Below are 135,044 nucleotides of genomic sequence, written 5' to 3' on the forward strand. Positions count from 1 at the left end.
TATATTCATCAAAAGTAATAAGTAATTATGTAATAAGCAATTAGTAATATCATGAATTCTATTATAATTACTTAAACAACACCATCAACAGAATACCTTAAAATAATTTGAATTCAGATATATTTATTTTAATATTTCTTTAGATTTTTTTTAAAGGCTTTCACACTGCTGTGGGTTAAAATGTCCAAATTTTATGTTTGTGGAATTTGAAGTGAAGTACCCTTTCATTTTACCCCTTTACCCCTTCCATTTATCAGGAAAAACAACCACTGTTTTCTACTGTTATGAGTCAAAGAAATGTGTGCCATCACAAATACTCTAAAATGTTCTCCATTCATAGCTTTGGAGTTGGTCTTGGTGTTGAAGTTAGGTTAAATATGTTTATAAAGATAGGTTGATGAGACATGGGCTGATCAATCACCAGACATGCGTTTAATAAATATACAGCTTTTATAATTAATTCTGTCAATTTTTTTGCTCACCATATTGTGTGGGATGTCTACAAAAAAAAAAAAAAAAAAAAAAAGAGAGTGAAAATTATTTGAGTGTGTCACACAAAAATAATTTAGCTAAGAACTACTTAAAACACTCATGGGCATTCTTTGTAGTACTAGACCCCACTCCCCCCCCCCAACTTTATGGAAAATACATTGGTATACAGAACAGAGAAATTTTGAACAAACATCAAGATGTCAAAAGGAAAAAGCCTCTAAACAAATAAACTAAAATAATGCAAAGAAGAATAGACAAATAAGATAAGATAAGATAAGATATTCCTTTATTGATCCCACAATGGGGAAATTCACAGTGTTGTTAGCAGCATAAAAACATACATAGACAAACACATACACATAAAAACAAACAGTCATATAAATTTGAATAAAAAAGTATTTAAAAGGAGAGTGCAAATATTGTTCGATATGATGTAGTGCAAATGGTTTATAAATAAATAAATAAATTAATATATATATATATATATATATATATATATATATATATGTATGTATGTATGTATGTATGTATATATATATATATATATATATATATATATATGTATATATATATATATATATATATATATATATATATATATTATCTTATCTTATCTTAAATAATAATAATAATAAAAACTTAAAATATACAGATTTAAGAAAGATAAATTAACACATCAGAGAGTAAGTTCAGTCCATTTTAAAGAATTCCTTACAAATTGCCAGAGTAGTGGTGCTTTTTTTTTTTTTTTTTTTTTTTGTTAAAGACAAATTCTATTGATTTAATATATTTTTCAAATTCAGTTAGTAAGACTTTAAAATTTGGGCGTGTTTTGGCATATTCATTTTTGTGTATATGAATTTTTCCAAATAAAATAATCAGATTACTAGACCCCACTTTGATGGAGACCACTGCCTCCTTTAGAGTCACATCACTAAGAGCCTCATATACGGTAAGTCGACCTCATCTGTCGCAAAGTGACGTGAAGGCTGTGACGCAGAGGTACAGAAACGGAAAACAGCGGGACCGTTTGAAAGGAAGAAGCGTCTCCGTAGTTATTGACAACAGCTTTATTCACCCAGAAAGTTGGTTTTACATTTGTAGGAAAAGCGACAGTGAATACTTTACGGAGTTGTGAATGCAACTCATGTTGAAGCGTGTTGTGAAGTTACGCTGAAGACGGATTTAGCGGAAGTTGTCAACAGTAGGACAGAAGCACATATCAGGCTCTGAGTTTATAATGGGTGGCTAACGCAAGCTAACGTTAGCTTGAGCATTGGTTAGCTATACGTTGTTGATAGCTGCTTGGTTAGCAAAGGTAAGAGACAAAGTGCTCACTTCTCTTTGTTAAATCTTCAGATAATGCCCGTATTAATTACCATTAACAGTAATTGCCATTTTTCATAACTGTCATGAATAGAAGAGAACTCGGGCCAATATTGCTTTTAGAAAGTTTATACCTTTCGTTTCCAAGTTGGCAATAATCTCGTCACCTCTGAATTACGAAAGTACTGTCACACTAACCCTTCTGTAAAATCAGATCCCCCATAACTACAAATATAACATTCTTGTAACGTATGAAACATATGTAATTTGTTGTTACCTGGCTTTATTTGCAGCCCCACAATGTCATCCAAAGACAACAGCCGCATCCTCCTTTTGGAAGATCAAGTGAAGAGTTTATCAGATGAGCTGATGCAATGCCAGGTCTGTACATAAATATAATAAAAAATCATAATCACATACTCCTGCTGTGTTATCTTTTGTCTGATTAGCATGTTATCTTACAGGAAACAGACTTTTTGACGTTATTTGTGAATGAAGTTAAGACTGCTTTTAAATTAAGATGGTAAAGGCAGCAAGCAAATGTTATGACAGCTAGTCCTGAACCAATAATTTAGGATAATTAATTAATCAGTTATTTGGCAGTATGGTATAATCAACAAATTTATAAAGAGGAAATAAATGGAATAAGATATTAAACAAAAATGCTAAATTTAACTGGTTTCAGCTCCTTAACTATCTACATATTTCTTTTCTTTTACTGCTTTACCTCTTTGTTAAATGAACATTATTACATTTTGAACAGTTGTTCAGACTTACTAAGCAACCTGGAAAACCATCTTGTGCTCTAGAAATTGTGATTGAAGCCTCATTTTTGGTTTTAAACTGTTTTATTGCATGCTTGTATGATAAATGGTTGATGGTTAGAATTATAGATGTACAACTCAAGTATTCAGCTTACTGATATGCTTGAGGATTCCCATGTGTCACTGAGGCAAAACATGAGGATCTGAATGTACAATCCTTTTCAAATAGGAAAAGTTTTGAAGAAAATGGTCCTGTCTGTTGTTGCACTGTTGTGAGCTTCATTTGGTGGATGAGTGCAGACACTACAAATGTAACTACTATTATTATTATTACTACTACTATTTCTCTTATCAGTGAAACAGTGAATATGCTGTTTTATGAAAGATAAATTTGGAAAAGTCCTATCTTTCATTTTAGACACATAATGCACCAACAATGTAGTACCATTCAAAATAAAATAATCACTGGGGAGAAAATACAGGCATGAAGATCTATGTACTGTACATCAGTCAGCAATTTCTATTTTAGTCCCTCAGATCTTGACATGTAGATTACATTTCTACAGCTTATTATCTACGTTAGTTTAGAGTACACCCTATTGTTTCCCTGTTATTACTGCCATGTGCAAAATTTCTCATTTAAAATACTGTTTTAAACTATTCTCACAAATCAAAAGGAACTGTTGGTAATAAATATTCTTTTGCAAATATATTTATATTAGTTTAACCCCACTTTCTCTCTTTACCTTGTGATATAAATCTTTACTCACAGACACAAAAAGAGCTCAGGTGCACAGTTGAAAACCTTTTTTCTTCACCTTCTGAGTCAGTGATTGAAGCTGAGTGTCCTTGCATACTCACCACCAGGTGGTGCCTAACAGCATGAGTGAACTGAACCCAGCAGTTCTCACTTTGCATATCTACACTACCTTCCCATACAGGTAGACAGCTGCAGCTGATGATGTGTTAAATCTGAGTTTTTATTAGGCTATGGATACCACCTAACACATGGAGCTGGAACATTTGTTGCTGTGTGCCTGTAACCACATGAGTGCCTGTTAACTTTATTCATCTTGTGTATAAAATGTAGTTTGACTAGTGAAGTTAACTTTTTTTAGAGTCTACTTTAACAGATTTCATTCTCAAATCTGCCACAGTTGCTGGACATTCTTACAAGGATCCATAATCATGAAAAGCAATGCTTTGCAAATTTAAAAATGCAAAATGTATTTTCTTTATTGTTGTGTATATAGATCGTTGGTAGTGATAGTGGTCCAGATGTCAGCAAAATTAAATCCACTTGAGATCACTCCATTATCACTGTTTAATATATGATACTTTGTATGTTCTCATTAAGTATATGAAAGGGGTCTAAATATTTTCAGTATTTTTGATCATTTTTTGACTTTAAATTCATACTAAATGTAATAAACCATCATATTACATAGTGAGGAAATCTGCTTTCTGCACCAAAATCTGGTACTTCTGATTAAAGACTGAAGGAGCCACATATTTCAGTACAAATTTAAGTTTTACTAGTTGTCTTTTTTCTCTTTATGTTATAAAATGTAAGAGAGACATTTAGTATTTTTATTTTTTGACTTTTCAACTTAATTAGCAAAGCTTCTGGTAGAATCTTGTACTTATTGTTACAAGATAATGTACCTAATTAAATTTTAAAATATGTTTTATTCATTAAGTTTGTGTTTTTGCAGAACAGAATGTGAAATGAACAAATCAGGCTACTGCCAGTTCATAGAAAAAAGAACATATTTGTCCCTTCAGTGCAGTGTAGGAGTGGACCTTTTGATTACTTTTTCAAGTTGAGTTGAATTTATGTTGATAAGTTGTTTAGCTGTGACATTATTGTTGTTAACACATGCCCTCCACCTAAACCAAAAATAAGTAAATAAAAAATAATAATAGTATAATAATTGTAAAAATTAAAACCTCACCAACCACAAGTATACCTTGTGCTATGAACATTAGTTTTGCGTCTCTATGAAGTAAAATGTAAATACCCCTTACCCTAAGAAAATTTGTCAACTCTTAAGAACAAAGTGATTGATTAAACCTCTGAAATCACTGGTTATTTGTGCACATCCCTAGTACAGTACATTACAATCTGAGAACATTAATTCTCAGGTTGACACCTCTCTCCTCTAATATGTTCAGTAAATGGCCCCTAAATCTCAAGGTAAGCATTGAGTAGAGTTTGCTGAATTTCTTAAACGACACAGACAAGAAACCACATCATTAAGTCATTTTTTGAAGTAAGAAGGAGAAAGTGATTTACACCTCAGGGTGTCCCTTTTTTTCCACTGCTGGTGGAAATGTCAAGGAGCACTTAGAGTAGGCTAGTATCACAGGGTCGGGAATTCATGGCCTGCTGTGTGTGTCCCCATACACATAAAAATATCATCCCAGAAACTCTTGAGCATGAGCTAAGACCAGAAAAGGTATCCTAAGGTCCCATTTCTCTTTTAATTAAACACACTTGAAAGCATAAGTTGGACACCAAGATTTTCATTTTGACTATGCATTTACATTTGTTCCTCATATTCGTTATTGTTTTCCTTGATTACTCATAATCAGTATCAGCCCTGGGTATGATGTGTTTTTAAGGTGTAACACATCATGGTAATACTAGTTTACCTGCCAATACTGTGGTGATACTAATTTCTTTCTGCGTTATAGTGCCCGATGCTGTACATTGAAGTGAGACCGTCCTTGGTGGTCTTATCTGGGTAGAACATCAGTGATTCTATCTGTCTAATAGGGACCTTTAGTTGTGCAGTGTCCCACTTAAATAGTGGCATTTGAATACCATTGATGTCTTAAGTCTCTGGCAAGATGTACTTCAGGACAGCCATTAACTACAAAGAGGCTCATCTGTCGGCCAGCAAATGATCCTACTAGACCATGCTAATTTTATTAATATGTGGCTGAATTCCAGTGGTTCTCTTTGGTATGTTTAGCCCATGGTGTTTTAGTGTCTAGATTTAAAATGAATAATTCAGTGATCATCAAACACACATTCATTGCATTTTTAAGTACACATGGCAGAGGAGAGCTCTTGATGAGGCTCCTGACTGAACACTTGTCTGTGGAATGACTAATGGCAGCCAAAGGCCAGGCAGAGGGAGACCACCTATTTCAAGCCAACCGTGCTACTTAATTTCATCGTTTGCTAGTTTACTGGACTGATTTGGTGAGATCTCCATTCCCTTTTTCATCCCACTCTCACTCTGTATACATACACATATGTATACATAGACAGAGATCTACAGTCCTTCCACTTTGTATGTTCAGCTCATGGTCTTATCAAGGTCTGCTTCTGCCATTTTAGTAAATAATTGATTAGACACTTTTGAAAAGGGGGTTAAAATTCATGTACTAATTGGAGACCAGTAGATTCCAGTGGGAGGGATGACTTTTATCTTATGATGATGTGAACATAATTTATCAGATAATTTTATATTAAGTCGATTTGGTATAATTCTGTCTTTTAATGTCAGAAAATGTAGTTTTTAGATGTCCCTCATTAAATGTAATGTAGCTTAAAAATGTTTGAAAAACCAGTGAGACAATTTGAATTGGAAATGTGTCAGGGGCTGGCTGGGTTTTTCTACTTGAGGATGACTCTCTCTGTCATCAGTTTTGAGTTTCTTTGGGGCTAGTTACTTTGGAGCTGCAGTGGAAAACATATCTGGAGAGAGCAATTGATTAATAAAGAAAATGCAAGCTCGACTGCTGTGTTTTGATTTGGATCCCAGCTCTCCCCAGTCATAAATAGTGCATAATGACAAGTGTCAATGCTTGCTCCCCTTGAGTCGAAGGTCACATCTCAGTAAGGGGGTTCCTGTTAAGAGAGATTCATAATTAGAGAGGGCAGGCCAGATCAAAAACTATTTGTACAAGATGGTTAAATTATTGATTGACTGCTCGGTCTGTCTTATGCTAATGTCATTGAGCATCTTATTTAATTTTTTGTTTTCAATCAGAAATGCTGAGATCTGTTACATCTGGAGACAAATTTATTGAAAAACACTACCCGTCTCAATTAACAATTTCAGCCTGACTTATAGTATCCTTTGCGTTCACAGGCAGACAAGGAGTTTGTGTGGTCCCTATGGAAACGGCTGCAAGTGGCAAATCCAGACTTGACCCAGGCTGTCAGTTTGGTGGTTGAGCGGTGAGTACATTCATCTTTCAAATTGCTACCTGAGAAGCTCAGCCGCTGAAAATTCCTTTATCTCACAAGTGAAGAGAAATATGTGTGAAAGTCGTTCAAGGGGTGTTTAAGGCACCTCGGCCATTCTTCTGGGGTTACGACTGAATCTGGTGCAGATGCTGATTTAAGCCTTCTTATCCCCGGTCTAGCAGTTCAACCATGAAAACGCTTTTAATGAAAACACTCCTCTCTGCTGCTCCCATTCTGGACAGCTGAAACACTCCTGCCAAATACTTGTCTTTATCGGATAAATTGTGATATTGAATATGACCTCTTTTGCAGGGTGGCTAAGCTATACCAAAAACAGTGGCATGGGAACTTTCTGAGAAGTGCAGAGGTTTGTTTTTTCTGATCATGTACAGTTACATAAACTTAATATATTTGTTCTTGGAGTATTATATCAGTAGCTTTTAGTTTGAATAAAATACGCACAAAAACAGTTCCAAATTCCCTTGATGTCCCATTCACACATAAAAGAAAGGATCTGCTTAAAAAATAAGAAATAATCAGAGAAAAAATAAATAAATTTACAGAATAAAATCATAAAATCATCATAGACATGTAAAAAGGTCAATATGAGCTATTTTTAATTATTTCCAAGCAGCTGAATATCTGATAGAGGCCTCCTGAATTATGTACTGATTTTGCCAACAGAGGCTACATTATGGCATTCATTTCACCTCGTCAACACACATGACCATACACCACACAAGTTTCAGTGCCTAAAAAGAAGCTGATTGGTCATTTCTTATTATACACTGATGAAAATGTAATTAGAAATGCTGTGTTCCATTTCTGCAAGTAGATCCTCCTAAATCTCACTCACTGGATCTTTGAAATTGCAGCATTTTGCAACTGTATACTGTAATTATACAGACACTTTGATTGTGATTTGATTAATTGCAAAACTCTCACTATTCTAAAGTCTCTATTAATCCCATTACCCTAAAGACTCTCTTTAAAAGTACAGGGTCTGAAATCATGCAAAAAAAAAAAAAAGAGAAAATACACCTCTTCTGCAGCTTTCTCTTACTTTTCCAAATCAGAACAATTTCTTGCCGCTGTGGTAAAGTGAAACCACATTTGAAAGTTACATTTGGCAGAATCTGGTCTGAACAGACTATAGTCCCTTTATTAGCCCCTTTATTCCAGAATGACGTCTGTGTAAACAGAATGGTGGGATCATTTGGTCCCACCTTTATCACGGCTCTGTAACGCCTCTGGAGGTAGTAACAGAGCAGTGATAAAGGTGGAATCATGATTCCGGAATGCTGTGTAAAAGGAACACCTCTCGTTCCGCAACCGAGGTGTGACGTTTTGATGATGTTTGGATGACATATTGCATATGCGACCCCCACGCCGTCGGGATTTAAAAATGAGCGTGGTCTGTGTACAGTAAACAAACACATCAATGCGACCAGAAAGATGACAAACTGAGGAGACGCCAAGACCCAAGAGCTGTTGTCACTTCAGGCGGAGGACTCTATCCATGTTAACATCAGTAGAACGGTGAAAAATGGGCCAACTCTGGAGAGGTTAGCAACACCGCTATGCTCGGGGCATTTCCGACGTGCAAATTATATGTCACACTATACGCTGCGTCACCGCCCCTTTGATTCCGGAACGCAGGTCCACTGTGTAAAAGTCCAGCCTGTCTCACCTCTGTTACTCCTTTGGCTTGGCTGTGGAAATCAGTCAGTGGTGGAAAAAATGTGTAATCATAGTCTCACCTTTTTTTCCGGATCTCTGTGTAAAAGTGGCTTATAATTGGTGTAAACCTCTTGTTACTGGGTGGATTTTCAACAGCCATCCAGGAGTTATGTGCAGAAATCTTGTTTCTTCTCTAGTTCTGTGAATTAGTGATTGTCCCAATGATACCTAAAATATTACAGGATGGGGAAGCAAAATTTCCAATGAACATTTAGTTGTTTTTTCTCAGCAGGCACTACGTCAATTGTTTTGAAACCAAAAATATATTGATGTCGTAATCATACCTAACACTATTATTCATACCTTTTCAGAAACTTTTGCCCATATGAGTAATCAGGAAAGCAAACGTCAAAGAGTATGTGATTTGCTGAATGCACTCATCACACCAAAGCAGATTTCAAAAATACTTGGAGTGTCCATAAAGACTGTTTATAATGTAAAGAAGAGAATGACTATGAGCAAAACTATTAGGAGAAAGTCTGGAAGATACTATTAAAGAAGAATGGGAGAAGTTGTCACCCGAATATTTGAGGAACACTTGCGCAAGTTTCAGGAAGCGTGTGAAGGCAGTTATTGAGAAAGAAGGAGGACACATAGAATAAAAACATTTTCTATGATGTAAATTTTCTTGTGGCAAATAAATTCTCATGACTTTCAATAAACTAATTGGTCATACACTGTCTTTCAATCCCTGCCTCAAAATATTGTAAATTTTGCTTTCCCACCCTGTATACTTTGAATCTTTAACCTAATTAAAATTTGATACCAAGGTTTAGATTTTTTTTGCATCTGTATAGTGACCAAAATAATGGTTCTCATTGACTGCTAATAATTAACTGAAAGGTATTACCTATGAAAAAAAAAAGAAAACACATGGGTCAGTCACTAGTTGATAGTGAAATTGTAATAGGTGTGGCCCATGAGGCTATTTTATCTTAAATGTTCAGTGAGTGTGAAATCATAAGGATTCTGATCACTTCCCACAGCTTTTAACATAGCGACATCACAAACTACTTCTTAAAGTCTCTAAGTTGATGGTAGACACTTAATATAGGTAAAACATGTTGCTGTATGAGTGTGCAGAGAGTTCCTCGGTACCTGCGCCTCTCATTTCTTCTCCTCAACCTCAGCCCTTCAGTTCCTTGGTAGCCCCTTAGGAAACCCATCAAAGTGAGATTGGTGAGGGAACATGCACCCAGAGAGTGTATGTGTATTGTATCACCTGATGCACAGGAGGATATTGACATGGTAATTGTGTCGACTCCAGTCAAGCGCTGGTGCCCACTGGGAACCGCCATTCAGCCACCCCTCCCCTTCCCCTGCAGATCTTGTACAGTGATTGGTTGGTTGCTCAGGACATGGTGAACACAGCCCAATATACAAGGAGATGTAGCTAGGCCAGACTGCGTTCCAGCTCCTCCGGGGGACACCAGATACTTATTTCAGTGTCTACCAGGAGAGAGGGCTGATCAGAAGAGGCAAAGAGACAAGAGGAAAGGCCTCGAAGACGGGAAGTGTAAGTGATGAGTGGAGGGAATGGGTGGCCCCTGGTGGCCTAAAGCAGTTGAAACAAACAGGTTCCCAATTGCTGTTCTGTTTTTGTCTCCCTAAAAGTTCATGATGATAAAAGAGGTGCTAGTGCGAGTCTGGTGCTTCTGTGGGAGTAGTAGTACTGTAATCTGTTTACTAACTATGCCTTTTTCTCTTTATAAATATAAACCTCAACATTAATTGGATATATTAAAAGATATTATTTTAACAATATGTATGGTAGTTTATAGTATATAGTGCACAATTAGCATCACAATCCACTATGAAAATATAACATGAGTAAATGGAGAATGGAAAGTTCACAAGATGATGACAGTATACATGAGTGAGTGAGTGTCAGAGCGAAACATTACAAAACTGACAAGGCAGGACGACCAGGAATGTCTGTTGATGTCTGTTTTTTTATTTCTCTTTTTTCTAGTGAGAAGCACAAAGCTGAGACTAAGGACAGGAAAGTGTTGGAGATCCTTCAGTCTAAGGACTACAGGATACAGGAGCTGGAGCAGGTCGAGTATAGTGTTTTCAAGCAGACTGAATCCTGTCAGTGTGTTTGGTGAATGCTCTTAGATGCCACTTTCATTAATAAAATATGGTCATTATAAGAGACCTGGAAGTTTTACTTGAAAGAACAGTAGGTATACATAACATTATTATTAAAAATAAAATAAAGTGAAATCTCTATATTTCTTATTTGTATTAAATATCTTTTTTTAAAGCTTCGGTGTTTTGGGCAAAAATGCCATAGTTACTTTTCAGCATACAGAATTCAAGTAAACTGAGGAAAGAAGAACTCTGCTCATTTCTGCAGACTTTATGTGCTGCAGAGAACTACTCCATTACGTAGATTTTGACTAATAGCATGTGCATTTGCTCTAGTGGCTCAGCACATAAGCTTGAAAAAGTTGCTCTTTAGTAGGGCTGGGTGATATGGAAAAAAAATCATAAGACAGTCTTTTTCATATCAGACGATATCGATATGTATCATGACATGAATCAAATCACTATTTTTGTGCAAGCTTAAATTTTCTGTTACTCATAAGTTAGCTGTGAAGACATCAGAAGGTTATTTTTGATTTAAATATGACTTATTTTCTGTCAGAGGTTGAACATGATAGATGTGCTGAAGAACAACTGTTTCAGATAAATAAAACAGGTACATATATTTAAAACTAAACTAAAAGTCTGACCAACAGGCAAAAGCTTTCAAGTTTTAAAAGAGAACACAAACAAAACAAAACAGACCATCTTCACAAAACAATGCCAGGGGTATATACATGGGAGTGAGTTCCGTAACTACCATACCTACCGTAACTACCGTAACTGGCATGAAACCGAAAATGAAACTTAACATGCTTTTAACGTCTGACTGCCGGCTTCTATGCTACACTCTACTTTTCAGTAACATGGTCGGCCAAGTTCTTGGTCAAATTTTCTACCAAGGGAACACCCATCCTTTCCCGCTGCAGCCCGAACATTAGCGTGTGTGCTGCAGCTGCTGTTACACCTGTGCTGTGTGTGTCAACCTAACTTGACGTGGCTCTAGCGTGATTGGTTCGGTGCTGCGCTACTTAATTATGATTGGGTTTTCTTATGTCTGTCAAAACATGGACAAATGAATTCTATCAAAATTGTATCAAGCATGTCTCATATTTCAATCGAGGAAAAGTTTTTTTGCGATATGTATCATTATCGTTTTATCGCCCAGCCCTACTCCTTAGTTAAGTGAAAATATCTATTTATATTTAGCTTTTTGTTTGAACAGAGAAGAGAGCGCTACAGGTACAGAGTAAGCTTTTTTGTTTTTCTTCCCTCATCTTTGATAATGTAGCTTTAAATCGATAATATTCAGAAACTGGCACATCTCCAGATCTTGTTAGGTCCAAAAAGATTTGCCATTCATTTTTACAAACAATCCACATTTGGTTCAACCAAATCTTGGAGCTGAACATCTATGCAGAGTTCATGCATGTCGTAGCTTGTCATTGCCTTTTATTTTTAACTTTTACCTCTTATAGTCTTTCACTTACCTTACTTTTTAATATAAAGTGAAGAAATCTTTAAAAAAAAACAAAAAACATCAGTCTGTCCCTGATATTTTACCAGCATTCATTTTTTGGCCCCTTGAGCAATATTTCTCTACGGTATGACGGCCAACAATAATGACATCACTAATGTAATTTACACCAAATCATCATCCCTTCAGTGAAGCATCTGTAAGTCTACTTCATTAGCATCCCTCATCCAGAATCGTGTTCCTTCCTAATGAGACTGGCTGTAATGGAGTCATCAGCTTGCCAGTGTTTTTTTTTTTTTTTTAAACATTTCCCTTGCCATCTCAACACTGATCTACTCAATAAAGTGGTCACACAGCCAGCAGTGCAAGCTCTTCACCTTTAGTGTTGGCCTTTACCAAGGACAGTAATGCAGATACAATGTAGTGCTTCCTCTAAGGTTTCTAATATTCCAGTCCCTCAAAACTATATCTATATGAGTTGTCTTTGTTATAAACATAGTGCTTTTGTTGTTTGAATTATTTGTGTGCCTAATGCACTCAGTGAAGTTAGTTGATGAGATAAAATGTCATAAATCCACAAGAATTTCAGCCGAAGGAGAGGAACACAAATTAATCACAGTGTACTTTAGCCTATATTAATTAGAGTCAGATTATCTCAGTTTAATATTCAGTATTGTCACCGTAAAGTCACACCATTTGTTTTCAACTTCTATAGAAGTATTTTAATTTTAAGTGAAAACCTGACTCTTCCTCTTTGTTTAGATTGTAGCCTAACGTGTTTTTTTTTTCTCTAACTTTTTTTTTTTAACATAAGAACATCTTAATTTGAGTTGTAACTGAGCCAAACTGATTGTGTAGGAGAGAAGTTTCCTGTGTTTTTTTGTTGTTTTTTTGATATAAGGACTAGCTGTTATTTATCCTCAGGAAATACTGCTTGTTTTGAGGCTTTTGGAAAGTGAAAAGTTTATTGATCTGAAATATTAAAGTTAACATCTTTAGGTTTAATGGCAGATAGCCTAATTGTTTTCATATGTTAATTTCAATGTAATAGTTTCTGCCAGTGCATGGACAAAACCTGTGTGCTGCTAATAAATAGCCCTCCAGTTAAATGTTGCTTGCTGTATGCCTATTTATAGTATATTCATGCAGTTTATCTGATGAATACCATATTTTTTAGAACTGGCTCTCTTGATTTTCATATTTACTCCTTGCTCCTGTGTATACAAAAAGTATTTGATTTACCTTTTTAAGCCGTAAATACTAAAAGACATGTTTTTTTGGTAAATCATTAATAGCCTTGGGCTCTGTGCTGTGTCATGTGGTTCTCTGACAGTCCTTGAACAGCACACACACAGTGATTAATGGTTTTTTGTTCCATTTTTTTCAAAGCTGTAGTCTGCCTTGTCCACATAGGATCTTACATTCATTTTAATGTCTTCAGTCTCCATCTTTGATGTTTTTTTTTTTTTTTTCGTCCTGGTCTTTTTTTCTACCTCTTTCAGTCTATGCTTTCCCTCGTTACTTTTTTCATTCTTGTAACATAATTAGCTTTCATTTTTGAACTGTGCTGGGAATTTTCCAATGCTAATCTTTCTGTCCTAGACCTCTTAACTTCGCAGAACCCCCCCCACCCATCCCTTATTCTATCAACTGCGTTCTACTGAGGTTCAAATTGTTCTTGCCTACCTCATTATCAATGTTTGAATTTATTTTCTGCTCTCTGGTATAAATCTCTATTAAAGCCCCTCTGTTCTTAGTACGGTGAGCTAGGAGTAGCGAGGAACGCTAAATCCACTATCTGGATATATCTGAGCGATTTCCCTCAATTTCCCTCAACATGGCAATTAATTGCATCCCAGAACACAGTGTTATTTGAGAGGAGGGTGTACCCAAAGAAGGCTGTGGATTACCAGCCAATGCCAAACCCCAGGTGATGCAGTGTAAAGAGGCCAGTCTCCTCCTACTGAGGACACATATGCAGCAAAAAAAATCAACATTTACTAAGGTATGCTACTGGCCTATGGTTTCTGAAAATTAACAGTGTATAAACATGAGATCTTTATTGTAAGATGTTTGGTTGGTTCACTTTTAAGGAGAAAAAGAAGAACTGATCAGAGATAAATATATTTAAAATTAAGGAATTTGTTTTCTAAAATCAAATGTTCTTAAACAGCATGTAAATTCCCAAGATTAAAATAACAAAAACATCTATATCTATGTAATAAAGTTTCTTAACTAATGTACTTAATTACATAACACATCCTGCATTAGTCACATAGCAAGTCAGACAACATGTACCTGTGGTTCAGGGAAAAAAAAACAAAACTGCAAATTCCTGCAATCACCCAATATTGTTCTGCATTCACAGTGGGAGCATCACGTAAGACCAACCCCAGAAGTAGGAAATACATCTTCAGTTGAATTTATCATTTTAAGACGTCTTCATTTTAACTTGTTGAAACCTGCAGGAACTTGAAGAGGGGAGCAAATAACTCTGCTTTTGCTCCATAGTTCTATAATTCAATCACATGACCTATGTTATAATCGTAGAAAAAGCAATCAATGGATCTACTCCAAAACTTAATGGGTTTGTCACTGACCCATGCCCTATCCTTCGACCAAATTTCCTGAAATCCATGCAGTATGTTTTATGTAATCCTGTTGACACAGGATAAGTGATCCCCTAATCTTTTTGGCAGAGGTAATTATGCTTTCTTTGCAGTGAAACCTGTGGTTATTTTTCTCACTAGGTTTTTTTTGTCTCTCTTTCTCTCTCTGTCTGCCACAGACAGTTACAGGGCAGCAACAAGAGATTAACCACTTGGCACAGAGGAGGACAACAGTGGATGAGGAGAGTACCTTAATGAAGAAAGAGCTGGCAGCTCTGCATGAACAACTGCTGAACAAGACTCAGGAACTTAAGGTTGGTGGAACAAATTTTCTGTGGCAGCCTGGACCTCTAGTCTCTAAAAATCTGTTCTCTTTGTGACACCAAACACGACAAGTCCCCTGTGGCTGTAGCCACAGGCGTTCAATCATTTAAGGGAGAAAGTGTCTGTGTCTCTAAGCCTTTTCTCTCACTTTTCACCCTGTCTTGGTTTCACCTTTTCTTGCTTTTACCTGTCTATCTTGCCACTGACAACAGAGAATACTTAACAGCTGGAAAAAGAGAGTGTGTCTGAGTGTGTGTTGTGCATGTGAAACAGACAGAGAAAAAGAAAAGGGAAAGCAGGTTGTTAACTTGCAGATAAATTCTTAATGATTACTTCAGTAGGGGAAGTGAAAAGAGTACATGTGATGGTGTGGCTTCCCCCTAATTACGCTTAGATGGGACCGAGCTATGATTAATTGATAAAGGAATGGTCCTTACACAGGCTTGGTAAGGTCTCATGGCGAGAAATCGTGGGGGACAGCATCAAAGGAGACCTAGGTTGAGTCTAATGGGTCTTGCAGCAAGCACCGTTCTCATTAGGAGCCTGTCATTAAAGCCGGCAGACTGGCCCTGGTACCTGCATGAAACCAGTTCTTGCAGCATGGCTCGGCCTGCGCCAGCCAACATCTGGCCGTGTGTGCCCAGTCGCACAGCACAGGTGACCTTGGCCAATCAGCAGCCCATGCAGGGGCTTCCCACAGCAAAGTCGGCCCACTGTTTACATATTCATTTCAGCCTCAGCCCTGTAGGTTGCTTTTCTTTTTTCAGTTTCTCAGTTTGAATCTTTTTTTTTTTCTATTCTCCTCCTCTCGTCACCATTGTTTATTTGGCCCTTGTGACCCCCTCTACTTGCCTCCTTACACATACACACCTTGCTTATCCAGGAAATGAAGACTGAGTGTAGGAGGAAAAAGGAGGAGGAGCAGCAGGTGGTGCAGGCTATTGAGGAGAAGAAAGAGGGATTAATGTCCCGCTGTGCTGCCCTGCAAGCTGACCTGGAGGAGAAAGAGAGGCAGGTCAACACCCAGCGAGAGCAGAGGGATGCCGCCCAGGCCAGAGTCAAGGTATGAACATGGGGACAAGTCCATTCAGAGACACATTCACGAAGTTGTGATGAGAAGTATAGCTGAGTGATGTTGGAGAAAGGTGATTTCAACCTTTATTTTCCTCCAGTATATTTTGCAATATAACAGTGTAGGAATATTTACTTAATATCTTGAATAGCTTTGTTTGAAAAAAATAAAAATAAAAATCAGTCCAGAAAGATTGGACTGATTTTACATGAAAATACATCTCCATAGAAGGATGAAACTTAGGGATGCACAGATTTGTTGGCCAAACATTGGTATCGATCAAGATAGATCTTTATAACCAATATCAGCAATTTTACTGAGGGCAGTAGTTAATGTTTATATGTTGTGTTATTTTGTGAGTTTGGAATCTTTAATTTGTGCTCATTCACAGAAAGGACCTGACAGACTTTAAAAAGATGTCTTTGTTTCCTTGGCACAAAAGAGGAAATAAATTACAGTAACAACTAAAAGGCACCAAAAGAAAATAACTTATCTACAATAAATATCAGCTAAGTTGTTATTTTAAACCTCAGTATTGGTGTCAGCCAGAATTTCAGTGCATCAGTGCAACCCGAGCATAATAATGATAATACTAATCCTGAAAAAAAAATGTTTTACTCTCAATACTTTTTTATGTGCAAACCATTAGTTCCATGTCATAAAACACACTAGCATTTTGACAATTTGCTAGTAGTCAGACTAGCATAAGAGGGATCAAACTTAAGAGAGATCAAACTTCTCTTACAGGCATAGAAAATGAGAACTGTGCAAGTTTTCCTTTTCTATCAAGCTGGTAGTCTTGCTAGCCAGACCGGTCTGCTGGTGTTGGGGGGTCTGGCACTGGCCACTGTAGTTCTGGAAATGGGGAGAAACCTCTGGGTTGCTTGGCGGGTTCTTTAAATGAAACACATTTGTCTTCGGTAGCGCTGAGTACAGGATGCAGTGACCATGCTTTTGGAAATTAGTGTCGGGAGAGAAGTTGTTTGGGTGGGACATGGACGTATGAGGATGTTTATTATGGTGTACAAATGAATAAATCACGAGAAAAGTATTCACAAGAAAAAGATGTACATTTGTCAAACTGTGCTATTTTGAACCTCAACGTAGTTGCAGTTGAGAGTTTTTTGTTCTTTCACATGGCAATGAATGCTTTAAAAATGAGTTATACCCATAGAGTGGAAAGGAAAGCTAGCAATTCTGCCACTGTGCAGCTGAAAATGTTGCATACAGTCTCACTTGGTACATTCTGCAACCAACAAAAAGTTCTAGCATGATGTGCTGTGCCTTAACATGCATGTGCACATCAACATTATACAATGATGACACATTACATCCAGCTTTGATGAGAAGTGCCCTATCCTCTTCTTCCTGAACCTACCTGAAATCTATTGTTTATTATATCCATTGTATATGAGGGTCAAAATATGTACTCCCTCACCAAATGCATTTGGGTTGTATGAAGAATCAGACGTTTTCTCCAAAAATGTTTAAAATCAATTCCTCTGGTCTCTTGGAAATATAGTAACAACAGTCCATTTGCTGCTGCTTGGTCTCCATTCACTTGTACTCTGCCTGCCAATACTTAAGTCCCAAGGTAAAGGAGCAGTGGAGGAATTGTATATTTTTACCTCCAGAGACTAATCTGTATGAAGCATATAACTGCTTTAGTCAAATGGAGTTGTTCAGAAACTCTTGAATAAGTCAGAGCAGCAGAGTAATTACACTTGGAAAGAAAAGTGCCCAGCAAGTAGCCTGCACACATCCATCACAGTCTAAGACACTCCGCCTGTTCTGCATTTTTGTTTCAGACATTGACGTGAGAGATGGAAATGGGGAATATAAGATGGGTCACAGCTGCATCATCCCGGTTTGTTAAACATGGGAAGTATTGGACCTAGAATATATTACTCAGTCTATTTGCTTAATAGTTTATGCAACACAGAATATGACTTAAGAAAATGACAATCAGATTGAACCAGCAAGAAAGAGAGAAACATTTACCAAGTTCACTGTGCTTTAAAAAAAAAACCAAAACATTATGGAAACTCACTCCATAACATAACAAACTTCCAATTGGCTATTTGTCATTATTGTATATGTATTGTATGTAAAATATGCAGCGTTTCCGCCATACCATACATTTGATACGAAAAATCATCATCGTCGCATTAGACCTATTATACATATGTATAATATTTAATAGGCTTCGGGGCTGGTTCTTGGGGGGGGGCAATGCCCCATAAACAAATGTCCTGCCTCCTCAAATGAAAGTTTGTGAAGTTTCAGAAGGTAGGGAAAAGGTAAATCAGTTTCACAACAGCGGGAGTTGTAGGGGAATTAGTGTTAAGTTTCACTTTCACTTTTCACCTACCCATTGTGCGGTACTGCGGCACAGACCACCCTGCCCCATACATACATACATACATATATATATATATATATATATATATATATATACACACACACACACATTGAATAAGTAGGATGGGAAAACTGGCCAACCTGTGCCGTTGTTTACAGGAGGCCTGTGAAGTTTTGAAGCGAAGTTAAAAGCAAATCAGTGTGTGATATACATCATATGTTTGACTGGTTTATATTTTGACTGCAGTTTAAATAACTGACTAGATGACTAGAATATGTGAACTCAATGCAAACACATCACTGAAATATTCCACCAGCTGCTGAAGAATACAACAAGACAAATAGCTGAGATGTTTCTAATTATTATTTTTTTTTTAAATTTTGATAAAAAGCATAATGGGCCAAATATTGCAAATGCATATCAATCACATATGTTTGCCTCCTCATTGTTCTCGTTATTATTAGTCTTGTTCCTTCTTTACTGTGTTTTCTGATAAAAATTAAAAATTAGATTTGACATTATTCTGCTTATAATTTGCTATACCAGGGGCTGGAGGAAGAGCTGCACAGTACATGGAAGGAGTTATCCAACTTACAGAGCCACAGTAGCAGTCTTGCAGCCCAGCTTTCTTCCAAAGAGAGGCAGGTGACAGTAATGGAGGTTCAACTCAGCCAACTTCGGTGAGCCACCTAACTGATTTTAATCAGTGTCTGCCCTGCTTAGGATCACAGTTCTAGAAAAAAGACACTTACGGTGATCTTCTTTGTTGAAGAACGTACGTATCTTTCCTGTGTAGGAATATGTGTATACATGACCTTAGATGGGTTAGTGTGTGCAGTAGATAGTATATTGCTCTGTCTGCTGCCAGGCTTGAGGGTGACACAGATTTCTTCCACTCTGGCTCATCTAAAGCCACTTGATAAGCCCTGCATAGTGGATATGCTTTAAGAGGGGGAGAAAAGGGAAACAGGGCAGGCTTTGGCTAAGCTTTAGTCGATATGATAAAAACTGTGAGAACCATAGGAGCCTTAGTGGTAATCTCAACCTTTTTTAACTACTTTTCTGTTTTAATGCCAGAGGCACTTTGACGTGTTAGTCACACCATGTCCAGAGACCATTCTTAAGATTTTTGCTCGGTGAAGATGTCCTTTGTTAGGTTATAGTAGCACTTTGGGGTAATTCCACCAACAAGTTTGATGTGCAGTGTTGTTGTATTGTGAGAGATCAAAATCTTACATACATAGTTGTGTTGCTTTGTGATAATATTAGTTATATATACAAGATGATTATGATTTATATTTATGTAAATCACAACAGATTTTGTGTTATAATCCTCAAATCTTATAAAAATGAATCATCTTACTGTTATATTTGCCTTTTAGAAATTAATTCAGGCCTGGGTGGAAACATGAATTTGATCTTATGTTATTGTGCTGTAGAAGATCTAGGCCTACTCCATAACACAGACCTAGTGCAGACTAATGGGAGGTGAGGTAGGAGGTTAAATAAATGGTTGACAGCTATATTTTCTGATTGTTGTTCAGATTCAGTCAGAGGTGACTTTACTGGTCTACCCTGTGGTTTGACACAGAAGCTTGGAAAGGTGGCTTCACTTTTCGACAGTGGTTTTGAAATGGCATCAGGTCACTCATATATAGGCTTTTATTTTGGTCTGAGTGGAGAGAGCTATAGAAGATGACCCTGACCTCATTACATCATGTTAATTTAAAGTTTGCATTTATATCACAGCCTTTAATGAAATCAAATATCCTGGATATGTAATGTAATTGTTTTAATGTAAAAAAGAGTAAGGGGGGGATTGGTATCCAACATTTTATCATTGGTTTAACAATTACAGTTCAGTATAAATTGCTATATTATGTGTACATACTGTGTGTGTAGTCATGAATTTGCAGAAGTGCAGACCCTGTACAAGCAGAGTACAGAGCATGCAGCAGAGCAGAGTCATCTGATCAAACAACTGGAAGGACTCAACCTTGACACGCAGAGAGTCCTGAAGAACCAAGAGGAGGCACACACTGCTGACACCAGCTCCTACCAAAGGGTATTCACATGTGCACACGCCAAACCTCAAACTCATCATTATTACAACCACCTTGTTGCACTTCACTTACACTTCACTCGCTATAGTGATTTATTTCCAGGCTGAATGTAGCCTATAATTATTTTGGTTGTGCCAGAAAAGAAAGACTTTTCTCACTATATCCTGTTACTGTGAAAGAGTTCTTAACCATCACTCTCTCTGGATGGTTGGATGTAGCTTTTACACAGACATAGCAACAGGGAAAGACAACCTTTAGCAGTTATAAATTGCCTCAGTCCATTTTATTCTGTAATTGCTATTTTTTGCCTGCTTATTATTTATGCCTTTTAATTAGGTTGTTGAAAAAAATAATCACAGACTTTTTCTCCGCAAGACTGCAGCATGTAATCAGATATATTTATTACACAAATAATGTGGAGCCAATACAGAGGAAGTATTTTATTGAAATGCCATTTTTTAATAGCATCTTTTTGACTTTGATAACTTAATAATAGAATAATGCCCATTACCTGGTAAATGATTCACAAAAATGTGCATGCTATTTAGCACTATATGGCTACTGTATATGACACTAGTTTGGATCAATCTTAGCATGTTTTTCTTTTGTAAATGATTAAATATCTCCATAAAAAAAAACTGCTTAGCAGTCTTTTTGTTAGCTAATCTCATGAGAGTGTTTAGCTCCATCCCGTCTTTGGTTGGTTTGACCCTTCTGTGTACATCTTCATGTCCTCTCCTGGCCTCATGTCGCTTATCTAACCTCTCTGTCTTCTTTCTGTTTGTTGACAGCTGTACAAAGAGTTGAGTCAGTGCTACCAAGCCCTTGTTTCTAGTGAAGCCAAGCTCCGTCAGAGCCACCAGGAGCTCAGCAGCCAAGTGGTGCAGAAAGACCAGCACATCCTGCAACTCCAGGCTCAGCTAGAGCAACAACAGCAGCTGCTTCAGGAGCAGCAAACGCAAATCCAACAAACCCAGCAGACCACCACCCATTTCCCTTCACCCAACAGACAAACCAACTTTAAGGTAAACTCACTCCTTCACCATCTTTCAACACTGTACCCTAAAAGTTTTCCCTTCAATGCAATTTTGTATTTCTATATGTCAGAGACAAATGTTTTAATTTATGCTTAAAGTTAAGTACTTTTCCACTTGTGATTTTTCATCTCCTTCCATGAACTGTATTTTATAGGATCATGTATTTGTAGCATTGCTGTCCAGTGGAAATTATTTATCTCCAAATGTGTGATTTAAGAAATTTTTTTTAAATAAAGTGAAGTATGTAGTGTGCATATATGGGTTGAATTAATTCTCCTTCTTAAGCTACATAAAATGCATTGTCACGAAGCTGAAAACAAGGCCGACTTCTACTTTCTGAGCTCATGTAAAATGAATTTTTTATGTGATTCTTGCAGGACAGTAACACTACAAACATGGGATCTCATTGAACATGTGATTATTAATTAACATATATAACTTATTAATTACCATCCAACCATATAAAAAGTATTTAAAATAAGCCCAACCTTGAATATCTACAGCAGTGAAGTGAAACATGGACATTAACACAGCAGTAACATAAACCCAACAACATCATCTATTAGTGTAAAATACTGACAGAGACCATTTTATTCCACATTGATTACATTCATACGGTTAAATACATAAATACATTTTGCTACTTTAACTTAAGTTTTTGAATTCAGAACTTTAATTGAATAGGAGTGTTTTCACAGCGTCTTTTTAGTACTTTTACTTAAGTAAAGTATCTGAAGACTTCTTCCTCCACTGCCTACAGAGGCCGGCTCTTTTCAGTTCATTAAGTGTGTTTCAACTCCAGGCTTGGTACTGGTTTTCATAATGAGTGTTATCTATTCCAACATTAATATGCATTTGTGTGGGTAAAAATTGTTATGTAATCATAATATACAAGTATATATATGTATATGGCTATGATGTCCTTCATAACACGCTTATCTTCCTTTTTTTACCCAATTAAGACATTATGTCGTGACCTTTCTGTCAGTCTTCAGACTGGAGCTTGAATCTCATTGTCCTTAGGTATAGAGACTGCAATCTGTAGGTGGATTAGTAGGCATACTTATAACTGACAAGACCTAGCATGGGATGTGGTGGTGGTCTTTAACTCAGTATCTCTTGATATTGCACTTGCTCACCCTTGATCTATCCACCTCTCTTACCACCGGTGTCTTTCATGTCAGCTATCTGATCTTCTCTTGCTCAGTCCCGGGTACCCACACACGCTCTCACTTACTTACTTCATCTATCTCACCTCCCACCCAAGTACCTGGAAGTGCTTATATGTTTGGGTCAGATTGAAAAGATGATGGGAGATGGAGAAAGTTGATTTAATTGGAGCTCAGTGGTGTCTTGACGTCTTAAATATGGTGTTGGAGGTACAGTTTCACATCTGTCAGTCAGCAGGGTCTTGGCTTTAGCTCGCTACCTTTTGAACTGTAACCCCAAGGCAAGTAGCAGGCCTAGAATACATTCACAGCCGCAGCCACAGTTTAAGTGACCGTTAATAGGTTCCAATGATGTGAGACTTGGACCACACAGTGTCAAAGACTGGGCCAGGAATAGTAACAGGTACTCTTGAGCCATACAACCTCATTCCATCAACACTGTAAAACAGGCCACAGTGCATGTTGTTATATTGGATATTTAAATCTGCTCTGTCTTTTTTTTCTTGTCCTTTAAATATGTCTTATTCTTGAAAAAGAAAAACAGCTCTGCACCTGATGACATAGAATTACTTTTTTGCAATGGTTGGGTAATCTTTGTGCCTCTACAGACTGCAATTTTTTAATTTGATTGGCTGATGTTTTCTGACAGCGCTGCCCCCAGACTGTAGAAGTTAAAAGATATCAGCTCAAATGTTAAGTGAGTTACAATCGCCCTGTCTCACTTAACCCGGTTAATTTAGCCAGTGGTGAAATATAAATGGATCGTTTAGTCAGTAATTAAATACAGTACTGCAGTGTTCCTCCAGTAATTAATACTACATTTAGAGGAGATGCAGTTAGGGCTGTGTGTGTGTGTGTGTGTGTGTGTGTGTGTGTGTGTGTGTAGTGAGCATACCAGCAACATGCATGCAGGCTTGCACCGTATATAAATGTATATATTTGTTTTTTCTTGTTATAGTGCAGTGTCTTTTTTTCTACCCAGGTTAAGACAATATAATAGATCACACATATGTCAGACTGAGACATAATTATAAAAATATCAGGCTTAGATGCAGTGTAAAAAATTATTATTAACTTTTGTTTACTGAACACATGTAGCTGCTGTCTGGCTGATTTGTTTCTTTAACTTTCTTACCTACTGACATCAAAGTGAACAGATCAGGTATCCCAAGGTATAGCAGTCAGTCAGGAGGGCTTTCTGTTTCCCACTCTGTAATTTCACTGACAGGTTGTGCATATGTTTGTGCGTGCGTGTGTGTCTGCTTGGGTGCGTGTTTCGACTAAAGGTGTGTGTATCCGAGCACATAATCGCAAATTCCGTAACAACTTCCTCCCGAACACCTGTTAAATTCTAATGCTCAGGTTGTTAAGGCAGATTTGATTTTAATTTTAAATGTTTTGGTGGAAGTTACCATTGGAGGTGATCAAAGTGCTGATCGCAATGGGAGAACAGGGGGGAGACGCTGTGCTCATTTGAATATGGACCAGAGCGACGGCTTTGAACACCCCTCCTGCAGTGGTTTTGGAGGGGGAGCAGGGATAAAGGAGGAGGGTGAGTGAGAGGAATAACACCCATTGTGTGTTATGCCTCCATGCTGTGTGCCAAGATTGACTGTCTGTTCTTTGCTGTCTTATGCCAAGTTAATGCTTTACAGTAAGCTTAACAAGACTTTACAAAGTCTTGTTGATTTATCTTTCTAGTGTATTAGTGAATGTGAATCCTGGCTTGTCTCCTCTTAGTTAATGTGACATCGTATCCTGCGGGGTCAAAATTAGAGTCTGAAAGCAGTTTGGTATCTCAATATTATCTGGCTGAAAATAATCTCAGTCCTTGAACTTCTAGCTCTAGGGCCCAGCCATTAGGACACCTTAGTGACCCTACCACCTTTGGTTTAGTGAGGTTTGTGGTGTCAGGCCGGGTGGTCACTATCACATATCTAGAGGCAGTGGAGATCCCTCATTAGTGGCTAGAAAAGTAGCTAGAGTGAACATTTAATCATTTACAACTATCTCCCTAAACTGCATTGTTGTATTTATAGCAGTTTAGTGTTTGGCTTCTGTCAGAGCTGTGCAGTGATTAAAGACCAACATTATCCATAGCAGACCTCAGGCTTTCTGGAACCTTCTGCGCTGTAAATGAATGGTAAGTTGTTAATTGTGTGGGCAGTCATTCAAAGTGCTGGTTATTCTCTCATCAGCATTGGAAAGGGAAAATGAGGCATGCTCATTCACTCCAGAAAAGTTTATCTAAATATACAAAGATGAAGCCCCTGTGTCCTTTACGATTTTAACTGAAACTTTTACGGTGGAATTATGCAAAATTAGACAAAGAAGGTCTGATTGTTGTTATTTTTTTCATTTGAATGGTCTGATATCAGTTCATATGGTCTTCAGATTTGTTTTAGTTTTTGTTTTTTTGTTTGAACTGTAACCCTTTCAGTCATCTCTGCTCTAAAGGAAGCACTGACAGCACTGTACGGTGCTGATGTTTAATAAAAATTCCATTAATTTAAGTGTTTTGAGGTCAGCTGTTTATGTCAGCATTGGTATTTTTAATAATGTACAAGCTTAAAAGGTATCTTGTACAATTTACAGAATTATTTATCAGAGAATGTATTTCATATCCAACCAAAACTTTTATTGTAACTTGACAATCCTAACCTGGGTATACAGTGTATTGACAGAAACTGAATCAGAAATGGATCAATTAAGGAAGTCTGGCCTATATATAACTTATTAAAAAGATAAAGCCAAAGTCTTCAATTCACCTCTCCTCCAAAAATTACTGTTATATCTATTTTTCCATCCATTTTGCGCATAGGAAGCTGTTGTTAACATAGGAAACGTCCCTCACATCGAACCTTGCAGCACGTATGCAGCACGTATGCAGCATTTCCCAAGGTGACCAGGCCCTTTTTTTTCTTCAGTAATTTGAAAGTAGCCCACATGGTGCGTCTCCCTTAGCTTATCGAGATGGTTTTTAAACATCTGCTTCTGGCTTGTTATTTATGTTAGCCAATCTAAATGTTTTTAGATGTATAATTAATGTGCTATTTACACACTCATGCACACACAAAGTACACCCACCATTTTGCCGGGTCATGTTTGGCTTAGGTGAGGTTCTTCTTTTGATCATCACCATCATTAATAGCAACCATAAAGTGAAAACGAAGAAACTATAATGCTACAAAGAAAGATGGGTATTAATTTTTCCAAGCTGGAGCTCAACAAACACAACCAACTTCAGCTGCAGGGGTTTTCTTGTGGAATTTTCTGTACTATGTTTAGTATTTATTAAGAATTTTAAACACACATTAGAGCAGTACAATTATTCATGCATTTTCTGATCAGTTTAGTCCTCAAGAGGGTCACGGGATGCTGGAATGTCTCCCTGCTACCAACAGGCAAAGACGGGGTACACCCTAGATGTATCCTAGAAAGCTGATTATCAAGGTAGCAGTACAGTAGAACTATATTACATATTAAATGCATAATGAAACTTTTATTTACAAATCCCTTCTCTACTGAACCTTTCCTTGTGAAGACACTATGTGTAATGTAATGCTAATAACAAACTTAACTATTCTATGACTCATAATGTCATTTTTGCCAAACACCAGGTTTGCGTATGCTTTCCGCGGTTCCTTGAAATAGTTTTGTCAATGTGAATTTGAGTATGAGCTTGTGTTTGGAGCTGGGCCATGTCCAGGGCCAAAGACATACTAATGACATGGACTCCAGTGGTGTGTTTTACCAGCTCAACTGCTCTCATTAGATGAGAACCTCTGTGTAGCACAGCTCGCCTCATTAATGAAGCACAGCCGTGTGCCGCTGCAGATACATGCACTCGTTCAAGCACATACACTCAGGTCAAAGAGACTGCGTGGGAGGACTCAGGGCTGTGTACACACACTTAGACACACACAAAAACATACATCCTACTCACTGCACGCTGTCCTTCTATAAAGTCCCTCTCCACACTCCACCAGTTCACACACGCTCATACATATATGCACAGAAATTCTTTAAAGAATCACCATCACGAATACAAAGTGCACCTGGCGTTGGACCTGGTGGTGGACTTACACTTTGCAGCCCTCACTTCAGTATAAGGCCAATCCAATCAGTTTTATAAATCCTTTCACTTCACAGATGTGTGTGAGTATGTATTTGCGTATTCACGCAGGCATATGTGAGTGCATGTGTGTGGCAGGGGCCCCTCCTGATTAGAGCTGCTCCATAATTAACAGTGATCAGATTTGTTTTGTGGCATAAATGGTGCATGTGTAGAACATTAGGCCTGGCAAGTCTCATTTCACATTCAGCTCAAGGGCTCGGCAGCAGACGGGTCACGAGCTTCAGGGAGCACAATCACAAGCCTCCTTCCATATGGTCCTGCCTGCCGCATCCTCACCATCGAGGGCCACGAGTGCCAGACAAGTTCCCACAAGAACCTAATCGTGTTCAGTAATTACCAAGACCGTCTTTTCTCTCTCTCTCTCTCTCTCTCTCTCTCTCTCTCTCTTTCTCTCTCTCTCTCTCTCCCTCCTTAGCTCCCCCTCCCTCCACTCCTTTTTTTTCCCCCCTGCACCTGCATGCTCTCTTCTTCTCTTTCGGTTGAATCCTCTCTCAGTGTCCTTTGCTTTTTGCTACGATGCTTGTGATATGTTTATCTTTTCTTTTCACACCCTTGCTCCTTTTCTGACTTGTTTTTTTCTGTTTACTCTGATTCTAGCTGGATGAAAATCAGTGTGGTGATGAGAGAGATTGTGAGTGGAAGAAAAAGTAGACACTCCCACATCAGTTAATTTCTAAATTGCTTTATGTGGCTGATGCCGAAAAACCCAGTCCATTCTCCTGACTGCCTGGAAATTATAAATAATTGTAACAGATGCGCCAATATGGCCAGCCTCCAATAAACGAGGCCCCAGATAATTTGACCAACCCCCTTTGACAGGCCAATTTAATAAAACATGAACAAAATCTTCCTCACTAATAATTTATCATCCCCTTTCCTCCCCTTTGGTTAAAGTTGATTACCCTGGCAGTTAACAAGGTCACGCCCAGATGCCAGGTTTCTGATAATGCAATCAGAACTCATTGGAAAAAAGGTGATGACATCCTGTGCAGTTTTCTTCACTACCTGGCCTCTGTGTAAAACAGTTGCAGAGGCCTCTGTTTGTTAGCAACATTTGATATGATGTGTTGAAATGCCGTGAACAGAAGCAGGTGAGGATGATTTTTGTTTCACACCTTTTTTTATTAAGGATTTAAAGAACAGAGACGTGTAAATGTATGCGCAGAGGAGGTGAGTCAAGGTATTACTATGAATATATGCCTTATCCTTTGGCAGGGGTGTATGTTAAACCGAAGGTATCATATGTGGTCCTGTAAAGCAAAGGTGTGAAGTTAAAATGTCACATTTAATATATGTGACACAGACCTAATTTGTTATCAACTGAAGATCAATATTTGATCTGTAGCATCACACAAATGTAAATGCAAGTGCGAGTAAAAGGAATGTGTGTATCACTGCTCACTTGTGTAGGGATGAGCGGTCTGCTTTTTCCTTGTCCCTTCCAGTTTGTTTTGGTATTCCCTGCTGTGCACTGAGGTTTGCAGATGCTTCAAGACACTAACTAATAGACACTGATAAATAGATCGGCTATGATAATAACATACGGTAAATAGCTGCAGCTGTTAGATAGCTGTTCTACATTACACATCTGGATCTTTAATTCAGCTCATCAAGATGCCCTACAAACAAAAGTTCCAAGGGTTAAATCTACTGAATTACTTAGTTTGTAAATTGACTGTAGTTCATAATCCAAGAGTTGTTTTCATATTCTTTCAGATTTTCATTTTTCTTTTTATATTTTCCCAACTGGATGTTTCTTACTGGTATATCTTACCTTTCAGCTGTGCTTGAAATGTCTTGAAATGTTCTGTTTAGAACGTAATTACAACTAATTTTTAATATTATTAATTTGTCTCTTTGTCAGTGTCCTTTTCTCTCTCAAGCTAACTGATTTAAAAACTCTTTTACTGGAGTTGGATGACCTCAGATATTTTCTTTTTTGCTTTTACATAGGTGTGTCACAATTGTCATACGTAACTATTTTAGCTGTCCATGATTATTTTGCATAAAAACTGAATGATGCGAAAGGAAAATTCTTATTTCCTTTACTATTTCCAGTGCTTGAGTCTTTATTGGCCCTACATTGTCTGTTTGTGTCATTATCTTCTGTTTTAGGTTAACAGCACCTGAGTAGAAAATCTTCCTGCCAGCTTTCTGTCGTGTGTATCTGACCACTAATACTGTGACCAGCACTATGCATTTTGTGTGACAAAGAGAAATATTATTTTTGTGGTGTTCATTGCCTGTATATGTATTATTAAACTATTGTTAGGCTTATACAATAAAAGTGGCATCAAATGAACAGCTAAAGACAATTGTGTCAAATTTTTGTATTGCACAAGATTAATGTTTTTTTTTTTTTATGTAAAATGTCATGTAGAACTTGACACAGGTTGAATATGTTCATCAAGCCTCATAATGTTTAATTTTAATTAGTGTTTTTGTCTCCCCATGTTTACACCCATCTGTTGAGATCTCTCACTTAGTAACACATAGGTTGTCTGTTTCTGCACAGGCGGTGGTGTCTGAGCCGACTGATGCCGCGGCTCAGAGGTCTAGCCCCAGCTTTGACCAGGCGTCTACCTATGGCTCAGATCCCAAGACGGAGGAAGGGACCCTTAAACATCATTCAACTAGATCTGTCAGAAGACAGCAGGTAGGTTAGCAACCATATGATGTGATGCTGCAAATTATATCAAAGACAATGTGTGTGTGTGAGCGGCAAACATGCCCACACTTATCCATTACCACTTAGCTAAGATTAGATCAAAGCCATACAGAAGGGATACGAAGGAAATGGTCTGTTGAAAATCATGTGATTTATCAGACCCAACCTCGGCCAACCTTTGTGCTAAACTCCCCCAACACACACATGCAGATGCCCCTCCTACTGTGACCAGGCCAGCGTGTTGCTGCTGGTTTCACGCATGCCTTGGGCTCAGGCACTGGCTAATTTACCGCTCCAACAGTACATTATGAACAAAAAAGAAGCTTTTGATCTTCTCAGTATTCTACTCATATGTTTGGCAGGACATGTTTCTAGATGGCCTCACTCACACTGAAGCTGGCCTGAAGACACATTGTTTGATTTACACTGCTGTCTCATATAGTTTCAGTAGAATTTCTTCTGTTTGGGTAGCTTAAACATGCGATGTCATTATTTTGTGCAGCAAAAACAAGGAACATTGACACAGTTTTTCTGGAGGTTGTGCTACTGTATATTGGCTGCAGGACACAAACAAATAGTCTCTTCATTTGCAGATTTGGTTACTGTAAAAATTAAGAAATGAGCCAGTTTTAGTTCTGGTTCTTGTGCTTAAAATTAAAGTTGAATGATACTGAAGTTTTGTTTCTTTATGACGGTGAAGAAAACAAAAATAAACAGCCTCTGAATTTATTTAAGAAGGATTGAGTATTTTGGACTTTTTCAGTACCGTTTTAATAATGTCTATGGGCTTTGAGGAGTGATCCTTCAAATTATCGGTTTCTGCAGGTCCTTAAAAAGTTTCAGATTTTAGGCTTTAAAATATCTTACACACATTTTGTGTGGTCATAAAAATCAATTAGATTATTATTATTTATTCCGTAAAGTTTCTTTATCTTCAGTTTCAATTTTTAATATGTTTTTTTGGAAACATTTGAATGTTCAACCATGTTCAGTGATTCTAACAACATTGAAATCAAGTGTAGAAAGGACAAGAAGTCTCACATTGTAGATTTGGATTGATATGTTTTAGAGAGGAACAACAAGGAACAAGTTCATTAGTATTAAGGGCCTTGGGCCACCTTTACTGGCCTGAATTCTTGTATACATGCATTCAGTCTTTTTTTTTTGCATACAGTTATAACATATAATAAAACATATTAGCTACATGGCCAATGTTTGTGCAAGAAAACCGACAGAGATTTAATCAGAATATGTTCCTCTTTCATTGAAGTATTAACTTAAAAAAGTATGGATCTCAGTATTGGTATGAAGATTTGTTTTTAAATGAAGCAGAAAAATGTGAACAACAGAATTCAAAATACAAATTTATTGAATAACTAGAGAATTGGACATGAATATTTTAACATGAGGTTTAAATTTAACTAAATGAAAGTTTTAAATGTCATTTCACATTGATTTTTTTTTTTTTTTAATTTTTCTTGTTTTGGACTTTTTACGCTGTTCTCTATCCAAGTGACTAAAAATCTCATTCAGTTAACAATCAGCTATGATGTGTTCATCTCCTCAGCCAGTTTTTTTAGTCCCCCTTTATCCTCCTTTGCCACACTTTGTATTCATTAAAATTAAATGTTATAAAAAAAGCTAAGAACATTCTGAGTGCTTCTGCTGTTGATTGGTTAACATCTAAATATAATGATTCGCCAAAGAAACTTAAAGCTGGTTATGCTTCATTACTCTCTATTTAAATAATATTATATAACTACAAGGTCAAAAGCTTATGAAATGAGCCTTCTGTGTTGCCTTCTCCTACTTTCTAGGTCATCATTTTTAGCTCTTTCACAAAACCTCAAAAGCGAATTGTGGTTATTGGTTCAAATGACAAGTAATTCACAAAGGGCCATGGTTTGCAGTTTGCAAGTGTTAAATGATATTTTAGTAGATTTAAAAATTATAATGGCACACCAGTGTGTCTTGTAACTAGACTTAAGTTAAAGAAATCACTTCTTAACATTTAGAAGCTAATTTGCTTTAAATAAATTTGCATTAAATAAAATGATCAAGATTAAGATTTTCTTATGAAGAAAATAATCAATAGGCTCCATAATAATCCCTGACATTCATCCCTTCTTACCCACTAGATGTGTGTTCAGTGTATGCACCTGCACAGATCGTGCCCTCTTCCTATATTTTCCTTTTGTTTGCTGTATTCAAGATGTTTTTGGATGCCAACCTTTAAGCAGTTTGTGTGCAGCATCACATCTATATATGAACGCCCACATGAAGGGCAAAACAAGGCTTTCTTTCACTACCCATAACTTATCTTAGCCGGTTTTTTAAGCTAAAATACTAGATGGTTGTTTTTCAGCAGGGAATGGAATTTGAGTTGTGTTTCTATTTAATCCTACCTGAGAAAGAAACCCCAGATGCATTAAAACATATTTATAATGTCACATTATATTCCTTACACTGCCACCTAAAATGACCTATCCTCCATCCACAGCAGCAGACTGTCCATGGATACTGATATAAAAAGTACAAATGGTTAGCTAGAAATCGGTAAAATATTTCAAGATCTTAAAGATACTTCTGTAATCACTACTATCACACTGAAATGAACAATTGATTCATGAGATGAGATTGTTGTAGCTAGTAGCCAGTTGTAACTAATGTCATCTTTTCAGAACTATTCCTTGACAATGAAGTATTTCTTATCATCCACATCTCAGACAGCATCAGCAGTATTATTAACCCACATGTAAAATGAATATAACTGCTTTGGCCTTGTCATGCTGCAGCTGTGTTTGAGCTGGGTTTATCCACATCTATGTATAATATGCTGTAGTTAACATCCATAAATAGAAGTTCTGGCAGGGACTGCTGTTTTTAGTGATTGAAATACAGGGTGTCCCAAAAAATTTGACATCATTTCTTCTCCTAATGATTTGTTTAAAATTTGTTTGCTCTTTTTGCTCAAAAAATTGTTATTTTTATTCTGCTTTCAGGAATAGACGTGCCGTTTACTGCAACAGAAAAGGCATTCCATGTATTGAAGTACGCTCAAACTCAGTCAAATGTGAATGCACAGCATGAATTTGTTAGAACTCTACACTAACCCTAACCCTGCAGCAAGTGTGGCAGGAACTCCACTACCGACCTGTTGTGTGCTGCGTCACAAGCGGTGCACACATTGAGCATTTGTAGTAACTTTGGAATATTATAACATTACCATCCCCAGAATCCAGAATTTTTTGTTTGAAATTTGTAGAATAAAACATTTTATGTCCAAAATAAATCCCTTAAAGTATCATTTCTCCTGACTATGAAGTCATTCCGATATGGACATTTCAAATGATATCAGTTTTTTTGGGACACCCTGTACTCCCTAAGTGAACGTAGATTGCAAATCCTTAAAACTGATCATCTTTTGGGAGGTGATCTAAATATTGTTTTGTAAATACTACTTAGTATACTGTTAAATTAATTTATATGGTGTTGAATTTAGTTCCGGAAAGGATGTAATATTTTTTGGTCGGACAAATGATTTTAGTTTCTTTCACTTTCTTTCAACTATGACCATGACAATGTAATTACTTTCAGACATACCGTATTTTTGTGCAGTTTGTACACTGGGGCCTTTTCTTAGGTACTTTTAGTTAGTGTTAGTTTTCTTTTTGGTTTGTAATAGTCAGTTCTTTGGCAGTGTCCCTTGATCTTTTGAGTTTTTGTGGTCCTTAAATCATTTTTTTTTATGTATGTTTGTATTTTATGTTTGTGTATTTATATTCCATGTCTCTATATCTGTGTCTTGTCCTTTGCTTGTGCGCCTGTGTATAACATTCCTATTCACTCATTCAACCTGAACAAGTTCTGCTTTGAGAGCTCCAGACACACACATGACACACTGCTGCGTTTATAAAGAAGCCCATTGATGACAGTGACCCCTTTCTCTGGTAGATGGAGAGAGAGAGGGTGGAAAAGAGGTGAGGGGATGAGGGAGGCATCTGATGTGAATGTTTCTTCTTTGCTCGACAGCCAGTGACACTGACCCCTCAGCAAATAAGAGTTTTACTCGTCCTTTCATAGAGACTTTGTTTGGATATGGGGCCAGGCCTCTTATTTCCCTCTTACTGTATGCTGTCCTCCCTCCATCTGCATTGCGCTCTTGTGTTCACAGACCCATTACAGAGTGCGATGTGTAGGTCAGGTCATCATCGCAAGCCAGCTGCAGAGCTGAGGTAGACAGCAGGCACATCTTTCTTTGCCTTGTGTTCTCTGCTTTTTATCATTCAGGCCCGTCTTTTGGAACATTAAGAACAATGTCACAATAAACAGCTTTTCACATAAACAGAAGGCATTCATGTGTCTTCCGAACCTATGGTAGACAGGTGACCAACTGGACCAAAGACATCTGCAGTCATCTGTCAGTGTCACCATGCCATTTTTCTCTTCTTCCTCAGACATATCATAACATACAATTTTCCTGTGCATCATGGAAAAAGCATGGACTTTGATTTTAATAAGTTCATGGTCTGGATAAGTAAGGAAAAACATAAAGTTCACATTTTCTAATAATTATCATAGGAGCAGAGTATGTTTCATAGCCTTTGAGAAAGCACAGACCAGTGTGAGGTTGATGTCATTTAGCATACTCAACCAAAAATGTGACGGCAAATATTGAACCCTCTGGTTATCACAATGTAGCATACACATTAGCAGTTTTAAAACTGTTTTAGTATTTAAAAGCATGTGTCAGTTTGGGCTTAGTTGTCTGTCTATTAAAAAATGTGTAGGAACTTTGAGCCTATTTTTTTCTCTGGCTTTGTATTTTCTTACCAGCCTGTATTATTGAATACGGAAGTAGCTCATTAGTACATGCTGTAATTTATTCACTAAATTATTTTCTAAATGAATATGTATTAAATATTGGTCAGAGTATACTTGATAGTTGGTCATCTTTACTTTTACCCTTTTTAGTTGATATGGTTTCCCCATTTGGCCTGGTCTGTTTCCCCCATGTACATATGGACCTAGCCAAGTTGGCCTGCCACTCATCAGGAATATGCAGATCAATCTGCTAATTAGTTGCATAGAGTCATTAAAGCTGAGCTAGACCACATGTTTGGCACCCATGTAGACATGGTAACAGAAGGGGCCCACCAGGTCACTGGAGTCAACTGTAGCCCTAGGGCACATTCCCAGACACTTGTACATACCTGGAAATGTCACAAACATGTGTTTTATACAAATATGTATCTTGCTTGACAAATTGAGAATAAACCCTCCAGCCAAGTGGCAATGGTGGCCATGTGTACTTAGTACTTAATACTTATAGTAAACTTGGAAACATCACTGAACGTGTTTTGGAAGGAGGGCCATATTGATCCTGTAATAACCGTGCTCATTCCACCACTTTCTCCACCTTCTGTATTCCTCATCTACTCCATCCTAAGGACTGTTGTGCGTTTAGTCGCATTGCATATTTTACCCTGCCATCTGGTCAGCTCTGCCTGGCACCGCAGGGGAGCGCCGTTCCTCTCATATTCATATTCTAGTAGCATATTGTTCCCACTGCTTTTCTACAGCGCAGCCCCAGCACTTCTCTACTTCTTTATTTATTTCTACAGAGGAGGATGGCTAGCAAACTGCAACTCCCCCTCCTATTCGGCGGCTCTTTCAGTTGTCCTATCAAGTGTAACCTGGAGGCCCCTAGTAGAGCAATTAGAGCGGCCTCCCTGCCCACCTCTTGTAATGAAGCCCAGCACATTCTGGAATCTATAGCCCCTTTAGTCTCCCCTAATGGGACATCATTATTGTCAAAGAAACAATGTAAATGGAAATGAACATACTCATTAGCCAGTCGCAGGGAGAAACCTTTGCCGCTCTCAGCTTGCAACTCCGTTTCCAAGCACACACATACACACACAGAACTAAACCTCCTCCCTTCTGCTTCTGCTGAATACTGCTCCAGCTTGCTTTATTCCTCTGGTAGCATGTTTGTTTGTGTGTGCTGCTGTGTGTACTGAAGACAATGCGCGTGTGTTACTCAAGGTGAGATGGGAATGCAATGAACATGGATAATTCCACTATTGGCATTCACTCAGTGTTTCTACAGATGTTAATTGTTGCATGGGCTTGTGCCCGTATGTGTAATTGAAGTGTGCTCAAGTTCTCACCATGTGCTTCCTTGCTTACCTTTCGTCAGGGTGCACCTATGCAGCAGTCCAGGTCTCTGTCCCCAGCCAGCAGTGTGGAGATGGGTTGTGGGAGGACAAGAATCACAGAAAAGAGGATTCAGGACCTTGAGGAGCTGCTGGAATTGAAGGTAACTACTTATCATAGATGACTACACATAGTATAATTTTCAAGTTAAGATGTGTACACTTGTTTTGTTCCATTCTCAACAGTGACTTACTGAATTTACCAAAAAAGTTTCTTGGGTGTTATAAGTGAAGTTTGCGGGCTTTTTGAAGAACAAAAGTATAGCAAAACAAAAATAATGATAAAGAAATCCTGTTATTATAGAATAACGTTTAGTCATTTTGAAAAGATTTAACATTGGAAGAATACATATTGAAAAGAGGCATGCATCACATATGTTTATTATATATTTTGTCTTAGCAAGGACAAGTGAGTGCAGGGTGAATGTATAAATATATGATCATAACTATAATGTGAATATATACATTATAGTCGTAGATGAAGAGTAAATTTGTGGGGATTTTTTCTTTGATTTTTGATTAATTTAATTGGGTCAGGTATGAGCTGCAAACATTAGGAGTGTAAATCCTTTTCAGACAAAATCTATTTATCTATTAAACCCCATATTCTTGCAGTACATCATTTATTTCTCTCAGCTCGCATCTGTTCCGTCCTTCACAGGCCTAATGCAGCTGCTTGTTGCTGTGGTCACTAACTCACATATGATTGCTGCTATCATCTGCGGGAAGGTCTGCAGTACTGTAACAGTCGTTGTCTCCAAAGGTTCAATTGTACTGCTGCTGCCACTGCCTCCACCATGACCTTCCCTAACAGTGTGTTGAACACACACACGCATACATATATGTGGCACACAAACAGATCGTGCGTAGGCAGTGAAGCAGCAGGAGAGGAGCTGCTCTGGTGAAGGTGGATACAGCAGGGTTTTCTACCTTAAACGAATCAGCTTTATTGGTCTTTTAACCTTCAAATACTCTATGACATTTTTCTCCCATTATTCTTTATTCACGTGTCTTTTTCCCTCTGAAATGCGCAGCTAAACAGTTCTTTTTCATCCCTGCGCTTTGAGTCATTGTATGTCTAAAGTGGTCCTCTTGAATTTTCTCATTTATGTAAGCAGAATATGTTCCACTTGCACTGATCTTTTTTTTTCTTTTTAATTTGAACTTTTCCTTAAAGCTGTTCTACTTTTTTCCTTTATCCTTCTGATCTTTCAGGCTGACCAGCAAGCGATTATGCAGAGGTCATCTCCCTTTTAACACAGTCCTACAAACACTTCAGGCGTCATTTTCTTGTCAGATCTGAAGTGTCTGAATTACATCACTGGCAGACACCTAGTCAGTCGGTAATGCTCAACATAGATTCAGATAACACGCATGACTGTCTTAGTTAATAGCGCCATTTATGTGTCTGCCAGTTGAGGGGCATTTAGCAAAGGTATGCACAGAACGACTGTGATTGGCAACTCACATCTGTGGCCACATTTAATGAGAGCATTAGGGCAAAGGCACGATTTAGCCTGTTCTTTGCCTGGATTTGGTATTAAGCAACATGACCTCCATCAGCTACAGTGAAGACCTCTCCTTTAAGATCTTACAGCAAGACTTAGTTAAATCTTTTTTCTGTCTTCATGAACTCTAGACAAAATATGCTTCAAAATACTTCTCAGTATCAAAACTTGCATGCATATTTACCAAACAACAACAATGAAAAAAACCGCACCTGAAATGGTGTCAGTATGAATTATTTGTTAAATGAATTTCACTAACTGTGTTAGACAATGACTGGGCAGAAACATTCACAGGGAATATATTACACCAAACAAATATGGTGCATTTGGAAGTTGACCAAGAAAAATCCTAAGAGTCTGGTTTAGACCGGCTCTAAATGTACAGGATCACGAGATGACTTTTGTTATGATGTGACACTATATCATTAAAATTTGATTTATTGATTGATCCTCAGTGAATGCTATTTTCTGTATTTTACATCATGGAAAAAATTGAGATGCATTTATTTTATATATTTCCCAGCTGTATTTTATGTTATGTATTTTTTCTGTAGCATTCTGTCTAGCTTGTTCTACTTCAGTTGATCCTATACATTTCTTTCCAATAGAATGCCTTTGAAATTGGATAGCCTGTACTGCTGACATGTTGACCTAGCAGCAAACAGCAGCAGACAAACAATTCTCATAATAATGGCCTTGTTGTGTGTTTTTATTTTGTATTTGTTTGTTTTTTTGTTCTTTACACTTTCAAGTAAACACTTGCTGTTGCTGTGTAATTATTTTTCAGCTTGAAAACGTCCACCGATGTGTATGCTGGATGGGTAAGGGGGTGTATTGATCGGTGGGCAAGGGTCTGTGGCCTGATGACCAGAGCTGGGTTGCCCAGGGGAAGCTCTATAAGGAGCCTGGGAATCCATGATGTGGCTAATGCCCTGCCACTTGCTCCATCCCTCCCACCCCTCTTATCAGTCTGCCTCAACTCTTCTGTGTCCTCCCCCAGCTCCTAGTTCCACCAGTTAACACCGCCCTGGTCTGGACCCTTTCATTAAAGCTTTGTTTTTGAGAGGTTGGGGGGCTGCATGAAGGGGCTGTGGATGTCTTGCAGATGTCCTCTGTGAATAATCCGCACAAGGGAAAATCCATACTTGTCACACTGGCAGTGTGAATGTATTTTGTATGTGTGTGCGCACTCCTGTTGTGTGTCCGGCACATGTTTGTGTGCTTTCTCTCTCTCTGTTCTCTTTGTCCTTGTTAATAATAACAGGGCTGAGGGCTCGCATTTCCCTCTCTGCAGGGCAGCCGTGTCATATCAGCAGTAAACAAGCTCCTTCCCTTCAGAAAGCGCTCGACAACTCTCCCTAGCCCTGGCCACTCAAGCAGAAACCTGTCCTGCACTCTTCTTTTCACTTTCCCTTTTGCTTCTCTCTCTCTCTCTGTCTCTCTCCCTCTTCCTACTCTTTCTAATTTCTCCTTTGCTCTTTCTCTTTCCTCTATTTTCATCAGCTGCCTTTCTCTCTTTCCTTACTCTTTTTTCACCTCTGTTTGTCCTGCCTGTTGAAAGTGTTTTCTCCATCGCCCTCTCTGTTAAGGTCAGTGTGATGAGGAGGAGGGGTGCCCCTGACAAGAAAAATCTATATGTTGTCTTCTCTTACTCCTTCTTTAAAGCTGGAGCCCAATCTTACTGTGTTTTAATAGCTGTCAACAACATTGTCAGCAACAACATAGCACATGCTGGTCGTCAGCTGGTAACTCCAGTAAGTGAGTTCAGGGGTGTGTATGTAGCTCACACATGTGTGTTTTGTGGCCTCTCTGACTGGTCATGTAGATATCGTCCTTTAATGATGTCTCAGTTGCTCAGTGAAAGTGGAGGCTGTTGTCAAGGAGGAGGGAGAATAGCAAAAATAATCCAAACCTGCTGACTTTTGTCAGGCACAGGTATTCTAACTGCACCAGATTAAAAATGAAAAGGGAGTGAGGCTTCCCTCAACATGTACAGCAGTGTGGCACATGGTCAATATGGAAGCTGAGTCCCTTCTTCATTTGATTTTTACCACATTTCTTACAGATACAAGAAAATGAAGAGCTGAGGAGGGCTCATGATAAACGTCGTGAACGTCTCTGTCTCATCCAGAGCAACTACAGGACGATCAAAGACCAGCTGAAAGAGATGGAAAAATCAAATGGCTTGTAAGTAGATCATTTAAGTTGGGCCATTCTACCAAACTTTAAACCAACATTTAAGAAGAATTCAAGAATACAATTCCCTCCAAATGGTAACTGAATTGTAACTTGAATTTCTATTGTCCTAGTCTGTCACATTCACCCGTTTGCACACAAAAATGCTCTCACATTCACACACCAGTGAAATGGTCACTGGGAGTAACTTACTGAGCCTGTTTACATGCACACTAATACTTAAATCATTATTGTAAACAGTATAATCTGGTATGTTTTATCAGATAACAGCAGTAATCTGATTTTGAGAAATCAGATTAACACATCTGGATTTGTCCTCAATACTCCAGTATGTTCCTGCTTGTATAGAGGTTTATCTGATTTATTTAGTTCTTTTACATCTGCACGTGTGTAAACACAATTAAAATCACAGAAAATGGAAGTTACATAGTCAAACGTGAGCAAAAGACAATAACAGGAAGTTTGAGTCTACCATCACTATGTAGGTATACATACTCCAAAAGAAATCTGATAATGGACTGGAGTGTCTAAACCAGGGTTTTTGAGTATCGCATTTCATAAGTGCATGTAAACACATCAGATCTGATTGTTACAATAATCTGATTCCTCCCAGTTGTCAGATTTTTATGGTCATGTAAACAGGCACAATGTCTTACTCAAGGGGGCTTGGACATGTGGACTGGGCCCAGGGATCAAACCACCAGCCTTCTGGTTCGTGCCCAATCATCTGAGCCACAGCTGCTCTTCCGTCTATTTAAACCCCAGAAATATATACAGAATATCATCAGCTTTTTCAGTTTATTACTAAACCACTGCCTCCTCTCTCCTGGATGCATGGTTAGTAGTTTTGGTAGTGAATGTTTTTTTGTGACAATTTTAGATGATTGTGAGCCTTTCAAATCTACATGATTACTTCACGTATTTCTAAACAATTGTTTCACACAAAAAAGCAAAGTTTTCTGCAGTAACACTCAAACAGTTTGCAGAAAACATTTCCTTACAAATTATGGGAACAATCTTCTCACCATTGAACAATGAGAGGACAAAGAAGGCACGGTCTATGGGCTGAAATCAGTTTGAGCCCATAGTCAAGGACATAGACAGGAAAATATCTGATGACATTTTATGCATGATATGTCAAGGATTTATAAAGATAATAGAACATAAATGACATTTTAATCATTATTTATTTAATTTATTTTCAAATATTTTTAAAATAACATGTAAAATTGGGGATTGGGATAACGTCCCCCCAACTGCAACTAAATGTACCATATACATTTTCTATATGAAGTTTGATTAGGAGGTATTTAAAGTAGCTGACCAATTTTAGGAAAGCTGCATACTGAAATACTTCTTAAATAGTTGTGACCCATATAGGAAAAAACATACTGAAAATGGATGGGGTCAGCATACTCCAGTTAAAGATCTTACTGAAGGGTCAAACAGACATGAAAAAGAAAGCAGACTGAACATGTCTCTTAGTGAGAGGATTAGTTATAATGTTGATAAATGACCCTGAAATTGAAACAGCGCCTCTTTATTTCATTACTTTTCTCAGACTTCACCATCGTTTCACCCCACCCTTAAGTGTGGCGCTTGAGAGCAGCTGTAAACACTTTTGTTTTTCAGAAGTGGTTCAACGACACTGTGTATGATGTAATTCTTTCCTAGTGTAACCTGACTTATAATAAATATTGTACACAGTTTACTAGATCAGTTGATGTACGTATATTACCTTGATAAAACACACTGGAGCTATGCATACACTAACTTCCAGTTTGATCTGGCAGCAGTGAGTAAGAGGTGTCTCAAAGCACATAACTCAACTTCACCTTATGTTAAAAGCCCTTGTGCAACCCTATAACTCTCTGAAACCACTCACAAATAGTCTTAGGGTCTTATTGCTCTCCACATGTTGTCTGACAAGACCTGAGTGCTGGATTTGGGAAAGTGGGAGAAATTCTGTTGCCTTTGAAAAGCTCAGAGGTTTTAAGCCAAGTCAATTTAGGCCATTTTGTGCCAAGTGTGCCGGCGTCCCTTCTCCCTCAGTGTTCATTAGGATGTGAGAGCCTGAGATGGGAGGTGTCTGGTCCTGGGGGGTACAAGGTGTTTGAGAAGGCCTGTGGAGGAGGGAGGGAGGAGGGGTGAAGGCCATTTCCTGCCTCAACCTGTTATCTTCCCCAGAAACCACAGGGTTTTTACACAAAGTGAAAGATGTGTGGAAAATGTTATAAATATGATGATTCTGTTATCTCCATTGTTTCTCCCCAAGTCTCCTATTTTTTCTTTTTCTTTTTTTTTTTTTACCTGTTCACCTGCATCAGTGAGTCCATTCTAAAATGTTACTAAAGGTGCATATGTTTGGTGGCCACACGGGAGCTAAGTGTTGACCTTGTCAGCTGTTTTCTCTTTGGGTTAATTAAAGAAAACAGCAGTGCAATGTGAGCCCGTGTGAAAGTGGAGTCAGTGAGAGAGCGTGTTCAGCGCTAGGCTCGACTCGGCTCATGTCAGCTCAGTGCGGCTCAACAGCATGTGTCTGAGACAGTGGGAACAAAGACAGAGAGATGAAGGGAGAGAGTCAACACCCATTGTGCTGCTGTTATACATTTTAACAGGTTATCACAAGAAGTCTGTCAAATAGTGCATTATAACCTTGATTCTGTCAGAGGAAACTTATACAATCCGTACTGCATATAACCTATAGCCATTCAAACAGGGCTGTGTTTGGGACAAAGAGCAAAGGGGGCTCACAAACCCATAAAAGGAGTTTGTTGTTTCAGTGTCAGTATATCTGTATTTCATGACTGATTTGACACAAAATTGATGCAATAGGCAGCGTTGCCCTTTTCACTCAGACCCCTTCATGGCACCAGCCAGTCACTCAATGTTATGATCCTGGCATTCATTTGGCATTAAGCCCCATCCCTAAATAGCTGTAAAACCCACTGGGGTAATGCCAGCCTGAACGAGAGACAATAGAAAATGACTTAAATACTCCCATTAGTGCTGGAAAATCAGGGCCCTAACAAGTCAGTGGGGATAGGCGTCGAGTCTCATTGCATTTTGAGCTTGTTAGGGAGTTCCCAGTAGCTTCCATGCTGTGTTGTTGCCTTTTTGGAAAGATGCGGGGGGTCTGTATTGTTCACTTTTTGTGCACAGGTCCAAAAGAGTAGACTTTATGCATCTCCTTTCCTACCTGACACACATGTGAACTTGCTTGTAGTCACAAGTCCTACTAAATAACTCAGTAATTTCTCACTTACTATGTTACAGCACAAATTTGAACTTTTCTCATCTCAAACTTACTTTCATTAGCAAAGTACTGAAATAGACAATTGGTTGCTGTACATCAAGCTCCTAAGTGACATTAGTTGCGCTTGTGAAAATCAGTACCGCCCAGGATACTACTCACAACCAATCACCAAGCATCTTAAAGGTCCAGTGGCTTATCAGCATGCAGGGGTTGTGCAGTTTCCAGTCCCAGTGAAAACACCCTGCCATTCACCATTACTACCATATTTTCCCAAAATGGCATGAAGGAGAGGAGGAAAAAGCCAACTTCTTATTTATATTAGAGAAGGGAAAAAGTTTTTTAATCAGACTGGGGATGATGGGGGTGAGCAAATAAAATTAAAGGTTATTAAAGCATCCGTACTCTGATCAAAGTTGCGCCCATAAACAGATTCCCCCTGAATCAAAGCAATTAGCCGCAGCGGTGTGGAAAAGTTCTCTCTATTTCCTTCTGCTTAATAATGGAAACTAGGATACCATAGGGGAGGAAGCACTGAGGCCTGAAGAAGATAGCTCTCTCAAGGCTCCATGTTCAACAGCTTTTAGGCCCACTGTAAACAAATTAAAATGTATAAAGCTTTACTGTGACTTAATAAAGCTTCATACACCTTTCACAAAGAATGCAGTTAATACACTGAAACAGAGCTGTGGGTAAAATATCATGTACTTTTACAGCTCGAAGCTTCCTTAAGATAGTCAAGGCTGAATTCACTGAGTATTTCCAGTAAAATAAGTCACAGTCTATCAGTATTTGTGACTTAACATTGAAATTATCCATTAATAGGTTTGCACTCCAAGAGACAAACCCGTACCCGTAAATGGCACACTCACACGTATGAACATACACTATGAAGAAGTTCAAGGGCTTTAAATTGCTCACAGGGGCATTACTGGTATTAAATGAAAACATTTGCTGTTCCTTCGTAGCCTCCAACTCCCAGGCACCAGGGTTTAACTAGTATTAGCGTAGCGTTTCAGCATCTACATAGCCAATAATGACCACGGGAAAAAGAAGTCCTCCACCATAGCAGTGACCCTAACAATCCATTACTACACCTCTGCTTCATTGATTGAGAGAAAATGAGAAACTGTGGTGTGTGTGCATGTGTGTATGTGTGTGTGCGTGACAAAAATGGTATTCTCTTTTTATCTGCTGCTTTTTCAATTTGTGGATTTTTCACTAAAAGCGGTTTTATTCCGCAAATGAACAGCTAATTGGAATTGAATGTGGTGGGCCAAGGCTGATTGATGGGCGTGTACAGGGATGCAGTTGGGGGTATGTCGGACTCTGTGTGTGTCTAACATAGAAAGAGCTGAAGTTCAATCGAGGGGGCAGCTACTGAGCACAAATTGTCATTAAGTATTCATAAGTGAGGTGTAGACATTTGAATGACCTCGTTTGCAAGTGTGTTTTTGCCATTATTTACATTTGCATGGCACACAGGGAATGCTCCACTGCCCTGCCACACGGGCAGTGCCCTGGGCTTTAACAAACATGCATGCGTGTGTACATGATTTGCCACTGAAATGTCAAAGTCAAGGCTGCTCATTTGAATACTGCTAAAGATGGCTGAATAACAAAAACAGAGGGGAACTAAGGGGCCTTGTTACCCCATGTGAATTGAGGCAGCAAATTAATATACAGTATAGTACCAATCATTTCCCATGTTGGTATGTTGGCTATCAGTATGTGTGCGCATCTGTGCCATTAGGCTACCTGCTAAATATACCTATATATTGTTTACATCCAGGCCAGTTGGAAGGATGCAACGCGCAGAGCCATGGCAGCTGAGACAAGAGAACAGTGATGCAGTGTGGAATGAGCTGGCCTACTTGAAAAACCTCAACAGGAAAATGACTACTGAAAAGTAAGTCACCGCTGTTAAATTTGCCTCGCTAACATATGTATGTGTGTGTGTGTGTGTATATATACTGTATATATACATATAAATACATGACATGAGAACTGGACACGTTTGAGTTTGTGTTCACCTCACTGTCTCTTTTTTTCTCTCATTAGTTAAATTACACACACTCCCAGTGTCCCTTCTTGTTTGTGGGTGTTAAAATTTGAGTGTGCCCTTCCCAACTTCACAGCATTCACCTAGCCCTTCACATCATTACCAGACAGCAGGAGCCAAAGCAGGATCATTAGACTCAATGCTCATTTATAAAATTGGCTGCCCTGAAATTCACACATAAAAGTGCAGGAAGTAAAATCACATTATCAAAATCCCTAGCTGTGTCTTTGTGAAATAATTGCATGTTTAATGGTACATTTATGCCAAAGTATTATCATCCTGTTGATACTATTATTTAGTAAGTCAATAAGACACTTACCGACTTACTTACTTGGTCTGGTAGGTGTAGAAGTATTATTAGCTCAAATTTTGACTAGAACTGAGGCTTTTTTTTCCCCTGATTTATCTTTTAGTCAGTCTCTGGGTGTGTATAGCCATTGCTTTGTTTGATCTGGAGGAGCCCATGTAACTGCACCACTAACGCTGACCCTCTGTGATGCTACACAAAGCTTGGCCTAAAGCCATAGTGTTCCTCTCTCCTATTTCCCCTAGCCTTCACCTCTCCTCACCTCTTCCCTCCTCTATCCTGTGCCTCTGTACCTCTTCTTTCCCTCTTCCTACTTGTCTTCCCAGTTGCCTCCCTCCGGCCCTCTGTGATGGTACAGTAGGCTGAGGCCAGAATTCTGCTACTTGCCCCCCCCCCCCCCCCCCCCCTTCTCTCCCACCCCCTCTTACTTCTTTTCCCCTCTGCTCACCCCCCTGCCCTGTCCTCCTAATCCCAGCTGAGCTCATTATGATATAGCCCGGCTGCCTCTCTCCAAGCCTGAGCTGTCCGAGCTAATTACAAGCTAGCAGCCCTAGTGCCGCCGATACTGCCTGTTAAGGGATGTCCATCCGCCTGCCTGCCCCGCCAAAACTAGAGCTGAGCAGAGCATAGGACCGGATTGTCTTGGGGTGGGGTATGAGGGTTCAGCAAACTACCATGAACGCATAGGGTCCTTGGAACTGACCTGCAAGCACGACCTCAAGGGATGGATGGCGGCTGGCCTCTTACCTAGCTGTATAACTGGCCTGTCCTCAGGGGTTAGTGTTGATCCCCTTCATGTGCCCCTGACCAGCTCCACCTCATCTCCTCTATTCCCACCCCCCGGGGCCCCTCCTTACCCATGTGGCTGCTGCAAAGTAAACTTGGCTAGGGTCTTTAAACTTGTGCTTTAGAAAAATTCTCTGTTCCAGGGCACACAGCTGCTCATAATTCAGTTGTTAAAGCAGAAGCATACCCCATCTCTATTCCACTCCTTGCTTTCTTCATTCCTGTCATGAGAAGAAGCAGGACTGAAGAAGATAGAGCTGGGACTGTGTTCGAAACAAGTGTAGTCAAACAGCTTTACTTCCCTGCAATGCAAATTTCTGACAAAGCAACAGAGAGGGCAACAGCAACAATAGTTCCTGGAAGCATAACTGCTGGGAAACTCAGGGGCAAGCGTTTAAAAGCTTGTTGTTCCGTTGACCGTATTATAATGATTGTGCTTGTGAAGGTTATGTTAGATAAGTGTTAGCAATGATCCACTAATGGCTAATTAACTTCTGGCAGCTGAAAAATTTAGGACCAAATAAAGGCCTCATATAAAGCTTTAAATACCTAGTCGCAGCCTTTAAAGGAGAGTCTGTTTAAACTCTCCATTTGTCTCTCATTTTCTCTTCCTCATTGTCATAAGGTTGTGCACAGATGCTCCCTATCACCTCCTCTGAAAACAGCACTTCTAAAACACCGTCTTGAGACCCAAATGACCATTTCCCAGAATGAATATTGCTGAGATAAATCTAGCACAGTGAGTCCCTACAGTGTTAAGAGAAGGTTATCAAGCTCAGACCCTGTTGCAGTCTCTGCATTTGAATGAGAGGTTGAGCAAGAAGGTGAAACAAGTCTGTTTGTGTTCTCTTAGCTGATTTACTGCCTCCCTATGGCTCATTTTACTGTCTGAAAGGCAGGATAAATCATTGATAATCTGACAACTGTTTACTTGAATACGTGTAAATCAGCAGCAGAATTGTGTCACTTTTGTAATGTGTTCTGTCACTACTGTGACATTGTCCCCTTTTAACAGGAAAGTAAAACCACTATCACATTCTAAAATATTACTGGATGCTGCATTAAGATTTATCCCCTATAAGTTTCAACATTCCCTGATTAGACAAAAATAAAAGTAGAATACTGGACTTGTAATGAATCCAGCCTGAATCTGTCCTTTTTGTACCAACTCGTTTTCAGAATAACTTTATTAGAGATGAGCAGTTTGAGGCCCAATCCCAATTCACCCCTTGGCCCTCCCCTTTACCCCTATCCCTTGGCCCTTGCACTTGGCACTACCCCTTAGAGGAGTTGCAAGGGGTAGGGGTTGAAGCATTCCCCTATGGAATGAGACAATCCTTCGAGACCTGTTATGTCATCAGCAGTCATCGATGTTGCTATAAACAAATGGGACAACTTTGTTTCCAAAAGAATTCACCATACCGTCAGCAGCTGTAACTGTCTCTGTTGCATGGGCTTTGGACATCTTTTTGCAGCTATCAACCGGAAACCGCAGAAATCCAATCTATAATACACTGAAATGGCATTAAATGGTTGATCAAGTCGAACAGAATTATGGGAGATTTCTCATTCCCCTCTGTTTGTAGTGTGGTCTTGAAAAATCTCCATTTCGAGGGCCAAACAGCACTCTCCCTTAGCGCTTCCCCTTTGACTCATTGAGAATCTGGACACCCCTACCCCTTCACGTGAATGCACAAAATGGAGGGGGGTGAATTGGGATTGGTCCTGACAGTATTTATTGAGTCATGGAGTCATCATGGAGTCACCATGGAGCCACCTTATTCAAGGCAAGCAACCTATGTAGCAAATCAGGTCCTTGTGTGACTTTGTGATCTCATAAATTCAGCTGTATTTACCTGTTAAATCCAGTATAACTTGAAAATATTAGTGTCTTTTCATCAGAAGTATAGGCTGTATGTACAAAGGCACATCATGAGATCTCTAGGTTTATGTACTGCTGGCTGTACAAGTAAAAATATAATTTTTTTTTCTCCCTTAAATGTGATTTTGGTCTTTTTACATAGATTTTATCTGGTATATTTGTGTTCAGTTGGACTTGTCATGGCCTACAGGGGCTGAAAAATTAATGAAATGTGTGGTTAGCCAATACATGTGACACTCTTGTGTCTACACTTTGCAGACTCTGGCTCCATATTGCGTCACACAAGGAACATGTCAACACCTTTGATCACCAAATTTTGACTTAATTTTTACGTAGTGGGAGGAAGCACTGTTACGGTGTATACATTTTTAACAGTCTGTGCACTGAGGTTGGCTTTACAGGATTACCAAAAACTGGTATATTGTAGTATTTTGTTTTCATTTGGATCCTCTATGGCTCTTTTTAGTATTTGTAAGGAAGTTCCTAAGGGAGGAAGAAAAAGAAGAAAATAACCATATCTATGGCTATTTTAAGTATCAGCTGTAATCACAGAACAATTACGGTAACCTGGCATATATCATTGTTACATAATATAAAACAGCTTATACCTTAATAGAAGATTTTGGCCAACGCTTTGATAGTATAGGACTAATCAGACACTTTTTTTTTTTTTTAGTCAGCATGCAATCTTAAGATGGAAATCTTGCCTCTTTTATGTAATCATATCATTATGCGTTGTACAACTCAAAATCAGTACTTCACTCAGTATTTCATCCATTTAAGGCATCTAGTGAATCAAAGCATACTGGTATACTTTTACAGACAGAGGCTAATGATATAGTTGACACCAATGTTTATTTTTGATTGAGATTTTGTTCTGGTTGTAGTAGATGGCTGGCAAGTAACTTCAGGCAGGGTGGGCTAGAAAATTCACAGTGGGATCATATTATCTACCTCATTATGCATCTGTCTACGGCACTCCATGTCCACGCTTGTTAATTGTTGTTAAAGATCTGCTGGTAAAAAGAGGCAGGGATTATTTAGGCCCCATAAACAAAATAAACACATGCAGTGCGCCCTCAGACTTAAGATGCGATACTCAGACGACATCAAAGCATAAATTAGCTAGCGATTACTGGGGAAAAAGCCTTTGAGATCATTTTCACTACAGCAGCAGTGAAAGCTCCTCTATACAGAGTGACCATTATGGATGTGAACCTCCCCAGTAAGCGACATTGACTCTAATTAAGTTTAATAAAGTTTACCCTGATGTTCCCCATATTCGTCCATTTCTTTTCGTTTCATCTTGATTTGCTTAAAGGTATTAGAAGTAATGAGAGTCTTTTGCCCCCAGAACCAGAGCTTCGTTGGAGGAGGGACACATTTACTCACACCAGCACATTCACACAAACAGAATGTTTTATGCATATTTTTAAAGCAAACAAGGAAGGTTTTTTCCTTCATTAATTATTTGGTCAATTATTGTGTTTTAAAAAAAAAAAATGCGTCACACTTAGTAATTATGAGGCAAGCTTCAGTGTGACCTGACATCTTAGCTGCTTTAATAGCATGATAAATTTCTTACATTAATAATGTAGTTATTTCAAAGAAATAAAAAATATCGGTGCATACTGTGTAGTAAACCATGTAATATGCTTGTTCCCTTAATAAAAATAGAATGTAATGTAAATGTTTCTTCTTCAAAGTATGAAAGAGAAGTTCACTTTACAAATGTCTTTTCCTTTCTTATATTAATAAATAAAAATGCTCTGATATTGTTTTATTTCATATTAGGATACCCAGCAGCATCAACAAGCCTTTTAAACAGGGAATATTTTGGATATCCTAGGTTGTTTCCACCAGTGGTTAATACTTGAATCCCCATTTACCTCTCATATCACTGGCCTGTGGCTCGAGAATCTAACTCTTTAAGACTCACCGTTGTTGCTGCTCTTGCATCGCCAGTAGCTAAAAAGCAGCACCGAGCCATGTAAACTCCACCAGTCACCAATTCTGCTGACAGCAGTGACTTATCCACCCAAACTCCCGCCATGAATGAGCAGCCCTCTAGCATGAGTTTAACCATAGGGGAATCCCCCCCACACCCCAAAAACAAGACTCTTTCCCCAGCCATAAAAAATGCCAGAGGTGTTTTTGCTTTCTCACCCTATTCCCTGATCCCTTCTGCGTGTTTTTATGCAAGAAACCAAGACGAGGCCGGGATGTGAAAACACAATGGCTGCAGCAGATGATGATGAGCTGTACACCCTTGTGGATGAAGGCTGGAAGTATGTGCTCTAAGCTGTGTGAGGTGGAGCCCAGGTAGAGACAAGATCAAATGACAAGAAATGGATAGCTCAAGGCTTAAGTTGTTGCACTGCGTAAGAGAGAAAAGGTTTTTTTTTTTTTTAAAAGATGGGTTCAAAAGGGCGACGTGAGACACAGACTTACTTTTCAGACCACATCATTACCAAACAGAACACCTGTCTGCTGACTTTAGTTTGGTTTCTACTGACTAACTTCTTTTGCTTTTTATGCTTACTGAATCTTGTTTTACTGTAGGTAAAATAGCAAGTTGAGAATTTAAAATAGACTAGTTTGATTTATCAGCTAGGGGATGTATTTATAAAAATTCTCAGGAAAGCATTGGTCTTAATGAGGAAATTATAAGAAAATTCTCAGGACTGTGGATATGGTTTAAGCAATTCCCTATGAAGTTAAGAGTAGATCCTAGTAAAGATAAGTTATTCACAGAGCATCTTAACCCTTGACAGAGCTCCTAAGGTGAGAGACTGTTTGCAGTATAGAGGCCTTTTAAGAGGCTTAAGAGTCTCATAAGCAGAGCAGAAAAAAAGGGGAAAGTCAAGAGTTTGAATTTATTAGTTTAATGAAAACTAGCACGAAACCTGCAGTAAAAGTGTTGTAAATTGAAATAAAAAATAAAAACAACTGTTTAAAAAAGTTAAATGAATTTAAAACTATGAATAATGCAACAATGCAAATGAATTAAAATAACATGGAATTGCATCTCTTTTCATTTCCCCCCAGTGTTAATGGTTCATGGTGCAAAATGGCTCTCCACAGTTTGGGACATTTGATAACATTTGAATTGTTTTTAATCAAAATTTGACATATGTGGATGCCTCATCCTTCTTTTTCACAATGCCTTCTTCTGAAAAACTCTAACATTATCTAACATAAACTAAACAAACTCTGGACAGTTCTTCAAAAAAAAAAGAGAGTTACACTAGTTATGTACTTGTAGTCCTGTTGATTTCACCATGTTCTTTCCGCACATTATGGCAGGAATGCTTATTTTTTGGATGTGATCCACCAGTCACACTTTTCAAGAGAACATGCCATACCTAGCAATGAGGTTGACCCCACCTACTCACTGGCATAAAAGTTTTTGTCTCTTAAGTGATTGGTCAAAGAGTTTTCATAAATCAGTCCTCAGCCCAAATTCCCTTCTACAAGTTTTTACCTGAAGGTAGAAGGATTCTCAGAATCTTTACAACTGTTCCCTTAAAAAAAAGTTAAAATGCTCTACATGAGGCTGTTTTGTAGAAACCTTTTTTTCACTATGATAGCTAAGATGTGACATAAATTACACAAACTGCACATAAATTGCAAATTACTCGAGGAAGTTTATGGAGAAAATGCTGGGAATTAGTTTTGGAAGCAGAAGTTTCAATACGATACATATCCTATAGGCTGAGATTTAACTCAAAACAGCCTGCCAGTCTCTCAGTACTGGCCAAAATACTGAGTATCTGTTTATCAAATTAATTACTTACATCCAAAATATGATGAGTGAGACTATAAAGGAGAAACGCAGCCTGCAGCAGATTATGAGTAATCAACAATGTGAGCATAAAACACTACATAGTCGACTGTTGAAAAATGTGCTTGTAAAATTTGTCTTCATTCATCACATTAACCAAAAGCTTTGATAGATACTTTATTTTAACAAATAAACCCAATAGTCAATTAAAATTCATGGCTCTGATAATGACTGGAGGTGTGATTAACATGATCAAAATAAAAACTGCCTCCCAAATACACACGCAGGAGGTGATACTGTCTTGCATGTTGGTGAAGATAACATACAGTGTCTGCTTAAATTAATGAATTCAACAAAGCTGATAAACTACTGTGATATACTGTGATGTTATAATCTATCATGGGGGTTTTAAAAGAATATTTCCAATATATGTGCTTGTTAATGCTTCACAAGGTTTAAAGTGACATATTGGTATCACTTGAGTCATTCCTTTTATCCACTTTAATCCCACTCAGTTGTTTCTGCATATGACGTTCTACATCTACAAAGGTTTTGCAGTGAAATCCTTGCTAAAAATTAAGATTATCTGTTCAGAGAAATGGGCTTTAAATTTAGATGTGAGTTTACTTTAATTTTACTTTTATACTTTATTGGGGCAGACAAGAACAGATCAAAATGGGGCATCTTACTAAAATATGATTAGTTATGACCATTATTTCAAAGGAGGGGGGGTGTCAGTAAAAACCTGTTGGTTTAGTGTGTGATATTTAGTGACAGTGAAATTGCAGATTTCAACTAACTTAGTAAGCTCTGACTATTTTCTATGGTAGTTGTAAAAAATTAATAAATAAATCGAAGTTCCTCATTAGAGCTAGTTTTTGTTTATGGCCTGTATGGACTCTGGGACTCTGGACTGACATAGTATGTGACGGTGATTGATCTTATGCAGGATGCCACATGCTATTAAATCGGGGGAAAACAAAGAAAAGGAAGGCTGTTTGGAGATGCTTTAGATTAGTGATTCGATGACTTATCAATAAACTCCGTGACGTATCTTAACGAGGAGGGGGGAGGCGGAAATTCACCATTGACATAACATGCTACTGGATATTGATACTTATACAGACTAACGCCCCCCATTTCATCTCTGGTGACCCCCTCACAACTTTCTTGTTCAACGCCTTCCGACGTTGTCCCAACGCCCCCTAGGGAGCAGTACAGCCCCCGTTGAGGAACACTGCTTTTGAATATACATGCTGCAACATGCCCAAGTCATAAACCATGGCCTCCATTCCCATGTAATAGAAATGATTCATTGTAAGGTAACAAAAATACAACAACCCTTATTTTTGTGTGATTACACTCTAATGAAAAATATAACTGTAAATATGTATTCTAGTTTTGCATGTAGATGTTCTCAGCTCCTTAACAAAATCTGTCATTTTCCTATCTATGGCAGACTGTGTCCCACTCTGGCACCACCAGTACTCTGACTGTTGCTGAATAGGATGCAATAGTCTTCCATCTCCAGAATGTATGATGTGAAACGTGGAGGCCCATGGCCAATCTGCATCTAATCCCTTCCTTATCCACAAAGTATGCTTATCCTTCAACAAAATTGAATGTTTTTGCATATGACTTTGGTTTGGCGTCAGATACCATCAGCATCTGAAAAGGCATAAAAGAGAAACATGAGATGGACAGGCTTCCTCCACATACTGCATATTTCAGCTCATTTGTCCCATTACAGCCTGGACACATAGGCAGTGCCGGTGCTTCATCGCTGGAGTTCTTTATGGAGGAAATCTATAGAGGAGGGACACATATCCATCTGCTTCCTCACCTCTCCTCAGGGAGCGTCATTTGTGTACTTATTTAAGCTGCAGTCAGCCATTAGACCAGACCTCTACTGGACTGGGCTAAAAGATAATTACATTCTATCTCTGTGCCATGGTGATAACTTTCCTATGCCATTGTCTCTTGGCATATGAGAAAAATCACATGTATTGGTTGATGATGCAAAACTATTTGTTGAATTAGCTTCTAGTTTGAGTTACCTGCCAGTGTGCTCATTGTAGTCCACCACAGCAGCACATGCCCTTTTACTGTTCAGAGGATCACATGCTGCTTTGCATGGTTTATGAAGTAAGTCATAAGGAAGACCTACTGTACTGTTGTAATGAGGTTAACTGAGGGGAGAATGCCACTACAGTAGCAGGAGCTTGTTTCTAGTGTTTCTCTCTGACTCTGAGGAGCAGAGGGGAGGGAAATTAGGTGTGTGTTTCAGGTGTGGGTGTCTCTGTGGGGATGTGTATATCCTCAGTAGAATTCAGTTGGGGTCCTAATAATAACTTGAAAGTGCAAAGTCTCGAGCATGGCTCCACATAATTAGCCTTTAGCAGGAATCAAGCTAATTGCGGAGAGGTAATTGGGCACACTTTCCAGTCTGTTTCTGTGTTATGATACACGCACTGCACTCTCCTACCTTGGCGTTTCATGTAGCTTGTCACTTTGATTTCCTGATAATTTAAAAAGTATTTTAATTAGTTCATTTCTTTGTCATGTCATCGTCTTTCCTGGTGAAAAGTAAAACTGGTGTATACAGTAATATAGCCCTCAGTGGAAGTAGAGTGATATTTGTGGAGATTTAATATACTTATTATAAAATTACTGTGTTTGTTTTATTTTTGTCAATCCCCTAACAATGTGTATAATTGCAGGGTTAGCCTGGAAGAGGAGTTGGACATGTTACGCGTTCAGGCTGCTATGGACCGGGCCACAGTGAAGGAGCTCCATGTATGTCTTGCTAATGAACATCAAGGTGAGACTTTTCTCTTTGTACTTTGTAGATTCTTTCAAAAATTCATTTTAGTTTCTCATTATCAAGAACACTCTCTCAGTCGTGACATAGTTATGACCCTTGTGTCAAGGCAAGGCCATGCTCCTCCCTTATGAACAGTCTAGCCATATATCAAAAAAAAAAATTGAGATACCGATAGGGTGATAGCCAATTATCTGCTTATTCTTGGTCCAAACTTTTTTATTTACCATCACATCTGCCTTTAAAAATTCAATACCAGTCGATCCCTAGTAAATTGTGACTGAAATTCTTCTTCTCCATTTGCACAGAAAGGTCCTCTCCTAACAGCTAATGCGTAGCTGAACAGGCAACAAAGCAAATTAATACCAGCATTACTAGACTAACATGGCTCATATCTGTCAATCACTGCTTGATTTCACAATAGAGTCAGGTTTGAAAGAGCATGTTATTTTCGGCTAAGCAAACAGTTTTCACTACCGCAGATGACCACCAACCCTACTAGCAAGTCATAGCCACTATAATAGCAAGGTTATCCTAACACAGCAGTTCAAGGGGAAAAAACTACTACCAGACACATACAAAAATTACTGTTACTTGTCTTGCCCAACAGGCAAGCACAACCAAGTGTCTCTAACATGGAATGGCAAATTGCCATTTAAAGTGTATCAATGGTATTTGCAGAATTTCATGTTTAGAGACTCACTCAGAGCGTGTTCATAATGGGCCTCAGGCTGCAACATGCCCAACCTGCAGAATGCAGAGCAGTGGTTTAGATGGTAGGTAAAGCTCTCATCATTAACTCGCAGAAGAGGGAAAGATGGCTGACACTGCACATGGATGGAGAGAAATGAGGTGTCCTGGATGAGAGCGTTGACCCAGCTGGTTTCCTTGGCACTGCTGTTGCCACCACGCAATGGCATTATGAGGGAAAGAAGAAAACAGGAGAAGCCCTACTGCTGTATGAAGGATGCACCCACAATCCTGCCCACTCGTCATATGTGTGTACAGATCACAGGCAGACCAGCTGCTGCATCAACACTCACAATCTCACACCGTCCAACTTCCCAGTCACCACTTGCCAAGGAAATGGATTCTACTGCTGCTAGTCCACTGACCACTACTACAGCCGAGTATTTAGATTTCTTGAAGAATTAGACAGCCTTGGATTCCCCAAGGGGAGATTAGAGTCATCTGAGCCCATTGTACCTGACTGCACCCCCCCTGTGGTGCTCCGTCCTCATTTAACCAGAGGAGCCTCCAGAGCCATTTTAAAGGATGTATCTATTAAAGAAGCAGCAGCAAGCGGCAACTTGAAGCTTTGCAAAATTTTGTTGGCCTGATGTCACTACAGTGTGTGTTTAGATTAGGGTGCTTCAATGAAACTGGGGTCATTTTGGTACCTGGCACTTTCTCAGCTTTTTACACCCAATAATAAAAGAGAAATTTAGACATATTCCCCCCCAGGATGTACCTAATGATGACCTCAGATAAATGCAAAAAAATTCTACACTTGCTCTGAGCCATCCCAAAATATCAGGGCCAAAAATAGGACCAAAATTGGGACAGGAAAAGCTACCTAGGTGTCACTGCATTTAATCTGAAACACATGGCTAGAAATGGTCTTATATACCGCTATAAATAAAGGCACTGTGTTAAATTTGTTGATACTAGTGGGTTTTCAAATTCAGACGTGGGATTTTCATGAATCAGCAGTCTCATTCTAGGTTTCACATGTAACCCATTGTGTCTACTCGTGTTACATACAGAACCTGCCCATTTAAACACAAATAAATCGTGAGTGATTATGCAACGGTGGTCATTTTTGTGAGACACTTGGACACTCGGGCCAATATGTACCTGTGAGAGAATAAAAAGATATTCAAAAAAATCATGTAATTTTCGTGTTCTTTTCACTGCGTTACCTTCGGATTTTTGTATAAAAAACAATATAAAAAAAATATAAAAATGTGTTTTATATGAAAAATAGTTTCTCTTTTATCTCTCAGTAAATATGTATTTTTTGAAATAGACCCAAAGTGCTTCCAAACTTGCTTCAAAACATTAGTCTACATCTGGTTTGAATTTTTAGCCCCCATGTCCTGTTTTTTAGGGACCAGTTTCATAGAAGCACCCATTAATCTAAGAATATACAGTCGGGCAAAAAAGTATTTAGTCAGCCACTGATTTTGCAAGTTCTCCTACTTAGAACGATGAGAGAGGTCTGTAATTTTCATCAGAGGTACACTTAAACTATGAGAGACAAAATGAGAAAAAAAATCCAGGAAATCACATTGTAGGATTTTTAGAGAATTTATTTGTAGATTATGGTGGAAAATAAGTATTTGGTCAATAACAAAAATTCAACTCAATACTTTGTAACATAACCTTTGTTGGCAATGACACAGGTCAAACGTTTCCTGTAAGTCTTCACCAGGTTTGCACACACTGTAGCTGGTATTTTGGCCCATTCCTCCATGCAGATCTCCTCTAGAGCTGTGATGTTTTGGGGCTGTCGCTGGGCAACACGAACTTTCAATTCCCTCCACAAATTTTCTATGGGGTTGAGGTCTGGAGACTGGCTAGGCCGCTCCAGGACGTTGAAATGCTTTTTACGGAGCCACTCCTTCATTGCCCGAGCGGTGTGTTTGGGATCGCTGTCATGCTGGAAGACCCAGCCATGTTCCATCTTCAGTGCTCTCACTGATGGAAGGAGGTTTTGGCTTAAAATCTCACAATACATGGCCCCGTTCATTCTTTCCTTAACACGGATCAGTCGTCCTGTCCCCTTTGCAGAAAAACAGCCCCAAAGCATGAGGTTTTCACCCCCATGCTTCACAGTAGGTATGGTGTTCTTGGGATGCAACTCAGCATTCTTCTTCCTCCAAACACGACAAGTTCAGTTTTTACCAAAAAGTTCTATTTTGGTTTCATCTGACCACATGATATTCTCCCAGTCCTCTTCTGGATCATCCATATGCTCTCTGGCAAACTTCAGACGGGCTTGGACATGTACTGGCTTAAGCAGGGGGGACACGCCTGGCGCTGCAGGATTTGAGTCCCTCTCGGCGTAGTGTGTTACTGATGGTAGCCTTTGTTACTTTGGTCCCAGCTCTCTGCAGGTCATTCATCAGGTCCCTCCGTGTAGTTCTGGGATTTTTGCTCACCGTTCTCATGATCATTTTGACCCCACGTTACGAGACGAGATCTTACGTGGGGCCCCAGATCGATGGAGATTATCAATGGTCTTGTATGCCTTCCATTTTCTTACAGTTACTCCCAAAGTTGATTTATTCACACCAACCTGCTTGCCTATTGTAGATTCACTCTTCCTAGCCTGGTGCAGGTCTACAATTTTCTTCCTGGTGTCCTTCGACAGCTCTTTGCTCTTGGCCATGGTTGAGTTTGGAGTCTGACTGTTTGAGGCTGTGGACAGGTGTCTTTTATACAGATAACCAGTTCAAACAGGTGCCATTAATACAGGTAACGAGTGGAGGACAGAAGAGCTTCTTAAAGAAGTTACAGGTCTGTGAGAGCCAGAAATCTTGCTTGTTTGTGGGTGACCAAATACTTATTTTCCATCATAATTTACAAATAAATTCTTAAAAAATCTTACAATGTGATTTCCTGGATTTTTTTTTCTCATTTTGTCTCTCATAGTTGAAGTGTACCTCTGATGAAAATTACAGACCTCTCTCATCTTTCTAAGTAGGAGAACTTGCAAAATCAGTGGCTGACTTTTTGCCCCACTGTAAGAGTGGTGCGTCACCAGTTTGTCATCCTTCCGCAGAAGATATGCTTTTCATAGACATTTGATGCTGTTTTGACTCTTTTAACAGTGGAGGAGCTTGGCAAGTGGAAACACCTGCCAACCACCATTGGGTGGAGTAGTGATGTAGAGGTCTCTTAAGTGAATGTGTTCCTCATAATGCACCTCTCTTGAGTTATTAGAGATTAGGTTTTACAGAATATGGTACCTCAATACAACTTAAGACCAGAATGCATCACTGTCCTAGTAGGCTTAATTCTTTATTCACCTTGTAAATGTTTTCTGTCTTTTTCTTTCTTTCTCTGATGGTTTGGAAATACCTATGCCCAAATTTAATTTGAAGCAATGACTCCCCTTTTATTTTATCCACTCTTTTTCTCTGTATACAATGTCAAACCAAGGATGTTGCCACAGGTGTAGACTTCAAAGATTTCAAACAACACTGAAGGTATCACCTATAATGGTAAAAGAGCATGCATGTTCAACATGGCAGCATCTTTAAGCTATGTTTTTTTCCTTTGGCCTGAGTGGATGTGTGAGCAGAATTAATAAGGTAACTCCCAGTGGATTTAATAGGACAACTCAATTAAGACTTTATCAACTTGCAAATTGATTAGGAGATCAAGTGGTGCTCGTCTTATCATTCTTAATGTTAAAAAGCACTTCACTTTTAATCCAATCTGCAACCTTTTGTCAAACACTGACCACTACAACCAGTGTCGTTAATTAACTCGTTCAATAACAAATCTGTCCTCGATCACTTTAATTTACTTCACAACCAATGATTGTGTCAGTTGAAGATGCAAGCGTTTGATTTAAAGGATGGCACTAATTAAAATTGTGGATTGTCTCCTATTGACAGCCTTGTCAGGGAATACTAGGAAATACGCCTGTTTAAGAGAACATGTGAGCCACTGAATGTAAATGTTACACTAGAGCCTGAGAGTTTTTACACTGTAATTTCATGGGAAGGGCAGCTAACGTTAATCTAGTATGACTGAATTTCAGAAGCATTAATTTTGTAAAAAAAAAACAAAAACAAAAAAACCTAATCCAGAAAGTAAATGTTTGTCTGTGCGCTTAACAGTATCCTTAACTACGATAAAGGCCTGGCAACTACTCATTTAGGGATAACATAATGTGCATTATTCTCCTGAAGCCATTGTCATCATGTGCACAGTACAATACAAAAGTAGCCATAAAAATAGACATAACAATTCAACTCAATTGAATATTGTGGTTTGCTGCAGGTAAACAAAGTAAACTTGAGTTTGTAAATTTGCTTAAGCTAATTATCAGAAAAAAATGTGGATGGCCACAACATTTACTCCTGAAGAACCTGTGTGACGCGATCAAAGGGGCGGAGGGTTGAAGTGCTTACACCAGGATCACACTAACGAAAGGCAGCAGATGAAAGGAACAGGGCCTTTGTGCTGCGGCCCATGAGGAGACGTGGGAGGGACGTTAATGTATGCCGCAGTGCCAGGACCTCCTCCAACTGAGGGTGACTAGGGAGCCACCACATCTTTTTATCAAGGTAGTGCCGAGGTGCCAACTCCCAAGCCACCAGTATTGGAGCTGGATAATTGTCTCCCAACCTGGTTATGTACCCAGTGAACACGGCAGCCCTCCTGTCCTATTTGGTGCTCTGTCTGATTGGATGTGACATGCTGGGGAGACAAAAGAGCAAGCTAATTCAAAGTAACAAACTTCCCTGGGCAAAGTGTCAAATGCAAAGCAAGGGAGCAGCAGCTCCTCACAACATAGCCCTTTCTTTTCCTCTCTCCTTCTATGGCCTCTTTCCTGCCGCATTCTCCAAAAGATCAACTGACCTGAGAAGTCAAGGTCCTGAATGTTTAATGTTTCCAGCTTCATTGTACAAATTATTTTGGTCATACTGTCATGAATGTTTAACAGAAAAGAAAGAAAGGTAAAAAAAAAAAAAAGTTTTTATATTGTTTTGTGTTGCACTGAGGTTAGAGGGAAAGCTGCTTCTAGTTTCTGAGGTGCATATATGTGTGGGAAACAGTGACACAGAGGTCTGATATGTGCTGTGTGAGCACATATTAATGTTGGTGCACTAAATCCCTAAACATTTGGACTATTGCATGCATTCTGTTGTTATCATAAAACCTAAATCATATCTTTGCCAAGGCCACTATTGAAGTTGTTGGAATAAAGCAGCATTTTAGTCTGCAGAGATTAGCCATCCATTGGGGAAACATAGTGGACTACAAAGCAGTGCAGCCTGGGGCTGTGTGTTCACAAGGGATTCAAGCACTTCTCTTCGTTTGTTTAAGATCCCCAGAGAGAAGTTGCACATTGCATCTAACATTGTGTGCTTTTGAACACTGTTTTTCCATTTCCTAGTGGACTAAATAAAGCACCATATTGTTAATCGAATGGAAAAAAACACTTCTTAATAAGAGATTTGAAACAGGGTTCAGAATTTTTTGCAGTGAAAATTTTCAGTCCCTGCAAACAGCACTAGTGCTTTTATTTTCCTTCTGATTGGACTGACAAAAGAAGGAAGAAAAGAAACTGGACCTCAGGAAGGAAATTGCACCTTAGTAATGCTAATTGATTTAATTTACCCATTTTATTATCATTCTATTGATTGAGCAGCCTGAGTTTGACACATTATGTCACAATAATGAGCTTTGTTCCCTTATGCAGAATTGCTTCACAAAGTGGTAAAGCGACCTCGGGTCAAAAGCAGCACTCCAAAAAAGCCTTCTGTTTCTTCTGAGCGAATGGAAGAGTCATTTAAAAAGGTACAGTACTATGCCATTACTAAGTGTTCTTTGTCATCACCAATAAAAGAAACCCGACAGAGACATAACTTCAGCACAATGCCTTTCAGACATTTTGGTGTGAATTTTTCAATGAGGAGCTAACAGTGTTGTCATTCATGGCAGATTTTCCATTGGTCAAAGCTACAAGTGTAAGCAGACATTTCCAAGTCAGGGGGAAGTGTCGGAAATTAGTTTCCCATTTTGAAATGGCTTCAGACAACTACAAATAATAGGTGGGATAAAGAAAAGAAAATTAGGGGTAGGTGATGAAATGATCACACAGACATTACAATCATAGGTATTGCCATGCAAAGTAAAGCCACAGATACTTTTCCAGTACAGTCATTCTCCACTGTTATGCTGAGTGTCATCAGAAGATTGCTGGACTAAGATGTCATTGTCTATTATCCTTATAAAAACAAATATTTGACTTTTTTAAATGATGCAACTTAGACCTCCTTGTTATCTCTAATTATCTACTAACCCTAGGTATTAAACATTATTTTAATACCAAACTAGTAATCGTGGAAATTGTGGTATCTTTATTGAAAATAGAGACATTAATCTCTGGTTCAGTACATTTCAAAGGTGAGATTAAAGATCACAGTTCAAACCTTGGATCATATTGTGATGAAAAACATTGTGACATGATCTTTTGGACAGATCACTCACCACAGGGTGTCACTCAAAAATCACTAGATTACCATAATTTTTTTGATTGAAGCTGTTAGTAGATAGTACTCCCTTGTACACCCATGCTATTAAAAGCCCCTCTTGCATTAGATTATAGCCCCCCCCCCTTCTGCTTTCAGGGCAGTGAATCATCAAGAATATGGATAGGCATCTAATTTTGTTTGAAAGGTACCAGGCTTCACCAGCAGTCAGAGTGAGAACCAAATAAAGGGGAAAAATTGCCTAGAGGCACAAACCCAGCAGGCATCCAATGTTCGCTTAAACAGTCTCCACCAAAGAGCTAACAAATAGACTAAGTGCTCCTGGTTTCTGTCTAGTTAAGGGTGATCAGGGTGAAGTGGTGCCAGTCAGATGGCCATAACTTTGCCAGACAGAGGGTGTCGCCCCCCTCAGTGGTTTAAACATCCACACAGCACATACTCCCAGGAGAAAATGTCTGTTACTAGAAACCACTCCATGCGTGCTACCACACATGTTAAATGAGGGCTGTTCTCTCTAGTAATTTCCCCTATGTAGAATTCTCCAGAATGAAAGGTTACAGGTTAGTGGACAAGCAATGAAAGAGCAGTATTTTCAAGATTTCAGCATTTCTGAAAGGTTCCCAAAACAGTCTTAAATGTTTATTATGTACTCTATGTGAATGTATGCAATGCCTGTGTGCTTACATTACACGTTTTTGAATTTTAGGCCTTAAAATATGATTTACATAGGTTTTAAAAAATATATTTGATTTAGTGCGTGAAAATACTTTGAAACCCTCTATAAATGTTCAAATTTGTGTGTAAAGGCATTAGAGTTGCATGGCAAGTTGCATAAAAACCCTCAGCAAACACTTGGCATTATCCAATATTTTTCTGGCTCCATAACACTCTTCTAAAGTCTTAAATTTAAGTTATTGAAACCTGGAAAAACCCTTTTATGTTAAAAATGATGCATATACATGGGTAAAAATCTGACTATATTGTACCACTGAGACCCCATATCTTTGGTTCCTTTCAGATTGAGCAGCTGGAACGGAGGATGATGTCCCTGGAGGAGGAGACGGAGAAGCTGAGAGAAGAAAAAGAGAAGTTACTTGAGGCCAATGAAGATTTGGCGTACAACTGCTGCAAACTCCAAACCTCCCTGGATCATTTGAGAACCCAGGAAGCTTTCCGTTCAGAGGCAGCCCAGGCCCAGGCCCTGGCCCAGGGGGAAAGGCATCGCAGTGAGATCATGGCTCTAGAAGACCGACTGGTTGCCTCCCAAAAACAAGCTACCGAGCTTCATCACAAGTTGCTAAAGCTGAGGCAAGAGCTTGGAATTCTCCGAGCAGCCAGGGACTTCTATAGGAATCGTGCAGCAGGGCCATCACGGGCTGGCGGGATTGCAAATAACATTAGCAGCAAGGTCAAATTCAAAACAGCCAAGCGCAGAGGTCCGATACACCTGCGCAGCCACCGAACAGTCAGTCCCAATCAAGCCATCAGCTGGCAACGCCGCAGCCCCAGTCCCTCCAAGGATGAGTGGGAGGACATGAGCGCAGATAGGTAATGATACACACACACAACGATGCACTTATTCACACTGTCTCCCGCCTCATTATTTTTAGGTAGGTGGATTTGAGAGGGTGGGCCGGCTGAATTGTGGGGGGCCCACGCAGCATCGAGGGGACAATGCGCATATGCAAAGCATAAGCAAATGGGTGATTGAATTTCATCGTCTGTCTAGTTGGTATTCGAAGCCAAAAAGAGAATGTGAGCAAGGGTGATAGAAAGAAGGAGAGAGGAGGGGGAAACTACTGTAGATCCTTTGAAATATCCTGGGACGCCTTGCTTGGAGCTTATGACTGAAATTTTGCATGCAAAAAATTAGCCACCTCTCCACACAAGTTGAACCAATGCCAGAAAAGCCAAGGGATAAGGGGGCCGCCAAAGCTTGAATACCGTCCGTGATGCCATTTTCATGCACTAGTCCACGCTACCTCGAAATTGACAGTTTGGCAGTTTGATTTAATTTACTGGTCCCTTTGCATATGCACTAACCCCCCCTTTGACAGCACTAAGGATCCCCCTGCAAGTACCCCCCCCCACACACACACACCCATCCACCACACAACAAACCCCCAAAAACACACCACCCCACTCACCAACTCTACCCACAACACCACACACACACACACACTCATACATGTACGGAAGCAAAGCCCACCCTCTTTCTAGTCATTTCAGTTATCTTGTGGCATGTCCAATTCACAAACGTGTATGCGCGCTAACCGCGTTTCCTCCAGCCACCTCTAGCCCCCACCCTACACCCACTATACACACAAAACATTCCTTTCCATCTCACCCACCCTCCCTTCTCCTCCCTTGGCCTTAATTTAGTTAGATAAATTTTGAATGACCCTACTCGGCTCAGTAACCAGATGTCTACAAGCTGTTTAACACCCTCTAAAATTAAGAACCATCGACAGTATTATTTCATGTATGTTTTAATGCAAAAAAAAGCCACTGAGCCAACATTTATTGAGTGATGGTTGGAATGATTTGATTTCAAACACTCAGAGCTATTTATTTCCCTTCACTTTCTCTCCCTGTATGCCTTTTTCTATTCACTCACGTCTCTCCACCAGTGCTACCTCTAACGCGCTATCTCTTCACCAACTAATTCATCAGACTGTAATCCACTCCAGCTCTATCCACATGAGGCCGTTTAAACAGCGACTGGGTGCAGCTATGCCCTGCTTTCCTAATGCCTCTCCATGTGGCTAATAAGCAGTAGTCATAATAATACGCTTTACCTGAGAGAAGGATCTAAGTGGATTTGTGGGGAAGGGGGTCTAAACTGAGATGTGTCTTATTTAAGGCACCCTGTCAACTGAGTTGTTACTGTAAAGCCTTCTGCGTCTCTTTTCTCACAGGGGTCTTCTTTCAGCAATATGTCTATCTAGCACTCCCAGAAATACAGTATTTCTGCCTACAAGAGGTTTTGGGCCTAAATAGTGCCAAATAAAGATGTCAAAACACGTTAAGGCTTCTGACAAGTCTTTGTTTTTTTCCTGTTCTCTCTCGCTGCCTGTGGCTCTCTCACTCAGGTTTTGAACTGCTGGAGGCAGCTGACCATTTTGAGCAGATCAGCAGTTTTTGTTGAATTCTGGACAGAATTAGAACAGGGTGCCTGGAGAGGAGTATTATTAATCACATTGAATTTTTCTATTTTACCTATATCTAGTGAGCTCTTACGAAGACGTGATTTGGTATGCACCTGATCATCTGGACAGCACATTACTGGATAAGATAGTTACTTTTCTTAATTGTTGCATGCTTTCTTATTTGTTGGTTGTGTTTTTTGTAAAGGTTTCTTCTTACTATTTCTGTCATCTAAGAAAGTTTTAATCAAAACAGGGCTGCCTGATTAAATAAATGTTAAATTAAACTAAATGAATTCCTGAAGGAAAAAAACAACAAAGGTTAACCGCATTTGGCCATGACTCACATAGTTCTGTGACATAAAGCAACTGAACCGTTCTTTTGTAGTGATATGTAAGTCAGGGATTATTATTCTTAACCTGCTGCCACCCAATTTTCTGCCAAACCTGGCAATACAGTGCATTAATCCACCACTTTAACTTAATGTTGACAACTTTAACCTCTTTTACCACATGATAGGCAAACAAAGACTAGCGTTCTCTCTTTTTTTGGCACCAATGCAAAATTGGATTTTTAGCTATTTTTTAATATTTATTTATTTATTTATTTTCAATTTTTTATTATCAGACTTAAATCTACAACATAAATGTGACAGAATGATCCATGGTGCTGTGCACGTTTAATTCATTTATATTCTATAGCACAAATAAAACTTCAGCACATAACACAGGAGGTAGATATACAGCACAGTATTTATACACTATTTCTCCTCAAATCAATCCTATAATGTATTGTGTAAAAAGGATACTAAGGCTTCAGAATACTCACAGATGGGGCTTCTAGGTCTTCATTAATCTGCAAACATGCGATGGCAGAAACTCTCTTCGAAACTTGATCTAAATTTATACCAGTATCAAATTCATCACCACCACTCATATCACCTGAACGTTCCATATCAACATCCAAAAATTTAAAAATGTAATTTTCCTGTTGAAAATCACTTTGGGCTTCCTAATTTCCACTTTGATAAAAAATCATTCTTTAGCACCCAAAAATGCTATACCAACTATTTTCCAATCTCTTTTGGACTTCAACTGTGTAGCCCTATGCCCTAACAAACAAACAGCAGGACAGAAGAAAACTCATATGTTCAGTATTAAATACCATTTCTGTCCAGAAGGACTTCACCACCAGAGGAGGCCACAACATATGAACCAAAAGTTCTCACTTGACTACAACCATGTCAGCAGAGATCAGAGGAGCTCTATTTGAGTTTGGATGGAGTAATATATGCTCTGTGAAGGATCTTCATTTGTATAATTCTGTATCTGACAGACTTAGAAATTACTACAGGGCCTCTCCACATTCTTTCCCAATCTGTCGGAGAGTGTGGAACCCTAAGTCTTGTTCCCACTAGGGCTGAGTCTGAATGTTAGGATTGGAGGAGGACTGAATCAAGATCTTATACACACCTGAGACCATACATCTGTGTAATGCTGAAGATCTACATTTTTATCAGTCCTCAGTATTGTTATCAAAATAGTCTTGGGAGTTTTGTTAAAACTAATTTTAATTGTGCATGCTATAAAATAAGATTTATATTCAGCGTGTATCTCCTACTAGTGTCCTCAGAGGATTGAATCTCTCTATCTTGAATTATTTGCAAAATTCTTGTAATTTTTATCTCTTGCCATACATGGTTTACAGGAGATTTCCTGTTGGTTTAATTCTGGATTGTGCCATATTGAGCTAGGTGCTTTTTATTAGCCTGTGTACCGCATGAATGGCTTCCACAATATCGAATCAGCATAGATCAGAGAAGCAGAAGTCCACAAACTTGAGCAAAAGTTTAGGTTTCCCTGCAAGTGGCACCGTGTTCATTGTCAGGAGCAGAATTAACAAAGCTTGGTGCAGTGAGATCACAAAAATGAATGCTTTTTGACCAGTGCATGAGGACAGAGAAATGGGACGTGAAGATGCACAAGTAATCACAACCTCGCCTATTGTATGTAATGTCTCTTTAAATTAATAATACCTGTAACTTTTTGACGCAACCTGGCCTAACCCCCTGATGCTACCTGCCTATCCCCTAATTCAATCAATTCAATTATAGGTTGACCAAATTCTTTTGAAACATGTTCCCTTGTTCCCTTTCACTTATGTTTTACCAGAACAAGTTCACATTTGGTCACTAAATGCACACACATTCTTCTATACTGTGTATGCACATGTATTCTACACACAGATTGAACATTCCTGAATCACCATAACATGCCAGCACAGCATTGTTATAACTATATATGTAAACCCTGGAGACAGTTTCATGGCCTTGTGCATACAAGTTATAATAATTGCTGTTGAAACTATAAACAAGTAAGAGCACAGTAGTATGCTGAGTACCGTGTTTGTCCATTTAAGTATGTGTGTGTCATGTAATTAAAGTATGTTTAAGTGAATAACTGTATTAATCTGTATTTTAGTCTTGCATAGCTGTGTCACCTGCATAAAGCACATAATTTTTCATTAAATGTTGCAGTCATCGGCTCTCTGCCGATGATTAGTGGTCCTCTCCAGTCCCTGTGCCCCTTCCAGGCCAGTTTTAACCTAACTAGCCCCCAGCCCTGTCATGTTCCAGTTAGATCCTCTCTCTCTGTGGTCTTTACCTCTGCTGCTTCTGCCAGGCCCCACCTTAATAAACCCGCCAGCGTAAATGTCACTGGCTTCCACCTTCACGTCAAAGGTCACTGTCAATAAACCTGTGTGTGTGAATGTGTATGTGTGTGTGTCTCAGGAAGCCCTTACCGTGTGTCCATCAGATGCAACTTTGCTTGGCTCCGCTCAGCCGTGCCTCTCACACACGTCTGTCACACACAGAGGGCTAATGAAGGCCACAGCCGCTCTCATACATGTTGATGCATTCACCATCAGCACCAGAACACTGCAGCTTTTCACTTAATTTACACCCACATTTACACTTCCAGCTCAGAAATTGGATGGGACATTGATTTTCTGTTGGAAGGAGGGGGTGGGGGGTACACATATTTTTGCTTGATGTCAACTAAATCAACCATAAAAGGTAAATTGGATTTTGTCCAAGGGTGGTACTTTCAGAACCAGGGTTGTGGGTTCAACTTCTGGCCTGTGATAACCTTTCTTACCTTTCTTTACAGTGACAGCAGTGAAGAATACTCTGACAGTCTCAATGGGTGTACCTTCAAGGACTGCCACTCACAGAAACCAAGCAAAGAGAAAGGTTTGTTTTCCCTCATGCTTTTAATCACATTTGGAAAAAAAAATGTCTCTCATCAGTTGTTAATTTTGGGCATAGCATGTATAGTTTGATGCAATTATTTATGTGATTAGTTAGGTGTATCTGAGTGCAGTATCTGCAAGGTCTGACACTTCAGGTTTGTTGTTTTTGACTTTATTCTAATACTGCAAGAGTTCCTGGAGTGTCTAATGTAGAAGTACAAGTAATATTAGAGCAGTAAAGTAGATTAGAAAAAAAAAAAAAATCTAGGTTCTCACTTGGTTGGAAAGATTAGAAATTATGAAAAGCCTTTATTTCATGAGGGCCTGTAGATCAATTCTTTGGGGCTGGAGTTAAAAACACACCAACATGTGTTGGCATGAGCCTTCAGGGTGTAATATAGATTACTGAATTATAATAAAATATTTGTGTTTATTAAAGGTGAAGCATACAATGCTAGATTAAGCTGCAGTACAGTAAGAAAGCATTGTCGTTCTTAACAAATTAACAACCGACCAATAAGGGAAACTTGTGATGATGCTCTTTGGTTGTTATTTTCGAAAACAATGTTATATTGAAATTTTATGATGACATTTTATATCCAAAGGATCAAAGGTTAACTTCACTGTAACATCATAGTGTTATTATCTGTCACATTCCTTGGTAAAAGAGTATCTAATGTGAAAACAGAATTTTTACTAAGAATTTTATTATTATTTTATTGTCAATGTTATTATCAAAGTCTTCAAAATCATTATATATTATATGATGATTATATTATCTGGCCGGACGTAGATAGAAATTACAACTTGGATAGTTAGTGGAGGTTTACAACTGCAAGACTTTAATTGTCATGCAGAAATTTATTTAAATGTACTCATTAATAAAACAATAGTTCAAAAGTTGTGTTATAAGAAAGTAAATATTTGTTACGGATTTAGATCTTTGTGCTTAGAAGAGTAGACATGACATTTTTTATCAATATTAAAATGTATTTTGGACATATGTACAATGGTGCAATTTGATATGCAATACGTATGGATTCATTTGAGCTACCCACAGACATCCTGAGGGCATAAAAATGAACATGGCTGAATCAACTCTCTCTATAGGTACTATATCACTAAGGCTTGTCTAAGAGGCACCAGGTGGATAATGAGCGTTGAGTACTTCTGTAACATTATTTGCGTGGTTTGCCCATGCCTCACTATCTTTCACCTTAGTTTGTGTCGTCACTAAGGCTTCCCAGTGTGCATTGTCGGTGCTCCTTCTTGTCCGTGCTCTTTTCAACACCATGAATCAATAGGCCTAGACCCTTGCACTTGTCCACATCAAACTGTTTCTCAGCAGGACATGGCAGCTGCAAACCCCAGAGAGATATGTCCGTCAAGACAAGAGAAAAGAGGGAGACCTTTAAAGATAGCCTGCTTTCTCTCTTCTCTCTCTCATTTCTTGAGGAGGGTAAGCAAGGAAGGTAGAATGTGGAGAAGGAAGAGAAGGTTGTTGTTTCACATGTAGACAGGGAGCTGTCAGGACCCTCACTCTAGGAGTAGATCCCCTTTAGTTTTTTTCACTCCTGCTCGACTAAATGTGCCCATCAGCTACTCTCAGGCTCATTGCTATGACAGCCCCGGCCCTGCATGGTGTACCATGTCACAAAGCAGAGGGTTCATCACTTCTATCCTCTCTGCAAAGCACCGTGTGTGATCAAACCTGGCACTGATCAATCCTACCTGACCTCCATACAAAGGAAACAGGTATAGAGGAAGGAGGGTGCCGTGGGGTTTCTTTGATGTCACTACAAACGATGGTGCAGTTGGGAGATGGTCACACGTACGCACATGTAAGCGCAACTGGCTGTGCGCTCACACACATGCATGCGCACACATGTCACAGGAATGAATCAGGGCTTTTAGACAGTGATTGAACAAAGGCAGCATTTGCAAGCATCTGTCAGGAGTAATATCCTTGCTGAGAAGTGTTCAAGTCGAAAGTCGGTTGAACACGCTCAGGTGAATTATTAAAGCACAGGGTGATTTGTCTTGTCGCGTTAAACAGCGCGCAGTCTGTGATCATAGTGTCATTATCAGCTGCGTTTCAAGACGTGCAACATGTCAACCAGTTGTGTTACATTAAACACCTGCTTTTCATCAGTCAGACTTTTCTCCCCTTGCAGTCCTACAGGTGTGCACTGATTTCAAACATCGAAAACATCACCAGAAGCAGAATCTACCAGAAAGCAACCTGATGTTCTGGCCCAAGGTAGCACAAGTTTTCCTATTTCACATCCATGCAAAACTACAAAAACCTAATCGACTATTAATTGAAGCAGGAAGAACATTCAATGTATGCACATGCTGTTGATCAGAAACAAGTATTTCAGAAGTTAACAAGCTTTTTTTTTCAGAAATTGACGCTCCTGAATTATTTATAAAATGAAAATGTACATCTTTCAAGTTGTTAAATATATCACAGTTTTCACTTGTGCATACACAAAGACACTTTTACATACTGCATTGGTGTTTCCCAGCAGTAGCTTCTAAATAGGGAATTGGAGTCTTTCTAGGTACTTGTCAACTCTGAGGTGCCTGTATGTACTTCCTCCTGTTAGACGATAAACAGCATGAGCTCAGGGAACATGGGAAGAGAGGAGAGGAAAAGAGGTGGAGGAGGAAGAAGATGTTGACGAAGACCCAGCACTGCTCCTCCTCTTCTCTGCAGCAGCGCATCGAGTCCCTACAGCGTCACATTGACATACTGCGAAGCGCCAGGAAAGACGCTGTTCTATCAGCCAGAGAGCTGCAGAGGGCCAATGAGAAGATGACGGCACAACTCAACTCCCTCACCGAGAAACTCTGCAGCAGCAAGCAGCTCACACAGGTATATAAACTTGGGAAAAAAACAGGCAGATGAGTAAAGAGGGGAGCCAGTTGTAAGGATGTGGAAGTTTCTTTATTTTTTTGTCTTTGTCTCTCTTTTTGTGGTTCTTTTGTACTTGCTGAGGGCTGAGAGTGCAGCAGTAGCAGGTCCTTTGCCCTTATCATGCTTAATAAGTGTGGCTGACAGGCCCACTCTCGCCTGTGGAGGTCAGCGCCGTGGAGCAGAAGAGAGGAGCAGATTCTCTCTTACTCCGCCTCGGCTGTTGTCTTCTCCTGCTGAATGTTTCAACAAGCTCCACAACAATCTGTGTCACTCCCACTATTTCTTCAAATTTATGTGCTCACGTGCACAGACACACACGATGACTGGTTTTCATCATGTCCACTGCCACACACCCATTTAGTTATTTAGTACCTGCCTCCAGGTAGAAAACTCTTATACTTGGTTCAGACTATAAATAAAACACCAAGCACTTTGGCCCCTAAACAGTATCTTTCCTGTCCTTGTACACACCAACATGAACACACCAACATAGACACACAATTGCAGTAAGGCCTAGGCAGACACAGTCGTTAATTCAGACAGGAGACTTCTTTTCTGACATGGCTGTAGCCAGCAAAGGCCCACTGGACAGCTGATTAGGTGCATCTCTCTGAGTGTCTGTGTCTGTATATTTACTGTGTGGAATAGTACAGCTACAGTACACTGGACTTGTACACACAGGTCAGAGTGCAGGCTTCATATTGTTGCTACCCTGGAAGTGGCCCTTGTGCTCCCACCCAGGCATCTGACTGCAGAGGCCCGACGAGACCTCAGACACAGCAGTAAAGGCACACATGTATGCACATACACACACTGCTGTGTCAATGAGTGGACAGAACAAGGGATTGTTGTCTTCCTGTTTGTTTCCACTTTCCTCCTGCAGTATTAATGCCGCTTCACCGGAGAAAGTCTGCAGCAGGCTGACTGGCCAAAGCCGGGTCTTGTTGCCCTCTCTGGAAAGGGCAAGAGGTGATGGACTTTGGGCTTGTTCCAGCCGGTCCTGGCCAACTCTCCAACTAAAACTCTCTGCTGGTAATTGGCTTAGGACAGCCTCCACAGGGGCCATCATGTGAGAAGTTGCATGGCAGTTTCACAGAAAGTTGTTTGTGTTGCTCTGTCTCTAAATCCTTAGGCCATTCTGTCCTTCCCTTGCCTCCTTCCTTACATTTCTTAATTCCTACCTTCTTTTTTTTTTTTTTTTTTTTTACTTTCTTTTGTGTCTATTTATTTTCCCCTTCTATATCATCTGATTGAACTTAATTTTTAATTTGTTAATGTTTCAATAGGTGCATTTTTAACTTCACTTGAGGTGACATTTTCATTCCCCACACAAATAACATGACAGAGGGATAGAGCTGCATCATGATGACACTCATGAGTCATAAGTCACCAGTTATCACAACCTGAACCACGTTTTCCACTAGGGGTGTGCCATCTAAGGCACCTCACAATTCAATTCTATTACAATTCAGTGTGCTACAATTCGATTAATCAACAATTATCACAATAATAATGATTTTTTTGATTAAAACAATTTTTGATGCATCTTTTTTTCCCCATTCATAATTTTTTTTCTCCCTCTGTGGCTGCTTCATACTTCTAAATGAGGTATATTTGTCAGTATCTATAAATTCAAGTAATCAAACAAACTTGCCTCCATTATCTTTTATTTCTGTGTAACCACTGAATGATCCAACATATATTCCACCAGGGAACCAACCAGAAAAAGGTAGCATTGGCATATACAGTAAAAGCTGCTCTATTCACAAAAACAGATTTCCACTTACCTGCAAAGCATTTGCTTTATCAAAAGCAATACTTTTCAAAAATATATACCTATTAACAGTACAAAAAAAACTTTGGTGGAATGAAGTCCACATTTTTTTAGGAAAATAAATTAAGTGTCTTTAGAAATAAATAAGACTTATTTCAATCAAAAGTGGTTTTCACAGATTTCTGTACAAGTCTAATAAAAAATAAATAATTGCTTCTTTAGTTTTTCTGTGCCCTCAGAAGCTCCTCAGGAACCCACTCAAACTCTCAGACCCTCCATACACACATGCTTCTGTAGAAAAATGTAGAAAACAGCAAATTCAATCTGAACCAACACAAGCACTAGCTTATTCAGTCATAATAAAGGATATCCAAACAAAATCCTCAAAGAGCAGCATAAATCCCACAACAAACTAAATATTTTGCTGTCCACAATCAAAGCATGCATCACATGTCAGAGTTATCCTACATGCTTTCCTCAGTGATTCCACTACTTTGGTTTTGGTCTCATTGTACAGTTTGGGAACTGCTTTCTAGGCAAAATACTTTTGGTTCAGAAGTTTGTATCTGCGCTCCGACGTTCGCATCAGAGCAGGACAGCCCTACGTCCAAACGCTAGCTTTTAAACCTAATGGGTGAATCTGAATTTCTATAACTGTAGCCAAACAGTTGAGTTGGTTTTACTGTGTTCCTCCTGGTCCGTTCCATAAGGCATCTGGGCAGCATGCGCCGCTTTTATTTTCCTGCTGCGCACTGTGGTTGTGTTCCTGTCATTTAGTAATTATGAAAAATAATCGTTTTTGAGCATCGTTATTGAATTGTCGCGTGTCGCATCACGATGAATCTAATAATCAATATATTGGCACACCCCTATTATTAACAATGACATTTTTTGCAGCAACAGAACATATCATAACTCTCAGACCTGCAGTAAAGATTTCTGTAGTTGCTTTCTCTTTCCTTCCCAATAACCCATAACAAACCAGAATTAAGCCATAACATAGCTTAGGCAGCTTAAAAGGAAACTCAGGTGACAGGTGAATCATACTTTCCTATTCCTATCAAGTCTAGCTCATGAAAAAAAAATATACTAGTCACGCTCATCATCCAAATACAGGATCATTTAGTTGCATGGATTATCTACCTGACTCAGACATTACTTTTTGATGTACTGTGACATCCAGATTTACAGGCCTCAGTTCTTCCAGTGTGGATTGTCCTGCCCTCCCCTTACATGTAATGGGCATGGATTACAGTAGGATTAAATTGGGGCAATAGATGTAGCTCAGAATTAAAAAAAACTACAGGCATTTACCTTTGGATGTACATGCATCTGAATTATTGTAGGTAATTAAGACAATCAACTAACAGTATTAACACATTTTGCTAAGTGAAATTTTTTTATGAAAATTTACCATGAAAACTAAATAAAAACTACCTCAAACAATGCAGCATGTACGCTGAAAAACAAAGTAGATCTGCAGGTGAAATCACTTCATTAGTCCAACGGCCTGAAGGGTCTGATGGACTATTGGTATCAGTTGGTGTCCGTCCATCTGTCCGTCTGTCAGACAATTTTCAAGAATCTTCATGAGTCAGAATGACTTGATATTTGTTGTGGAACATCTTTGGGGTAAGGTCTACCACATTTGTTAAAAGAAGTGGGAAATATAGATTTTTACATTTTTTTATGAATTTTTGAAAATGTAAAAATCCCCATTGGTTTATAATGGGACACATTTCAAAGTGCTATAATTTGAAAGCAGTTGAAGACATTGATAGAATTACTACTGGCAATAAATGGGAAGTCACATATGGGCTTTCATTTGGTGCCATGACCTTTGACCTTGAGTGACCTCGAAAGGTCAAACAAATGCCAGTTAATTCCTTTAAATATGCCGTTGGACTACAGGACCATTGGTCCTATTTTTTTGTGTTGCCTCCCAGTGTTCATGGTTCAGAGTGTAGAAGAATAAAATGGCTTCATATGACATGCAAGTTTTACTAAACAATGGTCCATATAGTTTTGTAAATCTTATTTGATTTCTACAGAGTCTACAGAGCCCCACATGGTGACATGTGAGGAAAAAAATGCAAATGCGTGGCCATGAGTTAGTAATGCACGGCCATAACTTTCATTGAAGTGTATCACGGTAGTTCATACCAAGGTGAAAATAAAATGAAATCAAATTGAGGTGTTCCATGTTGGTAAGACCATCAAATCAGTGTGCTACATTGTACAGTGATCTTGTAGGTGAATTGTCTTGTGGTCAGGCATTAGTTGTATCTCGTGGCCACGTTTTTTTTTTTTCTCACGTCAACAAAGGGACTCAGTAGATGTCAATGCTTTCTTTCATTCTATCTTTTTAGCTTTTATGAATCAGTGCTTTTCTTTTAATTCCTGAAAATGAAATTGCCAAACTTCAGTTTCTCATTATTATTGCACACATATCACAAAAATAGTGTGTCAGCAGGACAAATACAGAGTATATGGTTTGCGATAATGTTAAAAAAAAAACTCTGTGTTTTCTCTACAACATTGCTTTTCTCTCTCCATGTTGATTTATGTTGGTATATTCAGTTTTGTTGTTGCGTGTGTCCATGTGTGACATGTGCTCGTACACACAGCAGCATGTGCGACTGATCCTGCAGGCTCTGTTTCCTTATTTATCCTGTTAATGATTGGGTATCACTTGGGTATCAGCATCAGTAAGACCACTACTCAGAGGAAAGAGAGATGGCTGTCCTCTCTCCCTGCCTAATGGACCCACATTATTCAGTCCATGTAAGTGTCATCTCACCATGGCTGAAAATGGCCTGTGAAATCAAAGCCTGTCTTACAGGAAGTGTCATCAATGCCACTATTAATTCGTGCACCACTGCCACTGCAGCTGTGGACCTGTTTTTCATTCTCTACACCTCCCTCTCTCTCTATCAACCCTACTTCTCTCACTCCACCTCCCGGGGGATTTGGCATGTACGTCTTCAACGGAGCAGAGGAAACCTAAAACAAGAGGGATTCTATTAAAAGGTGTCAGCCAGCAACCAGATATCAATAACCTCCGTGCATGTAGAGCAGAGAGCAAACCCCTGGGAATCTGCGGTTTCACTTGGGTGTGTGTATGTGTGTATAGCAGCATTTACCCCCATGCGAGCAGCATACATCTTCATGTATCATGTCTCCTATTTGTGCCATTAAGCGTGCTTGATGTTTGATATGATACCAGAACTAGATCAACTAATTGTGGCAGTATTGAACCAAACTCGCAGAGACATGTTTCTGTCTTATATTTTCTAAATAACTTAGCAAAGAGCTTTTTTTGAGCTTTGCCGCACACATGTGGTTAAAAGTGTTCACCTCATGCTTCTGTTTAGAATCACTGATATACTGTACATTGTACGTGATCAGCTAGTGCCATTATCGTTCATCACTCTACACAACCACTCACCAAATGCTGAACTCCCTTTGTCCCAAAGTGCTCTCTGATTCTGCAGGATGGCTTTATTATGCATGCCAATCACAGTTAGAATTAGGCCCTATTGACCGGGCAACAGCATCATCTGTCTCCTAATTAGCATAAAAAAAGGAGTTTTATCACAGACAAGATATTAAAGTACAGCATGCACCTCTCCTGTTGTGCTGTATTTCAAACATATTGTATTTACCTTGTCTCTGTGTTTATCCTGTTCACGGAATGGGAATTTCACATAAATATATTATGATCTTGTAGCAGTATATAATTTTTCTAATTACTTCTTAACTCTCACTATCCCATAACACAAACATGTTTCCATGGTTTATTAATTTGTAGACACACAACTTTTGTTTTCAGTTGCGGTGTCACTAGTTGCCTAGCCCACCAATTCTGTCTGTCGGTCAATCTGCAGAAGCTGACCTCTGACCTAGCGGGTGTGGAGCAACAGAAAAAGGTTCTGGAGTTGGAGCTGGAGCAGTGGAGGCGGATCACGTTTCCCCAGCAAACTGTACCAGTACCAACAACAGCACCAGTAAACACAGAGTGCTCGTCCTGCCAGGGCCGAACCGTGCCCACCCCAGCTGACCCTGCCCCCCAGGTCCTGGAGGCTGAGGTTAAACAACTTCAAGCAAAACTTAAGGTTAGTGGTTAGAAGTTTGGGGTAGAGCTCCATGGTTAATGATTTGCTCTCATTCTTTGTCTTATCATACATGCCTTATGAGATAAATCTTTTAATAGGATGATGGTATTAAGGACTGTGTTCATTTCCAGTTTTGTGCACTACAAAGCTTAACTGGATAATACCATGAATAACAAGCTAATAAGGGTATTATATCTGCTCTGTCCCAAAAGCTGTGTTTTTTTTTCTGCTTTCTTTCTTACATCAGTCATATTATATTTTACCATTGCATTTACCAGATCTTGACTCAACTAAACACCTATAGGAGATGTTGGAGTAGCATGTTAGGCAGTGCCATCATCAAAACTCCAAATGGGAGAATATCTTTTAGAGAAATGATGTTCATCTCTCAAGCAGAGTTCACATACTTAGCGAAGAACTGAAGGTGTTCTGGAAGTACATACTAACACCTTACTAACACAGTTTTCACACCAAAACACATCTGGGGGTTATCTGTTTTTTGTTTTTTTTTAACCTGCCAAAAATACATGATTGACAACTTTCACGCTGCCAGCAGATGAGTTGTCTTTCTGTTTTTTGTATTCAGTGTGTCACATTCACTGTCATGAATACATCATAAGCAAAAACATCAATAAACACCAAAATATATTGGAGGCCACTGAGAGTGCTGTGATAGTTAAAATTTTGTGTCTCTTAACTTCAGCCTTTCTTTAAAAATCAATGACTGAATAATTCTAGAGTGCTGCTCAAACAGATGGATGGAGTTGGTGACTGGTGACACATGTCATTGTGTTATGCTGGAAAAGGAGTGAGAAATAGCAGGTACGGCCGGGTGTTGTGTTTCCATTACTGTTGATCAGAGCTGGAGCCAATAAATACTTATGACTACTGCAGAGTCATTTGACCCAGGAAAGACAGTTAATTGTGCTCGATTATACCCTTTCACACTGCAGACAAAAGACAGATATAAGTGGGTATTTTATTCAATGTGAAACATGTTAATCATTAATGTTGGTTTTGGCTTTAACTTGCCATTCGTTTGCATATTGTGGGACATCTGTGAACAAAAGTGAGAAAAAGTATCAATCTAGCACATTGCAGGTTCTTCCTCTGTTGCCTTTTTGAAAGCCATCGTGCAGTGCAACCCAGCTGAGCAGGTTGGAATTACTGTACACATATATTCATTTTTATAAAACATTTCACTGATGTTTTATTAAACATCAGTATTTCTGAGTCACTTTAACATCTCTCTGGTTGGAACAGCCCCTAGTCCTTGAGAAGTTTAGAAACTCTGTCAAGGTTTTACTTTCAAATCATGCAGCATAAAAAACTAATTCTTGAGCCTTTCAGTTTACACTTAAGATCACCTGAAATTGCATGTGATTTCGACATGAATTTGCATTTCTTATCATTTGATCTTATTACCAAGTACCTGTCAGAAAGATGAGAAATAGGGTATAACAGTAGAGACGTGCCCTACATCATAGGGAATGAGGAGTGAGTGGTACCACTGTATTATCACCCTCTCCACAGCCAGCTCGTCAGTGTCACCGAGCAGATTGCCAATGTCATTACACACAGCAAAGGAAGTCATGTCAGGTGACAGCAAACGGGATGCTCTGTGGGGGTGCACATTCTGAGAGAGCGCATTGTCAAAAGCTTGTGCTTGTACATCTCCCACCAGAGACACAGGCCCTTTTAAACCAAAGTAACATGCACATTCAAATATCTATCAGTCTCATGATCTGAAACCAAGCTGTCATCTCCAGCCTCATGTCTCTGGTCCTCAGAATGAAAGGATTACAGTGCCAAAGTGAAGTCGTTTACACAAATGGCATCTAAGTACCTCATGTGGCTCAAATACAGGGAAAGTATTTCAACTACAGTAGACTCGTAAATGGTAATACCAAACCGGAAGTGTATTTTTTTTTAAAGGCTACATAATTACAATAGTTTATAAGAGTAAAAAACAGACTAATTTGTTAATGAGTTGAAGTAATATCAATCAGTCAATAATGATCAAATTCATTGTGATTAATCAATAAATGTGGTGCTACACCTTCCAAAAACTGTTAAAAATCTAAGGGATTTGATATGCACTTCATTTTTTGAGGAATTATTTTCCTTTAATGTTAGTAATTCCAGTTGAGAAGCCTGATACTAGGCACCATTGAAGCCAAGTCAAAAATATTCTATCTGTGGTGTTGATTGTCTAAATAAATAAATTATTCTCTTTCTAGTTATTAAGTACTTTTTTACACATCATTTATGATTACACAATATGTCAGTTGTGGGATGATTTTGTGATAGTGAAGGTATAAAAGGCATTATTAAGACAAGCTATAAAAGTCATTAGTCAAGTCATGAAAAACAAAATGTGTAATGCACATTTAAAAAAATTGTATAGGTCTTTAAAACTGTATCTCTTTCATAGATATTAACCTTTTAAATATATTCCATAGTCACGCTCCATAAATTGTTATTTTGCCTAATTACTCCCCTTATCACTTTCACTTTGAAAAATACTGCTTTCCTCTTAACCTCTTTTAGCACCTTCCACCCTCCTGCTGTAACTATAATGAGGAGGCATGCTGCGCCTGACCTGTCATCAGCCATGTCGTGAAAAACCATCCCCACCCCCTTATTGCACTCACTCAAACCCATTAATAAATACACACCGTGTGCCCTCCCCAGAGTGCAAGTGCAGAGGTCACAAGGCAGGTGGCGTCTAACAAAGCCCTGCGAGGCCAACTCCAGGAGAAGGAGGACAAGCTCCGCCAGCTGCACGACAAGTTAGTCTCACACCTTTCTCTTTATTAGTATTAGTTGTTTCTCTTTGTGGTTTTTCTTTTCTCTATACTAAAGCCCTTTCTCTTTCGTCCTTTTTCTGCATTCCTGTCTGTCTTTGTCTATCCATCTCTCTCTGTCTCTATCTGCATGCTTGCACATTCGCTGCACCCCTCATCTGCAGTGTTTGATTCCACCATGTGGCAGCACTCAGTCTGCTGCACTCCACTCATGTATGTTTCTCTTCTGAGTGAATTATTTGAAAAATATGCATGTTCTCATCAGCAAGCGAATAAGAACAAGTAAAAGAATTGGTGTGTTCATGTGGGTGTCTTGTGTGTCATGTAGTGTAGTGTTTCTTATGTGGGTAGCTGATGTGGAGTGCTGATCAAAGCACTGTATTGATTGTTTGTGTGCCGCAGGAGGGACCAGTTTGGCCCATGACACCCAAACCCACACAGTATCACTCTGGCCTGTGGGCCACATAGCCTTAATGAGTTACATGGTTCACCTACTGGAGCACTGGGTGCATTGCATAGTCAGGATGTATAGCTATAAACAATTCACTCAGGAAAAGTGTTGAGATTTGAACAGTGCTGTGAAAGGCATATATCATCATTCTGCATTAGAATTTCATCTTTGAACTGAGAGAAAGGTACAAAGAACAACTTGGCTTTCCTCCCTCTCATTCTCTTTGTCTAGTATACTGTGTCCTCTGCCTGCCTTTCTCAATAATGCATACAGGGCATGTGTACAATGATAGTGGGTATGTGTTTGTGTGTGACCAAAGTGCAGCAGATCACAGCCAGAAGAGTGAACATCCCTCAGCTGAGGTACTACGACAGCCTCAGCCTCTCCTCAGACTCTTGTGACACACTCTCCCTCTCACTCGCACACACTCGTGTAACTTGCCATCTCTTCTAGCACTACCGCTCAATTGCCTCCATGGAGGGACCCCTTCTCAGAATGAAAGACATGTCTAGACGTCTCTGAAATATACATCTCAGCACACACACAGGGAGCAAGGCTGCTTCGCCTTAAAGAAGAGAAGGGGGAAAAAAAGAAATGAATTTCAAAGTACACCGGCATGTCCTCAGTCAATATCCGGCACTATGGCCCTGCTTTATTTATGAAGCTGCTTCTTTCATCTTTAGCCCTGTTGTCTATCAGCCACATGAAACATCCACCAGCACTTCATTCTTAACAACATACACAGAAATGTGCACTCTCGCTTTCTGTCACGCACACACTTCAGACTACTGACTGTTATCATTATAATACACGCATGTTTGATGAACAATATTGCCAACAAGCGCAGAACAAAGGGAACAAATGTGAGAGTGATGGGGATATAGTTTGAGGCTCTCATTCTCTCTTTTCCACTAACATTCATAAATAGAGATCACACGTTCCAGCTGAAACACCGTATATCCTCCATTCTTTTTTATCCTCTATTCTTTTTGGGGTGCGGGAGAAGAGAACATCTAAAATAAATGTTGTCGATCTAATTGCCATTAGCATTGGGGCAGAGGGAGCTGCTGCTGAGGCTCTTATTGCTGCTCTCTGTCTTTAAGTCAACACCAGACAGTCATCTGAAAGGTTAAATATGGGTTTCTCATTAATGGCCAAATCCATGGAGTAACCAGCCAGCAGTGCTCCCCCCCTGCCCACCAAAGTCCCTAGGCTAGACTCTCTCTCATTAATTTAATGTCACTCCAATAGGACAAGCTCACATTTATTTAGCCAGTCTGCCCTCAAGCACTCATCCACCTAGGGAGACGGGGACATTTACTTACACGATAGCATTTGCTCTGGTGTTGCGTCATTTGTTTATTTAAAACCACAAGCCATGATGCGTGTGGGAGCTAAGAGATCCTCTACATCTTTGAAATTAAAAAAAAACTGCAAAAACCGTTTTAATTAACTGCATCCTTATGATCTTTATTCTATTTGTTCCAATTCCCCACGGTATAGACAACCATGAAAAATGCCTCATATTGCCTTTTATGAAAACAGAATAAAACATGCTAACATACTGCATCCATTTAAATGTGGTCTCACTATAAACATGGCTCTGTAGAGTGCTGGAATATTAACTTGTCAATACAGCAGGTTATTAAATAGGAGATGACACATGTTTGCAACAGAAATCAGCACAAACCGTGCCTCTCTTTAGATAAATATCATTAGCACAGTACAGCAGCCACAGCAAACATTTTAGATTCTCATTCAGTATTCCCTCCGTAATCAGTCGTTTCCGAACCAAATCCCCCTGCTGATGTGCTTTTATATGTGACTGTGTAACGCTGAGCTGAAAATAATAAACATTTAAATACTTGATTAGTCTTTCAAGTTGTGTCACTGCTGATTCAAAATGCAGTTTGTCAAAAAGGACTCCCCAGTCACAGTGAGTGCAGCATTCCCCACCAGAGCACTTGTTCTAATATATGCCAGTTAGAATTATATATGCATCCTTATTTCACCCCCCCTCCATTTACCCAAACAGCATGCCAGTGTATTTAGTTGTCATAATGAGCTGTCATGCCTGATGCACTGCATGGGGACACTGCGTCTGCCTGCCAGCTTTGCATGTGTGTGTATGTGGTGTGTGTGTGTCTGCCTCTGTGTCTCTATGTAGATGCTGAACAAGAGTGTGTTACGTATTTAATTATTTCCAGGACGACCCACGTAGAGCGAGACGTGAACATGAAAAGGCAGCTAGTGGAGGATCTGAAGACGAGGCTGAAGTTCCTGCAAGAAATGGAGAAAAGTTACCGTGGTCAGGTGGAGGAGCTGGAAAAGAAGGTACCACCCAGTTTGTCTGATGCGTTTTGGTTTGATGATACAATATACAAAACCTACTAGAAAGTATTTCATGAAGCAAAAACATAATGTTACTCAGGCAAGCAGATTAAACTATGGCTGAGCTCAGTCTTTGCTGAACAGAGAAGGAAAGTCTAGTTACTGAAAAAAACTGAAAATGTCCAAATTTATGTTTAAGTTTATTGCAAGAGATGAAAACACTTATTATTATTAAGCCTTTCTTAAATACACTAAGGAGTTGTGCAAGATGTTCATCCATCCACTTTCTGATCCAGTTAGTCCTTGTGCAAGATGTGTCACTCTTAAAATAAGCAAAATAAACTTTTCCCTCTGCAGGGATGTTACGCAAACTAATATTGATGAAACCTTGTTCATTACGTGCTGGAGCTCATGAGGCAACTTTTTTTTTAATGACATTATTTCTCTCATGAAAAACATACCTGACATTATTTTTGTTTTACATTTACTCACTTAATCCCACTAACAAGGATTTTTAATTTCTGAATATGAATTATTTGAAGGTTTATAGTGGTGCTCAGAATTATATGTCTTAAGCAAAATTACAGTACTGCTACCCTTTTTAACATATATTTTTCACATTTCTGTGTCCGCTCATCTACTCCCCACAGGTAAAGACTTTAGCAGAAGAGGCCACCAATCGGAAGGCCCTTATTGAGTCTCTAAAGAGAAGACTGAATGTGGCAACCACAGAGAAGAGCCAGCTTGAGACTTCCTGTGCAAAACTGAAGGAGGACCTGGAAAAAAAGGTTCAATGCAGACTATTTTTTTTTTTTTTTACATAGGATGCTTTGTAATTAATATATATTATTACTAATACATATCAGTGTATAGGATTGTTACCATACATGAGAAATATATAGATATGTTTATAGATATGTGTGTGCATATTAGGATTGCATGATAAAAAAACATATCCTGGTGAATCCACACTACAGTGACTGACCAAAGAATCTGAAAAGTTTCCAAATCACAAATGAGAGAAGACTTAATTGCCATAATCTATCACAAGACTGTTTGCACTCCCAACAAAAACAATAAGAAAACTATCAATGATTGTAATTTTTTTCTCTATACAGGAACAGCGCATCCATGCCTTACAGACCCGTTTAGGAGCTAGTGAGCAGGCTTTAGCTGCACTGGAACAGACTGCTACTGAACAAATGGAAGGGTTGACCCAGCAGAGCTCCCATGCCTTGGACAGGGTTCAGAGGCAGTTAGGTCAGGCCCACTCACAGCTGGAGCAGCTTTATGCCTTTGTACAGGTATGTTTTAAAAAGAGAAAAGCAAGGGATCGTCAGTGTTTTCATCTATTAATTGTAAAAGCATTGTGTGCAAAATTAACCTTCGGTAAATTGCTTATGAAATGTGACCCTCAGCTTTAACTCTATATGACACATTCTCTGAGGGCTAAAGCTGGACACTCTTTTTCTCACATTTGCCCAGAAAGTTGTGGAAGTATTTATGTGCCCCACCTCAGCACGTCATTTTCATTTTCCCAAGAGAGCAACAGGCTCAGAGATGGACAGACAGCAGAGACTCTGAAATGAGGAAATGGGTACTAGGAGGCAAGAGGTACTGCAGAACCTGTGGACAGAGAGTTTAAAAAAAAAAAAAAAGGAGTTTTTGGGGGGGGCTTTTTGTTATTGAGGCAGTATAAGTTCTGCACTGTGTTCTTTGTCATGCTGAAAACTGCAAAGTATTGCTGGTCTTAGTTGACACATCACTTCAATGTTTCATGGAGGTCAGAGTACCAGGGATTTCTTGTGTGACATACTGGAAACAACCATAAAACAGCAGCGAAAGCTGAGTCTGTAATTCAAGGAGTGGAGAGGTGCTCACTGTCCAATGACCTCAGGGTTGCATCTTTGTTTTTTGCTGATGGTGTAATTCTGTTATGTTTTTAGCCAGTCATTTGTGGTACATTGTTAGAATAAGAGTCAGCATCTCTCTCTCTAAGGTCAGGGTTCAGAATTTTGTCCCCTTCAGGACAGAAGGAAGATGCTTCCCCCAGGGAAGCAGTTCAACATGTTGTTGTGATGTTGAAGTGAAGTTGAGACAGAAACTCAAGTGCAGAAAAGGTGAAATAATGTGATGTCAGCAATAACGCACATATTTATCACATTGTTACAATAAAGAGGCAGCCCAGCCTGAAGGTAAAGCTCTCACTTCACATGACATCAGTCTGCATTACATTACCAAATATGGTCATGAACTCTTACCAGAAGGGTAGCTTTGAATTACTTATTTTCTTATTTGACAGGATAGCTAAAAATTCAGTTTGAAAGCTGTAGTGGCCTCTAAAGCTGAAGTTGTGAACTGTGACCGAGGGAATATCCCTCACCTCACCTTCCCCTGTGGGGTGCACACAAAATATGTGAGAACACAAAAGGTCCTTGTTGGAGCCAGTGTTTAGTTTATCTGTTCCTGTTCTTTTTGGTTAAGGAAATATTAACTCAGGTCCACACACAATCATCCTATCTGCAACAATGCACATTAACATTAGATACAATTTGCTGTATAATGGAAAACAAAGAGAATAAGAAGAGGAGCTTTTCTGAGCTATTGTAGAAACATGGTGGACACTGGGGAGGAGACCTGCTCGTTCTAAGGTAAAGAAAACATTATAATTCAAATGTTCAGCTTATTATGCACTAATGAAAACATAATCCTGACCACTTCATTTTCTGCTATTGGATTCCCAGGCTGAACACACACAGTCTTATCAAAGTGCAGTTTATAGATGACTTTCTCATTAAACCATAGTATGTTACAGATATAATAATAAAATGAAATCATAGAATCAAAAATGGTACAGGCATATGATCTGGGTACCTTCTGGGGCCTACAGACCCAGCCCCAGCTCAAAACACACTGCTCATCCTAACTGGACTGGAGCAGCTCAGAAGCAGGTTGAGAATGTGGCAGAGCAGAATGACATCTGGGTTATATTAGTTAGACTGCAACCATCATGACCTGGCCCAAAATAGGGGTCAGGAGGTAGGGCGTATGGATAGAATTGTAATTATTTGTGTATACATCATTATGCATGTGCATTTTTTTGTAATGTATAAGGTGATGCAAGCCACCACTGTTACTGAATTCTGTGCACCCAGACCAAATGTGCACTATTGTCTTAGTGTAGAGCTAATCCATCACCTTGAGGTGTGTTTGTATCAGCCTGTGTGCGTCTGGCAGACACTGATAAAGACTGTCCATCAACTCAGCTCAGGTGACACCTGTCTATCAATGGAGGAAATAGGTTGGCAGAGATAGATGGTGTTTTCACACACATACATAAATCAGGTGAAAATTATAGAGAAAATACAGAGGCATTTTTCAATTACTGTTACCTTTAAAGCCAGAAATATAATAAATTATTGTAGAAATATCCTTTTCACTTGCATTACAGGATAATTGGAGGTTGATAGGGCATATTTATATTTAGCATCTTTTTCTAATGTAGGTAAAAAACCTTTTTTCTTTTCTTAGATGTGCTGCCTACACACACATTAAAATGTAGAAGCGACAAATATGCATCTGTATGCAACCTTTAAATAGAGGGTGTATTACATACAGTCACAGATGTATAGATGTGCATAGAAATACAGTTCACACTTGTATTGCTCCTCTCCTCCATTCCCATAACCCTAGGCTGGTGGGGCCAGTGTGTTGTTGTTGAGGATTCACATCATTGTTTGTCTCCCCCTGGCTCCTGTGATCCCCTATAAGAACACCAAGCCCTTTGACTGGACTGCCTGACGTCCGGAGGAGATTTACTCTTGTCATGTATTGATCAGGACCGGAGGGCTGTGCATGTGTGTGTGTAGATGCGTCTGTGTGTCTTTATGAGCTTGTGTTTTATTTCTTTTTTTTTTTTTTTTTTTTTTTTTTTTTGTTCTTTGTGCCTGTATGTGTTGTGGGTGTGTGTATTTGTGTGTGGAGATTTTTTTATTGTGTGCCAGCAAACCCTTTTGGCCCCTGCACACGCCCCAGGCTGTAAGCACTGCTGTTGAACTGCTAAACAGTGGCCCTGCATGTAGTGACTACTCCAAGTGCACACACACATACACACACTAGAGGTAGGTCTATTGCCCAGAATATTTTGGCATGTCATCCCTGCTGAAAAGATTGTGCGCCGTTTGTGTAATGTCTTTTCTTTTTCAGGAGTATGTATGTATCTTACATTATGTTATGTTGTACATGATATATGTATGTTTTCATAACTTCAAAATGCTGCATAGGACTAGAAAATGCACTTTCCTATAACAACACTTACTTTTAATTACATCATGTTACTTTAATGCAGTGGTTCTCATCTTTTTCTGTCATGCCCCCCTTTTGAGGACGAAAAATCTCCAGGCCCCCTCAACCCCAACAACATTGTGACAGTGGTGAAATTATAACCTTTATTGAAAGAAACGTCTATATTGTAACAATAATACTTTTTGCTTTTCCTTGAATAATTTGTTGTGTAAATTAAAAATAACTTTGATTTTTGCTTGAACAATACACATAATTTCAACAAGACTGCTTCCTGGGACAATATTTTTCCAAATAAATATAAGAAATACACAATTATCTTACAACTATGACAATAAAGTTACTTTTTTTAGAACAACAAAAAAATTTTGGTAACAAAGATAAACATTTTAACAATATCAGTGGCTGTAATGAGCCCGTTTACATTACACATGTAAGAACATTAAAGTGCAAACTGTGCAAAAACAGAAACATTGCACATTTTTTCTTTTCCAGTCCAATCCATGTCAGTTCTCCAAACCTAAACTCTTTGTCTAGTGACAGATCACAATGGCAGTAAATTTGTTTGCTGTACGTCCCTAAAATGAGTCCAGGGAGCTCCAACGCTAAAACATTAGTTCCTGCTACATGTTCTAACCTGAGAAAAAAAACAAAAAAACAGCAGTCATCCCATGCCCCCCCCCCCGGCAAGCCTTCGCCCGCCCCACAGTTTGAGAAAACACTGCTTTATTGTATCTGTTGTGTAAAAGGTGCTAACAACAGTAAAAATCTTTCTCTAGTTTGTGGGTTAGATAGAAAACAGTAAATAGCAGTTGCTTTTTTAGTCATGTTGTAGCTTTTGTCATGGCTGTCTAAACAACATTAAATTGCAGCATTTACCCCTCCCACATTGATCCTAATGTTGTTGAATGGCCCTTTGTGTCCTCATGTGTGTGAAGAGGTTCAGAGGTTGCTAGTTATTAAAGAGGATATCTTTTAGTTGCTTATTTGATCCCCATCTCCATGCCCTAATCCTCGTCCTGTCTAAATTGGCCCTCTGGCTATAGTGATTGTGCTACCAGGCAGGCTAAAAGCGCTTAACAAACACACATACACACACATCACCTTCTGTATATGTATATGTATTTGAAAAGCTTGCATGTGTGTGTTTTTGATTATGCGCTTGTGTGCATGCATACTCCCCTTCATTTGTCTCTCCCAACGCTGAGAATGAGTGATAAATTCAGCCCTTAATCTCTTTCTGGATTATTCCACATGCAGGGTTTAGGTCAATTGAATGTAACCGTTGACTGGTGACAGTGAATATCTATTAGGCTATAAATACAAGAACGGGCTTTCTGACTGTTAGTTAATGAGCTGTGTATTCCTTTGGGGTAAACACAGCTCTCAGATCACCAAAAAGAGCTGAAGTTGTCCTCTTTTATCAAGAAATGAACTAATGGCTATGATTTCTGCTTATCCTCTTTTAATCAGGGCTACTGTACTTACATTTAATGTGCGCTGAAGTAGTTGGCCACCTGTGAAAATGGTTTTGCAGTGCTGGCAAGATGAAATTAATTGAGCAGGATCAAATTGTGGTCACACCTCCCGTCGTCAACAAGCAACTGGACCATCTGATTTGCAGGACTAAGAATTTTCATGAATAGTCCATTTTTGTTGGTTAGACTCTTAATATTGACCAAGACCCAATCACAACCCACTCCACCCCTTTGCTTTATCTGTCCACTTAGCATGTTCACATCAAGAGTAAAGTGTGGTAATGGTAGAGAACATTCCTAGAACTGATGATGAAAGGAAAGAAGCCCATAAATGCAAATATATATAATGTTCAAACATAAGACAATTCAAAAACACTTATAAGAACATGTTTTTCACAAGATATAGGGAAGAGGGTTATTAATTGTCACCATATGTTCACTGTTGTTTATGTATATATTTCCCTCCTTGAGTTAGTTATTATTTGTTTATTTATTCGCTAGCACAACTAAGAAAGGCATTGGTAAAAGATTATATGTGTATTTGTATGTGTGTATATGTATAAATGTATATATGTGTTTATGGATGAATGAGTGTGTATGTGTGTGTGTGTGTGTGTGAATAAATATATAAATATAGAAGAGTAATGTAAAAGGAGGAGGGACATATATTATTAATAATATTGTAGGGAGAGGGGGTGGGATTAAATAAGTTATACTTCTTCCCACCCCTTTTCTGGCATGTAAATGGAATTATTGTGCTTTTCTTCTGACTAAGATTGTTATGATTCTTGATATTTGTATTATTATGTATGTTTTGCAAGTGCATATATGTTAAATTTCATTGCATGTTCGGAATAAATCACTAAATCACTATATATTCGCAAATAACTGTCCAAAAGTAGTAAAATCCATCGGAATATCTTAGTTTAACATTGATTAAATGGTTAATGTGGATCATCATAACAGGTATTTTAGAAAAAAGGAATTCTATTTAAAATGTCAATACAGCGTCTTGTAAATATTGATTTGTGAGTGACAGTAGTTATTTCTGTGTCCCTTCTATGATGCTTGAAAAATATTCCAGGGGCAATTTATATGGCCTTCCATATTCATCAGATCAGTGATATAAAATAATTTTAAAATAAAAAAAAAAAAATATATATATATAGAATAGATCAGTGCAAGGTAGAAATACACAGTGTGTCAAGTGTGGACATGCTTCCAGGCTCTTCTCAGTAGATTCATCTTTATTCATCTTGTTTCATCCTTTGAATTTCGTCCTATATGTCATGGTTATATAATATAACTGATAATAGCAACAGCTCACCAACATTCCTCACAGCATGGAAGCAGGCAGGAAGATTGCAAAGTGAAGGCAAAGTGATGTAGATTGGGGTCACTTTGACTGTTGGAATGCAAGTTCTGAATAAAAGCAGAAAGTTCACTCAAATGTGATGTACTGTGTTGCAGCTATTTTAAAACCATGTCATAACAGACTTTAAATAATTACTATTGCTCGGTTATATTAGTATTGTGATAGAATTACCTGTACTTTATTTAACAAAAAAATTTTTTTAAGAAGTTCTCTTTTAGCACTGTCTAGCATGGCTAAATTAAATACTGGCTTTCAAGAGGGCCTTTTGTATTTTTAGGGGCCAGCATAGGAAGGGTGACGCAAGGGGTGCTGGATTGGTTGAAATCTGCAACTTCCTCTCCTGGTGTAATTAAATATGATGCACTGAACCTTTAAAACAACGCATGCACATGACTATAGCACTAAAATGTTAAATCATCAAATCAACTTCTAACCCCTCTAGATCTGTTTACAACCTGTTTTCAGTCTCCGTAAGTAGGTCTTCACAATACTGTGTTTATATTCTACAGTATTCTTTTGTAATCCTAATGGGAAAGTAGTGCCTCTGTACCATACTCCTCACATTGCAGAGTTATGACTTTAACTTTGCACTCATGTGAGAACCACCGTTGGCTTTACACACTGCACCTGGTCCAATTGTGTGAAATTAGCGATGGAGTGGAGATGTTTTCAACTATTCAACATCGTTCACATGTGATTATCCTTTTTTGTGTAATGCACTTGAGTGCTTTCATAAGTCTCTATATGTGTGTACATGCTGTACTTCTTTCGTACTTGGTTATATTGTGTACTGTCCAGCAGCAACTTGTACTTTGTTTTCTTTTTTTTTATTTTGTTTTGTGTACTGCCAGTTCTCCTGTCTCTAGCTTTCCCTCATCTGACCATCTATTCCAAGGTCAGCTTTTCAGCAGGCTTACAAGGGAATGATACAGAAGATTATTGCCTCGATCAATAAGCTCAAAATGAAGCAAAGGGGAGTTTACTTTATTGACTTTCTCGTGTACAGTGGCAGTTTTAACATTTAATTGTCTCTCTGTATTTAGAGCAAACTCCCATTTAGTGCCCGTCAACTGTGCCATCCCAGGCCTTCCTTGTCTCACTTGCCATTCACTCGGGCACCATTTGAAACAGCCCCTCGTAGCTTAATTATTAACAGTGTTATGCTGCCCTGTTGTACTGTGAGACATTCAGAAAGCAAATAAATAAATGAATGGCTGTATTTTCAGTATCTCTCTGTCTTGCGCTCTCTGATGCATGATTCTCTGTCTGTGGAGATTTTAGCAAAACTTGGGGTGCGTTTGATATCAAAGCTGTGTTCCCTCAGCTTTCAATCGACGGGGCAACAAACCCTCAGGTCCACATTCCTACAAGGGAGCGTGAGGTGAAACCGAAGAGAATCTGAGTGTGTCAAACTCAATATTCCTCCATAATGTACTAGGCCTCTCTGGCGCATGCTTGATCAATTTCATTTATTCATCTGCCAGGCAGAGCTATCCCTCTTGTTTTTCTATATCCATTTCATCATCCTCTTCTTTTTTTTATTCCTTCTTCTCCTCCGCCTTCAGGCCCTGGCCAGTGAAATACTTTTAGACGTTCATGAGGTCAAGCAGCAGTTGATGAAGAAGAGAAGGTTGAGGCAGGCCAGCGCTGTGGCGGCAAAGGGCGGCCTCTCAGCCAAGTCTATGATCAAAGCCAAGTCCATAGCTGCCTCCATCCTCAATATGTCAGAGAATGATCTTGCAGACATAATGGACACGGACCAGGTAAGGCCAAGGGACAACATTTTACACAAAAGCAAACTTAAAGATCTTTATCAAGTTTAGATTATGCCAACAGCACTCAACATACCTTTAATAGATTTTTTACACTGTACAGTTTCTAAACGTCCACAAGTTTTCAGGGCGTTTCATTCAGTAATTGCACCGGAGGAATGGGAAAGACGTAATTTTATCAATGTGGGTTTAATGCTCTGGGCATATTTGTCAGTTGAGACTGAGTGGCAGGGAGCTACAGAATGTTTGGCCTTTTCTCTAGGAACAGAGAGATTGGTGGTCCATTTAGGAGGAAAGAGATGATGAGAAACTTAAGCCTCCTGCTTTTTGTACATTTTACCTGTAGCTAACAGTTTTTAACCTGGCTGGAAATCTCTGCCTCCATCTGACCGTCTGTTATTGATGAGTAGATAGATGTTGGCAAGTAAGAAAGGGTCAGTATGAAGTAATGTTTTTTAAAGGCGAACCACACATTCAGGTGTGCCACTAATAAGTTCCGAAGTTACAGCATATCATAGAAAGATGTGGCTCTATTGTTAAAGCAGCGTTCTTCCTCAAGACAAGATCAAAAACCTGTCAACCCCCACAGCTCATGTCAACTTGATATAAGATTTAATAAGACACAAGTTGAATAAGTACAACTTCTTCCTTTCTTGTGTTTCAGTCGAAATGAAAATCCTTTCTACAGGCTGCTGTTCTCTTGCAAAAGTCTGAGTTTCACACTCTTTTTCCAACTTGGTGGGCCCTTTCTCCTCCATAGATCATACCTAGCCATGTCATCAATTAGCAGCTCCATGTTACAATCATCCTCCCATCCCTGGGGACTCCCTCCTATCTATCACAAGATGAGAGAAGGTGCACCAAGCACTTACTCACACTTGAAACCAATTTTAGCCCTTTGCAGCCCAGCTCCACCCAGGAGATGACAGGGCACAGTTTCTCACTTGACAAAAAGTCCCCTTCATCAGAGCTGAAACATATGTGGGTAAAATCATTTTCCTCTTCATTCCACTTGTTTCTCCCACTGCATTAATAGTGGTTAATTGTGGACAGTTCAGTGCCCCAACATGGTAGGCAAGGTTTTTATTTATTTATTTATTTATCTATCTATTTAATTGGACTACTGTAGATCATCCAAGACCCAAGGACCCACTGGAGAATTGTAAATGTAGTGTCAGAGTGAGGTTGACAACTTCAGTGTGCGTATGTATTACTTAATGTTAGTTTGAATGTTTAAAATAGATCCTAAGTGGAAAGATTTAAGTCTGTGTCAAATGTGCGCAATGTTTTGGCTTTTGCCCTTATTCACCAAAAGAAATGTTCCTACTAAGCTTTTAACATGCCTAATGAAAATGAATATTCCACTAATATTCCAGTTTAGACACAGCCGTGCATACCCCACCTTGTCATTTATCATCTCAAAATATGGAAAAACGGCTGGAGCTGCTTGTGCCATTTTGCGGCGCTGCACTTGAATAAAATTTTTGTCAGAGTTTTCCAGTGGTTGCAGATTTATTTGACATTTGCACATATCCAAAAACCTGTTGATATCCAAGTCTGTTATAATGTTTTATTGGAGGTGTGTTCTGTCTTTTGTACCCCAGTCCTACAAACTGTCATCTAGTTGATTTATACATAACACACAGAAATGACTTTTAAAAAAATGAGATTGTATGTTGCAGCAATAACCTCAATTAAGACACATTCTCCAAATACGGTGTACATGCCCAAGGAATCCTCCTGAAAGTCATCTCATTTCAATTCCGCATATCCTAGTTGGAAAATCCATTTTTAAAAAGCCTAATGTTTACTATGCAGTCCATATGACTGGTGTCAAATTTGGAATATTGTCATAAATTAAACAATGACTTTTATGTTAGTGTGTAAACATGCGTGAATGGGAAACATGGGCACATGTTGGCCAGGGGGGGTTGGAGATGAAATGAGGTGCACCCACTCTGAACTGAAACAGGATTATCCATAATCTGAAGTCAAACCTCTGTGACATATGTAATATTCAAAATGATCCAGAGTATTACAGAGCTGAAATGTCATATTTGTTTGAGCGGTGAATTTTCTCAGCCCCGCTCTGCTAAATCCGAAGAACCTTTGCATATTCTTTGTAAATGTGTGCATTTTTTCTTTGGATATGAGGACGTGACATGAGGTTATCAGTTTGTCCCAGTTGTCTTCAACAATTCGAACACATAGCAAGTGTATTCATTTATTCACTTGGTCTGCGATACAAGTGTGCTGAATGAGAGCTCAGGGCTCAGAGGGATGCGTTTACTTTTCAGTTTTACTTTTAAATGAGAACACTTCATTGCCAACATGGTTACTTTTCTTTAGTTTGGAAGATTTTTCTGTCAACAGTATTTGCAGAAGTTTTTCACATTGTGGGGCACTGGTGCTTAGTTTTTAAATCAATGTGTTTTTGAATTTCAGGCAAAATTTTCAAATGAATTATTCCTGGTAGTGGTTGTACTTTAGGGGAATTTTGGGAACAGATGGCCTCCATGTAATGACCACCATCATTTCCAAAGGCTACATATTTTCTTTTCTCTTGAGCATGATCAACAATATCTGTTGATATTTTCCTGAGGTGTTTTATTGAACAAAAATATGGCTATTTGTGCAGCAATTACAGCCAGGAAGAGTAAAAGCTCTCTTTTGAGTAATTTTAATGGAAACATGCTCTGATTTATAAGCCTTTTTTATACAATTATAGTCATTTTTAAATTTACAGCTGCTTCCTTAAACATTCAAATGCACATGGTGTCAAATGCACTTTTTCTGTCAATACAAGGAAAGAATGCATGTAATTCTCTACACATGCTTACACTTCATTCTCATGCTGCACATTGTTATTTGCCTCCTTTCTTCCAGCAGTATTTAACAGAGGACCAGTGAGGGTCCACCAGCTCCAGGCTCCCTGGGTAACTTGTTGTGGAGTTAATGATCCAGATGTAATAAGGCTATAATTGCCAGGCCAGTTTGTTTTGCGCCTAATGTTAGATGGAGGGTCAGAGTGTTGTTATATATCTACCAAGGGTGGACAAGCACACTTACTCTCACTCATATGCAGACTTTTGGCCCACTGGGGAACTTGAAGGCAGTAGTCACAAAAAAAACACACATTCCTGCATGCTCTCGGACGTACATTTCAGTTACACTAAGCACCAGTCACTAATTAGGCATACAGCAGAATTACCCCAGACCCAGTACTATCATAGGAATTGCTCATAGAAGGTAACAGAAAACTGGTGAAGACCAAAGGGGAAACACATGCAGGGATAGGAGGCTCCAAAACCAACAACATACGCAAATAAATAGACTGTACATTATGTCACTATTATAAAAGAATCTACTTAGAGCAATAATTTGATATTACCCTGTTATTTTGCATAACCATAATCATCAACACCAGTTACCTGTATAAAAAAAGAATTGGTTGAAACTAACATAATGTTGTATCTTTATCACTTTAATAGCATTTTCCACCATTTGAGATATGACAAGCACTTAAAAATGTCACATTGGGATGCTTAGCTTCTCACAGCTTCTCATGACTAATTTCTTTGTACAGTTCTGTAATGGTTATGGGAAATCTGCTCAGTTCAAGTTTTGTTAACAAAGCCTGAAAGGCAAATAGAAATGCAGTGTTTATTTTATGTGTCCTGGTGTTACCAGTAAATGGTTCTTCTTCATTAAGTGTCCTCTATATGTATAAATGAACTGTTGTAAGACTTCTAGAAAGAAAATTGGAAAATGTGTCTAGATTTCCATGTGTTTTTGGTTAGGTTAAAAATGCATAGTGGTTCATCAGTGTTGCCCATATTAGATGGAAAAAGACAAGTGTATTACTTTTTCATCCAGCAACTTAATTTCTGATGATGGGATAGTCTATGAAGTACTTGTAGAAGATATTAAAACTGAATGTGAGTTTTTTTTATGTGATTTTATGTGGGGGCATGGTGTAGTCAGACATGCATGCTTGACCTACCAAATTTTAGCTACTACTTTGGATATGTGTATGTCCACACCTGACCAGGGACCAGGTGGAAATTAGGCCTAACCTGCATCTGGTACAAAACATCTTTTCTCTCAGATTTATTTATATATTTATTAATTTTTATATATTTATTTGGGTAATACATACATGTTCTGTCCATGTATCCATAACTGAAAAGGACTAAGCCGATCACATACACACTTTTTCAACGATCAGACACACAGACAAGTTAAAACTGTAACTATGCATTAATTAATTATAGATTATATATACGTTAGATACAGCTGTCATTACTCGTGTAATCATTTCATGAATCAGAATTCAGTAACAGAATTCGAACTTAGTTTTACCCCTCAGCCAAGGGGTATTGTAATCGTTTTGTCGTCTGTCTTTCCGTCTGTCTGTCCATTCAACGACATAATCGTATTATCTGAAGAATGCATTGACATATCTGCACCAAATTTATACTGTGGACGCAACTTGGCATGGAGCAGAAGCCTATCTAAAATAGGTGACCTTCACCTACTTTTTCAAGGTCAAATGGCCTCATGCAGTTATAATATCTGAGTACTTTCAAATATAAATATGCATGTACTAAGTTTTAAGTTTAAGTTTTAATAAGTTTTAAGACAGTCAAACTTAAATTATAGGGCAGTAACTTTGAACAGAATCTTACACTATTTGGCCGAGGGTTATTAAAAGTGCGCTGGACATTATGTTTTTCTTTTGATTCACAGTAACATTTATGTTAGCTAAGTGTTATTTGAATTTCTTTACAATTAAATGATAATAAACAATAACAGTATTGGTAGATTATACTCGTATAGATATTTATATTACTTCGTTTAGCTGAGTTTCACATGGTTTGTAATTTTTTTAACTGAGGATCCTCAAAAACACATTTTTATCTCAATGGCTGTTGAGCTATTGGGAAGTCGCTGTGTCCAGCGTCGTCTTCATTACCACTTTCTTCAAACATCTGTGACGAAACTACTCGTCAGATTCATTTAAAATTTTATATGTAGCTTCCTTGGGACAATGTTCACAGTTTTGAGATAATTACATTTTTTTTTTTTGGAAGAATTTTAAATATTAGCGGCATTGTACCCGTGGTGCCATTGTACGATAGCATGAAAAGTAGAACTTGTCTGCCACCACTATCCATTTGTAAACTACCATGTAATCATGCATTGTGCAGGTAATAATTTGAGCCAACATGTGAGGCATGAAGGGAAGAGCATGTATTTGTTTGGCCTGTCAAGCATGATTAAATTCATACAGCGGTAGTGAACTGCAGCCTTCACATTGTAGCATCGTCTACTAGCAGTAGAAATTTGATGAAATGGCGGCATAACCACTTCTGAAAATGGAGTATGGCGGCAGGGATGAAGAATTCAACGTAGAGAGAGGCTAAAATCGCCCAGCATACCTCACAACATTTGAATACAGACATAAAAATGTGCCTAGTAGATAGTCAGGTAATGTTTCTATTCATTTGGCGAGTTTGGCGGCGATCGGGCCTGTGGAGGCTGAGGAAAATCCGTACAAACGCCCTCCTGTGCTGCAACATCGATTGGACGGACACAGAACGTGCATTATATAGTAGGATTAAACATTTGCCTTTACTTATAATGGGCCATATTTTGATGGCTTGTAACTTGGAAATGGTTAGAGATATCAATGTAGTTTTGACTGAGCACTGATAGGAAGTCACATATCGACTCTCATTTGGTACCATGACCTTTGACCTTCAGTGACCTTGAAGGATCCAACTCAAGGTCACCTATGTCTACATTTTTACAATCTTCTGCTCCAAAATTGCTCCTCAGATTAATTTCCAATTTTATATGTAACTTCCTTGAGACACTATGTACAAAGTTTTGAGAAATTCTGATTTTTGATGAAATTTTTGCTGAATTTTTGAAGTATTAAAAATTGCCCTTTACCTATAATGGGCCATAATTTGATGTCTTATAAAATGGAAATGGTTTGATATATCAATATAGTTACTAGTGAGCACTGATAAGAAGTCATATATGGACTCATTTATTTTGCTGAGTTATCCTCTGGTGAAAGTACCACCCACTTCTACTGGGAGATTGATCTCTTGCATCAAGACCACAGAACTCTAACATAGCGGCAGAACCTGACAACCTCGCAAATTCGTTGTTTCAATTCAAGTTGTTATTGATTCTTGATAGAACATGCTGGTGAGATACAGGGCCATTGGTCCTCTTTTTCTTATTAGGGTGACAATCAGCATTTCTCCCTTGATAACTCTTAAAAGCACATTCCAATGAACTCATCACCTGAAGTGGACTCTGTAAAAGTTTACAAACATCGTACAGTAGTAGGAAAAGTTGTAGATATCTGTTGTAAATGCAACCTGCTACACTATGAATCCTTCCCATAACCGTTATTGTCAAGCTGACTAGACATATTGTAGGAGTATTACCCCGATGACCTGTTCTGTTGTATCGTTTACTTATGTTCTACTAAAACAAAAATAATACAAGTAAAGTTGAGAAAGTTAGCACACAGACTTCCTCACAGGTTGCAGATCACCCTGGCAGCTCCATTAAATTACTCTCACATTAGATTCACAGGTCTACATGCACAACCCCCACCCCACCCCACCAATGTCCCTGTGATGTGGTACAAGGCCCATCACATTATTTTAAGCAGCAACACCTGGGGTTCGAAGTGAAGAGGTAGCACATTAGTTCAGAGGTGTACATGGCCAAGCACTGTTCATTAGCAGTAACAAGGCTCCCACTCTGCTAGGTCTTTATACATAAGTAGCATGCAAACGTATGCTGGCATACCCGGCCACTGAGTCTCCGGAGAGCTGCTTCAAGGTCCTGGCTGGTACGATACTACAATTCAGCCCTTAAGCAGGAGACTTGGGGGGGGGGCAAAGATTGCAGTGGCATGTACTCTCTATATCAACTATTAAGTATAAATATGAGCCCAAACACATTTCCCAGTTCATTATCTTATAAATATAGCTCAGTGTTGATAGTCACACAGTTGTCTCTTGCAATGTGTAATTTTCAGCCTGCATTTTGTTGTTGATTTTTATTTATTTATTTATTTATTTTTTTCTGATTTGTCTGCAGAGAACGAAGGCACATTCAGAGGGTCGCAGAGACCAGGAGTGGCTGGACCACTTTAACCACATCCTTCAGCAGAAGGTTAGTAAAATAGTTTGTCACAGAGTCCCATGAGAGTGTATCACTCATATGTCAGTGTTGGCATATACATTTTCCAATATCAGCTGGAAAGAAAAGTTTTTTATACAACATATTAATTCAAGCCATAAGGTATATGACGTGAAGCTAATTTCAAGTGGAGTATAGAGTTTTGTTTCTATTTTTCATTCATAGTAATCTGAATCAATTAAATTAACTTTTCTGTGCACTGATGTCGGGTGTATTTTAGATATTTAAGTTTATTATTAAACCATACATCCTGCCTGCGCTACATATGTTTAGTATAAGCTTTTCATTACCACATTTGAGGGATTGTTGCAAATTTGCTGAATTATACTTTCTTGATTGATATATTGATATTGGAATTTACTTACTCCTTATATACATAATCACATTAGCCACAAAAATCCAGTATCAGTCAAGCTCTAGCTTTTACTTTAGTTGCAGATTTGTTGGGAAAAGAAGGTATGTTTCTTTTTAACAAAAGACAAGTTATCCTGAAGTAAAGCATCAACTTCTTAAAAAATGAAGTGAAAAAAAAACAAAAACAAAAGTATAGCATTGTGAGCAGGAAAAAACAAGTTGCACAGGTGTATACCAGTATTTTCTTTAAAAAAAAAAAGAAAAGAAAAGAAAGTAAAAAGTATGTCTAATACAAATTTAAATAAAAAAAAAAATAGTAATATTTATGAATAGTTATATTTCAAATATTTCTCTTTAAGAAGTACTTGTGATTGAGTTATTTTGTTTCATAATAATACTATGTTACAGTGAGTAATGATTTTCATCTGTGTGTTTTTCTACAATTATATTGATGAGGTTGTTAGAATTTTTTTGGTCAATTACAATGTAGGCTCAAGAAGTTTGCATATCAATCCAACTTTATTACAGACTCAAAGTTCAAAGAAGACAAGGCATACAAAATAAATTCAGAAGCACTGGAGAAACCACAATACTGAAAAAACATTCCATACTTCAGTTGTTTTCCTGCTGTACTGAATAATATCATTATATATCAATATAAATAGCTTTTTTCTCGGTGGAGTCAGATTTGGGTACCAGTTGCACTTAAATACAATACATGAACGATCAGTTATGCTATCCTTTTCGTATCTCTGAAAAATAAAAGATTTGAAAGATTAAACAAAGGAAAGCAACTCCATCCTTGCTGTGAATTTCAGTCTTTGTGTGCGTGGCCACTTATCTGTGAGTGCTCTGCTGGAGCTTTACTCGAGTGCTGTCAGCATCTGCTCGCTGTGATATGTGTATGATTGAGAGTGTTGAGTGTGTGTATGTGTGTCTCGTCTGTGTTCTTGTCAACGGCAGCCGCAGGCACTCATGCGTCGCCTCCGCACCACGACACACACCAGACACTGCTCTCTTGTTCCCAAGATCTTCTTCTGACCTTTCCACCTTCCTCTCCCCCTCCCACACTAGTGCACACACACAACACTCTACTGAATCCATGTTTTTCCCTTCTAGCTGGACAGCTCTCAGTCCCTGTTCTCTGTCTCTCTGCCATCCTCCACTGTCCCGCATTCCTCCCTCTCTCTCTCTCTCTCTCTCTCTCTCTCTCTCTCTCTCTATCCCTCACTCTCCCTCTCTCTCTTTGGCTCAGACCCCGAGGCAGCTTGTTAGTGGGGAACTAAATATTGATTTGGCGGGCCTGTCGATGCCGGGAGAATGAGCTAGTGTCCACCAGAGACCTCGGCACCGGCAGCTTGCTATCGACGTTTTCCGTGGGCAGAACAGGGGTGGTGGTGGTGGTGGTGGTGGTGAGGGTGAAGGGAGGGGGGGGTGCTGGGAGTTTGTGTGGGGAGTGGAGGAGGAGAAGAGCAGAGTATGACAAGGCTGAGACTCGCCCCCAGGTCCCAGTGGGGACCACTGGGACCACCACAGTCATCCCCCTTCACTGTAACAGACTTTTTCTATCCCCTTTCAAGTCCATCTTCTTCAGTTTTTTTTTTCTTATTTATTTATTTATTTATTTTTGTCTAATTTTTTCTCTCTATCTTGTAGCCTTCCTCTTTATGTCTGTGTTTTAAAGCACATTGTCATTTCGTGGGGACACTCCTCTACTGTGTCACTCTTGTTTTTTTGTTGTTTTTTTTTGAAAGGCTGTTGTGACATCTGACATGCCAACCGGCCTTGGAAAGGCCTAATAAAGAGAATATTTTTAGTAGTTATTTGAGTTCTTTTTAAAGCAGTACTCCTCAGTGAGGGTAGGGGAACAGAGTCTCTACTCTCTGTGATAGCTTATGAAAGGCTCACCAAGCAGAACATCTGTGAAGTGGAATGGCCCAGCCTGTCACCCTTCCTGTGACACTAATAACACACTCCCCTAATAGTTATATGATCTTACCCTGCTGCACACACTCCTCCTCCAATAAAAAGATATAGAGACAGAAATAGACGCAGTGGAAGAAAAGAGGAGAGAGAGATCCATGTCCTTAACGGGGTAGCTGTCACTGAAAGAGGATGAGGATGTGTCCAGATCTGTGCGTATGTCTGTGTGGGTATGTGTACATATTTGTGTGTGTGTGTGTGTGTGTGTGTAGGTGTGTAGGTGTGTGTGTATGTGTGTGTGTGCGCGTGCGTGCGTGTGCCCTCTCACGACAGCCTCATCTTGTCACTGTCAGTGCTTAATGGAGCTGCCAGTGGGACAGCACTTTATTATCTCAGTGGCCCTGTCAATAGCAAACCCATCACTCACTTGTGTTGCTCTAAGTGTGTGTGCACACACATATGTGAACGGTGGTATGAGGCACACATGGCGTGTCTATCTGTGTCTTTGTGTGTGGGCAGTTGTTTGCTGTCACTATCATAACAATAGGCTGCCACAACATAGCAAGACTGAAAGACATCCACAACATATGACATGCTGTTGTGTTACAGACACAGAGAAGCCAATATGCAAGTGTCTTAAAGTGTAATATCAGTGACAGCTGTTCCAAACATTTCAAAATATGTCAATTTTTGTCTAGAACTACAAAGCCAGTCTTTGTTTTCCACAAGTCATTATGGTCTCATTTGCTGTTGGTCATAAAGTATTATTCCATTAATACGACTTTTATTTTAATAGAGACCTCTGCCACCTTGGCTTTGACTGACAGGTGTGTTTGACAGCCTGTTTACCTGTTGAGTTTAGAGGTTCTGTTTGTTGCATAAAAGTATCTATTTTATTTCTAACAGAGACCTCACTACTGTTGTTTTGGTTTAAAAAAAATTTATAAAAAGAAAAGAGCATTATCAAGGTCTAAAAAAGAGTTTGTTAGGGGTGTTTTATGAAGTTTCTCAGTGCTAAAGTTGCAGAAACATAAAACACCAGAATTTGGAAACGCACGTGGTCTTTCTGTGGTTTTCAATCCAAATCAGACTAAATACTGTATAAAGATAAATTACCTGCCACTGTGGAGAAGACACTTTTCCAAGCTTTCCTGTCCAGCAGTGGAGTAGAGTATTCAATAAGTAATCATTAATAACAGCTGTCAATCACATATTTATCCAGCTACCTGTCTGTAAAATGTCTGTGATTTTGTCAAAGTTTATGTCATGGGGTTTAGACTCTCTAGAGCTAAAAATATCCTCAGACGTTACTAGAGTTCCTATTTTCCTCTCATGTGGAATTTTTGCTCAGTAACAAAAAAAATTAACTACACTATTAATTGTATTTTTTGGCCTGTCACTTAGCCTGTTGATCAGAGTCTTTGTACATTATCTAAAGTTGACTATTACTGTTATCAAACACATGTGTTAACATTTCACAAGTAGCTGAAATTACTTGATGTCATTCAAGGTAACAATATTAACTAGTGGTGTGTTCGGTTACCAAACATTAGTTCACAAACCAACATCATGATGAGTACATCCAGTTGTTTTTATAGTCTGAGATGTGGACATATTGAGTTACTGCTCCCTTCATGCCAAAGAAGTGGCATAGATTTCTTGAGCCCCCCCATCAAAGCTGCCCCATATGTCCACTCAAAACCAAATGAAACATTGCATTCATTTCCTTGTCTCTCACCTCCACTGGTGAGTTAATGAAATCAAACCCTATGCCTCTCAGTAGAGAGCCACCACAAGCGGCGCTCCATAGCCAGGATCCAGGGACAGTGCTATCCAATAATCATGAGCAGGCCAGGGGGTGTACTGTATGGCTCCTTCGCAACCCACCATGAATAAGGCCAGCAGTGAAGATGGAGTGTCCATGTGGGCCATGGGGTCCAGGCACTGGCCCAGGGAAGCATTGATTTAATTGCCTTTGGTTTATTTGTGGAGTCCTAATTATTGACTGGAGGTAGAATTTAATGGGCCAAGTCTTTATGAAGACAGGGAAATGACTGGCTTCTGCTGCTGGCCAATAATGAACTGAAGGAGCATGTGGATGCAAGCGTGTGCACATGCACACAAGTGCACACTATCCCTCCAGATCATTTTTCAGACTCATTTTATTCACATACACACACATCTTGAGCCTCATGACAGCATAATAACATTTAAAAAGTCATTGACTGTGTTGATTTCTTTATGAGAGGACAGTGGTTTGGTTTACTGGTATGGGGTGACGCTCAGGGCCTGCTAATATTTACCTCCCAATCACACCCCAGGGAGACGTACAAGCATCACTTCTTATCAGCCTCCAAACTATAACAAGCAGGTGAACATTACATAAAGACAGTAGTAGAGACAGGCTGGACCAATCTGGACTGGATTTGTTGTTGGCCTCTAATGTCAAATGGGGGTTACGTATGGTCTACAGCGCTGAAATAATTCCAGTAATTTGAAACCTTTATCGAACTTTCGGCGTGTTTTTCTATAGGTCATTGCTGCGAAGGTAAATGGCATCATTTGTCTTGATCTGTCTAAGTAACAGACTTTATTCATGTCACTTCTTGTCAAGACTTCTTCCACAGGGGATTATATCATTAACCCACAGAATTAAACATATCAAAAGCTCCACAGTGCTAAGAAAGTTTTCCGTTTGTTGGTGCTGGCAGGGTGAAGCGTACTGTGTTGTGTTGTGTGGCTCATTATGCCTTTGTAATGACAAGGAACAGCTCTGAGTCGTACACTCCTCTCTAAAGGAAAGTGACTCTAATTAAGCCTCATTTAATGATTGAGCTAATTAAATCAGCCTCTTTTTTTGTCTCTCTAAATGTGTTTGTATGTGTGCGGAGGGGACTTGCGTCGAGCCTTTATACTGTAAATACAGTATGTCACAGTTGCGGGGACTTGAGGGGGGGGTCTTCCCTAGAGGGCACTGGTGTTCAAGTCGTCATTAATTCGCGAGCAGACTGCCACTTGGTATGCTCCTGACATGCATTTCACATAAATAGAAACCGCAGCCATAGTGTGTTGGTGCTCTAATATATTCATTCAGCCTTTGCATTATTTTGTGATTACCTAACCAGGGCATCTGTGGTGTAGTTCAGCATGGTAGAGTGATATGAATAGGCCAGGTGAAAACTCCTGTCATTATTCTTGAGCTATAATTCTATTTTGGACATGTCAGTGGGATTGTACCCAAGGGGGGAGAGGCCTCAAACTCCCTGTTGAATCTATCACGGAGAGAGAAAAGGTGATGAAAGTGGACATTTCTTCATGGCTTTGTAGATTTGTTAATTCACTAAACAAATATGGACAGACAATAAATTTTTACTACCTCCCTGTTTTGTGTGTGACCATTTATTGCTGGCAGAGCCACTTTTGTAGTCTGTAATGCTTCTCAGTACATTACCTCGACCAATGAGCCGTGTTGTTAATCACAGGTATGCTCTTGATTGCTGAATTCTACCTAAAGGTTGCATCCCTTTTGTATGGATATCACCTTTCTATATTTATCCCCCAGTCGTGCCTGAATCACCTCATTTTTACACCTAATGAGTAGGAACCTGAAACAAAGACCCGGTGCTTTCCTATGTTTAATCTAGGGTGTATTTAGGTCAGATCCCTAACAAATGCATGTTGCGCTCTGAAATGATGTTTCCAAACAACGTATCAAGAAAAGGAGAGATTTTTAATTACAGTATTTGTGGCCCCAAGTGTCCAATTCCCTTTCATATCAGTCTCTAGTGGCCTAAAGGGGAGAAAAGAGAGGGATCTGCTCCACTGCAGGGGAAGGTAATTATAAAGGAGAGGGAGAGAATAGGCTTGTCGGTGATTTTCTTACCTGAGCCCCTCTTTGCAAATGTGACATATTCATTATCGGAGATAATCAAATGCAAGACTTTTTAGTGTGGTGCCTTTGTGCTCGGGCCTTTTTTTTAATCTATTTATCATGTTGTTGTTGTTGTTATTCCCTCGTTTGATAAATTTGATTTTCAAACAAAAGTGAGAAGATCAAAGATCAAAGAGCTGTTTTTTCCCTCTGTGATAAAACTACTGTAACTACTTCTCCCTTACCTTGAATAGTGGCCTAGATTGGAGACTTCTCACCAGCCAGGGACAGAGATTTAAACCCCAAATCCTTCTTTACTGTGAAGCACTGTCGTGGTACAGGAAACTCAAACAGTAAAAACAGGAGACACAGGCTTACGAATCTGGATATCTACGTTTAATAGGACATGGCAAGGCTTTATAAAGACTTTAATCTTGAATGTGATCACCGCTCCTGTTGTCCTAGGCAGATTGCAAACCTAACTTTCTTCTTGTTAAAAAAAACTCAGTATTTATACGCAAATGAACAAGTTGTATATATGTAACTTTATGTTGGTATTGATTAAAACATTCAAAGTCAGTGATCACTTGGTATTTGTAAAAAGAAAAAAAAAAAAGGTTCATTTATGCTCTTATGCTTCTTTTTGGTTCTCCAATTTCACCTACCTATTCATTTAGATATCCAGCAGCCTGAAACAATCTGCACAACTACTCACAAATTGGGCCCTTGGAAATAATTGTACTAACCTGTTTCGAGGGAGAAGACAAAAATGCCTGAATGATCGATCTTTTAAGAAAAAAAAGAAAAAGTTGGCGAGTGTAATGCCACTACCAGACAATGGTCACTGGAGTGCTGCAACTTTGAGCTGCTCCTTGCCTCGAGGTGTGCCCCAGGCTATAGAATAGCAATGTCATTTAATTGGCTCATAAAAACACCTTTTGCTTGCAGCTCCTGTCCTTGTCTTCGCCCATACGTACACACTACGCACACACTGTGTCAGTGGTTTTACTTGTCAGTTCACTTCTGAAACATGTTCATGAAATCATAGCAGGACAAAAGGTCTGCTCTGCAGGGCCTGTTGAATAGTAATGGATGTGAGTTAGCATGGCTTAATGCTACAGTAGCTATTTTAGTGTTGCCAAAGTGGACAGGGCCTCTTGCAAAACAGCGGTGGTGTTGCTTAGCGCCGGTGCTGATGCTGACTAGCTCTGCCAAAGGGGACAGGGGGCCAGCTAAATCAGCTGTAGCATACATTAGTGCCAGTTCCTAACACTGCTTTAAGCAACCCAGGGGACTGAGCAGAGCAGCTGCTTACCTTCAACCATCCTGCAGGGTATCTGTCCCCAGCAATATGGCAGTTAGATGAAAGGGAATGATAGTCCTGTTGCCCCATTGTGAACCTCAGTGTGAGTGCTTGTGTTTCCTTGTGCAAGCTCAGATCACAATGTGCTGCTGCTGGTAGTCACACATAGGAAGACAAATCAGAGCAAGTTTTTTTTTCTTTTACATTTTGGCACAATTGAACCATTTATAAAGTAAATAGTGGTATGTGTCTACTTTGATTAAGCTTATCCTCTATGTACATATAAAACACTTTGATCGCTAGCTCTCAATTTTTTTTTTTCCGTTGTGTTTTTGGTTCTAAAGCACATTATGTCTGTCTTTGTTGATTTTTAAAATTTAAAACCTAACTTCACTCATGAAGGATATAAAATGATCTTGATCATGTTTACCTGTAAGTGTTGTTTACCCATATTCCCACATCAGTTCCTTAATGATCCAGTCTCCCACTTTTCTGTCCCAAGCGCCTTGTGTTGTGGCTGTGTCTCTATTTAGTGGGTTTGTTTGCATAGTTAGTGGCTCTGTGTGCAATTAGATGATTAGGAAATTGTCTGTGTGCGGCAGTGTGTGCCCTATGGTGAGTGTGTGAGAGAGCAGAGAGAGAAATCTCCCAGGAGGGCTAGGGAGATGTCTCTCAGCAGTTACTCAGTGTAGCGGCTCTCGAAGGAATAGTGCTGTGTGTTTGATGCATCCAGCGCTGCTGGAACTCACTCCCACTGCACACAGCTTGAGTCTGCGCACACTCACTTCCCGGCTCATGGGCCCTTGTGTTCCTGCTCCTGGTACCTTTAATGAAGATGAGAGGTGTCGAAGGAGCAGGGGGACGTGTGTGTGTGTGTGTGTGTGTGTGTGTGTGTGTGGTGTGTGGTGTGTGTGTGTGTGTGTGTGGAAATACTGTATGTGTGGACTGCACTGTGTCCCTTAAAACATGTGGTGGACCTATCCAAAATATGATGGACATTTGTCTATAAGACACTTATTCTTTTGATGTTATCCAGTTGAACTTTGTTACAGCTCTTCAGATTTGTGTCAGTTCAGTTACTTATAATTTTCAGATTCTCTGTTTCTGAGCTAAATAAACAGTTACCTGATGTTATGACTTGCTGAAGCTCAGTGTTACATTCTACGTCTTATGTCATGGTCATGTGACACAAGAGGGTCCGACCAACAAGAAGGATGCCAGAAAACTTTCAGAGGTTGTTTAGTTGTAATAACTACACAGAATTATCACCACAAGGTTGGCGTGAACTCAAAGAATTCTGATTATGAATATCTCCATGCACATAGTAAAATAAAATCATGAAGTGACTCACCTCACTGCAAAAGTACTTTGTGTGTGGGGGGATATATCAGGTTGGAATATCCAGATAATATGAAAATTACTGACTTTAGAAACTCCACAGGAAAGATGCTCCTATGTACATCTCTAACAGACAATGTTTAATGTCAATTTTCCCTAATGTTTCCCTTAACAATATTTTGCCATTAACTTCCAACATATAAGCAAAACTGCTGTTGACAGAATTCAGGGGGTATTGCGGTGCATGATTAATCTGCTTTCATTCATTGATTCATCCATTCATCCATTTGTATTTATGTGTTTTTTTGCCCAGTTTTTTTTTTTTTTTTTTTTTTTTATTAACAGACCAATGTAACACATTACACTGATAATCTTTTTTGTTATTCTTATGATTCACACTAATCACCCCAAAATCAGAGCAGAGGGAGACCTGTACAAACAGCTTTCCAGTTGCTACAATCAGATGGATACAGATTTAGGGTCGAACATCCACAAACACCAAACTGATTATTCTGGAGGTCATGACTTGTAAAGGTGAGAACCACCGGCTCTTAGAGTGAATGTTTTCTTCACTGAGAAGTGTATAAGTGAATATTTAGGTGTGAACAGTTGCTTGCTTTTGATCATGCGCCTTAATGACTATAAAATCCTTGTGTCAATTTAGAGGAAAATCTAAATTAGTCTTAACAACCTGCCCCAGCCCCCCCCCCCCCCTCCCCGCCTTTAGTTTTTCACCTTTACATCATTTCCACGACCACAACTAAGCATCCTAACAAGTTCCCTCAGAGTCAGGCTTTGTAATCCTGTATGATTCTGTGAATATTTTCTTCATCCTTTTACCTTCCCACAGTCCAGTAAAAACAACTGTACTGTTAAGGTCCCTGTTGATGTTCCAGACTCTTTTAATTATGCCTTGAGGCATGTCTTAAGAACATTATCAACTAAAGCTTAGGGGCCAAGCATAGTGTTCCAGTGTTTTCTGTTTCTTTGCACTTAATCCATTGCCACTGATGAGAGTGGAAGCTTAAAAAGTGAGGTGTGGAAGTAGGTGTGGAAACTACTGCTGTGTAGCTGTTTGTGAATGCTTTGTCAAAAACACTTAACATGGACAGTCCCTCAAAAGTTTTGCAAGTCCTAAGGCACCATCCGAGGTTCTCTTGTTTCATCTCACGAAGCAGCAAACAGGCTCTCTGAAAGCTGCCAGTGTCAGAACTCAGACTTTTTTTTTTTTTTTAATAGTGGTGCATTTGTGTGTTTTCCTCATTTTCTCTAACCCTCTTCCACCGCCCCCACAACCCTTTTCTATCCATCCCCTCCCCTGCAGATCCCCTCTGCCGGCCAGCTAATGGAGGCTGTGCGCGTGAAGATGAAGGAGAGGAAAGTGCTGACAGAAGAGCTGGCCACGCTCGCAACACCAGTCAGCGAAAAATCCTGACTCCCTGGGCTGAGGCTGGGAAAACTGTCATCCTCTTCTTTTTCTCCCTCCTTCTACTCTCCCTCCTCGGTTCCTACTCAGTGGGAGCTGGGCTGAGCCAAGCTGCAGCCGGGGCAGCAGAACCAATATTGTGAGAAAAACGCTGTCAACGCACTCTGGGCCCTGGCTCACGCAGCAGCCCGGCCTTTGTAAATGAGTCCCTCGACATCTGTGTTAGCGCTCAGTGCACTACGTCTATCAGACAGGGCCCTTTAGCGCCAAGCTAATTTACTGTGCAGCCACTCTCCCCCCTTTCTACCGCAGACCTGGGATGATAAGGCAAATGCTTACACTAATATTGAAGTTATATTGGGTTTTTTTTTCCCCACTCTTTTCCATCCTTCCTAATTATTGGAATCTCGAGGACCTCAGGGTGCACGGACTTGACCTAGCAATGCCAAGTCAACACTTTGGGAAAGTCAGAGTGCAGCACAGAGCAGAGTGGTCACCTTTAGGAGTTTAGATCTGTTTATCAGACTTGAGTTACAGTTCATATCGTAACCCCCTTACAAAATATTAAAAACAATATAGTGCAGATTATTTGAAGTGGGCTGGACATGGATACACCGAAAAATACTATAGTCACTGCAGTAATTACAGAGGATCACAGATGGGACAGGCTTCATTTTAGAGAATTTAGAGTACCAGCACTAAAGTTAATTAATACCCCTGTGGACTGGGCCGACAGGAAAAAGACTTTATACTCACCTAAAGAATGTCCACATTTACAAAGGATCAGTTTTAATGTATCCATATATATAATCTCTTACTGTTAGGCAGACCTTTTTGACAGGAAACTGAAACCCGGAAGTGTTCTTCAAAGCTTCACGACTCTCTTCACACAGCAGTACTTTAACCTTGCAGGACACAGGAGTTGCTGGTCCTTTACTGCCTTGAATGGTTTACTTTGATCGAAACTAATGTGTTAAACACCCGAAAAAAATAACCAATTGAGGCAGTGATAGACCAGTAACTCCCATGATATATGCGCGAGATGAAATTACTGTTTTTGTCAAGGGAATCTGATGGCTTTGAAGATCACTTTAGAGATTTACTTCCAGCAATGTGATACTGTGAAACTATTCTAAATAAAGCATACATTTCAAGTGATATTTATTTTTTCTTCTGACTAAAAGAGGCAGTTTTAGCTGCTGCTGCTGCCGCTGTCCACCACCATACAACCATAGCCCTCTATTCTCCAGTGAGCTTCTTCAATCTTTTGCCATTTACTCTCATAGACCTGAGGGCGAGACGTGGCTTAAGACCAAAGAGGGAGGAGAACCTGCGCAAGGGCCAGTGTAGCACATCCTTAAATCCATTTATTTCATCAGCTATTGGATTAAATTAATACTAATCCAGACAGACATCCATATCTGAATATTTGATCTAATAACTGGTCCTGGTCAATAATCTATAGGGTCACTGATAACATCTTCATCCAACCCCACTTAATGTAACCTGAACTAAGCCTTTAAAGACCCACTCACTTTAACTGATCAAATGCACTGCAGGTATTTATAATGTTCATAGGCTTTTAAAATGCTTCTGACTGTATTTGTCCCTTTAATAATGTGGTTGTTTTGAGTTTGTCTCAATATTTCTTAATAAAGCATACTCCACTATTGTCCATATTTGTTTCATTACATATAATTTATATCATTACTTGTTGAATTTTTTTTCAATGTCTAAATTGTACTCTTTTTGTTTGTTTGCAGTAGTTGGACTGTCAGTACTGTGTCGGCAGCGATTGCTGATGTTCTGGCAGACAGCAGGGTACTTACACATCTCCTGTGATTGACAGCTGACTTCTGGCATGGTTTCTGTCTGTAACAAAGCTGACCCCCTGCTGTTGACATCATTAACAAGGGTCCACATGTGCATCCACGCACACACAGTACACAAGGTGCATTAAAGGCTCCATCCTTGACACATCTACTTCCTTTTATCTGTTCCTCTTTCTCTTCCTCTCTTATTATCTTAATTTTGATATTAAACCTGTGATCCTGGTCCTCCTCTGTCCTTGAGCTGGCATCTTACACAGAGACCACACACTCAACATTTTTTTTTTCTTTTTTTGCTCCTTTCTTTACTCTTCCAGCTTTTGTTTTCTTCTCCACTTTCCGTCTTTCTTATTATGTATAATTAACAATGGTGTGAAGAGTCCTCCGTTCAGGAATTAAAAGAAATAATTCCACTTTTTAATCCCCCTCCCTTCTCAAAATATATGCTAATGATGTCGTTTTCCTTTATCTTTTTATAATAAGGATTAGGCCAGGACTGTCTCTAGCTGCAACCTCGGGGACCAATTTAGCTTGGATCCAGGAGAGACAAACCCTGGTGGTTAATTACCATCATTAACATAGTTTGCATAGCTTTCTTCTTCTCCAATACCCAAGAGCCAGCTATTGTCAATATTTGTCCCATATAAATTTCTCTAGTTTTTTTTCCAGTCACTGTCCTCCAGCGTAATGCTGCTAATGACAAACATAATAACTCAGAGAAATCCGGTGGCGCAGGTGGTATTGAAGAGCAAAGCATTGGTGCCCAGGCAAATTATCTCAGAGCCCCCACCTCTGTCTTTCTGTCTGATTGTCTCTGTTTCTCTCTCCTCCTTGTAGTGCCATAGTCAACATGTTTGTTTCGCAGAGCCCCGCCATCCGGCCTCAGCTGACACACTCGTGGCTATTTCTGTGACATATTCAAATGCGGGCCCCCTCAGCTGGTACTCCCCTGGGTTTAATTAACCTGGCCTTGCCTCTGACGCTCCCTCAGTGAAGACATTAAAACGATCTTGAAAACACCCTTCAAACAATAACCCTCCCTGACACATACACAAACGTCTTGCACTGTGTATGATTCATCTCTTTTTTTCCGTGTAGGAATGGCATGCCATATCCTTTTTTCTTCCCTTTCACTCTCTTCTCTTCTTCCCTCTTTTCTTGTACAGCTCTCATTAACAGGGGTTTCCTGTGGGAATTACTTTGATCAGTAGTTCCAAATGCAAAGTTTTCCTCCTTCCCCTTTTATTCATTCCAACACAGTCAACTTGGTGTCATTCTTTTTCTTTTGTCTTTATCTTTTCGGCTTCTTTTTAAATCGTTTATTTTTTTCTTCCCTACTACAGATTCCTGAAGGAGATTGTTCCTGGAGGGTTAGAGGAGGTCAGGGTCAAGAGTTGACTTTGGGGTCGATCGATGATTTGTGTATGTGTGCGTGTCCCTAGGCCTCTCTGTTGTACTTTTAAGTTCCCTCCGTCGGCTGTGAGTGCGTGCCACTTGGGTGAGAAGGCGGGATGGCCCACAGTACAATAAAAGAGACAAAGCCAGAAACAAGAGAATTTGTGCAGCTTCCAACTTATGCACAATTAATCCTTGCAGATCCTATCAGCCAGCTGTGGAGGTGAATAGGAAACAGCCTCTGATGATTTCCCTAACTATACTGACACAGTTCACACCCTGGCTACTGCTGCCAATACACTAGTCTGCTTTGATTCACACACAGACACTTGGCAGTGTCTTAAATAACAAGGTACCTGTGACAAACAGCCAAATGTATAATGTAACGTGTTTACAGATTTCATTGTGTTGCTCCTTCGTTTTTAATCCTCAGGGAGAAGCTTCAGTATCAAAAGGTAGCTGCTGTTTACAGTGAGCATTACAGAAATCTCCTGTTCTGAAATTGTAGTTGAAATTATTGTGCAAACTTTGATGGCTGTTGTAATGCATATTGTTATTCTTCATTAGACCAGATGCCACCTTAAAAAAGAAAAAAGGAATCACTCACTCCAGGAGCACATATGCTATGTATACAACCTCATTGATCTTCACTTGAACAAGTCCCTTATCCTCCTCTACAGCACTGCAGACATGAAACGGCAGCAGATTATGGTGGATGCGGCCCTCCGTGGGAAGCTAGGAGCAGATAAAAAAGGCCAGCCACTCAGGGACTAACGCTGTGTTTTGATGCTGTGTGATAAAGCAGCAGAGGCATAGGGTGAGTGGAAAGGGAAAGTTACAGGAGCCTTCTCCATTCTGTGTATGGACATATCCTCTAGCTCCACTTTTTGGATTTCTCTGACTTCTTTTGTGTTGTCCATTGTACCCAGGCTCATCCTGCACTTTTATTGTTCTTTGACACTCACACTTTCTCCGTCCCCACGGACTGTCCTAAGCCTTGCTCATGGCAGCTGTCTCTCTAAAGCCGTGGCCTGAGCTCCTGGGGAGAAAAAAAAAGGAGAAAGGGAGAGCAAGAGAGGGGTTGATCTTGTCTCTAATCCACCTTCTCTTACTGTGTAAGAGCAAAGCTGCAGTCCTCAACATCACCTCATAGAGAAGCCACTTGGAAATGTGACAACCTGAACCCCCTGGTGTCTAATCTGAGATATTGTGTCAAATGGAGTAGAAAATGTGGCTCTTAATATTTCACATCCATCATACTTGGGTGCACTATGTTGCTTTCATATTTGCCATGTGTTAAAAGCAGGGTTTTTTTTACTCTGTGTTTGAGTTCATCATTTTGTTCTCCCATAGAGCCTCTTTATGTGCATTCAGAATCTAAACAGATGACCAAGATGAAGTATCAGTAATCATTTGTCCTCACTGTTATGAAACAGGCAGCCATCCTTTGTTTTCTGCTCCAGCATATATAATAATACCTGAGTCTGGGGTGTAGAGCTCCTCAAAGCACCTCTCCACCTTGACTAACTTTTTCAAGCGCTCATTAGTGGACTGGCTGAAGTTTGGAGGGTATGAAGAGGGCTGGAAGATTACCCCCTGTAAAGTAGCGCACCTCAGGTAATCATACTAATGAATTCAAGCACCCCCACCCACCAAAACCCTATTCCTTTCTCCCTCTCCCTTTACTTTCTTTTTCCCTTTCTTCCACAGTGGCGGGGCTGGTGGTAGAAGTGCCAAACAACAAAGAAGTGTTTGTTTGCATAATATTAGCACTGCACGCTCGCACACAGTGGCGGGGGTCTGACTGCAGGACTGACTGGAGGCTTCCCATGAACACAGGTGGAGCAGGGTGAGCATCACTGGGACCAATTAGAGCAGAGCACAGGTACATTAGCATGTTTGAGTGGAGTGGGATGGCGTGGGGAGAGCTAGGCCTTACGAAATACACAAGCATATGACCGCTGCCTGGTGTGTGTTAGATGTTTATCTCATGCGATGTGACTCACATATGGGTGACAAATGACCCTCGATCTGCTGTCACAGCAAATCGTTGTTCACTGGCTCTTACAGTCAAAGATTTGAACTATGAAGTGTTTAATTTATGCCAGTACATAAAATGGACATTTGTTCTCTAATTGAAAGTTGTTTTCTTTTGTGGGTTGTTGGTTGCCTCAGAGGTAAAAAGAAGGTGTTTGACGATGTGTTTAGTATTTCAGTTTGAGCTGATGAACTTAACTGTGTGTCTTGGTGAACAACAAGAGAGACAGTGGCTCTTAGCAAAACAGCCCTGGTTACATTTAAGATAATACTCAAAATATTGTAAAATTTAAAGAACTTGTATTGTTCTTAGGTCCTGTGTTCCACACCTTAGGGCTGGATATGCCTTGAAACCTCCACAGGCCTGACCCACATTCACCTGCTCCTTTAAAGGATCAGGCAATGCAGTTTGACTTCAAGGAGTGATATCTAGCTTTTTTTTTTAATGGAATTATGCAATTTAAAACATTTCCCTGTGGTCTACATAAGCTGCAAATGCTACGCTTGGGTCTGAATTCTTCATTAATTCAACTCCACAGGTCCATCTTCAACCCTATTTCTGAGTAATGACACCAGAAAGGTCGTTTTGAGCGCTGGCCCTTTAAATGCACTTGAGCCACTTTACGCCCCGCCCCCTCCAGGTTGACTGTGTTGCTCTGTCCCGTACAACCAGCAACTGAACATTTTAGGTAATTGGCTCGAAGTTTGGACATATTTTCAGTATGGACTACAACTGCTACAACCGCTGCTGCTGATAAACAATTATGGCATACTTGGAGAAATTGTTGTCGAAAGTTTTGACCTTATATGTGCAATGTCATGGCGTAACTAGTTATAGATGTAACAAATTAAGCAGGAATTAAAACAGCTTGTAGAAATCCACTCGATTTTTGCTAAAATTAATATAAAGATAGCTTTGCAGCACCTGGAGGGTTCAAATTCAAATTTTATGAACTGTTAGGGTCCAAATACACAAATATATGTACCATAGACTAATAAAAGTGGGTTTAGCAAAATATGACCCCTTTAAGTTTCTCTGACAAAAGCGTCCGTCTTATCTGTGATTGGTTTACTCTGCGCCTGTTAGTCCCGCCTTCATATTTGGATTCAAGCCCCGCGATTCCATACGGATTTCTCATGGAGAAAGACCAATGGCTGGCCTGGCTAGACTTTACTGACATTGTGCTCTGATTAAATTGTCAGGTGACCTTCTTTTTTCAGGATGTGTACCTGCTTGCCAAGCAGATTGATCACCAGCGATGTAAATTTATATGATGCATTTGAGTTTTGAAGACAGATGTGACATTGTTTTTCAACATATCACTTCCTAAAATCAGATATCATTTAATTTTCTCCCTCAGGAGGAAAAACCAAGGTGAGGACGGAAAGAGGATGGCTGTAAAAGGTAGAATTTTTGCTAAAATGAATATAAAGATAGCTTTGCAGCACCTGGAGGGTTTAAGGGCAAACTTTTTGAACTGTTTGGGTCCAAATACACAAATAAATGTACCAAAGACTAATAAAAGTGGGTTTATCAAAATATGACCCTTTTAAAGTCGAATCCTTAAGGCAAATTTTGTAATCTGTTGTAATTGCGCTGTATAAATAAACCTTAGTAGTGTTCAGATTTAAGGAGAATAATAATTGATGCTTGATCTAAATAGCAGTAAGATTTCTTATAGAATTGAAAAGATTTGAGATCCTGCTTAGTGATTCTATTCAGTAATAGGCAGTAGTTAATTTATTTCATTTATTTTTTCTGGTACTGGTAAAACTGGTTTACTATGGGTTTACAATACTGACTGTTAGTTGTTTGGGGGAAAATGTTTTTGAACTGTTAGGGTCCAAATACACAAATAAATGTACCAAAGACTAATGAAAGTGAGTTTAGCAAAATATGACCCCTTTAAGGTTTTAGTCAACACCCAGAGCTTGTGATCAAACGGTAGGTTTGTATGTTTAATGGAGACAGGACAAACTGGGCTGAAGAGAAGAATCGGCCTGGTTTCTGCAGTCAACAGTATTACAGATATGGAGGAAAAGAAGTCCTCAAAAATACTACGAAATGTTCCAGTTCCTCCAGGTATGACAGCATCATCAGCAAAATGTATCAAAAGTATGAAACTTCAATTGCTATTCTATATGTTTTTCATTTATATTACACCTGCATTATGCATTTTATTGCAATATGAGTTTAAACTAAAATTAAACTGAAATATGTTGTATACTGTTGGTAGTTTAATCTGCAGTGCATCACATTCTGTATATTATCATATGTTTGTTTCATTGCTGTCCTGTAAGATCAAGGTAGCTGTTGGGATTTATGCATCTTTGGTTAAAGCCAGACTATTATATCGTAAGGAAATTAGGGACAAAGCTTAGGTGAATTTTTAACAAGTCGGTGTAAAATGGGAGGATCAGATTGAGACATATGTTCCTGTTTACCTCAGGACGAAACAAAGACTTAAAACCTATGAACTGTCACCACAAAAAGTTCCACCCTTACAACTGACATGTACAACAATAAAATGTTCTAAATGTTTAGTATACCAGTAAAAGGAAAAAAAAAAAGAAAGAAACAGGATATTTACATGACATATTTTATACCAAGTCTTCTTGCATGTTCAGCATTGTTATTAATATTTTTAATTGAACCTTTATTTAACCAGGAAACGTCCCATTGAGATTAAGAACCTCTTTTACAAGGGAGTCCTGGCTCAGATAGGCAGCAGCAAATACAACCCACAGTTACAAGATTACACAATTAAAACACACATAACAGACACATTTGACAATAAATAGTAATAATAACATTTACAAACTGATTAAGAAAAACAAGTGCAAGTTATGGAGTTGGCCTCAAGAACTTTCAGTTTGGACTTAAAAGTGCTCAAAGTAATTAAGTCAAGTTAGTTTCCAGTCTTTCTGCCGCTGATTCTGTGCATAAGGTGTAGAGTTAACAAAAGCCCTTTGATCCAGTTCTGTACAGGCGAATGGAACAGAAGGCAACAAATAGTCATTTGTACAGAGAGAATAAATATCAAGAATTTCAATGTCTTTCACATGTTTTATGTTTTCAAGAGCAGCCACTTAGCTGGCCTGTCCCACTGTCTTATCTTATGTCTGTTTGTCCCACTGTCTTATCTTATGTCTGTTTGTCCCACTGTCTTATCTTATGTCTGTTTGTCCCACTGTCTTGTCTTATGTCTGTTTTGTCCCACTGTCTTGTCTCGTCCTGTCACTGTACAACGTCATTGGTGTGAGTCCTCCCTCTATGTATATGTATATATAATATGGAATATGAAGATAGAGATTGTTCCTTAAACATGAGCTGTAATTAAAAATAAAGTTGTCCTCAGTAGAGGGGGGATGGTGGCGGGTTTAAGAAAAGAAGACAAAAAAAAAAAGAATTTCTTTTCACGATTAATGTACAAATGTAGACAGGCAGTAGGCCTAATATATAAACATGTACCAATGGCTGATCCTTCTGGTGGCCAAAGCAAGACATTCTACCGTAGAGTACAACTCACAGTGATGAGTCAACACTTTACAGTTGGTAATGAACTTCAAAGAAGCATGGTAAACAGTATCAACCATCTGAAGACACTGAGCAGAAACATTCATGTATAAAAGATCTGCATAATCCAACATAGATTAAAACAAAAAAAAGTTGCAGGAACAAACCGTTTTGTTTTTTTTTTGTGTGTGTTTTTTTTTTTTTTTTTTACATTAAATGAAAAACACAATTTGTTTTGAAAATAAAAACTTAGATTTAGCCTCAGTTCCTTAAGATTTTTCACATGTGGCTTGAAAGTGAGGGAGACATCAGTCAAGACAGCCAGATATTTATGGATCCGATCAGGCGAAAATGAACATCAACATGAAAAAGTAAATTTGCACACATCGTTTATCAAGTGGGCTAATTTTTTAGTCATTAATCTCTATTTTATGGAACTGTTGTCCTTTTTAAAATACCACTTCCACAGTACAGGAGAATTTCCAAACCTTCTGTTAGGCTGCATTAAATGAACAAAATAACAGAAGTCTGTCTATTACTTTGAGAAATTAAAATTCTGAATGATGAAGTGTATGAATTCATACACAGGTCACATTTAAAAAGACTATCTGTGAACTGTTACTGAGAAATTACTCTTTATTTGTAATTTACCCATATCAGTATGGACCAGCACAACTTGTAAATACCACTGTGTTAGTATTGAATACATTAAATAAAGCATTGGGATTATAACTGACTTGTTTAAAAAAAAAATAAGTCAACATTTTGGGTGATGCATACAATGGTAAAGGGTCATCCATGTGTTACTATAGCAACCTGTCCATGTGTTACCACATTCTCATGCCAATAAAACAGAGACTTTTCAATATTTTACTCCAAAATTTATTTTCAGCATAGTTCAACATAATATTTAAAAGGTTTTATCCTACTTGATATCAATTTCTGTCAAGAACCACATGCTTTGAATGTTTACGTAAGGCTTAAAAACAGATGTCCGTTTCCAGTACACGTGTTACCAAGCAGTCATTTGACATTTTTCACCTAAAAATTATATCTTTTGAAATTTTGTTATACATGAAGTTAAAGTGCTTATAAATACCTACTCAAATATGTATAATACAGTCATGTAAAAAATTATTAGACCATCAAAAGTCATCAAACACAATGGTTATGCAATCAAGTGCTAACCCCTGTGTGTATCATGTGACTAAAGCACACAGAAAAGAAAACATGGAATGCATAAAAGCACTGTTTTTGTCAGTACAATGCCCTAGATATTGATGTAAAAACTGAAGTGATTTTGGTTATTATCAAGAAAACAGAGAAAATTAATAGATATCAGCTCTGAAATTAAACTATTATGAGCTATTTTTGTTGTTATTATTATATTTGTCCAAACAACTGTACCTTTAGTTGTACCAGGCATTAAAATGAACAAGAAATTGAAGAAAACAAAGGTGGTCTAATAATTTTTTCCGCGACTTTACATGCATTTAAGTTACTCTGCTTACATGACAGAGACTGTTGAACACCAAATGCGTCCACGTGTTACCGCTTGATTGGACCCTTATACATGTGAACCACCTCTGCTTTATTTCCCTTTAAGAGTGGTGACTAAGGGGAATGTTTGTGGAGATTTCCTCAAATTGTAAAACAACATAAGTTTCGTCTTCTCTGCATTGATCATAATATGTGAATGAAAAGCTACTTTTCCGTCTTTCAGTCACTGATGATAAAAATGTAACACAGCAGTCAGGGTCATAAAGTTAAAATAGCAACAAAGTGATAGTTCACCTCAGCTCAGCCTCCGTCTGTAAAGTGCAGGTGAAATTTATTATCTCTTTATTTCCTCCTTCTTCCTTTTTCTCTCCCCTTCAGTCTTTCCTTCTCTTCTCCCCCTCTCTTCTCCTCCACCCTTTTCTTCCATCAAAATGTGGTTCAACAAAACTTATAATAACAGTAGAATATCAAGGGGAGCCTCATATACTTGATGAAGTTTCCCTTGGCAAAGCAACTTTGTTCAGCACAAAAATGAAAGTTAAAAAAACAAAGAAGAAGTTTATTATCTAATGAGTTGAGACAAATGTATACTCGGCTTAGGCCACTCACGCCCATACAGATCCCTGAGCCGTGGGACCAAGCACTTTATCAGGGCTGCTTATTACTGAGACCAGCAGGAAAACTGAACATAGATCTGCACTCAGGTCACTGTCAGCCAACTCCATCTATCACATTTACTTCCTCATCAGTAAGCCAATAAAAGCTGCTCCTCCAAATAAACACTGGTTTTCAAGCCGTTACAGTTTGTCTGTAAATTCCTTAGAATAAGCAGACAAACTGTTGTACAGCTGCTAGGTTGTGTGTTGTAATCACACGATGCCATCCGGCCCAGTCTGCATCAACACTGCTACATCATTTATAACCGCTAGGTGGCAGCAAAGTATCAGGTATGTGTATAGAGTCAGTTCAGCAGCCATGTATTAGAAGTCTTACATTTTATTGACACATTTAAATGCTTTTTTGCTGCCTCCTGTGGACAGAAATGAATAGAATGTTTTTGGACCTACGTGGTGTGAAACATGTCTTAAAAAGTTGGAAAATCTAACCCAACAGAAACCACAATGACATAAAAACACTACTTGTACACCTTGAATTTTCGAGGCTCAGCTATTTATTTTATTTTGTGACTCTTATAGATTATAGATATTAGACATACAGTCGCGGGAAAAAAATTATTAGACCATCAAAAGTAATCAAAAATAATGGTTATGCAATCAAGTACTCACTCCTGTGTGTATCATGTGACAAAAACAGACAGAAAAGAAAACATGGAATGCATAAAAGCACTGTTTTTGTCAGTACAGTGCCATGGATATTGACGTAAGAACTGAAGTGATTTTGGTTATTATCAATAAAACATGGAAAATGGCTAGATATCAGCTCTGAAATTAAACTCTTATGAGCTACTTTTGTTGTTATCATTATGTGTCAAAACAAATGTACCTTTAGTTGTACCAGGCATTAAAATGACCAAGAAATTGAAGAAAACAAATAATAATTTTTTCCACAACTGTATATATTAGAATTCTTACATTTTATTGACACATTTAAATGCTTTTTTGCTGCCTCCTGTGGATAGAAATGAATAGAATGTTTTTGGACCTACATGGTGTGAAACATGTCTTAAAAAGTTGGAAAATCGAACCCGACAGAAACCATGATGACATAAAAACACTGCACTTTTCTCACATACATATTGTACACCTTGAATTTTCGAAGCTTAGCTTTGTATTTTATTTTGTTAAATTACTTTGTCATACATATTAGACATATGTGTGGATCACTCCATATTAAAAAACACATGTTCAGAAATGCTCCACTTGATGGCGCCACTAACCTTTCAAATGGTCTGTGATCATCAGTCAGTGTAAAGCAAGGAATAACATGTTTATAACCTATAAAAATAATCAAAGAATAACCTGTTTTCAACTGACGTTAAGACAGTGTTTTTCAACCTTGGGGTCAGGACCCCATGTGGGGTCACCTGAAATTTCCAGTCATTGATAAAAATAATAATAATAAAAAAACTTACTAATAAAAATATATGGTGAGTTGAGAGAGACAATCACAATACATAAAAGACGTGACAAACTATGAAGTTGAAACTGAAGCACTGTGGTTCTGTTTATCTGTCAAATGTTCATTGTGGTCGGTTTCAGATGCTGCAGCTCTTCCATAATTCATAGTTTGAGTTCTTGTTTGTTCAGTATTAACTGTCAGCCTTGTAAAAACAAGCTGGACTGACTGTACTTATCCTGACCAAGGAAAATAAAATTCTCACTTTGTGCAGTAATCTACACCTGGCTTTTCTGCCTCCAGCCATAATAATATACATTATATAAACTAAATGTCGCCTAAAATTAACATTTATTTACCAAATGGTATAGCAAACTATTACATGATCAAAAACAAATTAATTTTAGCAACAAACAAAAAAAAAAGTCTCCGTTTTGAAAGTCTGGGGTCATGAGAAATTTGTGATGTTAAATTGGGGTCACAAGCCAAAAAAGGTTGGGAACCACTGAGTTAAGATTTATTTAAGCTACTTCCAAACTAATTCCTACCTCCCAGTTACTGATAAGTGACTGTATAGGGCAGTGCAGTATTTTGTTTTTGAGTATTTCAACTCACCTAAACATAATCCGTAATCCATTTTGATTGCTGCCAAACTGACAAAACTTCAATAAATTAAGAGTCTCTTAATTTGGGCTGCGGACTAATGTAGCTGTCTTTTTTTGACTAATGTCTTTCTCCTCCCAGCATGCAACACTGCTGGGTTTATACTCACTTACATTCTCACATTCACAGATGGTGATAAACTGTGTTATGTTAATTTTTTTATTAGAATCCTCAAACCAAAAGGCTCTCAGCACCCTTTGCAGGTCTGCATATTATATCACCGTAAAAGCATGAGCCATCCTAAAGGGTATGTTTAGACCTGGAGCTGTTCTTTGGACCCTAAGGACATGTTCTAGTATCCTATCTGTTTTGCCCACTTTGGATTTATTTTAAGAATGTGCGTGTCTGGCTCAGTAAAATGCATGATTATGTCTAGAAAATCATTTTGGACCATGTTCAGTGATACATGACTCAGGTGCTGAAGCCAAACCGTAATATCAAGCATCTCCAATATCAAGCATCTCCAAAATGGATCCCTTTTACCATGTAAGTCTAAGTATTTAAGTCTTTTGGTTCAATAGTGACATGATTTACTCAACTGGAAAGAAGTTCCATTAAAGCAACAAATACTTATGATCACAATAACAACACACATTTGTAAATAAGACATGTTTAGGTGATCAGTTTGATGTTCCATTCACCTCTGAATGGAATGTATAATTTTTAAACCTTCTAAGTTTACCTTAAAATTGAACATCTTGCCCTCCTCAAATTCTAAAGCTTGATATATTTTATGTATAAATATAGTGTCTTTAACATATTTCAAGCAATACAATCTACAAGGTGGGCAAGAATGTTATTTTAGAAATTAAAAGTCAAACCTGATGATTTTGCTGTATTTTCCAACATGATATTTAAATGAGGTCATGTTTGGTCATTATATGGAGCTGGATACATATTAAAGGCACTATTTAAGTATTATATGCATGAATGATATAGTAGTTGATAAAATTGCTGTGAGGAAAATTGCTGGGTGAGTTCAGCTTCTGCTGTTACAGCATCTGGAGGTTGAAATAGCAGGAGAATATTAATATATGGCATCATAAGATGGATCCCTCTTGGAATCAAAAATTCAACTATTTTGAGTAAGTCTATGAAAGTGGGCCAGGTAGGTACAGAAAGAAGACAAACCCCTTGCCGCATTAAGAACCAAAATAGGAGCAGTACCAGTGCCTCAGTGCCAGTATAATATCACTAATATCAATATAAAAAGGTATTTACAAAATAGGTTCCAGTATGTAACAATTGGAAACACAAATTCACAGCTTAGAAAAGTAAAATGTGGGGTCCCACAAGGTTCAGTTCTGGGACCTAAGTTATTTATACTCTATTTAAATGATATTTTTATGGCATCTAGTGAGTTAAAATTTACAATATTTGCAGATGATACTAATTTGCTTTATTCGGGAGCAAATATGAAACAAATATTAGAAACTGTGGAAAAGGAATTGATCAAGTTAAAAAAAATGGTTTGACGTAAATAAGTATCACTCAATGAAGATAAAACAAAATTTGTGGTTTTTGGTGGTGCTAGGGTAAATTATGATATAAAACTGAAAATTAATGGAATTGAAGTTGAAAGAGTGTATGAAACAAAATTTTTGGGAGTGATTATTGACCATAAACTCTGTTGGAAACCACAAATAGAATATATCAAATGTAAAATGTCCAAGGCTGTTGCAATTCTTTATAAACTCGAGAATTTGTTAAACAAAAATGTTTGCATATATTGTATTGTTCAATTGTAATACCATATATGTCATACTGTTTGGAAATATGGGGCAATGTGTATAAAACTAATATAGAACCGATAATTAAACTCCAAAAAAAAGCTATTAGAGTCATAAACAAAGCTGGTTATCTCTAGTCAAGTAAACCACTTTTTGTAGAATCTGGTTTACTAAAATTTTTTGATATTGTATATTTAAAAACAATGGAATTTATGTTTCGTGCTGAAAGTAAAAATCTTCCAGTTTGTATTCAGAAAATTTTTAAGTTAAGAGAAGGGAATTATAATTTGAGAGGGATGTTTGTGTATGAAACATGTAAAGTAAGAACAAACATTAAATATCACTGTGTTTCTGTTATTGGTGTCAAATTATGGAACAAATTGAAGGATGAAGTGAAATTGTGTAGCTCGCTGTCGAGTTTCAAAAAAGCTTTAATTTGTCAAATTCTCAAGGGCTATGAAAGTAATATGATTTCAAAGTGACTTAAGAAACTGAATGTAGAATAATTTGTGTGAATGTTTTATCTGCTGCAACTTCAGGTGTGGAGTTGGAGTAAGGATGGGAATAGGAGAAGCAGAAATAAGCCTCTGGCTTCAGCTTCTTCCTTTTTCAGTTAATAATTGTGTTAATTTTATGTTTGTTTGTTTTTTTAATATGTATGTGTTTTGTACATAACTGAAATAAAATATTTATTCATTCATTCATAATAAATGAAACAAGTGGAATTAACCTGTTAAAATAATATTTCCATGATGCATATACGACTACACCTGAATGTATAAATATAACAAATAAATATGAGGGACAAATGAAAAAAACACTAAACACTACTAGGAATTGTTTTCAAAGAATTTAGCACACATTTTCAAGGATTATTTCATGTTTGAATAGGTAAACAGTAAAAGCAAACCTGACAGAATGAAAAAAGTGGATTTAGTGTGAAATAGGCTAAAACACAGAGTTCCAATTTCATCAGAAAAGAAACAACACAGCTATCCAACCCTATAATATGCCTGTGATGTAAATACGATACCATTTAGAGCATGTAAAATTAAATCAAATGATAATATGCTGAGGTAGGCATAAAGAGGCAAGCACGCCAGAGTCCTGTGGCTGCAACCAATCAGCTTCAGGAAAAAACTTGTTTACAAAAAAGCATATTCACTACAGGAGGACAGACACACACAGCAGTTACTAATACTAATACAACATAGTTTTTAGTGTCAACATAGAGAAGGGGGGTCAAACTCATTTTATTTCAGGGGCCACATACAGCCCAATATGAGCTCAAATGGGCCGAACCAGTAACATAACAACAGTGAAAAAAGTAAACCCAATATATATATCATGTCTGATGAAGGGCTGTGGTTCAAAACATCACTCCTGTGGTGAATAAATGTATTTTTTGGGAGCTCACAGGTTGTGTAGACCTTATCTAATTCTTTCATCCACTGTGGGGTTTTTTTTTATCTTTCGCACCTTTCAGCATCTGGATGTGCGTGTCATCACCTCTTTTCTTTACCTATAATGGGCCATATTTTGATGGATTAGAACATGGAGATGGTCAGAGAGCTCAATATAGTTACTACTGAGCACTGATAGGAAGTCATATATAGACTTTGATTTAATTAGTTGAGTTCTCCTCCAGTAAAAGTACCGCCCATTTCTATTGGAAGATTGATCTCCGGCATCCAGACTAGAGGACTCTAACATAGCAGCAGAATCTGACAACCTCACAAATTCAAGTTATTATTGATCCTTGATAGACCGTTCCAGTAAGATACAGGGACATTGTCCTATTTTTACAGCTTAAATGCATTTATTAGACATGCAATAATGTCTTTAGTGTCCTAGAGCTGATATAACACATGCAGTCTACAAATGTACATTGTTCCTGTATTAGGACACGTCTATTTTTTTCTGACTATTTTGGATTGTGTTACGTGGCTTTTTGCAGTTTTCACACCATGCAGTCTATGGTGTAATGGTGAGAAAAATGGCTGAGACAAAATGTAAACACTATATAAGCTCTGAGCACATACATTGTTTGCATTTAATTATACACTAAGACATTGGCCGTTCTCAATAGGCTTTGGATATTTGAGCAGAGTTGGACTTTAAACGTGCTTCATGTATAAAATCAACAAGATGACAACTGTCAAACAGAAACTCACACACATTGTCTGTTTTACATCATATTCTCAGAGCCTCAGACATGACCATGGTTAATGTAATGAACTGGACGGTGATTCTGGAAGAGTGACCACAGGGGATCCACCTCTAACAGTCTGTCCTTCCTCAGTGGACCCGCCATCTGGTGTTGAGGACGACCTGCTGCTGAGCTGACAAATGCCTACAGGTGACTCCTAAGCAATAGTTTGAATGAAAACTGGCAATGGTGGTGCAGATATGGTATGCGCAGAGGTGTTATTTTTCAGTCACAAAATGCTGTGATGCCCTGATAGCCGTTGAGACAAACATGGAATAGTTGACAAAGTGTGTGTGATGGTCTCATACTTCATTTTGATGATGTGATCCAACTATAGCTTACACTTAAACATGTAGCTTTCATGTAGTCTGTTAAGAAACTGCCAGTACAACATTTGCGCACAAGTTCATTTAGATACTAATAATAAGATCTACAATGACAGTACAGGTCTGAGAAACACCATAAAGTGACATTTTATTCTGAATCTCACATAGGATAAGAGTTGGTTTAGATTCTGGAGAGTTCTATGGTCAGATAGATACAGTACATAGTAATACTAACACACTGTGTCAATGTAAATGCACATGTTTCCTGCTTCAGAGTAGTGATACTATATAATACACTATTGTAGAGGCTCCAAAACCTTTTCGACACCTTAGATTTAGTGTGCACTTTATTGTTGCACATAAGAGAGAAAGACAAAAACTCATATAATATATAATAGATATGTAGGAAAAACAGAGCAAATACAGAATGTAATGAGTAAATGTTTAAAAAATAAATTAATTAAAAAATTCTGAAAGAAATTCATTAGGGCTTGTCAAGTAAATCATTCAATTTAATGACAGACATAAAATCATACCAATGAACACAAGAAAAAAAAACCCAAGTGATTAGTAAGGGGTAAAAGTATGACTAAAGCTTGAGGCTCTAATGTGAAATGTTGTGTCTCTTCAATACCCAGTATTGTAAAAAAAAAAAAAAAAAAAAAAAAAAAAACATCATGAATTGACATAAATTTCAATTTTCATTGACTCTTCCACCATTGAAACCACCGATATCATTGATTATGTTTGACTCCATGGCCATATTGGGTTTATGAGCCAGAGGTGAACATATTTGGACAAAAGGGGTGGAGCTAAAGAGCCTGAGGGGTCAGAGATGAGTTAATGTTAATGGTTACCTTACTGACACAGTAAAAGTATAAAGCTCATTAAAGGCGTGAGAGACTTTCATGACCAATTTTTCATCACATCTGTAAAACCTCAGTCATAGCCTAAGTATCATGAATCTTTAAGTCTTTCTGTGATTAGTCACATGAATCTCTTCCCTCACGGTGAACAATTTTGAAGTGCCATCCACCATAAACAGACCATGTGTTTACAAACAGAGCTGGGAGGTAACTCGGGCATCTTTGGAATTTTGTCGCAACGCGTGTTGTTGGAAAGGGAGGTTCGCACAGGCGCCTGACAGCGGCAGCTGGAACAGACACGACGTGGAAACGGCAGGAGCTCCCTTGCCTCTGTGCATATTCCTCCAGCCGTTTCCACGTCGTGTTTGTTTCATCCATATAATATCGTATGGTTGTGCTGCTGCTGTCAGCCGGCTGCGTGAACCTCCCTTTCCCACGATGCACGTCACGACAAAATTATGAAGATAATAATAATAATAATAATAATAAACTTTATTTGTATAGCACCTTTCATACAGAAATTGTTGCCCAAAGTGCTTCACATTGATTGAACAAAATACAATATTAAAATACGTTTAGATTTGATTAGAAATACAATAAAATAAAAATAAATATAAAACAGCGCACATTAAAATATTTGATTATGCATAGAATTTTTGAAGTGCAAGAAATAAGATGAAATGTGAGAGAAATACAATAAAATAAAAATTAAAGCAGCGCATATTAAAATATTTGATTATACATAGAATTTTTGAAGTGCAAGAAATAAGATGAAATTTGAAATACAGTAAAATAAAAAATAAAAACAGAAATACAATAAAATAAAATAAAAATGAAAAACCGCACATTCCTGGTTCCTGAATTGTGACCCCGTTTTTATCTCCTTTCAAAGGCTAATGAGAATAAAAATATTTTTAATTTGGTTTTAAATATATTCAGTGAACTGGCTTCTCTAATGTCTTTTGGAATTGTATTCCATAACTTTGGTGCATAGGTAGTAAAGGCTGCGTCCCCCATTATCTTTGTAATATTTCTGGGAGTCGCTAGTAAACCTGCGTTTGATGACCTCAGTGTTCTAGTTTGTACATAATTGATCAGTGAGTTTGCAATGTAACTTGGTCCGGTTCCATTTAGAGCTTTATACGTGAGGAGTAGTATCTTAAAATCAATTCTGTAGGTTACCGGTAGCCAGTGCAGGGAAACCAACACTGGAGTAATGTGCTCTCTCTTCTTGGTTTTGGTTAATAACCTAGCTGCAGAGTTCTGAATCAGCTGAAGTCTGTCTGTGCTGCTTTTTGGGAGACCTGTAAGGAGTGCATTACAGTAGTCCAGTCTGCTGGAGATAAAAGCATGGACCAGTTTTTTAGCATCCTTTCGATTTATAACCGGCATTACTTTGGCTATGTTCTGAGGTGGAAGAATGACGTTTTAGTGACTTTCTTTATGTGGGACTTAAAGTTTAAGTCTGAGTCTATAATGACTCCCAGACTTGTCACTTCTGGTTTGATCCAGGAAGTTAGTTTGCCCATCCTATTCATCAGCATTTCCCTTTTTGCTTTTGGGCCAACAAGCAGGATTTCAGTTTTTTCCTCATTCAGTTTCAGAAAGTTCCTGCACATCCATTGATTCATTGCTGTGACGCAGTTTGTAATGGAATGGATGGCTGTCACGTCATTGGGTTCTGCGGAGATGTATATTTGTGTGTCGTCCACGTAGCTATGGAAGCTAACATTATGTTTTCTGATGATGTCTCCAAGTGGTAGCATATATAAGGAGAATAGTAGTGGACCCAGGCAGCTCCCTTGTGGAACCCCATAGCATGTATCATGTGTGTTTGACACGTGATCTCCAAGCCTGACGTAGTACTGTCTTCCCTTAATATACGTTTTGAACCACTGTAGTACACTGTCAGAGAGACCTACGAGCTTTTCTAGCCAATTAATCAGGATGTCATGATCAGTTGTATCAAATGCAGCACTTAGGTCAAGGAGGACCAGGATTGAGACCTTGTTGGCATCAGAGTTGAGCCTGAGGTCACTGATTATTTTGGTGAGGGCGGTCTCAGTGCTATGACCAGCCCTGAAGCCTGATTGGAATTCCTCTAAGATGTTATTCTCTTTGAGATAGTGATTTATTTGAGCAGAGACTATCTTTTCCAGTACTTTGCCTATGAACGGGAGATTAGAAATAGGACGAAAACTGGTCATAGCGTTACTGTCAAGGTTAGGTTTCTTTAGTAAGGGTTTGATAACAGCTGTTTTGAAGGCATCTGGAAAGATACCAGTATGAAGAGATTTGTTTATGATTTGGAGTAAATGATCTGAGACGCTGTCAAATATTCTCTTAAAGAATGCAGTGGGAATTGGATCGAAACATGAGGTTGAGGAGTTACATTCCCTGACAGTTCGGTAGAGTTCTGCTGATGTAATGCAGGGTGAATTTTCCCATGGTCACAGTACAGGGACTGCAGACAGCATCTGTTAATGTGGTGGAATTAATGCTGGGTCTGATTGAACTTATTTTGTCCTTGAAGAACACTGCAAGCTCCTCGCACTTGGATGTGGAGGGCTGTAGTGGGGTGGGGGGGGGGGTGTTGAGCAGCTTGTCGATAGTGGAGAATAATATTTTGGAATTTCCAGCATTCTCTGTGATAATTTTGGAGAAGTAATCTTTTCTTGCAACTCGAATGGAGTGATTATAGGTGGTAATTGCAAGTTTATATGCATCATAGTCAACTGTAAGTTTGGTTTTTCTCCTTTTTCTCTCAGCTCTCCGACAGGTTTGATGCCCGAGTTACCTCCCAACTCTGTTTGTAAACACATGGTTTGTTCATGGTGGATGGACAATTCGAAATTGTTCACCGTAATGCAAGAGATTCAGGTGAGTAATGACAGAAAGACTTACAGATTCATGGTACTTAGGCTATGACTGAGGTTTTACAGATTTGATGAAAAATTGGTCATGAAAGTCTCCCGCACCTTTAAGCACCACAAAACCAAGTCTGTACTGTCTTGTTAGTGGAACCTATTTCCCCATCTGTCAAGAAAAAATGTTTTACTAAATAAACTAAAATTCCAAAAGTCCAACCTGGCAGATGAGTGAGCTGTCATACACTCCTGTCAGTCAAAGCCTGATATGGCAGACGTCAAGTCATCTTGTGCAACACAGTCATCTTGTGTCTTTTAGTTCATATTCATCTTATGTTATATTCATCTTGTTTTGTCTCCCATCTGTTTTACAGCTAATCCCTCTCCACTACACTTGACATGACTTTGGTAACATCATTATTTATAAACTCCAGAGATCACGCTTCTTCTGTCTTAATTTGGAAAATTAATTCACATTTATTGTTACTACATACACTCAGCAGCCACTTTATTAGGTACATTTGCTAAACTGTACATTAACATGGTCTGGTAGGCCAATCATATGACAGAGGCTTAATTCATTTAGGCATGTAGACATGGTCTATAATCTGCTGAAGTTCCAACCGAGCATCAGAAAGGCGATTTAAGTGACTTTGAATATGATCTGGTTGTTGGTGCCAGACTGACTTCATCAGCGTATTTTAGAAACTACTACTGTTACTGGGATGTTAACCCACATCCGTTCCTATGGTTTACAGAAAAAGATTAACAATCCAAACATATTCGGACTTAAAAACAAAACAACAAAAACCTAGACAGCAAAGCGTGACTTACCATGTACTCTAACTCCAAGAAAAATGGCATCTGTTCTTGGTCCTGTCATAATCCTTGAGGATACATGAACAGAGGCATGGTTTTCATAACTCTGTAGGAGGTGAGTGCCTAACACTGCCCAGTGACACCAACTCCCTTACCTATTTGACTCCTTTACAGTTAAATCAACCTTTTGCAGTGTAATTTGCAACTCTTAATTTTAACACTTTTGCTGAACACTGGAAAATTAACTCCGCAAATTTTGGTGTGTGGCTGTTGTCTGGATGAAAATGAGGAGAATGGCCAAAATAATTTTAGCTGATAGAACTGAGATATGCAGAGGAGCATCTCTTAACACACAATACATCAAACCGTGAAGCAGAGGGGCTACAGCAGCATATATACTCACTTTCACTTTTTTTTCTTACGGTTACACAATCAGATATACCCATTACTACCAAGGTGTACCTAATAAAGTGGCCGGGGACTGTATTTCCCTCTGCCAATTGGTGACCCAGTAAAAATGACCTACTCTGAGTATTAAGTCTTAAGTTTTGGACAGACAGAACTATAGCAAAGTTTGCTAAACTTTTTTTTTTTTTTTTTTTGCCTTGGACCCACTTTTAAAAATATTAAATCATCAGGAGCAAAGCAGGCATTAAATACAAATTGTCCGAATTTGTGCATTACATTAACATTCTTGACCCTTCCTTCTGTCATTTCTATATTACATTACAAGATCATCATGAGTAAGTCAGTAACTTCATAGAGTTAAACACTGGATAATTGACACACTTTGTGTTACTCTTGTGCTATGTAACACATACTTGATAAATATGTCTGAATAAACAGGTGGAAATAACCATTTCATTTTTATTTCCTCTCAGCAGTGAGAAAATTTACAGATCTGAAGTACTTTTGACCAGAAAGCATTCATTACAGTGAAAAACATGCTAGCATTTTTCATCAGGTGAATAGGAATGGATGGGCTGCAGAAGATGTTTTTATCGATTTTGTCGAGCAATTACAATTTTGATGTCAGCATTAAAGACAGACATGTACTTTACTGCAGACACATATAAATAAAATATTCATTGATAGTCTGGATGTGAAGCATCTCAACCTATTTCATCAAACCACTTTAACATTTTAACTTTTATGTGTCTTATGCACACTTATGTGTAATACAACGCACAGTGAAGTAAATGTTACATTAAAATTAAATGTAAACTAGGGCGTTGACCCATGGGGAACCACAGGTTCTAGATCCTCTGATACAGTTCATTCCTTTACTTTCTTTACTTTCATGGCAAATTCCACTGTCATTTTCAGTTGAATAACCTCTCAGCTGGCATGTCTGTTTCTGCACCTGAAATTTGACACTGTGGCAACGTGGCCCTATTGTTTATCTGTTGCTAGGTAACCCACTTCAATGATGAATCTATAGCCACTTTTACACAGAGATCATGGAAAAAATGTGAGACGGTGATCCCACCTATTTTGCATCACTGACTGATTTCCACAGCCAAACCAAAGGAGTAACAGAGGTGAAACAGGCTGGGCTTTTACATAGAGGACCTGTGTTCCGGAATCAAAGGGGCGGTGACGCAGTGCAGCGTATAGTGTGACGTATAACTTGTATGTCGGAAATACCCCAAGCTTACGGTGTTGCCAATCTCTCCAGAGTCTTTCATCGTTCCACAAATGTTAGCACGAATAGAGTCCTCCACCTGAAGTCACAAGAGCTCGCAGATCTCGGCGTCTCCCCAGTTCAACATCTTTTTGGTTGCGTTGATATGTTTGTTTACTGTACATGGCCTGCGCTCATTTGTAAATCCCTACAGCGCGGGGGGCGCAGATGCAGTACGTCATCAAAATGTCACACCATGGTCGCAGAATGAGAGGTGTTGCTTTTACATAGTGTTCCAGAATCATGATTCCACCTTCATTACAGATCTGTTACTACCTTTAAAGGTGTTACAGAGCCGTGATAAAGGTGGAACCAAATGATCCCCCATTTCATTTACACAAATGTCGTTCCAGAATAAAGGGGAAATACTCCCGGAACAGAAGTGCTGTGTAAAAGGGGCTGATGATTCTGGGCATAGCAATGTGATTGGCCGTTGGGAGGCCATTGTATTTCAAAATTACCAATGTCTCCCAAAATATTGACCTTATCAACTTGCCGTTTTCGTTAGTCTGTTCCTTGATCAAAAATACATAAGTATGCCAAACTGCAGCAGTCAGCTCTTTCCAGATTTTTGTGTGATGCCCTAGACACACAGACACGGTCCCCTTCCCTTTTATAATATAGGACTAGCACATTGACCTTCGGGGATCCAAAGGTTCTAGATGTCGTAGTTTTTATGCTGTTGTGTACTGGTGCGTGCTGTACCGCATTTGTTCAGCAGTCCCCACCAAAGCATTCTGGCCATAGCAATGTGATTGTAAGGCTATTATATTCCAAAATTACTAATATCTCCCAAAATATTGGTCCTATCAACTTGCCATTTTTGTTAGTCTCTTGCTTGACCAAAAATACATAAGTATGACAAACTGCAGCAGTCAGCTCTTTCCGGATTTTGTGTGAATTCTGAGACACACATACATGCACACAGAGGCCACTTGGCTTTTAGAATATAGATTCCCATGATCCATGGGTGCATTTGAAGCACCACCCTTTTGGTTAACAGCCGAACACGCTAACCGATTTTCTTTTTTACAGATCGAATAAATCTTTAGCCTTTTACTAAAGATGTTTTTGTTCTTCTTTATTATTATTATATATCTTTATTTAGGTGGGACAGTGTATATTAATGAACACATTTATACATTCCATTTCAGTATACAAATGTAAATATGCCAGAGTTTGCATCAGTGCTAATTTTCATCCACAGTCCCCACTTAATAAATAAATAAATAACAGTGATCCATACAATGCAAAGCAATACAGTGGAATAAGTTTAGTACAGAGCAAGACAGTGTAATACATTACAAAACAGTACAGGTCAATTCACTACAATATTGTACAAAACGACATTTGTACCTACATGTCAAAGATTAAAATAAACATTCAGCTGTCCCTTTAAAGTGCTAGTGTTCACATATTTGGTTGCTTGGTTGCCATACTTTAATCTGGCTTTTGAAAGCAGCATACATGGGGCTCTCCCTGATATCCACTGGGATGGTGTTCCAGCTGGTGCAACCTTTATATGATAAAGCATTTTGTGCAAAGGATACTTTTTTTTTCTTTTTTTTTTTTGCTTGTACCTTGCAGTTCTTTGTGCGTTATTTTGCTTATTTTCTGCTATGACTTTTCAGCTAAGACAGGTTTATCTGCATACACACATAGATGGTGAAGAAATGTTTCATCGTCTTCAGTTGGTTGTCGAGGTTAATAACAGTGGGACTTTTTTTTTTTTTTGCTTTTTTTTTGTTTGGGTTTTTTTTTAAAATTCAGATTCAGAAAACTTTATTCATCCCATGCGGGCAATTTATTTGCAGCTTACCACAGACAGCAGCCCACATCCAAAGTGCAATGTGACAACATAAATAAATCAGTGCACAAATACAGGATTATTGAAAGCAACTACAAATAAATGCATTTAAATAATTAATAAATAATCAATAAATACCAATGCAGACTAAAAGACTAAAAGGTTCTGCTAATATATATATATTTTTAAAAATCGTATAAAATGACTAAAATGTTTGGGGGGGTTTTGTTTGCTTTTTTTTGTTTGCTTTTTTGTTTTTTTTTTATTGAACAATGAACAATTGAACAGTATATATACATAATAGTAGACATCAAAGTAGGATAACAAAAATCACATTTCACAATATATTTTACATTTTCAATATATAGACACAAATGTAAGTTAAAAAAATAAAAATAAAATAAAAAAGCTCACCCTGTAAATGCTTGACTTTTAAGTGCCGTTTAATAATGCTGCTTAATCCATACATACTCCTAGCGCAGGTTTTTGTCATGATAGTGACCCCTTATTATTTCTAGTGCACTGGCAATGACTGAGGAGGGATTATTTTATGTAGTTTGTTGTTTGCTCTGCTTTGCCTTTTTTTTGTTTGTTTTGTTTTGGGTTTTTTTGTTTTTCTATGGTGCTAGCTGCGTTTAATTTACACCCATGCTTACTTAAGATTTCTTTAATGACCATTCAGCACTGCACTTGTATTATATTGAGAAAACTTCAATAAAAAGATCTTGATAAATAAAAAAAAAAGCTCGAGGTATAAAATAGAAATGATATAAATTAAATAAGATTATTTTATTTAAATAAGATGTATTTTATTTGCTTTAGAGTTTATAATGTTCTTTAAATTGTCTAAATAATTGGGGAAAAAAAGTGCTTTAAAAACAATAATGTTCGGACGCTGGTATGCAAATTTAGTGCGATGAATGTGAAATTGGGCAAATATTACTAAAAGGTTGATAACACTG

General features: G+C 38.7%; 1 protein-coding gene across 1 annotated transcript; it reads left to right on the top strand.

The window, feature by feature from the left end:
• Positions 1-1,510: 1,510 nt before the first annotated feature.
• cntln (centlein, centrosomal protein) lies at positions 1,511-110,427 on the top strand. Its single transcript, XM_030148872.1, is given in 28 exon segments — positions 1,511-1,810; positions 2,112-2,199; positions 6,689-6,777; positions 10,499-10,583; positions 14,880-15,014; positions 15,908-16,087; positions 19,005-19,138; positions 20,361-20,523; positions 21,313-21,546; positions 29,381-29,521; positions 35,736-35,855; positions 39,325-39,446; positions 44,501-44,617; positions 54,250-54,350; positions 60,793-60,890; positions 62,604-63,133; positions 67,903-67,985; positions 70,159-70,244; positions 70,594-70,614; positions 70,617-70,862; positions 76,566-76,793; positions 79,488-79,585; positions 82,259-82,385; positions 83,033-83,170; positions 83,501-83,686; positions 91,103-91,300; positions 98,441-98,515; positions 108,656-110,427. Coding segments are annotated over 27 exon segments (3,927 nt in total). The 5' UTR covers positions 1,511-1,810; positions 2,112-2,118; the 3' UTR covers positions 108,767-110,427.
• Positions 110,428-135,044: the final 24,617 nt, after the last annotated feature.

This window comes from Sphaeramia orbicularis, chromosome 1 (genome assembly GCF_902148855.1).
Source record: "Sphaeramia orbicularis chromosome 1, fSphaOr1.1, whole genome shotgun sequence".
NCBI classification, from domain to species: domain Eukaryota; kingdom Metazoa; phylum Chordata; class Actinopteri; order Kurtiformes; family Apogonidae; genus Sphaeramia; species Sphaeramia orbicularis.